A 144,179-nucleotide genomic window follows, 5' to 3' on the forward strand; every position below is an offset into this window, starting at 1 on the left:
TGGTGTCCCTGCCCATGCAGGGGCTGGAATGAGATGATCTTTAAGGTCCCTTCCAACCCAAGCCATTTAGGATTCTATGAAACTTATTCTGGACATCACAGATCCTGCTCAGGAGGAAGGTGTGCAGATCCAAAATCTGGGCTATTTTACCCTACATTCTCCATTTTCTGTCTTGCAGCAGAGTGACTGCTGCACTTTATTTGACCCTGGTGATGATACAGAAGCAAGGAGGGATTTATCTCTGCAGAGAGCTTCAAGCAGCTCACCTGCTCTCCTAACACCCAACCCAATCCCCTGCCTCAAAGCAAGACTCAAAGTTCAAGCTTTTCATACAACTTCAAAGCAGGGCTCAGGTGGCACGAAAGCCACGTAGGCAGCTCAGTCAGAGCTGACCTTCTCCATCCAGCCCAGGTCACACAATCCCTTCCCATCCCCATCCCCAGCCCATGCCAGCCTTGCCCTGGGTGGCTGCTGCCTGTCCCATGTGCAGCCCAACAGCACAAACACATGCATTTGGAAGGACCTGGCATTTGAAGTGCTTTCACTGCAGTCACGCCCACAGTAAAAATTATAGTTCCCATAAATGACATCTGCAACTACAATTTGGTCAAAGTCTTTTCAAGGCTTCCGACTGAGCAAGTTATAGGTTGTAAAGGTCATTGTAAAGCAGCAGAGAAGTTTAAATCTCTGTGACCTCCAGAGCTCTCTAATGACTTTTTATCAGCTGTAACTTGGAACTCACATATTCAAGCAGCAACCAGCAGTTGCAAAAGTTCCTGCATAGAAAACAGAAAATTACAAACAACACAGACATGGCCAGATGCAGCTGCAAATGAAATACTGTGAAGAGAAATGAAGGGGCAGCCATGCTTTGCATAGCTCATAACTTTTAGTATGAGCACTGGGCAGGGGTAACAGAGCAAAGAAGAGGTTCCTTATTTCCCAGGAAAACTCCTCTCTCCTCACCTCCAGTGTCCTCACAGGACTGGAGGCGGTAGAGGAGATGAATCATACAATATTTGCAAGACTTGTAAAATCTTATCAATTCTGAAAGCCAATTTGTGCTAATCAGCACATATTGCAAGTGCAAATGATAACTCAAAGGAGCAGTGAAATGACTGGTGCAACCAGCTGAAATTGAATCATCTGGAAGTTCACTTGTGGCCACGAGACCAAACTGTCACATATCCCATTCTTCCTCCACTTCTTCCTTAAAAGGGACTTACTTCCCTCTCTTAGAGCAACCACAACAGGATGATGTGCCCTGAACTCCAGCTCACTGCCTTTCTCATGAGTGCTGGGACTGGGCCAGTGTCCTCATGGAACCAAACACCACCTCCCCTCAGGACAGCTGCTTGCTGTTCCCACCCAGGCTCTCACAGGCCCCTCTTGCTGCCATGCCTGTCCCTCAGCACAGGGTACAGAGCCACCAGCCTGCTTTCTTCTACTGAGGTTTGCCAGATCAAGGCCCAGCCTGAACAGCAGCCTGAGATACCATACAAAGAACTGGTGGGACAGGCAGTACATTACACAGCTAAACTTCTGCAGATGCAGGAATTAAGTTTGAGTTTTCCTCATTTATTTTTCCTTTGCATCTAATTTACCACCAGCATCAATTATGAAGAGTATCTCCCTGTATGTCCCAGTGTGTCTCCCTGGAGCATCAGCAAACAGGCATCATTCCAGGGCTCTGCACAGTGTATACAGACTGAAAGGAGCCAAGTTCACTTTTAATTGTGCAGCTGATACTATGAACTTTCTTCTACAAGTTGTTAAAACAGATTTTTCATCTTTTGAGACAGCTTAGCCTGAGTCAAATTTTACCTTCAGTTATATGGGTTTAAGTCTGGAGTAACTGATAATCTCAAAGCAGCAACAAAGTCACGTTTTCTCCTCCACTGAAACTCTGAGATTGTGCAACAGAGGAAATGGCAAAGCTGGAGTGACTCTGGACTTTGACCACAGCTACTGAAACATGTGCTTTGACTGTGGGAACCCCCTTTACTCCTGTAAACTAGCAATCCAGTTAATCAAGTAAAGCAGTTAATCAATTAAGTACTTCAGTTAATCAATTACTACACAGAAGAATCCCAGCTTTTCAAAAGTATCCCAAAGCCAGTGTTTTTTACAGTCCAGGCAGAACTCTTGATTTTAAACCAATAAAGCTTCATAATAGTCCTGAGTTTCAGAATTGAGCAAATCTGAAGCAAAATAAAAGCTGAGATTTCCAATGCATTTTTTTCACCAGTCTTTAATTGCAGCAGCCCCTTGTGCCACACCAAGACCTGTGTGCCACCCATTGTTCAACTTCATCCATAAAGCTCTGGCACACTCTGAGTTTTTAGAGTCTCTGTTATTCAGAGACTTTCTTTTATTCATAACCTGTCAAAAAATGATGTCTATTAGGAGAAAGAGAGACTCAAAGGAGATCCAGTCACTTAGCAGCCTAATTTCTAGCACTAACCACATGAAGATAAATTAGGCTTTCAGAAATTCTTCTCTTCCAACAGGGATCTCTGGGGTTTATCAACACACAAGATTATAAAATGCTGTATGCAAACAGTAGAGCAATCTGAAAACTTGCTCTTATCTGTTATTGCAAAATAGGCACCAAAGGGTAGGATTCACCTCACCTAATTTTAGCCATCTAAAAAGTTGGCATCTCATCTCAATAAGTCAGTGCAGCTTCCACCATGGCCAATGGCATGAGATTTCTTCCTATTTTAGGATGGAAAAAGGAACAGCAAAGAAGGCACTGATGCTGCTGGTGGGGGAGAACAGATCAGGAGTTTATGACAGATGCCAAGGTCTGGGAGAATCCCACCATGACATGCCCAAGAGGATGCATGGGGTGTAACAGACCCTGTGGGGAAAGTGCAGGGCCTCACTCCACAGAGATTAGGTTCAACTAATTGTACACAGCTCTAGGGGGAGCAGGAGGGGCTGGTCCCTGGCTCCATCAAATGGGGGATAAGGGAAGGAAGGAACCTGAAAAACAGCAGAATGATCTAACAGCTCATCATGCAATCTGCAACTACTAATGTCCATTTCATTTCACTAAAACATTTAAATATGAGACACCTTGAACATTTCAAATACTCTGGAATGTTTAAGGATCCAGTTTATCCCTGGCTTTTATCCACTCACCTTGTTTCAGCATCATTTGACTCCAGTCACACTTCTTCTTCCAACCAAAAAAGTATTATGAATTTGCTTCCCTGTGATAAGTTTCCCTTAAATGCTGTCTTTTTCTTTTCCATAAACTCAATTAATTGTGAACACCTAGAAAAAGTAGGCTTAGGAAGAACACAGAGACTTTCCTAGAAAACTGCTTGATACAGGTTCTTCTCTGATGTTTCTGATACTTTTCCCCTCTAGTATTTTTAAATGCACACTGTATTTCACAGATGAGGTGACTTTTTTCTTATTTTTCAATCTTGCATAATGAAACACTTTATACAGAAAAAAAATTTCTTGAGGTTGGTGGGTCATTGATGATTTGGCTCTGAATAAACAGTCCTGGCAAGCTACACCTGAAAATAAAGTCATCTGGGAGACACTGAAAGAAAATCATCATCAGATCTGAGCAGCTTTCTGGGGAAAACTGTATCTCAAATCACCACTTTGAGCATGACTGACCATGCCAGTGGACACACAACTGAGATGAACAGTCCTGACTGCTTGGTTCCCTGATTTCACATGGAAATGAGGTGCAGGTGCACTCACTGCAGTCCCTCTCATAAGGCTGAATTTGGCCCATCACCACAGTTTGCTGACCTGGTCATGAGCACCTGTGTCACCCCCAGCTTGTGCACACCACACTGACCCTTGGAAAGTCTTGGTTCCAGGTTGGGAAGGGCAGGGAAATTTTCAAGAAATATCTCAAATCCACAGGACTGAGGCTCCATCAGCTTTTCTGTGGGCAGAACTACTTTTTTCTTTTTCTGTTATTTACTGGCTTCCAAAGTTTGATGAAAGAACTTTGTGAGCAGATAATTCAATGCAAAGTGGATGATGTCCTTCAGTGTTTCTTAAAATCAAACACTTTCATGAGCTGATATTCCAGGAAACTACCAGTTATCATTTTGATCCCTTTAGGATTAAACTCTAGGAGGATTAACTAGGATAGCAAGATAAGAAAACAAATCCAAAGAAAGCACACTTTACAGAAGATTTAAAGCCTTCCACAAATCTGCACTTGGTAAGTTCAATGTAGTTCTGAATCAGACATGGCAGAACTCTGTGCAACCCACCCGTGTATGTGAGATCTTAATCTTCATTTTACAGCCCCAAACCAGAGTGTTGCCATCTGCAGCATCTGAGCCAAGTAATTTCAAGCTGATTTATTACATTTCTATCTCGGAACATCCATCATTCTGCAAACAGCCTAAAGGGAGATGCCCTATACCTTAACTTACACTTTTTACAGTGGTCTCCCTCTAAAGCTGTCTGCCAATCATAATATTGAAATCCTATGAAGTTTACTTCATGTTTTCTGTAATTGGAAGTCCACACTGCATTTTGTTAACACACTGGGTTCCCAGATGAGCTGCAATGACTTTGGTATGCAAAAAGGTGCTACCACAGCACTGCATGTCTCATTTGCTGTTCCCTTAAATAGCCTCACTTAACTGGCTCTGTTTCTGACATCATAGAAATGAATGCTATTGTTTTCCAAATACATTATAAATTCCCCAATATCCAGCACCAAGTGTTTGTATTTACCCCTGAGAAAAGCAAGCTGTACTCAGAAGCTCCAACAAACCCCAGGGTTGTGAGGGGATGTGATGCTGCTCACGACACAGCAGCAGCTCATTTTAGCCTCTTCAGCACACAACTGGGTACCACAGACAACAGCAATTTATTTCCCTTCTCAGGGCTTTTCTAAAAACAATAGCCCAGTTTCTAGCATGCCTGGCAGCAACAGATCAGCTTGACTTGCAGTTAGGAGTGAAGCTGAATACAAATTTTGAAAGCAGAATCCGTTACATGCTACAGAATTTCAGTTTTCTTTTATTACAATAGGAAGAGAGAGGTGAGAAATAACAATAAAACTGGAACTTGGGGTGCATTCTGACACAGAAGAGTTATGAAAGGCAACAGAGTTTTTCTCACAGTACAGTAATTCTTAAGGATGGACCAAAAGGATTATTTACCTCTGCAGTGAACTGTTATCAAGGAATGAGAATATTTTACCCCATCTAGACAGCAAATACGCAACATAACCACAGATTTTCATTATCAATAAAATTCTGCTCCAAGAAATTAAGCCAGTCCCATCTCTACCAGACAACCCAAGGTTTTATTTGGGTATCTAAAACCCAACAGGCTTTCCCAAGTTGGATTTTAGTTGAGTTAATTCAAATTCCCGAAAAGGATTTTGTCAGACGAACTTGGGGTGCATTCTGACACAGAAGAGTTATGAAAGGCAACAGAGCTTTTCTCACAGTATAGTAGTTCTTAAGGATGGACCAAAAGGATTATTTACCTCTGCAGTGAACTGTGATCAAGGAATGAGAATATTTTACCCCATCTAGACAGTAAATACAAAACACAACCACAGACCATTTTGGAAAACCATTATCAATAAAATTCTGCTCCAAGAAATTCAGCCAGTCCCATCACTACCAGACCACCCAAGGTTTTATTTGGGTATCTAAAAGGTTTTCCCAAGTTGGATTTTAGTTGGGTTAATTCAAATTCCCAAAAAGGATTTTGTCAGAGGAACTCGGGCAGAGGTTTGTTTTTTTTTTTCAGTCCAGCCCATCTCCAACAACTCCCGCAGCATAAAAATCCCGGGAAGGCGATTTGGTGTCGCAGAGCTCTTCTACGCTTCGTACTCAATGACCTTCAGGTCCTCGAGGAGCTCCTTGGCGAGCGCCTGCAGCTCGGCGTGGCGGCTCTGGGCCAGGGCCACGATGCGCTGGAAGGGCAGCGTCTCGCGCACCTCGGCGCCCGCCCGCGCCAGCACCTCCGGCTCCAGCAGCACCGACTGCAGCAGCCGCAGCGCGTGCAGGCACACCTCGCTGTCCGGGTCTGAGAGAGAGCAGGGCAGAAACACATCCAGGCCTTGTTAGTGAGCCAGGGCATTCCTCTCTCAGAATCTCTGCTGGGCAGAGTCACTCTGAGATGCGTACAAGCTTCTTTTGTTCAGCCCGGCCTTCCAAGAAGGAGTCGGGATTCTTTCGTTCTCATTCTCAAGGCTGTTTATTATTTTTTATCTAGAACATTTTTTATCCATAACACCTACAGATTATTTTTTTATCTATAACATTTTTAATCTATTATATAAAATATAATATCTATATTTTATCTGTATTCTTTTTTTGACCTGCCGCTGGTTGGGCTGAGGCACACTGCCTGCCTCAGAGGCGGTGTTGTCTTTTTACACTAAAAACTACGTGTTCATTATTTACCATAACTTCCCAATACCTATCACCTGTGTTAGACAGTCAGCTTCTACTCTAAACCAATCTAAAACTGCCAACATCACAGCAGAAGATGGAGGCCAAGAAGAAAGAAGAAAGAAGAAAGAAGAAGAAGAAGAAGAAGAAGAAAGAAGAAGAAGAAAGAAGAAGAAGAAGAAAGAAGAAGAAGAAGAAGAAGAAAGAAGAAGAAGAAGAAGAAGAAGAAGAAGAAGAAGAGAAGAAAAGAAGAAGAAGAAGAAGAAGAAGAAGAAGAAGAAGAAGAAGAAGAAGAGAAGAAGAGAAGAAGAAGAAGAAGAAGAAGAAGAAGAAGAAGAGAAGAAGAGAAGAAGAAGAAGAAGAAGAAGAAGAAGAAGAAGAAGAAGAAGAAGAAGAAGAAGAAGAAGAAGAAGAAGAAGAAGAAGAAGAAATAATACTGGGCATATCTGGATTCTTCCATCTTGCCTCCTGAACTTCTATTCTAAAAACTATTATTTACCATAAATTATTGGCCATAACTTATATAAGTTATTTACCATAACTTCCCAATACCTATCACCTATATTAGACAGTCAGCTTCTACTCTAAACTAATCTAAAAGTGCTAACATCACAGCAGAAGATGGAGGCCAAGAAGAAGAAGAGGAAGAAGAAGAAGAAGGAGAAAAACTGGACACATCTAAATTCTTCCATCTTGCCTCCGGAACTTCTATTCTAAAAACCATTATTTACCATAAGTTATTGACCATAACTTATATAATTTATTTACCATAACTTCCCAATACCTATCACCTATTATTAAACTATTATTTAAATAATAAATATAATTAATTAAAATATTTAATAATTTAATAGTATTTATTATTTAAATTAATTTAAATAATAAATATAAACTATTATTTAAACTAATATAAACTATTATTTACCATGAGTTATTTACTATAACTTATGTAAGTTATTTACCATAACTTCCCAATACCTATCACTTATGTTAGACAGTGAGCTTCTACTCTAAACTAATCTGCAAGTAACAGCATCACAGCAGAAGATGGAGGCCAAGAAGAAGAAGGAGAAAGACTGAACACGTCTAGATTCTTCCATCTCGCCTCCTGAACTTCTATTCTAAAAACTCCAAAAATCTATTTTTCACCCTGTGACTAACTAACTATTCTTCTACCTAAACTCTCTTGGCTTGTAATTCTTCATATATGGTTGATAACTGTTTCTTCTAGGGGCTAAATCAAAGGCACGGGGGTCTTGGGCTCTGTGCCAAGGTCTCTGAGCCCCTGAGGGCTGGAGCCCTCCAGGGCAGCCACAGGAATTTCCTGGGTTCCGACATTCCTCTGGCTGCCCTGGAGGACTCAAGACCCTGGCAGGGGCTCAGAGACCTTGGCACATAGCCAAAAACACCTGTGCCTTTGATTTTAGCCCATGAAAAAATTACCAGCTTTGTGTGAAGATTTACAAGCCACAAGAGTTTGAGGAGAATGATGGTGAATTTATCACAGAGTGAAAAAGTAGAATTTTGGGGTATTAGAATTGGGGTTCAAGAGACAAGATGGAGGAATCTGGGCATGTCCTGTCCTTCTCCTTCTTCTTGTCCTCCATCTTCTGCTGGGATGGTGACACTTTTTGACTGGTTTAAAGACAAACTATCTAACATAAGTGATAAGCATTAGAAAATTATTGTAAATAAAGTACATTTTATTTGTAGTATAAAAAGTTAACACCACCCCAAGAACAGTCACTGTACCACAACCTGACCTGCTGGACAAACCTCAGCAGGTCAAAAGAAAAATGTAATAAATAAAAAAAAAAAAAACAAAAACAAAAACAAAAAAAAAAAAAACAAAAACCCTAAAAAGCAAAACTGGCAAATCTCAACTTCTTCTTCAGTCGTGGGGCTAAGAAAAAAAAGACTTTCTAATACCTCAAAAGTTATCTCAGCCACAAAAACCCAAGAGTTAGAAGTGGGTCTGAAAGGATCCACCAGGCACACAGGGAATTATGGAAGTATTGTAATTTCCAGGTGCTGTTTGCTGCTGGCTGGCTGGCTCTAGGAGGTACCTGCAAACCACATTTTTGTCCTCCCTCAGCAGCTTCTGCCCAGCAATGTTTGTGAGGGAGAGATAATCAGGAAGCTTTCTCTTGTTTTTCAGATGTTGAAACTGCTGTAAAGCAGGGAATTTATCAACCTGAATTTACCCAGTCAGTACCCAGGATGTACTGTTGGATGCAATCCAATTTAAGAGCAGAACAAACTGTATTTCATGATTATTCAGACTTAAAAAAACAAACAGACTAACAATCTGCAGTAAATCATCAGGCTTTTCTTTAATTTCTTTTTATATGAGCCTTTGGATTTCCTCAAAGCTCAATAAAATATTAATCTTAATAAAACTTTCTAGCAACCACATATCAACCTTTCAAGTGTTTAATTCAGTCTGCACAAAATTGAAGTGGGTATTGAAGCAGTGCTGCTCAGGAATGTGCCAGGGAAATGCAGCAAAGACCTTTGACTGACTTAAGCCAGGAAGACATGTAATAACTCCTCTGCTAAGAACACAGGATGCATTTTTAATTACTGAAACATTAGGAGCATTACATTTTAATCATTTGCAACGGCCCATTTGCATTTAATGGTTTACAGCTTTATCAAAAGCGTGTGGTAGAAAGACTTCCCTATTCTGCATATTCCAAATGAAAACATCTAATATATTTTTACAGCTGAAGCAGTTATTTGTCCCACGTGCCATGCATTTTTTATGTGTTTTTCATTAGCATACCTAGTCCTCAGCAAGCTTTTGATAAAAGATTGTGCAGAAAGGTTGACAAAATTAATTCAGATCACTTTGAGCACAAAATCACCAGAGAGACCAAAATCTCACTGAAGGAGCATAAAACCAGTGCAGAGATGAACCAGAGTGCACTGAGTTTGAAGGAGGTATTTGGTGGGGCTGAGACAAGTTCTTTCCTTCCCTGGCTTATTTCACATGTAACACTGGTGACCTGAAAAAGGACTGAGAATTATTCATTAAAGCATAAGGGTTGAAAGCACCCAGGGGGGCAGAGAACAGGATGTGATGGACACTGAAGAAGACTCTGGATTTCAGCATGAAACTCACTGCTGAGATGGGGATTTTTAAGTCATTCCCAACAGCACAAGGCTGAAGAATAATAATAAAGATTGTGACACCTGATCTACACCCAAAAGCCAGGCACTCTCTCTCTCTTCCCCCATTTTCCATCATAAATAGAAATCATCAAGTGTTTACCTCTTAAGAAAGAAGTTCTGCTTTCTCCTGAAAACCAGCAGAGTGGGGTATAATCTGAGGACACAGGTATTGTCCAACCTCAAAATATAACATGCATTTTCTCCTTTTCTGTGCAATGAAAATCCTAGCTGTTGGGCTTGCTGGACAATTTTAAACATGTCAGATCAATAAAGGGCCTGTGATTAGTGCTGCAGACCCATGGCACAGCCACTCTTATTGCTGACACCCAGGCTGAGGGCTCTAAGGAGTCTCTTTCCATCATCACCTCCAGCAGTACCTGCAGGTTCAACTTTGTGAGTGATGAGCACTCAGAACTCTTGGGGAAATGCTGCAGCTCAGCCTCACAGGCAGCAAGATTTTATGTCCAATTTCCTGGCCAGAAACACTTCAGTGAATCCTTTTGAAAAAACCTAGGTACAAGTTTTGGTTTTCAGACTTATTCTGACCTAATCAAACATGACTAAACCTTGAATCTGTCTTCCCTTGCCTTCCATTTTTGCCTCCATGACTTCCACACTGTGTATTTTTTAATGCCTGTTTTTTTTGCCTGATACAATCTTCAAACTCTGCACAGATTACCTCCCCCTTTTTCTGTTCTTAGTATTATTCTACATGTATTCATTGGAAATAGCAGCCACAAACTACAGCTCAAATAGGTAAGAAAGAAGCTTTGGGGGGTGAAATCTATGTAGTTCATTTACAATCTCCCTCTGTGTGACATTATTCCCCCTTGAAATAAAGCCACTAATACTTTTAATGGCTTGCAGTACTGCTGGGAAGCTTCATATATGTAAGATGAAAAGAGCTTTGTTATTAATACTGTTACAGGAATCAATATTAATATTATCTGCAAGTGTTTAAAGGCTGTAGAAATTAAAGAATCGATCAGGGGAGATGCCTTAGCAGGGGAGCCAAGAAAATGAGGATCTGTAGGAGATCAGGAAATGATTTCCAGCTTGACAAACAAGAATGTTTTCCAGTAAGAGCAGAGAGGTTCTAGGAAGAATCCCCAGCAGCAGCCAGGGAAGCTCAACAGCTTGAGTCACTCAAATGAAGAGCAGATTAGGCACGCGGGCATCCAGCAAAGGAAGGAAATGATCCTGCACCAAAAGATGACTTAATACACATTTAACCTCAGATTGCCATTGTTTTGAATGTATTCTGAGATGTTCTGAGTTAAATAAATACATATGCCTTAAAATACACTCCCTGAGGATTACATGTGGTTTTGAGAATACTACTTATTGAGGATAATCATGCTTCCTAAGAGGATTTTAAAAAAATACCAGAGAAATCATTCTCTTGTCTCCAATATCATTAGGGACATTTTCTAAAAGCCCTGTCTACAAAGCACTCAGAGAAATGCAAGGAATCTTCATTATTCAGCATTATATTTATGTCAACAGCTTCCAGATTTAGTCATTTCTACACTAGCTGCGTAACATTTTGTTTGTACAAGATCAAAAAAAATCCTTTAGCTGTAATCAAATCAGTGCATCACATCCTCCTAACCACCAGCACACACATCTCCAACGACAATTTCAAAACTATCACCATTATTTCTGGAGAAGAGGGGGGAGAAATCAGGCTGCTTGCCTCAGCCAGGATCACAAACCGTAAGGTGCTGATGTAATTTTACCAAGGTGTTGAAACTGCTGGAGCTGGCTGACGTCCTGCAAGCTGCCAGCTCAGTTTGATGTCAGTCAGTGACAAAAGGCAGCTGATAACGTGCATGGATTTAGTCACATCTGTCATTAGCACCAGGCCTCTCAGATGAACTGTCCCCTACAGCAGCGTTTAAGTAATTGCATTACATCAATGCTGAACAGCTTATCCACAATTGGCTCAGAGTTGTGAACTCAGTTTACACGTGGCCACACCATCCCCTGGCCACCTGAATGCAAGATTTATTGCCAGCACCCTGTTTACAGCTGGGTACAAGAGCACAGAAGTTCTCAAGGCCGAGTGCAAGGTCCTGCACACGGGTTGGGGCAATTCCAAGCACAAGCACAGGCTGGGGGATTGAGAGCAGCCCTGAGGAGAAGGGCTCAGGGGTGCTGCTGGATGAGAGGCTGGATTTGAGCTGGCCATGTGCACTGACAGCCCAGAAAGCCAAAACTGTCCTGGGCTGCATCCAAAGCACCGTGGGCAGCAGGGGAGGGGGGATTCTGCCCCTCTGCCCCACTCAGGTGAGACACACCTGCAGAGCTGCCTCCAGCCCCAGAGCTCACAATATAAGACATGCATCTGTTGGAGTGAGTCCAAAGGAGAGACACAAGGATGGTCAGAGGGCTGGGCCACCTCTGCTACGGAGACAGGCAGAGAAAGTTGGGGCTGTTCAGCCTAGAGGAGGCTTTGGAGACACCTTAGAGCCTCTTCCAGTGCCTAAAGGAGCTACAAGAGAGCTGGAGAGGGACTTTGTACAAGGGAATGTAGTGACAGGACAAGGGGCAATGGCTTTAAACTGCAAGAGGGGAGGGTTAGATTAAATATTATGAAGAAATTCCTCACTATGTGTGTGATAAGGCACAGGCTGGCCAGAGAAGCTGTGGATACCTCATCCCTGCTGGAAGTGTTCAAATTCAGGTTTGAAGGACTTCTGAGCAACTTGGTCTAGTGGAAAGATGTCCCTGCCCATAGCAAGGAGGTTGAAAGGAGATGCTCTTTAAGATCCCTTCCAATTTAAATAATTCCATGACTTTACAATTTCAAAAGCTTCCCACCACTGCAGTAGATAGGATTCAATTCAATTCCTGTCTGATTGCAGCAGGAAGGAGCAATCTGCTCTCAGCCCTTCCTTGTAATGAGCCTGTCAGACTCTCTGTGTTCACAGCACATCCAACAGAGGCAGCCACAGCCATGGCTTCCCCTGAGTAAGACCTCTTTGCATTTCAGGCTTCCCCTGAGTAAAATCTCTTTGCATTTCAGTGCTGGCAGGGCTGAGGCAGCATCTGCAGCAGCAGTTTTCCAGACATTTCTATACTATTGATAGGTCTGAGGAGACAAGAAATGTTGTGATGCTCTGAGGGGAAGGAGCAGGGAGAACATCAAAGTAGTAAAAAAGGCCAACCTTCGCTGCTGCAATTCTTACAGACACAAATGCACTTTCTCTCTGCAAAATGTTTGCCCCAGCTCCTGTGTTGCAGCTGGGTTTCTGTCAGTCTCCTCCCTGGCTGGGTGGCTGCTCCCACATGCAGTTCAGCTAAGGAGAATTCCCCACTCTCCTACAGAGACACGTTTGTCATGCTTTCATCAGGCAAATCCTTGAGACTCCCAGGATCCAAACTGAAGCAGCAATTCAGTCCCAATTTGCCTGGCCTCTGCTCAGGGGATGAGAGGGAACAGGAGTTTGGTGGGTAACTGCTCCTCACAGAACATCAATTTGCACGAGCTGTTAGGCAAGGCAAGGACCTTGTCAAGAAGGTCCTGTCAGATGGCAAGGACAGCCCAGAGCTCCATCTGGGCAAGCAGCTGAGTATGGAAAAGGGCAAGCATTCCATGACACTTGCCCTGGCCACTCTTCCAGCCCCCCAGATAACTGAGGCTCAGGGAATGAGCTGACATCCCTGCATTTACCCAAATGGATGTGCTCTTAAAGGGCAAGCCTCTCCTCAATATTAATTTCATCATCTGAAGAATGACATGAAGATGAATCAGGGGCATTTAGGCTGGATATCAGAAGGTTTTTCAGCCAGAGGGTGAATGGGCACTAGAATAAACTCCACAGGGAAACTGTCACAGCCCCAAGCCTGCCAGAGTTCAAGGAGCATTTGGATAACATTCTCAGGCACATGGTGGGATTCTTGAGATGTTTTGTGGGGTCAGGAGTTGCACTCAATGATCCTGATGTGTCCTTTCCAACTCAGCATATTCTATGCTTCTATGACAAGAGGATGAAATTGTTGAGCACTTGAAAGACTTGAAAGGTTTTGATTTATGAACCAAAATTTGTTTTAATACAGACATCAATTTATAAATATGATGGTTCTGTTTGTCCAGATGTTTTTTAAATAACAGGCTGCCATGCAAATAACCTGAAATTTCAAAAGCCCTCATAGCCATAACAAATTCTGACAGAAAACCTTCGAGTTAGTAATGAAAAGCAAATATTGAGGGTGCAGGCAGCAGAGTGAGAATGTGCTGCATACAAGCATTTCTAATAGAGACCATCATTTGCAAAGAATTTGGATAAACAAGGTTGGATTTCCACATGGAACTGTGGTGGAGGAAACTGAAGGGCAAGATCTAAAATTAGTCCTATTTCTCTCTTTGTGTTTTGTTTAATGAAGTACCTGGAGCAATTTCCCAGCTATGGACAAGAAATGTCACTGACAAAGTGTCTCTGAATTCCATGCTTTCTCAAGTATCCAAAGAGACAAATTTTTTAAACTGCCTGAATTCAAAGAAAATGAAAGTGGGAAAAAAAACAAAATAAAGACAACCAACCAAAAAACCTCAACCAAACAGAAAGCAGAGAAGAACCTAGACTCCTTTCCTCCAGCACTCATTTGTTGGTAGATGTTCTGCATGATCAAAACTGAAAAACATTAAATTTAGTCTTTATTATTAATACCTCGGCTGATTGTTATTTCTTATTCTTCAAGAGATCCTTGGCAGAGTAATGTTCCAGTCCACTTCTTTGGGAGTTACAGAATGGAGGTCTTATTGCATCTTTAGATGGAAAACACCAGGAAAAAAAAACCTGACAAATCTCAGGTGGATTTCTACTCAATATGATACAAGCTTCTTTTCCTGTGGCTGAGGACAGGACTTCTTTAAATCTGAGAGTTATGTGAAACCCTCAGCCAGGACACCAACACAAGGACAGCAGCTGATGGAGGAAACTAAAACTGCCTGTTTTGTCCAAGATGGGAACAGCTGCTCTGCAAACAAATGGTGCTCCACAAGAAGAGAACTCTGCTCATCCCACAAGCTGCTCCATGGACAGAAATCTGAGTCATCATTCATGTGCTTTATGCTGGTGCCAGGCTGGGAAGGTGTAGGCAGGCACAGCTGATACCTACACAGAGGATTTAGTGATCACTGTTGGTTATTAAAGGCTGTCCATCTTTTAGAAAGTTTTAAAAAGGCAGGAAAAAAAGGGAAGAAAAAGCCCACCTTACAAAGTGATGAAACTACAGAGACCTGCATTATCTTCAAAAATAGTGTCAAACATTTGGTTTTCTCCTATGATCAGAACAGCCTCCAGCAGAAAGAGCTATCAAGAATTCTTGTTAGTGAACATGAAGTCACAGCAGCTCATCCAAGTTTCCCAAAGACAGCAGGACAGTTTGCTGTTAACATTCTTAGGAACCTTTATTAGATTTTTTCCCTTCTTTCTCTTCCAAGTGGTGCATTCAACATCGAGGCACATTTCTGTCTCTTCAAAAATGCTGTGAGACAACTTGAATCAAATCCCTCTTTGCCTCAGATACAACAAAGGGAAATAAAGAAAACTGAGTCAATTCTTTTCCTCTCTTCATTTAATGGGAAGGACATTCTTCTTCAGGGGACAAGGAAAGGCAGAGACTAAGAGCTCAGAGAAGGACTTTGAGGGAGTTATCAGCTGCATACAAGGCAGTGGGAGAAGGATGGGCCTGATGTACAGGCTGAGGTCATGGACATTTGGAGATTGACAATGGAAAAGCAAACAGGATGATTCTCTGAAAATAAAGCAAAAAAATCAGAAGATGATTTCTGGGGCCTCTCTCGGTGGGAATGGTGATAAAAGCACACAAATCTGGAAAGCTGTCATGTTATAAGCCTTAATCAAAACAGGCTTTGAAGGAGCTTCCTGCAAGCAGGCAGCACATCCAGGATACTCTGCCAGCACAGGGCAGTGCTCTACTCCCCTGCATGGAAAAACAGGACCTTATCCTGTGGCAGCTCCAGGTGTTTGTGAGCTGGATCTTGGCCAGCAGAACCTGAAGGTGCTGGTCAGAGAAACAGGAGAGGAGCAAGACTGGGAGGAAGCTGCTGAATTTTCCAAGTAGAGACATTTGGAAATAGATTAAATGTTGGAAAACTGCAGAGATCTCACAGAAAATGATGGGAACAAGATCAGGTCTTGGATCTGACCCCTCATCTGACACCCAAACCTGGCAGCTCTCTCTTGACAGAAAGCAGATTTCCTCCAAAGTCAGGAATCTGAACCTGCAGAACTGCTTCATCTGAGATCCTCCTCCCTTGCTGTAACTGGAGAAGTTTATTATCAAAAAGTCAAGGAATTAGCCATGATCATCCTTCTTTCTACAATCCAGCCATAAGCAATTAGCACTTCCAAATTGCAGAGTAATCTATTTATTATTTCCATTAGTAGCTGCAAATTAATGATAAATGTTTCCCATTTCATCCTCTTACTTGACCTAGGAGCCTTTTTCAGACAACAAACTGCATCAAATTATTACCTTTTTTGTTTTATCACAACAATTGGAAGGGCACATTTGGGAACTCATAGTCAGACAGGATTCTTTGAGGGTGTTTTGGGTTGGTATTTTTTGCTAGAACAGCTTATGTATATATTAGCCAACATAAATTAAAAGGAAAACCTGGACTAAGACGTAAAATTTCAAAGCACAGCTGAACAAAGGACCATGTATTTGATGTTCTCTGAGGATCCCATTTTTACCAAAATATATTAAAAACACAGAAATGGTGCTTTCCCTTACAAGGATTACTTAATTTCCTGAGACCTTGGAAGAGAGAGCCTGTGGCATTTCACAGCAGGAAATTATTTGATGAAAAGCTTGAGCAGCTACATTTTCTGTAAAACACTTAAGGGAACCATAAGCTATACAAACAGCTTTCAGTTTACCAACCCTAACCAAAGCTTTTTCAAAAACTCAGCATCAAAATAATGTCTGGAAAAAGCAGATGCAATTTCCCTCATTTCAGCTGCTCTAAGTATTTACCAGTCGTACTCCAGCAAGGTTTTAGCAGCACAGAGGGATAATTAACCTCCCCAGTCCTGTCTGCATACCAAAATCTCCTCATAAATCTCGAGAAAGCACAGGCAGGGCAGTGTCACAGCTCTGTCCCCCTGCTGTCCCTCACGAGCTGTGCACAGCTGCCAGCCCAGGCCCACGTCAATCCCTGCTGGCTCCTGCTCAGGGATTTGAAACCTCCCAAAGAGCAGAGCCTTGATGTCACTCATGCACCTGACAGTGACAACACGAGTCCTTGACGTCCTTGGAGTCCTGCACTGGCCAAAGGCACAGCTGGGAATGGCTCTCCAGCCCTGGAGCCCCAAATCCTATTAGAGCACAAAGCCTCTCCTCAGAAAGGGACACTTTTGCAATGGGTCAGTGGAGTTGCAGACTTGGCTTCTTCCCCCCACATGTGTACATTTTCCTGTGCTAATGGTAGTGGACTGATATGTAGTTTCCCCTTAAGGTTTATTTCAAAGTTGGTATCAAGAAACAAGTGGCTTTTTTAAAACTACTTCACCAAGTTTCTCCAATCCCTATTCTTAAGTCTACCACCCTTAAACTTCACATTAATGGAATATTACATACAGTGTCAAACTTTTTGTGGTAAATGCACATCTTATCCTTCCAGCTATTTGCCCTTTATGTTTACTTTTATTCTGTCAAAAGCTAATCAGGGTACAGACATAAATTTCTGGTTTGTTATTTGCAACATCTACAGCAATTCTACAAAGCTCTGAAAGTCAGAGTTCACAAGGTTCTTAGAGCAACTTACCATTCAACAGCCACCAAAGCAGGGGAATAAAACCTGGACTTTCACTGATGTACTTCAAGCCTTTCAAGTTGATACTCACATTGTAAAGTGACATTAGCATTAGCCTAGAATTGAAAAAAAGGACATCTGAGGGCCTGTGATTTCTTTGCATGCTTCAGCACCTTTTGCCATTTGTGTCAAGCCTGTACCAATGCAGAAACCTGTGCTAATAGTTTATATTTTGGTAACAGAGATAAATCTCAAATTATTTATAAGCAATGTTGTGTAAACCTTGGTTTCTACTGTTAAATCACATATTCCAAACACATGGAAAAGAGTAAGAAGGTCTCAGGGAGGGGCTGGAATGTTCTCTGTTCTGGAGCCAGCTTGGCTACTGCTCTCTCTCATGCCTGAGATAAACCTGTGTGTCACTGCCACCATGTCCAAACAAATGGGAAATGATAATTCCAAATGGACTTCACACCTCACATCCAATTCTCAAACAAGATCTCATGGCTTAAGCTCCTATGCTACCAGCAGACTTTTGGACATTCTGTGGGCACCTTCAGAAAAGGCAGTGACGCATTGCAGGCTAAACTGAGTTTTAAGAGGTGTCATTTATGGGCTCTGAGTTTGATTATTAAGGAGGAGAAGGAAGGAAGAGCAGATTTATTAAATCTACTGCACCAGTGGCCACTGCCAAGCAGGGAGGGGTGCTCTGGATCTGAAATTGCAGCTGGTAAAGGCCACACATTGCCTTTCATCCAGCCCCTGCAGCTCTGGCCTTCCAGAACAAGCCCTGACAAAAGAGCACAGCACTACCTATAATCACCCAGAATGGAAATGATCAATAAACCATCATCTTATAATGGCAATGTTAACATTTCTTGAGAATGTCTTTTCCCCTTAATCTGTTTGACATTTGCAGTTAGAAATAAAGTGACGTAAAAAGGCGCTGCTGTGTTTGTATTTTTATTTCACTTGTTTGCTTTGTGCAGACAAAAGGGACTGGTGGTGCTGGTGATGCAGGGAAGTGCTGAGGTTTTTTGGAGTGCTGGAACACCCCACCAGCCAATGCAGTGGCATATTAATATATAACAGCATATTTAATTAAACACACTCACCTAGGCACAACACAGAAGCATTTCCAGGCCCTTTATAACCACCTTCACCTCCATTATCAGCACATTTTAGTGAATATTTTTTGCAATAATAATTGCAGAAGTGATTATTGAAGCAAACCTGACACAAATGATTACTGGATAAACAATATTTTCTGGTGTTTTTTTCTAAAATGTGAAGTGAGTCTTGATTATGCAGTTCATACTCTTCCTACTGAGACAAGCCAAATTTAATTAACATCTTGTACTACTGTATCTGTCAATGCTTTCTTTAAAATCTAGAACTAAATGCACAGCTAAAGCCCCTTCTTGTCTTGTTAATACATGGGATTAGTATATAAAATGTACTATGATGTTTAAATATGTCTTTTTACTGGCTACTTTCAACTGCCACAAAAGCAAAGTTTCTTAACCATTTAATTACAGCTACAAACAATTATGTAAATGTTTATCGACTGTGTAACAATTACAAACATTGAACAAACCCAACACCAAAGAGAAGAAAACCTGAAGTGTTTCACATCTGCTATTTCAGAAAGGCAAGGACACCCCTGAGATTTCAGTCTCAGCACTCAGGTTGATGCCTGGAATATATTTATTCCATACTCACAGTCTACAGTGGATATCACAGCAGTTTTGGAGTGACAGGTTCTCCCTGTAATATTTTTGTTTATATATTCATCCAAACAGAAGACAGGATTGGTATAAGAAGAAAAGAGAACCCCTCTCTTTATCAGCTTACTTTGATACAGCTGTGTGTAGAACTGGACTCATGGTTTCCCCTGATTTGTCACACAGCAATGAAAAATATTTTTGAAAATAAAAGCTAGAAAATAATTGCAAAACCTCAGAACTAAGCAAAAGACAACCACAGCATTTAAAATTAAAAGCCACATTTCTTCTGCAACTGATTGGATTATAAGTTGATGTCCTCCCATGCAATACCATGGTGATAACTTTAGGAAAAATACATTGCATTTCCATCTGTGAGGTGTAGTTTTTTTAAAAATGTATCTCTCTGTATGAATATATATAAAAATGTATGTGCAGACATTATTTATGATGACTGCAGAGTCCATCTTCACCTAACTTTGAAATTGCACTAGAATTTATATCCTTGTCTCACAGTTGTCTTTCATTCTGTCCTGGCTTATGCTCCCTATGGGAGGAGAAAAGGGAGTTCATCTGACACATCTGCTTATGAAAATGCTGATTGAGGTTAACCAGCAGCTAAAAAACCTTACATGCAAAGAACAATTTAAAAACAAATCAACCAACCCTCCAAAACCCTTCTTTTCTGGGCTGGGAAACTGTAAAACTCCCCAAAGGATAAGAAAAAAATATAGTCTTAGTTAGTAACAGGTTTTCCAAACTGAACAGGGACAAGACACACACAGAGCTCATAAAAAAAAAAAAAAAAAAAAAAAAAAAAAAAAAAAAAAAAAAAGGCTTTTTTTTTTATTATGGACATGAAAGAAAAAAGAAAGACACAGGGAAACATTTTGCACTAAAACATTTGAGCAAATCAGGCTCCCTTATTCTCTGACAAGGCCGTGAAGAAATGTCCTTTCTGGCATTTGCTCTAATGTCAGAATACAGCAATTTTTTTAATCCAATAGCAAGTTCAGAGTAAGGAAAAAAAAATGTTGGTTCTGTGGGAATCAGAAAATATCATCACTGCACTGCATTCAAGCTATTGTAACACAAGCTTAGTATTTCTCACTTCTCAACCACCTTGAGCAAGCTCTTTTCCAAGCTTCCCTCCATTTGTTAGCCTACCAAACTGCCCCTGTTGAATTCCTGCCACCTCATGGGATTGTTCTATGCATATTTTACCAGCAGTGCTGTGTTGGCAGCCAAGTTTACAGCACCATGGGTAATTCTTCTGCAAAGCAGGCAGATTTTGAAGTATAATAACAAGAAACCCAAGATATAAACTCAAAAGAAAGGCCCTCAAATCCAATTACATTAATACAATGTGAAATGATTAAAGAGTTTATCCACATATCCACCTGAAATTCAGAGTGTGTGCATAGGAACATCTTCTCTCCTCCTCTTAAAGTCCTCTTTTATTTTTACCCCACTTACAGATCTGAAACAGCATGGATCCTCTTTTCAGGTTTGTTTTTTGGTTTTGGTCGGTTGGTTTGATTTTTTTATACACATGAAGTCACAAATTACCTTTTTTTCATAAACAGAGATTCTCATACAATTCTTTCAGTTGGGATGTTCTCAAAAAAAACCCCTACCACTGACTTTTAGGCCCAGTGCTTGGGAAACAGAGTAAATAAAAAATCTTCAAGCCACTATCTACAGCACAGGCTGCTCAGCTTTCCCCTCACCAGCCTACAGGGAAAGGCAAACCCCTTCAGAGGGCAACCTGCTCCCCCTCACATGAGCCATCACCTGACAGCCCCATCTCCTCCCAGTGAGTGTGGGAAGGAGCCCAGGCAGGCAGCAAATGCTTGACATCCCCTCTCTGACACTGAGGTTAGGCAAGATAAAGCCTCTCCAAAGTGAGACCAGGCCTGATTTCATGGCTATCACATCCAGCCTGCCTAAATGTGTGCCTGGATGTGGTCAAGTTACTGTAGCTGACAGGGCTGCTGTTTGTCAGCTGAGCTGTGACAGCTGCCTGGGGCACGAATTGGTTGTGTAGTTATGAAAAAACCACCACAGAGGCTCAAAGCACCCTCATGAACAAATGAACCAGGTGTACAGGACCAGTGCCTACAGTTCAGCAGATGAGGAACTTGTTAAGGCACAGTAATTTGCTCAGCCAAAGCCATATATCCTCAGCTTGTAAGGTCTTGGAGAAAAAGGCAAAGACAATTGTTTATTTAATCTCTCCATCAGCTGAAAAGCACTTTTGCAGTAGCTGAACTGTGCAACAGGGCCTTGCCTTTAGAGCTGTATTGCAAGGTCACTTTACAGGCATTGCCTCTTACAAACTGAAGTGTGTGGTGAATCTGGCTGCTAAAGAGCCTAAAATGATTTAATTTTTGCTCTTAGCAGCTCCATAACTCACTTTCTTCATCAAGGACATGTGACATTTTACACTTCATATTGGGAGGGAATAAAAATGAGTTCACATTTCCCACACCTTCTCTGTTGTAAAACCTGACCTCACATCTTCCTTATTTCACACCATACTCATGACCCCCTCCCAAGCTAGAAGAGGGCACCCCTGCTCACCTTTACAATATTATGGTGCTAAAGAGACTTCTCAAGAGACACAAAACCTGGATAGAGCTTTGTGATCAACCCCAGTATATCTGCAAGGAATGCTACTGGGAAAAGAGCTTCCAAAAATTATGTTTCCTCTGCAGGAAAGGAATAATGGGAGAGTGTCATCACTTGAGCTGCACTGCAAGGTAATGAATTTCATTTGAAAGGGGCAAGAAAAGTCAACATACACTTTAAATTTGTTACAGAGGCCTGGCTTCATGTCTCCCAGGAGATGCATCATCGTGTCCAGCAGCTCCTGACTGGAACTGACCAGGAACTCGCGGCCACACGCCAGCGCAGCCACATCTGGGGGAAAGCCAAAACATCACCAACAATTATGTTCAAACTGCAGTTTCTGCTAATTATCAGGACCTCTAAAAAGATTGGTCAGCTGAGAAGAATGATCTATGGCAGTGATATAAATTTCAAACTACATTCACCTATATAGCAAATACTGAACAACAAATACTGGTCAAGCTCCTTCAAAATTCTGCATTGGTAAACAAAGCATTTATTCAGAATGCCCAGTGTCCCAATAGCAACACAGTAAATTGTGAAACAAAAGGCTCTATTCATCCACAGGTAATGGGTGACTGCAGCAAAGCTGATCATTACAGGTTCCACTTTAAAGGAACAGGATTGCAGAGTTTTACAATCACTCAATTCAATACACCTGGCACATCACACAACCAAAACTCTTATGAACATCTACTCAACAAAAGTATTCTTCCTACCTCTCTGCAAGTGTGGCATTATTCAAGTACAAACCAAAAGATAAAATTATCTGCAAAGGCTACTGCTCCAAAGCAGACTTTCCCTTATTATTTTCCCTTATACTTGCCCCCTACTAAGTACAGTGGCATAATGCATCAAATACTAAGTTTATTATTTACCTTTATTGACAGCCCAACATCTAAAAATCCCACATTCAGAAAAGCTGTTAATTCAAAAATCACTTATTTATACCAATACCCACTGTTTTGTCAATCTTGCATCATGTCTTTAGTGTAATTTTGATAGTTTCACAGAAATTCAGATGATGTATCAGCCTTACAGCCTCCCAAACCAAGTACAGTCATTCTACAACAGATTTGTGGCTTTTCACTTATTTTCTTGACCTAAAAAAATATATTTAGCATGGAAGTCAGGTGTATAACCTTCTCTTACACAGTGAAAATGCAGTGTATCTGACAGTAAAAAAAAATTTAAGCACTTTGGAAATCCTTAGTCTGTGCCTTAAACTGGGGCTGATCTACCTGCACCATCTGCAATTTGCAATCTTGTAGATGTTGGCACCACTGGTGATTCACAAAGCAAATTGCTCAATGTGTACACACGAATGTGAGCATACAGGACTGGTACAATGGTCTTTGTTTCATTCCAGACTGAGGGATGCAAGAGGGAATTTCAGAACTGAAAAGCTCTTACCCTTCTAGTGCTTAACAGGCAGCACAGAAGTGCCTGTAACAAAAGTGTCAGCAACAAAATTCGCCAGAACTTTAGAAAACCAGAGAGTCACCCAAGATATCAACAGTGACAACTTAACTTTGAAAAGCTGCATTAACTGCAGCTCCTGTGAGGCAATACACAGTCCCAGTAGGTGTGGAATGCTATTCTGAGACACAACATTAACTTACTTGTTACAATCCCTGCCAAAGCTAATACAAACTGATTTTCCTCAGAATCCAAATCCTGCTGTTTCATGTCTTCACTTAATGACTTCACAAAGCTCTCCATGGTCTGGGCAGTGATTGTGAAAAACTTTACTGCTTTACTCTGCAAGTAGGGAGGAGAAGAAAGATTACACACACTACAGCAACTATAATTTTTAGATGCTACAGTAAAACTGGTCAATCTTCCAAATTATTAAAACATCCAGTTACTTCAAATAAACAACAGAAAATACCATGTATTCACTGAGTGACATGTTTGATCCCCTAATATTTGGAACCATTACCTCATAAGAAAACAGGAAACTACTCAAGGCCACATTTATTAATAAAACTGAACTACTGCATATCTACCTCCTAAGCACACAATAACATATAATCAACCAGCTTATTAAAGCTTATTATCAGAAGTAAGAATGTTATCTCTTTGTTTTGCAGTAATTGCACCAGGTGTTTCACATTCACCTGGCCTACTGCAGCTCATTTTATCAAAATGAGCTGAAGATTGGAGACTTAACACGAAATTCCTAAGAAAATAATCAAGTCCCCAGAAAAAAAAAGCAGAATTCAAATGGATCCTAATAAGACTCATTAATTATTGCTCAACAGCAGTAACAGGCTATGCAGAAGTTCCCTGGAAAAGGAAATTGAGGCCTGTCCTGGGTCAAAGTATGAACTTAAGTCAACCCTGTCATGTGGGAAAAAGCAATCACCACAGCAGAGCACATGAGCAGGAGCACAGCTGTAATTTGGGACATCTTTTCCCCTCAGCTGCAATCCTGCTCCACTTGGAGGTATCCCAGCTGAGGGAGCTCCACCTGGTACAAAGCTCAGAGCAGGTCAAAGAGCCTGGCCTGGGATGCAGAGTCCACAAAGAAGGATGGAGAGACCTGTTTCTGTTTATTGGTAATTCTGACTAGTAAAACACTGCTGGAACTCTATTTCCCTCAGAAGATGAAGGCTTTCATAAACAAATTTTGTGGCAGAGAGCCCATAATGCTGGGTTTCCCAGTGTCTTTAATAATTTTTCCAATTGTTTCATGAAGCAGATGAAATGTTTAGTCATTCCCAGCAGTGACCCAATGGGACAGTTCAACAAATGTCTGAACTTTTAGTCATTTTATAAAGTGACTGAAAATCTTCATACTTTTGCAAAATGACTGCTTTGACAGTATGTGCAAAGCTAGTGGTAATATCCATTTATTCCTCCACTGCTGCACATTCACCACAATAAAGATGTACTGCTCCTGGGGGTGACCTCAGTAGGAGGGGATGAAAAGCAGGCTCAGTCAACACAGTATCTTCACAAATGATGCCGTGGCCCCAGAACAACAGGAATGAAGGGATCATGGAGGAAGAGGAGGAAGATAAGTACAATTCTGCATGTGCTGGATGTAGTTTTCATATGGACACCACTCCTCAAAGACAGCAATTTTAACAGAAGCACTGACTATAGCTGAAGAAGCAAGAGGTGTGAGAGAAAATGAAGAGCCCAACAAGTCATTATGAAAATACACATTCACATGGGAACTTGAGGGTACTAAGCACCCTGAGTAGTTGCTATGTTGCACAGAAAACAAGAGAAATCTTCTATCTGCCAGCATCTTGAGGTTTCACTGGTGTCCCCTCTGCTGATCCTCCTTTCCACACAGCCACTACTTAACTAGTGCTGAGCTCCTGACCCTTCAGGTTTATAAATAGCAAACACTGCACACTCTGCACAATCCCTTATTAACTTGATGGCATTTTCATGGGGCTGAAGAATGTCTCACCCACACATGTTGAGATAAGGACAGTTCTGAAAGCAGCCATTAAGGTGCTTGAGCTCACATGGTGCAATGAACCCTCTGCTGTCTGTGAAACTCCTGTGTGAAAACTCCAGGTAACATGGAAAATAGCTGCCACTAAATATAAAGTCATTTGTCACCATATGAGACAACTGAAGTAGCAAAACACCTTGTAGGATCCAAAATTTCTCAAGTGGAAGCAAGCCTTGATGCTGTTCTGAAATCAAACCTCCAGGTTATATTTCCATGTGAGAAGCCTGTCATATCTGGCTGAAGCTTTTTGAAAAACATCCAAAACAATCTCATGGAAATTAATTTACTTCTTTTTTGGTACATGCAGGTAGGAAACCTTGAAAACTCTCTCACGGTGCTTCTCTGGATGTCTCTTCAAATTCTCTCTAGGAACATGGGCAAAGCCAGCAGGCATCTCTCCCCCATTGCCTTGAGAACTACCTGTGTCACATTTCAAATCTGCTGCTTAAATTCTGATTTTCCCAACCCTTATGGACACAAAATGTATATTGGTCACTAACATTTCATCCATTTGCATTACAGGACTGGAAGAAAGCTCTACTTCTGTACTGCTTCAAAGGCTGAAAAAAGCTTGGGCATTGTTCTGTAAGGCATGACATGATTCTGAATTGATGCCACCTTCCCCATGTGCTTAAATATCAGCAACAGTTTCAAAGCACCCTTGATGTTCTCATGCATTTGCGTCGTTCACAGCACCTTCTCAGGGGAGGAGGGAAGAAGCTACAAGCTGTACAACTTGTCCCAAAATAACCCAAACCAAATATGTTGTATGACAAATCTCCATCATCTTTTAATGACCTGACTCACTGCAGTTGCAATCTGTGGTTGACACAATGCCACACAACCCATTTATGTTTTTCCTAGGAGTCTTGGTTCAAGCCCAGGCACGTTTCTCACAGTGTTAAATGCACCATCCCAAGAAAATTATGCCCCCAAATGTTGCTCTGATCTTCACCAGAAGTACAGCAATTCAACAGGCTTTAATGACTGCTGGAAATTACTAGTTTGCATTTCAAACCAATCTAACCCTCAGAGTATTGCATCTTCACACTTGGGTTTTTTACCTTCAAACAAATCTTCAGGCAACAGTTTTGTTTTTAAATAATTCAACTGAATATGAATACTTAAGATTGCTTTCAACAACTAGCCTTGTTCTTTAAATTTTACCTGCTTTATACAGTGTTTTATAGATGTTTTTCCTAGTAGCTGCTGCTGCTTGGATTTGGAATCATCAGAAGTTATCATTAATAAGGCATCACTGTATAGCTTTCTAATATCCAATATAAAGTTGTAATTGTATTTTGGAACACCCAGCGAGAACAACTCTCACAAACACATTGGTTTACCACTTACTATAATGAACTAATCCTATTCACTCAGCTGTTCATCATGCTGCTGAAAAATCAAGCCAAAAGAAACTGTGGCATCAGTTCACTCAGATTAAATACAGCAATTCCTTCTCATGTTGGCTGTGTCAAGAATGAAAATTGTATTTTTATCAGGCTTGTTTCCTTAGTCCCTCCTAATTCGATCAGCTACACTTGGCAGTGAAATCATGATAGCTGCAATATTACCATTGTCATTAACTGTTGTTGTTCTGGTTTTGTGGTTTATTACTGGTTTTTTTTTTAAATAATCTACTTGCCCATGTTTAATATTGATGATTTAATAAGATCCATGAGCACTGAGGGTCTCAATTTCCAAGAGTCATTCACGTATTAAGGCAGCAGAAAGGTTCAAAGAAGTTGAGAATCAATGGATCTGTCTTTTCTCCATGGAAATAGCTCCTCCAAGCTCTCCACAGGCATGGAAACTCCTGCACGTGCCCAGGAACTATTCTCTCCTTCTGTTAGGTTGTGAAGATACTGTGCTAACTGTAGCCTTGCTTCGGTTTAGCTGTGTGTGGTGGCAAACAGATAATCCTCATTTGGTAACAAAAGAAATAATTACTGCATTTATTCATAACACTTCTGAGCTCCAACCCTTCTTAAACAAGAATGGATGGTTCCCAAAGAACATGCAAACCAGAAAACACTTTTGCTGTCCAGACAGTTTCTGAAATACATCCTCAAAGTGTGCTCCACAGCAAGGCCTTTATTTTAAAGGTCCTTGCTTTAAAGGCTTGAGGGCATTGCCAGGAGTCTGTATTCACCTGCCATACTTACTCCTCCTAGAATGGACTTCACAGCCTCCTCATTGCTGGAGACCCCCCAGAGCAAGGTGCACACTGCTGCTCCCATCTCTGTGCAGTACTCTGCCTGCTGCAGGAGCTGCTGCTTGGCCTCGTTCAGCTGCTGCCGCAGCTCCAGCTTCTCCTGGAACAGCGGAAGGAAAGTTTGGTTGCACTTCACGTCTCCCACACCAAGTTTCTAGGCTAAGGGACAGAACAAGAAACACAATCATGGCCATCTCTGAAAAGGGAGGGTAACCCAGAGCTGTTGCAGACACATTCCTTCTCTCCTGAGCTGTCTCTAAGTAGTGCAGGCTGACAGGAACCAGAAACTGTCCACAAGGTCAAACCAAGTGACGCCCTGAGACTGAGTGGCACCTAGAGAAGCCTGGCAGGAGACATCTCCCCCTGAGCAAACAGCTCCATGTCTCTTCAGGAGAGAGGGATTTCAGCATCAGGGGCCAGCCTTCCCTGACACCTTCCAAAAGATACAGGAGACATCTTACAGGAGGGGAGGGTTGCTTTGTTTTTCAAAACAGGCTTCTGTTCTAGCCAACATGGAACAGTTGCTGGATATCTAGGATAAATATTGTTGTCTCTTCCAGCTCTTTTCTGTTGGCAAAGTCCTGAGCAGCAGTGGTAAACCAAGAGAAAGTCCCAACAAACACACCTAAGGTTTGAAGTTTGGAGGACCTTCCATTGCAAGAAAGCTGAGGCACCACTCACTCGTGTGCACCCATGAGATTCTGAACAACCTGATCTAGTGAAAGTTGTGGGGCTGGAATGAGGTAACACAACTCCAAAATCCCTTCCAACCCAAACTATTCCATGGCACAATGATTCTATGACCACTTAAGTGAGCTGCTCAGTGGTTCCTGCCACAAAGCATAAACAGAGAACAATCAACCCTATAGAACCAGAGCACAAACTCCATTTGGCAGGATTTTCTCCAATCACATGGGAAGCTGGCTGGAAGGATATCATGGAATTGGGCAGGATTGTAGGTCTCACTGGCTTCCTACCAGCTGCCACAGGAGTGGCAAAGCTGCTGCACTTCTTGGTTTAGAGCCAGCACAGACAGGGAGATCAAGGCAGGAATTCTGCAGTCTGTGTCTCAGCGTGGGTGGGGGCTCCCAGCTAACTCCTGGTGGGATGGTATTAAAGAAAAGGGAGAGACCAAAGCCAGTCCAGAAAAATGAAGCTAACTCAAGTATTAAAAGAAAGAATCACAAATTACACAATGTTCAAAACCAGAAGGATTTTACTCCGCCCATTTTACAGACATAATATTTTCAAATTCTCTGCAGAAAACACCTTCCTAAGCTCAGCCTTCCCAGTGTGTTTGGCTGTCAGGATGAAGTATGGGGAAATAAGAAGAAATATTTTCTATGGCAATTGTGAAAGTAGCTAAACAGTACAAGATGTTCAAGCATGTATTGTCATCAAGACTTTAAGTATCTTGTTGGTTTTGGGGTTCACCTCAATGCTTCATCTTGAGGGTTTGTAAAGAATAGAAATGTAAACTCATCTGAAAATTTACATAATATGTTGTCAAACAGTACAGGGCTGTGTTCTGTCACCAACTACCTCCTGGTCACACAAGCAGCCTGATTTGCACTGCCGCTGATGGAACACACAGATGAGGATTTGTAAAGTTCAAGTTTAATTTCTCAAGCAGACTTTTGTGTGCATTTACTCTCTGGAATCTCTCTCACCTATACAGGCAAAAGACTGACACTTGCTGCTGATTTCCACAGGCAGAAACTCCCAGGAAAAGTCTCTTATTTCCTAATACTTTGATCATTTTTAAGCAAATTAGCCAAATTCCAGCTTTTACATGACTCACTGCCAGGCCTATCAGCTTTTCTGCCACCATGTGCATCCACAAAATGTCCTCAGGCATCTTCCTGCCTAATCCCTATATTCTCCCTGTCTTTTCCACACTGTCCTAGTCTTAGGGAAATGTATTTTTAATACATTTTATTTGCATTTGGATGCTAATACTGAGTAAGACATAAAACCCAGTAATACCAAATCTAGATCCCCCAACAAGCATGCAAAGCCAGCAGAAAAAATGCCAGAATTTTTAATAGATCAAAAGCAACACCAGAACAAAGAAATGAGGCAAGGAAAACAAAATAGTACATGCAAGAGCCAGGAAAATAAACAGAGCCTGCAAAAGCAAATAACCTGGCTGGAAGCAACACTCCTAAGGGCTCACACCACCCAGTAATCCCTGTGCTATGCAACACCACCACCTTCAGGAAAAGGTCAAGGCACAAGAACACAGCAGTGCCCAAGTATGGAACTGCAAAAAGACAGACAAAGGAGACACCAGCCAAGAATAACATCTGCACTTCAAGTTCTGCTCAGGTTCAGAAAGCACAGCAATTCCCTAACCAGTGATCCAGCTCTGCACAGAGAATTTGGAATGCAAAATGTTGATTTATGACGGCCTCAGAAAAGGACACTGCTCAACCAGAAATGCATTTATTCCATGTTTGTTTCAGTGAATAATTTTCTTCTCCTTCAGAAGATAAATATGTAGAAAATAATTCAGAAACTCTACACAAGGATGCCTAGAGCAGAACAGCAACCAAATGAAAAACACCAGAAAAGTGATTAAGAGGAACAAAAGTCACTCATATACACACACCACCTTGTTGTATCCTGACAGCTAAAGGACTTCCCAACATCATAAGCACAATCCACTGAAATAAATCCACTGGCATTTAACAGAACCCAGTCACACAACTGCCACACACTGCACAACAACAAAGACATGAAGAGCTTTGAGCAGAAACACCAAAACAACTGCTCCTAGTAAACTATCCATGCTTTAAATAAAACTCATCCAAAAGAAATCATAAACTCAAACCACCTGCCCTTTATTTTGTAGTATTAAGAATCATGGGTGGGACTGGCTTCATTAATATCTAAAGCAACAACATTCAATTATATAGCAAATTTATCCTGCAACTGATGACCTCAGTGCACAGCAAAATGAACTCTGTACCTACTGCTGAACTGCAACATCTATCCCAGAAGATATTCATTTTGAAATAAGCAATATCCAGATTGACAACAATTCCATCATATCAAACTTCATTCCAGAGTGTTTAGTCTACACAGATATGCACTGAAAGTGCATTTCTGAACTCTTCACTATTCCTTTTCAAAACTGAAGTAAGTTTTGTGGTTCATCTGTCCTTGAGCAATCCCAAGGCTGGCAAATGCCAGCTGTACAACCCCAACTGCTGACTACTGCAGGTGGCTCCAAGGAAATGAACTTTTGCAGCAAATAATCACCTCTGATTCTCCCAGAGAATCGTTTGAACCCAAATGGCTTCACTGACTGAGAAGTCAGTGTCTTTGCTATTCCTTAATTGTTAAGAATCTCTCCTCTCATAATCACTAAATACAATATTGACAGAGCAAGAGAAGCCCTGAAATTGCTCCTTGATTCTCAGCTGTACATGGCAATTGGATCAATAGGTGCTTTGAGAAAGATTATTAACACTACACAAAGGTACACAGCTCACAGCAAACCAAGAGAGGCTGCTTTCATTCTGTACATTGCACTGCTGGAACTATCTCCTATTGTCCTCTCTGAAAATATATAATAGCAATGTTAAATTCACAAGAACTGATTCTGTGAAGGACCTTTTGATTCCAGCTATGTCATGATCTTCCCAAATACTCAGTGTTTTACTTCAACATGTTAACATGGATATGGATTAACATATTTGGATAGAAATCCCAAATTGTTTTTGAGACTGAGGATTCATTTTATGACATGAAAATGAAAATTGTATCATTTCTGCTTTTGTTATTAGAACTCAAACACACAGCTATCAATACCCTGGCAGCACATCTACCTTCTTCTCTCTCATGCAATCTGCCTGGGCCGTTTCCAGACGGGCTCTGAAGTGCTCACAATCCATCCTCAGCTGCTCTATCTCCTCCTCCTTCTTCTCCAGGCCTGTGACAGGATAAATCAGATAAAAGAAAGAAGGAACACATTGTGGTCACTGGGCCTGCATTGAAGCAAAGAAATCCACCAAGGGCGACTTCACTGAGGTGCCTCAGCCGTTTGCTTGTGCGAGATCACCTCCCTGTGGCCAAACGGGAATCTCGCACCCTACAGCTCTGAGAAAGGAAACCAACACGTCTGATTGAAAACAATCACATCTGGCTGTTAAAAACTGAGGGTTGAGAAGATTTTTTAAAATTTACTCCGTTTTCTACTTTGTTTTCATGTTGGTTTCTATGAAAACTCTGTGAGTGAAATTTCACCTAAGTCATTGACTATATTAAAAACATAAGAAAAATACAAACAGTAGTCAAAAGTGAGGGTTTCAATCTACAATTTACAACTCACATGGATAGGAAGAATGCAAAGCAACTATTCCAAATATTTTAAATAGTATTTATAAAGCAGTATAAGGAACCTAAGCTAGTGAAAGTTGTCCCTGCCCATGGTAATGAGGTTAGAACTGGATGATCTTTAAGATCCCTTCCAACCCAACACATTCTGTGATTCTATGATTATAAACTATTTAAACATTATGTCAGTTACAAGCAAATTTTATGATTCTCTTACAAAATTAATTTCTGGTGTTATCAAATTTCTGATGTTATCAGAAATTCATTCTAATTTAAGCACTTAAAGCATTCCATTTCACCAGCATGATGCCTATTTTAAAAATTCTCTTTGAAGCACAGTTTTAACAATAGCTGTGTATTATATTTTACTTTAAAAAATCACAGTCTTCAATGCTTAGTATTTATACTGAAAAAAAGGAAACATGTTTAAGTAGTTCCAAAAAGTAAAATCCAAACAGCATCTACTGTAACCTTGGTTAGTTTAAAAAAAATAAATTACACCCCACTTCAAACACCATACCCTTGAACAGGACAGTTTGGTGTACAGCTTAACATACTTGAAATACTTTCCCCAACATGTGACAGCATTTTAAAATGTAATTACTAAAAATCATATCAAATTCTATCATAAAAAGACACCATTATAAATTATCCCAGTATGTTCTTATTAAATAAAGAACTTGGCTTCTGGCATTCTGTTTAGTAATTCTACATGATTTGAAAATAAATATCTTCCTGTTTTGGTCCTAACTGACAAGTTTATCATCTTCAGTATACACACATTGCTTTGAGTAGCCTGTATAAAAGGAGAAAAGCTGTTTGTGGCTGATTTATCTGAAGAGGCAGAACATAATTTCCACTCAGCCCTTGTGTGATTCCAAGCCAGCAACACTTTTTAGCAGAAAGGAAAGAGGCAAGGCAAGGGTTCAGTGCTGACAAACATCTCTGTGCCAGGACATGCTCTCTGAGCAACTCACTTCTTTTCAATCTGCAGTCCAAAGGGAAAGAATGAAGGGAGGAATGGATTAATTGGGTTTTTGAGGATAACTCTGGTCAGTGGCAAGAAACTTCCCATCTGTCAAGTGAAGAAAATTCAGTCTCATGCACTTCTGACTGTGTGGGTGTGAGTCCTAAGAAGCTGACAGCAAAATGTCCTGAGCAGGAGCAGAACATTCTCTGCTTACCTACAGCAGGCCAAGAACATGTTTAGCCTTGCCAGGTAAGTTCATCCAGTGAAAATCTCTGTTCCTGCAAGGAAACAAGCTCTCCAGAAGGAAAAGAATCACCTCCAGCCTTTGAGAGGATGGATCCAACCTGAATCCAGCTCTCCAGAAGGAAAAGAATCACTGAATCACTGAATCACTTCCAGCCTTTGAGAGGATGGATCCAACCTGAATCCAGCTCTCCAGAAGGAAAAGAATCACCTCCAGCCTTTGAGAGGATGGATCCAACCTGAATCCAGCTCTCCAGAAAGAAAAGAATCACTTCCAGCCTTTGAGAGGATGGATCCAACCTGAATCCAGCAGACACACAAAGATGCCACATTCTTCACCAGCAAACTTCAAAGGTCCTAGAACCAAACCTGAGCCAGAAGGGGAATAATAATGACTACTGAGTGTTATCACAATGCAACCTGGACTTTTTAAAGGGCTTCAGATCAAAGGAGGACGTGTCAACACCCTCTAAGGTGTCACAATGTTTTATGTAGAAGGGGCAAAACAGGACAATAGTGGAAGCTGCTGAAAAGAGACTTACTTCTAGCTGTTCCTCATTTGTGGAAGCTCTCCTGCTATGCCCAGTCAGCTCTCCCAGCTGTGCCTTTGCTCTCAAGAGAAAGAAGCAGCTTTCACTACTACCAACTTGGGTGAGCAACAAAAAAACTGAACTGGCACCTTCACACAAAGTAGAAATACGTAACTGCACCACTGCAGTGCTAAATCAGACTCTGGGAAGTGGCACTTGCTCCCAAGGTAGAGGCTCCCAAGCAGAACAAGCCACTGGGCACAGGAAAGAAGAGAAGGCCCCCATTTCAGATGTGAGGTACACTTGGTCTCATCCACAGAAAGTTACAGGTCATGCCAGGAGACTTTCTGGACCAGAGATCTGATCTCAAAGCTCTGGGAGGTGGAGAACTGAGTACAATAGGAATGAATCCCAACAAGTGATGGAACTCCAACTCTACTGATCCAAATGCCAGATCAATGTTAAATGCTATTTTTAACACTTCCCAAGTGGAGTGAGTTCCATTAAACATATTCATAATAATACAGAAAAATGCTGGAGCTGTATTTCAAAGATTTCTGGGGCCAAGCACTCTTCCTGAGAAGGGCAGTAAGAACAAAACAGAACCCTCTTTTAGAAATGAACAATTACTCTTGTAATCTTAATGAAGATTACAAAAATCTTAATGAAGACCCTGACAGCAGCCTGAAAAGCAGGAGTTGGCTGCACTGAGCATTGCCAGCTCAGATCTCAGAGATCACCCCCAGGAAGCCACAGGAAATGGGTGTCCTATTGACCTGCACACACCAGGGAAATGTGCAAAGACCTCAAGATTTCTCCAAGCTGTTCAAGACTTCATCGGTCTCACAACTGAATGGGTCAGGGGTGTTGGAAGTCTCTGACTGTAATCTGCACTTCCTGAGGGAAAGGAGACTCTGCTGCTCAAGTACCCAGGAAACTGCAACAGCTGATGGAAGTCTGGAGATGTACAAATCACACATTAGGCTTCTGTAAGAACAACATGAAAAAACATCTCTAGGAGCTGCCAGGACTCCTGTGAGCTTCACATGCCACATGTGTGTAGCAAACAGCAGCATTCTGAGAGTGAGGGCTGCTTGAGTGTCCCCATGATGTCCAAACTTTAGTGATTTGTATGCTCCAAAGCCTCCTTATTTCATGCTGCAGAGGTAAGAGAAGACTGGAGGAGCAAAAATCCCCACTTGACCTGTCCAGTTGTAGGGGCAGACAATGGCCAGAGCCTGAATAAATATACAAATGACCTCATCACCTGCAAGAGAAATCTCCACTGTGGAGAGAGACTCCAGAGAATTCAAAAGCTGTCTCAGCTTCAGGTCCTGCCCTAGAAGACCCAGAGAATTCTGAGCAGCCAGCAGAACATTTCAAGGAGTCTTAAAATCCCCATATTGATGCCATGAGCCTGCTCTGGATGGACAGTGTCTCCTTGGTGCCTGGCACAAGGAATGTAGGAAGGATCAGGGAGAGGAATCTCAAGACAAGAAGGTAAAAACTAATTGAGGATCTCGAACACAAGTAGGTAAAAACTAACTGAGGATCTTGAACACTTAACACAACTGGAAAGAGTCCCTGATGCCTTGCAAGAGAGAACACCTCCAGATCCTATCCACTGCTTGAGACATGGAAGGATCTCCCCAAAAAGGGGATCACTGAGGCAGCTGGAAGCTCTGCCCCAATATATGACATGGTCAGACACAGGCCTTGAGGCTCTACCTTGCTTTTCCTTAGCTGCATGTTGCAAATTAATTTTCCATTTATCACCTGGTATTCTATAAGGGACACACTGTCTGTAATGTGTCTCATTGTTCCATGCTCCATCTCATTTTTCTCATTGTTCCTTGTCTTTTCAGGCAATCCAAATCCAGGTAAATTGTGGAGCTGCAGGTAAACTACAGAGCAGGGATGGAGCTGACTCCTATTATGGCATATTGGGAGTGGGGTTATTTTTGGAAAAAATAATGCACAGAGAAACCCAACACTGAAAAAAATTACTTTGGGGACAGCAATAAAAAGAATTTTATTACAGAAATTTTTTTTATTAGTAAAGCATACAAGCTAAAAAACAAGATAGGCCAAATACAAGATTAACTCACTCTTCCTTCAAATTTTTACCCACTGTAATTTACCATTATTTTGTTGGGGTTTTTTTTTCTGTGAAAGTCACCTTTTGAAAAACAAAATGTTTTTGCCTTTTCTCAAAAGGAAAACACTTTTTGTTCCTCATACAGCTTCCCTTACAGCCTGAACTACATATGTTTTTATCCACAGTAAAATATTTCTAAAGATTAATTTGACATGTCTGATTATTCCTAAGGCAGCTTGTAATTTTCTTCACTACAAACACATTAATTTACTGAAGCAGCCACTGAACAACAGAGTTGAATCTGGAATAGCTCCACAAACTCTGCAGCTATTTCTGGAGCACAACAGTTAGTTCTGAGCAGTTCAGTTCTGGCAGAAACTGCAAGAGCTTGTAAGATGGTGCTACTCACTTGATTCAATAGCATCCAGCTTCTGGAATGTCCCCAGGATATCTCCATTTACTATTTTGGGTAAGAAATCCCTCAGTTGCATAACTTCAGTTGTCAGCCTTTCCAAATCTCTCCTCCTAACTTTTACGAATTCCTCTTTGGTCTCAGCCTTCTGAAATAAAACAGCAAAACAAAAACAAACCAACAACCAACCAAAGACACTGTTACAGTCCTGTAGTGCTTTTCTGCTTCAATTTCTTTTCTTGCACAGAAATACTCCTCCCTATGACATCATTTCAGCAATTTGTAACTTTTCAATGAGATCTATCCGGCAATCAAACCCAAAAGTCTCTGAGGTTGACCCTTTGACTGTAATGTTAATTTTTGCCACTGTGGCCTTAAGTAAATAGCATTACATCTCTTCATGTGTTTCTTCACCCAAAATGTGTGCAATGCATCTGGGAATGCTGCAAAAATTAACACATTTTAAAATGGGAGCAGCACACACCAAGCTGTTGTTTCATGACTGTCGTAAAGGATACGATCACTCAGCTTCTTAATTAATTCAAACATTTGCAAGAGCCTCAGTCCTAAATTACCACAACTCTGTCGGAGGAAAGTGTAGTTTTCAAACCAATTTATCTTTTGCAGCCATCTGCAACCCAATCTCAGGGTTTAAACCCAATTTAATCCCAAGGTAAGACAGAAATGTTCATTAGCTTCCTCTCCTGCCAAACTATAGCTACAGAATAATTTTCATTCAACATTCCAACAGAATGTGGGTTAATTTTAAAATTACAGAGCAATTTCTGCACAAAAACCCCCATAAAGTCCAATTTCTGATGTACATACATGTGCACTCAGCTGCATGTTAAAAAGGCTGATGCACACACACCAACAAAAATAAAGTTTTAACATGTTTTAACTAAAACATCAATCACGTAAAATGCTTTCAGAAAGCAACGTTATATCTTAGTACTGCTTTGCACTGCACTGAGAACAGTGCGGACAAAATGAGATGTTTTATGGATCACATCTTATTCCAGAGGGAAAAGGTTAACAAACCAAAATCTCATCTCCTACAGGTTGGAAATGTGCCATCCCCACAGTCCTCTCAAGAGCAGACTCACAAGACAAATGGAAGTCATCGTCTCCAACCATGCCTGCAATTCTTTCTGCTTCCCTACTTCCTCAGATTGAACATTTCCTTTCAGTTTTGCTTCCTACTCTATTTCTTTCCCAGCTGTCTTTCAAATCCTGAGATTTTTGGGACAGGTGAGTCCCACCTCTCCAGGTTCAGAGCTGTAATGATGGTATGGAAGAAAGATTTTGCTTTATTTTGAACTCTAAGCTCTAAGTTGCATCTATGGCAAGGTTCATAAGGCCAAGTAGCACCACATGACATGACTCTAGAAAAGTTCCACTCATCTAGGTCTCAAGAAAGTGTGGAACAAACAAATGGGAAGAGGAATCTTTAGAGGAATGCCATCTGTGTGTCAGCAACCATGAATGACGGAGAGAATTCAGCATGGCTCAGAATCAGAGCAAAATTTGGTACATAGAAATAGCTCTGTTCACTAGCAGAAGCTGAACAGAGCTGGGAATCACTGGTGCTGAGATATGAAATATGCAGCAAGGAGAAGATTCTCCTCTGCAGTTCCCACAGTAAGCACAGGTCTTTGCAGCACTGCTATTACAGCAGACAAGTTTTATTCTCTCTGTTTAAGCAGCTTCTCCACATCTCTCTGCACTGCAGGAGTATGTTAAAGGCAAATACAGACAGGGGAGAACAGGAGTTTTCTGTCCAGTCCTTACAGTAACAGCAGGTGCCTGGCAGTAGGAAACTTGACTTCACGGAGATATTTCACAGGGGTGAAACCACGCACAACGCACCTGAGCTCATGTCGTGCCTGGTGTGAACCCCCCTTCCCTGCGGAACAGGGCACAGCCCCCAGCGAGGAACCACTGCCAGCCCTTTCCCCACGCACCCCCCACCAGCCCAGGGTGCCTCCACAGCCGCCACCACGCTCCGCTCTCCTGCGGCCCCGCCATCGCCCCCTCAGGGCCCCGCAAGGCCCAGGAGCCCCGCACAACCCCCGCTCCTCCTGCTCCTCGGGGCACCCACGCCCTCACGGACCCCCGGGCCGGGTCCAGGTTCAGAGCCAGCCCCGAGCGCCCCCGGGCCGCTCGCGATACCTGCGCGTCGCCAGCGAGGCCGGCGCTGCGCCACATCGCGACAGCGGCGACAGCGGCGTCGTGCGGGGCTGGGGGGCGGACAGGACGGCGTGAGGGCGGGAAGGGACCCGCTATGGCCACGCCTCCGATGTGACAGCGCCCACTCCGATTGGGTGTGTGCGTTGTGGGGCGTGGCCTGGTTGTTAGGCTCCGCCCCCAGCCCCGCCCAGAGCGACCCCGGGATAACACTGGGATAACATCGGGAGAACCCCGCGACAGTACCGGGATAACACTGGGGTAGCAGTGGGACAATACCGGGAAAAAACACCGGGATAACACTGGGGTAGCAGTGAGGCGACCCCGGGATAACACTGGGATAACACTGGAATAGCACCGGGACAAAACCGAGACAGCACTGGGATAACACTGGGCCAACACCAGGAGAACACCGTGCCAATGCCGGGACAATACCGGGTTGCGGGGAGCTGCAGCCCGGCCCTGCCGTGGTGCCGCCGCTGGGGCTGGAGGCTCCAGGGCTGACACCAAGCGGGGAGGGAGGATTAATCTGCTGGAGGGCAAGGAGGCTCTGCAGGGGGATCTGGACAGGCTGGATGGGAGGACCACAAGGCCACAGGTTCCACAAGGCCAGCTGCTGGCTCCTGCACTTGGGGCACAACAAAACCCTGAAGCTCCAGCCTGGGGAAAGAGAGTTTGGAGAGCTGCCCGGAGGAGAAGGACTTGGGGTGTTGGGCAGGGGAGGCTGAACGTGAGCCAGGTGTGCCCAGGTGGCCAATGGCACCTGGTTGATGTCAGCAATACCAGCAGGAGCAGGACAGTGATTGTGCCTCTATACGGGGCACAGGTGAGGCCGCACCTCAGGGGCTGTGTTCCGCTCTGGCCCCTCCATCCAGGACGGACGCGGCACCCAGTGCCAAGGGCCGGTCCGCAGCGTGGAGACCGGACACCGGCTGGCCCCGGTAATCTCAGAGATTCTTTCCCAGCCTTCATGACTCTGTGATCTGTGGGGTGCCCGGGCCGGTGGAGACCCCGGGGGGATGCCTCTATTGTGCGAGCCGGCCCCGGCGGTGCCGATGAGCCCCGAACCCGGCGATGCCCCCGCGCCCATCCCCGCGCTCCGCCTCCCCGCGGTGACGGCAGAGGCCGGCGTCGCTGACGGCATCAGGCGCAGCCCGGCGCGGTGCGGGCAGGCCAGGCCGGGCCGGGAGCGGGGAAGGAGCGGGACAGGGACGGGGCCAGGCCGGGCCATGGCTCCCGCGGCCGTGCAGCCGCCCGAGGTGCAGTTCGCGCAGCGCTTGGCCGCCAACGAGAAGCGCATCCGAGACCGCGCCCTGAAGAAGCTGCGGGGCTACATAGGCGTGCGGACCCAGCGGCCCGGCGGTACGGACCGGGGCCGGCCGGGGGCCGGCGGGGCGGACAGGGACCGGGCTAAGGACAGGGACAGGGACAGGGATGGAGACAAGGACAGGTGCCGGTGTTTGGCGGGGGCAGCGGCGGCCCCGGCCCCGGCCCCGTCCGGACGGCATGGGGACGGAAGGAAGCACCACGTGTGCGCCCTGAGCCCGGCACGCCTCCTCGGGGCTTCCTCTCGGGTTTTTAAATTTTGTTTTTTAATTTTTTTTTTAATTTTACTTTACTTTTTGCTTTTAGTTTTAACTTTTTTTTTTTTTTTTTGACCCGTGTGTTTCCCCATGTACACTCACGTGTTGCCCCGGTGCTGCCTCAGGCGCAGCCCCAGCGCCCGGAGCCGAGGCGCTCGGGGATGCTCGCTCGGGAAGGGTCTGCGGGCACCGGGGCGGCTCGGCAAGGGTCAGCTTGGACCGAGGGAGGGTCTCGCTGGCCTCGAACGAGAGGCCATTAACAAATTATGGCCTGTAATTAGTTATTAACGAATCCGGGATGGGAGCGGGCTGGCTCCTGTGCTCTCTTTCCCAAGAAAATGCACTGAAGTGGCCCAGGCTGGAAACACCCCGGGGTATGCAGTATAAAGTTTCACCTTCTGTTGTTTCTGTGAGGTGAAAGTTTCACCTTCTGTGTTTTCATGACTGATGTTCAGGAGCATCGGAGGGAATCGAGGAAAGCTAAGTTATTTTTCAGCACGTATGTAATTGCAGCTGGTTCTGTGTAACCCATTTGGGTTACCTGTACTTTCAGTTCATAGTATCAAATGTTTTTTTCCTACGTTTTTCCAAAAATTCTACTTGGAGCTGTATATCGGCACCTTAGAAATAAGAATTCAGTGATGTCCCTGAAGTTAGTTTGAAGCTGGCAAGGCCCGTCTGAAGCTCCCTGTGCCTGAAAGTGCCTCATGTGCAGTTTCCACATGGATGTGTGTTATTCCTATACCTCATATTACATATAATGTAATGTATAATCTATATTTTATGTTTCTTTTATGTAAAACATATCTTTTATAAGCTGCTTTCTACATTATTGTATTACCATACATTTAAATTATTGCATATTACATCTATATTTTATATACTATGTATATATATATGTGGCTTTGGAGAACCAGCCTAGAGCTGACCCCAAGAGCTGAACTGCAGGTGGAGTGCTGGAGTACTGGTTGGGCCTGTGTGAATTCCTTGAAAAGACTGTGGAATGAATATTGTTTTTTGCCTTTCCAAGTAGTATTTGACCCATTAGCCACGTGTGACAGAGGGAAGGACACTTGGAACAGCCTTACAGGGTCAGGCCAGGGAGCCAAACAGGCATTATCCCAATCCTGGCAGTTAACACAGATCTAGGGATTGCCTGGGGACTAGGATGGTGTACACCATGTACCTCTCAGGTACTTTCTATTTTTTAGCTCTGGAGACTTTCCAAGGGGGGCTGTGTGTTCAGTGGTGCTCTGTGATCTCACTGGAAGGTGCAGATTCCTTGCAGTTTGTGGAAGCAGCCACAGGAAGGACAGGGTGCCCATAACTGAGGGAAAAGGCTGCAGGTTCAGGCACTGCTTTAAAACATCATGAAACCATCACAGGGAAATTGCTCAGTTGGGCTGTGAACCTTTTGCATGTTAAAAACAGCCCACCACGGAATACAAATGAGGAGGAAACACAGGTGACTAATTTCCAGAGCTCTCAGATGTACTTGCTGTTAGGTACTATTCAAACTGGTAGTATTGAAACAAAGATTAACTTCTTTGGGCTTGGAGAAAAAGCATGTACAGAAGAGAGGGGTTTTTTAAAGTTATTAATTAATTAGCACTTAAAGTTATATATATAAGTTATTTATTATTAGCAGTTATTTATTAATTAGCAATTATAGTATCTATTATTATACCCATCCAATGTTCTGAGAGAGATTCACACATCAGGCAAGCCAGGTAAGGTGCCCTGACCTGAGGAGTTGGGAATGTGCTGAGTTTTGGCAGAAGTGCTGGAGTTCACCTGATGTTCAGGGCTGTCAGGTGTTTATTATATAGACAGGACTGCTCTGTGTGGTCTGTGCTAAGGCTGAGGGAGCTTCTTAATTTTCAGCAAGAAGTTAAACTCTGTAGAAGCCATTGAACTACCAAATGAATGGATGAAAGAATAGTAAACAGAAATAACTCTTAGTAAAAGAGGGCAGATTGCTGAGGGAGTTCCCTGTCTGACAGAGCTGTGCTTACTTGGGCCTGGATCTGTAAAGCATTTCCATAATTTCCACTGAAATGTGCCTGTGTGGATCTGGTCCATTGCAATTATCTAGAATAGGAAAAATTGTAACAAATGCAATGATAGCAGTGTCAAAGCAGCCCAACTCCCAGACAGAAAGGCTGGCAAGTAAAGTAGTTCTTAGTGGTTGTAACATTAATGCCAGCTCCCTCAATACACAGAACAGAGTTACTGTGCACAGGGACAGTTACAATTCAAGCCCTAAAGCCAAAATCTTTCTCAGGATAGGTTCAAAGTATAGAAAGTCTTCAGTTCTGGGCATTGTGGTTGCTAATATAATGCATCCAGGTTTTAAAATAACCTTACTTTAGTGGTTTTTATTTGCCAGCTGTGGCTGGAGGCAGCACATAAAGTTGAAGAACAGAAAACACAGTCTTGAAACTACACTTTTGAGGCACTAGGATAAGAAAATTGCTCTAATTTTTGGTCTGAGTCTTATGTCAAATGGACACAGGACTGCCTAGGACACTTTAAAAAGCCCTGTGTGGATGAAAAGCAAAAAAATCCCATGGAAGTCTGTGTTTTCCTTCCTCAGAATACGGGAACAGGCTTTCCTGGGCAGTGGTGGAGTTAATGTCCCTGGAGGGATTTAAAAGATGTGTAGATGTGGCGCTTGGGGACATGGTTTAGTGCTGGCCTTGCAGTGATTATTTGAGAGGTCTTTTCCAACCTGAATAATTCTGTGATTCAATTCTGTGAACTCCTGAGCACATTTACAGGTAGCAGGTGATGCCTCTGTCTGGTGCCTCTGTGGGGTTAATGCTGCCTGTGAGGTTAGAACTGCTTCTTACCATTCAGTATGTCACATAAAATTCCCTTAAGAAATGTTATTTTAATATTTCAATTAATATTAAATCACTCAATCAATTTGTTTCATGTTTTATCATAACAGTACTGTCAAATCTAAGTGAAATTTATAATTAATGTTTAATATTACTGGACACATTGCTTCTTACATAGGATTTTGCATATTTCCTTCCTTCCTTTTCAAGCAAGCAGGGCTAATGTGTTTGCAGGTTTTTGTCTGAGTGAATTTTGCTTTGATTTGACTTGGTCCAAGGGGAAGGTGCACAATTTAGATCTTGCACTGTGTCTCAAGCTTTTTGACTGGCAGACCCCTGAGACTGATCTTTTTGGATCAAATTTGAGCTTACTGAAGATGACCCAAGTGATTTTTCATGAGATTGCTTGGGAGTATTTAATAGGCCATAGTTTGAAAATAGCTGTAGTAGGTCATTGTAGCTGCCTTGTAACAATGTACTGTTATAATTTTACTTCACATAAATTTACCTGATGTAATGAAAAATCCAGTTCTTGAGCAGGTATTAGTGGCTTTCCATGTAGTACTTTACTTCTGGAATGTGAAAATATTTTTTGCTGTTAAAATTCAGGTGTTAGCACATCCCAAGACTTCCTGTATCAAAAAACTGTCATTATAGTTGCTCAGGCTCTTTGACTATAAAGTTTAACGTAGAAATAAATGTGTTGATTGCTATAAGGTTATTTTATCAAAAGAAACCCCTAGTAAGGAGTAAAAGTATTGGTAGAGAGTGAGACTTTTGTTAAAAACAGCAACCAAAAAAACCATGTTTCTTGTAAAACTATTTCTGTTATTCTCATTAAAAATTTCTTTCAGACTTAGTGTTAAAAATATGCTAGAGGCATTTATCAGAATTATCTTGATATTCATCTTACCTGTGATTGCTTTGAAATCTTTGTTGTTTCAGTACAAGATAGAAGCTTACAGTTTCCATCACTGTTCTATGCCAGATTGCCTTCCAGTTAATGTGCCTACAGTGGCTGCCCAGAGAAAATAACAAAAACAGAGAAGAAAGCAGGGAGCAGAGGGAACTGCATGAAAATATTTTGGTGGAAATGTGTGGGTTTTTTTCCTTTAATTCAGACTTGTTCTGTACTGTAGGTGGCTTCAGTCAGGAAGAACTGCTGAAAATATGGAAAGGCCTTTTCTATTGTATGTGGATGCAGGATAAACCTCTGCTTCAGGTACAGTAACTGGGTTTGTATTTGCTTGAGGGGGCCCTCCAACATACACTCTAGTGACATTTAATAATTTAAAATGGAGAAAAATATCTTTTTTTTCCCCTTCCCCTGCAGCCCATCTGTGGTACGTGCAAAAGAGGTGACTGTAACTCGGTGATCTGAACATGAACAGATCATCTTTGGAGTCACCTTCTGAAGGGCAGGTGTAGCTGTTTACCTTTCAAAATGAGAGCTAAAATAGATGCCTCATGGAATGTTGACTCTGTGTAACTAAAACAGTAACAGCAGGTTGCCCTTCACTGCAGCTACAACATTTGTGCAGATTTTAGTGTGAGTTCCACACTTCCTTTTCCTTTGTTAGTTCAGCAGCACTTCCCCTACTACCAAATTTGTCCCTACTGCATATTTTTGTCAACTTCTACTAGTTTGTCTCCCTGCTTTCCAAAGATACTGGTTTTGGAGTAGCAGCTCTCAGTAACCTCAATTTTCAGATCACTTGTCTGCATGAACAAGGTTTATCTCACACATAGCTCACACCCCTTCACAGAGACCTGTATGAGAGCAGTGCCCTGTAAGTTTTGCATCATTTATTAATTCAAATACATGGAGTTCTTCTCCTCCTAATTTAATTTTGTCTGCTGTCAGAAAGATGGTTTAATCTGGTGAAATGAACAGGTTTTGATACCCTTGAAACTTCTCTTCCAGCTGAGCTAGTCCCAGTGCAAGGATAACTGCAGTACTAAAGCAGCTGTTGAGAGAATGTTTTTCATTTTGGGAGCTGTTTCATGAAATTCACACTTCTTGCTGTTTGCTGGTCATATGTTTAGTGAGGAGACCAAACTCTAAAACATGCTATGCTAACTATATTTATTTACTTTTAGGAGGAACTTGCAGCCAATATCTCCCAGCTTATCCACGTGTTTCAGAATACAGAGACTCGTAAGTACTATTGAATTACCTTGAATGCTTTGTAGGGTGCTTCCCTCTTTGGTGATTCCACTATCACAGTGCCAGAATAAAGACAGGCAGACAGAGGAGCTATTTTGGTGGTTGTTTCTTTCCTTTTTGTCCAACTGGTCAGTGTGATTCCATTAAGGGAGGCAGGAGCTGAAGGATTTTTCTGTCTGATGCAGAAGAACTGCGTCTTCAGTGGGATATAGGTGAGATTTTTGAGGACAGATAGCAAAACAAACTTGTCCCCTTACTTCTCCGTTCTGCATGGACTGTTCTGTGTATTTCCTGCTCAAAACCAGCCTTGTTTCATGAGCTGTTAAGCCACTGGTATTCAGAATGCTTATGAAATGGAGCACTGAGTCAGTGCCAAAAACGCTTGGGTAGAAATGGGTGCAGAACAGATACTTTGGGTAGAAATGGGTGCAGAACAGATATTTTGCTCAAAATTGTGTGTTTATAACACAAAATAGGTACAAATCTGTTCCTGTAATTAAACTTGCTTTTAAAAGTAGCTGTGTGCCTTTTCTTGTGTTGTTCTCAAGTTTAATTGATTATTGTAGCAGTGTCAAGCCTGACTTCCCACAGCTCTGTCCCTGTCACTAGGGGAATCCTAGGGAAGTGCATCCCTTTCTTGAGGCCCTTTCAGATCAGCAGAGCAGCCCACTGTGGCAGACATGCAGGTGTTTCTCCTTGCTCCCTTGCAGGACACCTGTTCATCCAGACATTCTGGCAGACGATGAACCGGGAGTGGAACGGGATTGACAATCTGCGGCTGGACAAGTACTACATGGTAATTACACCTCTCTGGTGGGTAATTAATAAGAGGTAATTAATAAGAGGTAATTATACCTCTCTGGGTGGTGTTTTCTCCTAGAAAACGTGTGGTGCTGGTGTGCTGGAAGGCAGCTCTGTCTGCACATGCATTGGTGTGTATTGTAAGAGAAGACAAGGCATCATCTTCTTGACACTTTGCAAGAGATGTTCATTTTAAGGGTTTGCACTCACCACTGCATGAACCTCAAAGCCAGCACAGTTTATGTTGTGCTCAAGTGCTTTCCCTTCTAACACAGTGATTTTTCTTCTTGATTTCTATACTGGAATATAAATACTGTCTCAAAGGACACTATCAACATCAGTTTAGATCAGACTGTTTAAAGACTCTTTTATGACTCTGCGCTAGAACCCCAGCTTTCCACCAGTAAGGTATCCATGTAGCACATTCAGTAGTCAAAATTCTTTCTATAGGAAACAGAATATTTAAACAGGAACTAGAATCTTAAAAAGCATACTTTTGTAAAGAACAAAATCCCATTATCTTTGAAAGAAATTAATTGCAGGCACATTCACTGGTGGTTTTTCTTTCCCAATATTAGCAGATATAGAAGTTATTTCAGTAAGTGAAGGGTTTTGAGCCAGTTGAATGTGGCTGTTTTACATGTGACTGTCTCTTAGTGCATTTTCAAGTAAATTAAATTGTTGTTGTTATCATCTGTCCCATATTGTGTCCAGTTTAAGCTGTGGCTTTTCTTAGATTAAGGCAGTACTTAATGAAGAAATCAGGGTTGTGAATCAAGAGGAAGCTGTATAGAAATGATAATGAAGTTTGTGCCTAGCATATGAAAATAGCTTGTCCTTTTTCCTTCACAACACCCTTCTGTTGCATTACATGATAGACAATCTGTCAAAACATTCATGTGAAGCAGCTTCCACTTTGTGCTAGAGAGGTTGACCAAGAAATCTGTTCATATCACAGCCACAGTGGCTCCTTTACCTGTTTTCACAAACAACATGCTTAACAGATTTTGTGCTTTGCAGCTGATGCGTCTGATTCTGAGGCAATCCTTTGAAGTGCTGAAAAGAAATGAATGGGATGAGGGGTAAGCAGATTTCTGAATGTTGTTGCATCACAAACAAGTCACCCAATATACCTGTATTCAAATATATTTTCATTTAATAGATTCTTCTTTTCCATAGATGCCATTGTCATGAAGTCTTAACATTAAGGCTTATTTGTTCTTCATGTCACTTTGTTTAGTAACATAGTAATGAGTTATATGTCATTAAATTAAATACAGTATTTAATGTATTTCATTTTCTGATGTAGCCAGAAGAGCTATCAATGAAATACCAGCTACAGAGACACTAGACAGGGAACCTGCATCCCAGAAATTACAGAAAAGGAATTTTTTTGTGTGTTTATGGCTTTCTGATTGGCTCTGATTTTTTTAAGTAATTATTTTATTGTGGTTAATCATGGTGATTTCTCTTCTGATAAGACAGAACCCCTTAATTGTAAACTAGCCTCCTGTTTGTTGTAAATTTCAGTGGTTTTGGTTGTATTTCTTCCATATTCTATTTAAAAGGCAAATAATTGCAGTCATTTGCTCTGTCTAGAGCTCTTGTGCCACTTATAAGCTTGTTGTCTTTAAACTGATGAGGAGATTTAAATATTTTAATTGAAAGTGCTTGATAACTCAGTGTCAAGGTTATCCTTTTTCTCTCTTTCACCATCTGAAATGTGGGATGCACACAGGCATGTTTTTGTGGAAACAGAAAGGAATGCACAGCTAAAGGACACCCCATCCCTGCTGCTCCACCTTAATTTTGCACTGGGTAAATGCCCTCAGGTTGAAGAGATGAAAATGTTCCTTGTCAGGAGCAGAAGGTGGGGGAGGAGGTTTGATAGAGCTGAAGCCCTTCTTCCCACACACATGGTGACCCAGACTGACTTCTGACAAGGTTTCTAATGGCTTTGGCCTCCATCTCTCACTGGGAGGAGGCAGTGTGGGAAGAGAGGATCATGATTCCTTTCTTTGCAGAGTGAGGGAGCTCAAGAACTGCCTCTCCCTCCTGAGTGGAGCCAAGAAACTGCCTAGCATGACTTTCTTCCCTCTTATCTTTTAAAATGCTTTTGAAGAAATGTGTATTAAAGTAAAACTGAAAGAATGTTTATGGGTTTGCAGTGTTTTGAATTCTCTTTGAGACTGGAAATGTTTGTTCTGGGCAAAATAGCAGCAGGTCCTAAAGAATGCTAGGGGACAAAGTTTGGAATACACAAAACTTCATTTTCCTGAAAGATAGCAATGATAGGCCTCAGGGTAAAAAAAGGAAAACATTGGGTTAAATTGGGTAGCTGTCCATAACTGTGAAGAAGTGGAGTTTGTTTTCAAGGCAAATAAGACATGAGCAATTGAATATTAATATTTTTTTTTCCTCTTTATTTTTTTTTTCAGTCTAGTTGAACCATTGCTGCAGCTATTAATGAAAGAAGTTATGGAGCCAGACAGCAATTCTCCCACTGGGATAAAGTTCCATTTCATTGATATCTATCTGGATGAATTGGCTAAAGTTGGTGCAAAGGAGGTTAGAAAATACTTTGTCATTTTATTCCTGATTTATGTGAACTGTGGCATGAAGCATTTTAGAGGAAATGTAATTTTTGAAATGTAGTTTTTAGGTTATTTAATTTTTAATGGTTTTAAATATAACAACACTGAGTAAGCATGAAGGAAGTGACTTACTACAAGTTATGCTTTTGTTCATGTCTTTGACAGTGGGAATATGGTAGTTTCTCCCAAGTTCCTGAGTACTGCTATGCTGCTCCAAATTGAGGTTGGAAAATAGTCATAAAATAGTTAGACTATTCTCATTTATTTGTTTCAGAGGGGACTCAGTGCAATTTCCCTTGTGTGAGCATGTTTTCCAGTCTTTGCTTCTGCAAAGGCTGACATAAAGCCTGCTCTTGGCTCGTTGTGTAGCACCTAAATAGAGGAGGAAAGTGAGCTTTCACAGTTGTCTCATATTTGCTTATTGTTGTCTGTGCATTGTGCAGTTCACTCCCCACATCCAGATGTTTGTTTTGCTGGTGACATCTGTCTTGCTCTGCTGTGTGTTGCTGTGACAGTTAACTGATGGCCCTTAATTTTGGCTGCTGTTCCAGTGGGGCAGAGTTTTGCAGCAGCAAAGCCAAGGAGCATCTCTCCTGTCCCTGCACCCTTCCTGCTGCCCATGTTCATCCCAGGCTCCTCCTCAGTTCCCTCCCCTTTCTCTGATACTTCTCCTTGCAATGGACAAAGCTGTCAGCACTTTTCCATCCCTTTTCCTTGCAGTCAGTATTCAAACCAATCCTGCCTGCAGGTTTTGAGGTTCTGGATTGTGGATCAAGAGAGAGATGAAGTCTGCACCAGAGAATTGGAGCCCAAATCATTTCTGCAGCTCCACAGTCGCACAGCTGTAGCTAAGCCACTCACTGGGAGCCTGGAGAGGGGAGTGAGTCCCCCCAGACTTTATGAAATCACAGATGATGCTCATAAATTGGATTTTGAAGGAAAGAGTCTTTATCTTTAACTCTACTGTAGCTGAGAGGGTTTTGGTGCAAGCAGCCCAGTTAAGAGAAACCCAAATCCTATTCTTGTCTGCTACAGACCTTTGGGAAAGTATGCAAAATTATTTAAGCTTTCTCTGCCTCATGGTTCCTTATCTAAAGTAAGAAGCTTTGTTGTATTTCTGTACTCAGCAGAATAAAGTCTGCAAGGCAGTCAGTGTTTTGGTAATACTTCTGGAAATTTGTGGTAACAAAAAGATCCTGGATACCTCTGCCAGTTGGAATTGGATAATATGCTGAAAGACTGTTCAAGAAGATCCCCCAACACCAATTCCTGTACAAACACCAATATTCAAGGAATTTCAGTGTACACATACAGTATTTTCTGTACTCACATTTATTTTCTTTCCAATCAAACAGCTCACAGCAGACCAGAATCTCAAGTTCATCGAACCTTTCTGCAAAATTGCTGCCAAATCAAAGGAGTAAGTTTGATGAAAGGATAAATATTTTTTTAGAATTAAGAAACTCTGAGTATGGTAATAAATAGATCAAAGAATCATAATTTCAGAATGTAGAGAAAGAAGGATATTTTACCATCAATGTGCACAGTCATATGAAGATAACTTGTGTTTATCAAAGCTATAGTCTCCATGGATTTATAAGAACTATATCAACCTTTGTTGGTTAATTTATCCAGTTATTTTAATTTTTTTTAATGCATAGACCAGCTGAGCTGCTTCTTTGCAGTGTAATATAGGTCAGCATATAAAGAGTGAAATTTAAGAGGGGCACATTAGCAGGACACTGCTTGGATTAATGGATTTCTGCTTGGGGAGTAACAGATTGACTTTCATCACCTGAAGAGCATGGTGTTCTTCCACATTCTTTCTCATCCATTTTCCCTCAAATCCCCACTATTTTAACCTGGGAGGGAGGGTGTTTATGGCCTGCCTTTGGGCTCACCCTGCTCTCTGACAGTCGGCGTGTGCTCCACGCTGTGGCCACCGGTGTCTTTGAGATGATCGTGGACCAGTCCCCCTTCGCCATCGAGGACCTGATGAAAGAGCTGGGTACCAACAGTGATGAGGAGAATGTTTCTGAAGAAGGCAAACAGGAAAATGAAGAGATGCTTAGAACCAAAGGTAAGGAGGAAACTCCAAATTGCCCTGGTAAGAGTTGCTAGGAAACAGATTTCAGGAAACCTGTTTCCTGAAAATGCATTTCTGCTCTGAACCAATCAAACACATGTTCAGGGTGTTGTAAGGGTAATTGTGTTTTCCTGTCTTCCCTTCAGATGTGCTTAGTAAAGCTTGTTCTTTTGGAGTTGCTTATCTCAGACAAAATATTAATGTTCAATCTTTTTTCTATAATAGCAGACAGATCTCTGTCAAGAAAATCAGCACAGGATGCTAAAAACACAGAGGATATTAATGAAAATGCTGATGATGGGATCGGGGCTGTTCTTCAGGTTTGTGGCTCTTTTGCTCTGTTACTGATATTTCTGCTCTCTTTTTTCCCCCACCCTTTCAAGAGGTGAAGAAGTAAAGGGTGTTAATGGATAAACATGTTAGAAAATTTTAATCTCTTGATTTATTATAAGGTGGTATTTATGTAATGTGTATTCTGTCAGTGGTAGTAAAATAAATCCATGTCTAAATTCCTTTTCCTCTCTCCCATACCTTCTGTTTTCTGCTCCTTCCTTCCCATTTCAAGAGTTAAAAAATGTGTATGCTAAAAGCCAAGTCAGTGAGGGTGGGGAAGCAATGAGCCTAATTTTCATTGAACATGGATGATGGGATACCTACCTAGGAGAGAGAGTAATATGTTACAATTTGGGTTTTCTAAACCCAGGGCCAGTGCAGTGTAGTGATTCCGACACATCCTCCCATCAAACACACATGCAGGTGGATACACTTGATGTATCTGTGGCTTTTAAACAAGAATTAGGACACGGCACACTTTAAATCTGATATTTAGCTAAATATTTATGGGAGTTTTGAAGTGGGTTGGCTTCTCTCTTGAGTAAGAAATCAGGTTAGGAATGTTTGAGAACGTGATAGCAAGTTCAGCTGTTCTGTTAATGAAGCAGCCATCTGTACAAGTCAGTGTGTGAAGGGGGCGTAAATTTCAACAGAGGAAAACATTTGGGTTTAAAGCAGGTGTTTGTTTCAAGATGTGTATCTTTACAAGTTACCTATTGAACTTAATGCTTGATATATTTGTAACACGAGTTGCACTGGGTGATCTTGCATGGATAAACTAAGAACAGCTGTGTTGTACTTCCCTCCAACAGTTTGATTACAAGGCTGTTGCTGACAAAATCTTCGAATTTGCCAGCAAGAAAAATACACCTTCCCTGAACAGAAAGAGGCTGTACAAGCTGGTCAAAAAGTGAGTTCTGCTGAAATACACCTTGCCCTGAGCTACTCTGGTTTTCTTTCTGCCCAGCCTGTCTTGTCCTGACACCATTGTTATGCTGATCCTCATTGGTACCAGCCAGCTGCAGCCAGCTGGGGTTTATCTGCACAGTGTGGGCTTGAACTGCAGGATGTGGCATCAGCTTGGGTGTGATGCAAGGAACAGATGCAGGAAAAGTGTGAAATTGTTGTTTTCTCACTATTTTCAGTAATTTGGTTTGAGTAGGGGGGTTACTGAGGCAGATCTCTTCTGGAGTTTATAACTTCCTATGCAAAAATATGTTGTTCCTGTTTTGACAAAACCATAGTAAGTGCAGTGATGCTGTTCTGCTGGTGTTATAATTGGTACTGAATGAGTAACTATGTTTTGGTTTTTCTTTTCTCCCTCTCACTTGCAGGTTCCAGGACTTAGCAGAAGGTAAGGACTGAGCAGCAGACAGAGACAGTAGTCACTGTCTTTATTTTCCATTAAATTACATATAATATTCCCATACAATGCATATTGGAATTATTTTTCTCCTCTTTTTTTAATGTGCATTTCAAGAATATTATATTGGGGGTTTTGTGGATTTTAAAAATCTCATTTAGACACATCACACATATTTGGAGATGGCCAAATTAATTTCACAATTTGAGCAACCCTGTACTTTGTCCTTAAATGAAAGATGATTATTTTTGCTTAAGCAAATAAGAATGGGTTGTGTGCTTTGCTTTAAGGTTGAGTGGAGAAAGAGGAGTTGTTTTCTTTTTCTTTCTGTGAGAGTTATGCTGTATAGGTACAGCATAACTGTTCATAGAAGTAGGACTCTCAGTTTTCTGATACCTTATCCTTCCTCAACAGGAATCTTCCCCCAGGATATTCCTGAAGAAGTTTCTACAGATGAAGATGATGATGATGAACCCGGTAGGCGAAAGCGAAAGAAAAAAGCTGTCAAGCCTTGGCAACAAAATGAGCTGGAAAAAATAAAAGGTAAGGCAAAATCAATATTTGGGAGAGAGACAATCTGCAGTGACTTGTGCAGTTTGGCAAAGTGTCAGATAAAAGCTGTTCTGAGGAAGGCAACACTGTTGTTCAGGATGTGCTGATTTGTATCCTGTTGTGATGAAGGTTAAATGTGAAATTCAGTTCCCGTTGAAAGTGGGAGGATTTCTCTTCCTAATTCTGAGGCAAGCATCACCTCAAAAATTTCAGTCAAAAGTAGAACTGAAAGGAGCTGTTTGCATTGCTCCTGTGGGAAAGCAGAAACATGTCTTAAAACAGGATGAGTGTTAGAATATAAGAATTTGGGGGTGTTGAAATACTTAACCCCTGAATTGCCCTTCTGATGGGCTTAACAGGTGGGTAATAATAACTCTTTTTAGGGATGCTGCTATGAAAAATAGGCTTGCCACAGGGAATGGTTTAGATCTTACCTGTGATAAGGCAAAATTAGCAAAATATTAATTAGGCCAGACGTCATCAGACTGCAGTGTCCTCAGCAGCTGTAACAATAAAACTGCAGGCTGATAACAGGAAAATGGTGCACCTATTTTAAAATAGAAAAACAAAAATAGAATAGAATTCAGTTGTTGTGAGTACCTTTGTGTTTCACATGTATGTTATGGCATTCTTTTTGGGATGGATTTAGAGGATAAAGAAGACCTGTCAAGTGGGAAGGTGCCATCAGTTCCCCAAAGGAAGAGGAAAAAAAGGAAGAAGAGGGACAGCATAAGTGCTGATTCTGGAACAGCTGATGGAAATTGTGAGGAGGGAAAAGCTGAAACATCTGGATCCAATCCTTCTAGCCAGGAAAAGGCGCCCGAAAATAAAAAGGAGAGGAAGAGAAAGAAATTGCTAGTAAATGAGGCCAGTGAGACCACAGATGTAGCAACTGACACCAGAGAAAATCACAATATCTGTGTGCAGAACAGCCTGACTGACACAGAACAGAATAAAAAGAGCCAGCTGAAGAAATTGAATCCAAAAGTGCAGAATGTTCCTGCGAAACCAGCGTGTCAGAATGGGGCAGCCACTGCCAGTGCAGCAGAGGATGTCAGCCCTTCTGTCACTCTGTTACCTCCCAAGGCTGTGAAAAAGAAGCAGAAAGCAGGGGCTGTCCTCGTGAATGGGGATCCCCCTGTGCAGCAAACTGACCTGAAACCCAGCAAGGATTTGCTGGGGACCCTGCCAAGAAAGGCAGAGGCTGAATCTGCACCCTCCGGAAAGGTCACACTGAAGAGAAAGACAAAGTTAGTTGGTTTGGAAGGGATGAAAGCCTCCAGTCAAAATGCAGCAACTCTGAAAAAGAAGAGAAAAGTGAAAGAGGTGCTAAACTCTGTGGAAGCCAATGGAGTTCTGGAGAGTGTATGCAAGAAAAACAGGAAGGTGGTATGTACATCTCATTTTTTGCTCTGCCTGCTTCAGGAACTGCCAGGCTGATTTTCTGATCTGGCTTTGGCTTTCTGACCATGGGGCTGCATGGGCTGCTGGCTGATGTCATCATTCATTGTCACCAAAAAAGAACTTGAGTCCCCAGAAATCCACACACTGCTACAGTGTCACACCCCCCCGTACAATGACACTCAATCCTGTGCCAGCCAGTCAGCTGGAAGAACCCATCTAGCTGAAAAATGAAATGTTAGGGGCAAGATGGGGTTGTCTTTTTTTGTGTTTTTTGCCTTTGGTCTCTGGGTTAATGATTCTTTTGCATTGGGTCTCTCTTTGAGCTTTACAGCATACTCACCAAGGGCTGAGTATGCTGTAAAGCTCAAAGAGTATGCTGTAAAGCTCAAACTCATCATGTTTTGGCAAAACAGTGAGAAATGGGAAGATGGAACATCCCATCCAGCACACAAGATTAGGATCAGCTCCTTGTGAAACTGCCCACAGCAGTTCCAGGAGTGGCTTCTTCTGCTTGCTCACTGCTCCATCGTAGAAAAAATGATAGGACTGTCTGGGGGAAGGTATTTGGGAAAGAGAATAGACACTGGAACATTGGAATAGAGAATATGACACTGACCTTTAATGGCTGTGTGATCACATGTTTGAATGGTCCAGTTTTTTATAAATACAACACTGTGCTTGTTCACTAGGAAGATCTGATGTCGTCTTCTTCAAAAATGTATGCCTTGCAGTTTGGGAATAACCAATTTTTTGACCTCTCTACCTTCACCCCCATTTTCTTCTTTGTAATAGGTAGAATAGTGTTGATTTTTCCCAATGATTTGAAAGTCAGAAAGCATTTTACACTGTATAGTTTTGATAGTGGCTAAGAAAGAGAGTGCAGGTGTTCTTCCCTTTCCTGCTACTGAAATTCTTTTTAACTGCTCATTTCCCATGTGCATATTCACCCTAACACATTCAGGAGTTTAGTTTCATTCTTGGAACTCTTGCTGACAGTCTCACTTTGGTGGAAAAAAATTCATAAAGCACAGATGAGATTATGAGTACAAAACAGAGTTAAAGCTGCATGTTTTGAGCCCATGAGCTCACTTCTGTTTGACTTATGTTTAAACCTGTAGGATTAGTTAAATAGTGCAGCCTTGTATATGGAGATAGAGCTACTCAGTCCTTCACAGGAGAAAAAATTAATATTGAAACTTTGCTTAAATAGGAATAAAATAATTGACATTTTCTGTTTTTTGATGATGAAGTGCTGAGAGGTAAGAGCCAAAAGGTTTCTCTCTCCCCACTATTCAAACTGCATTTCTCTCACTGTGGGGCTCCCAAAGTAGGAACCATTGGCTTTGTTTCCTACCTCAATATTCCATGTTTCACACCTGGTTTTACTTTGCCTATAAAAGTTTTAATTTCTAAGAAAATATGATTATGACACCCCCATCTCTTTCTGTGAGGGTTTGCTGCAGGTGACCAATAGATTCCAAAACCTGTGGTAGATTCAAGATAAGAAGTTCCTGCAGACTTCATGGGAGTGACTTTTTGGCACAAATTAGCACTGAGGAAAAGGCAGCAGCACAACCTAGCACTGGCCTGTTGGCTGGCAGGGCTTGGGCTACTGGGTCACTCTTCACGTGGAATTCCAAAGAAATTATGGAATTTGCTTTTTCTTGCTCAGTCCACATAGTTGTGTGAGTGTGTGTGTTAAAAGGGATGGAGACAAGGAAAGGTACTTGGAAGTTGAGTCAGGAGGAGAGGGAGAGTACTGATGGAAGAAAGAAGAGGTCAGGGGAAAGTTTAAAATGTACAAATGCAGAGGAAATTGAGCTTTGCTAATTTTGTTTTCATTGCTTGAGAAATAACATGTTGTTTTCTTTCCTTGTTTTAGTTATGCAATCCTGGCCTTGTGCCCAGAAATGAGGGGCATGTTTTGATTCTTGATTTCAAGGACAACACACACCTCCAGAGAGTTAGCTTCAAATATTCAGAGGAAAGAGGAGGAGGAGAAGGGGAAAAAAACCAGACGAGATCAGCATTGTTTCAGAGTTGTCTCCACAATTAAGAAAACAAGAAGTCTTGTGGGTTTTCCTTTTATTTGAAGCAGAAGTGATTTTCAGATCAAAAGAGGCCATATCTGCTGTACATTTTCCACAGTTTGTCAGTGAATACCTTTGGAATTCCATGTCTGTAGGTTGATGAGAAGCATAACTGAGCTTCCCCTCACCACAGTCCACAGGCAGCAGGTTAGAAAGCTCTGCCAGTGCAAGCCCTAAGAATTGCCTTCTACTGGAGACAAGAATTGCTTTAAATACCATAAGAGTATGAATTTTAGTCAGCAAACCAGTAGCACTACACAATAGCTGAATTTCTGAAAGTATAGTCAGATTTCATACTCCATTTTTTTCTTCAAAGTTTTCATCTTAGCCCAAAGCTGTGTTTGTTCATTAGTTATTTATCTTATTCATTCAGGGGTACCACAGAAGAGTTTTTACTTATGGTGAAGGCAAAAAAAATGATCACTTGTGTGCAGGAGAGAAGGATCAATTGCAAAGTATCCTCATGCACATGGAGAAAACATGTTTGTTTGCACTCTGCTGAGCTTGGCAGATATATTACAAATTCTTCCTTTTGTGCTTTGCAATGACTTTCTTATTTCTGCACAGAGCTTGCCTTCAATTTCTGCTTTCAGTCATGCCAATTGCAAAATTACCTTCTGGGAGCTAAACATGGTGATTTAACTAATGTGAGTGTGTGGTCAGCACTGGTCACAGCACTAGGAATTGGTTAATACAGAACTTTGTACAACGTTCATTTTCCCTTTCCCTCCTTGACAGGAAAGCACTGCTGCTCTGTCACCATTAAAGAAAAAGAAATCAAAACTGGGAAGTGATTTTGTAAAATTTGAAAAATCAACTGTACCAAAGGCAGTGTTCTTCAGGAAAGCCAGAAGCACCATCTCTTCCCCCAGGACACCCATGCAGGTGAGGTGATCTCACAAAGGGTACCTGACTCTGGGAACAAATGTCTTCCCATATAAGCTCCTCATCACTTGTGATGTTTTTTCCACTCCCTGTTAGTCTCCTAACATGAGCTGATATAACTGGAAATGCTGCTGCTCTAAACAGTCACACATGGCTCCAGAGTTTCAGAAAATGAGTGAAGGATGTCTCTTCTTCCCTCCCCTCTGCTTTCAGCCTTCTTGTTGAACACACGCCATTTTGAATCTGCCCGTTTCACAAGAAAGCAAAAACAAACTGATTTCAGTCTTGCAAAGGGGCTTTGAGCCTCCATTTCTTCTCATTTGTGGAGACTGGCAACAGTGCAGGGCTTCAATAGTCTGCCCTCTTCTCTAGACCTTTTTAACATATAAAGCTTTTCAAGTCCTCCTAGCAGTTTGAGGCCTGAGTGCAGTGGGGCCAATCTGTTTAGCACACAAATATCTTCTTGTTTGTTGTTGACTTACGTAATGACATTAAGGAGAGTATGTGATTTCTGCACAAATGGAATATGTTTGCTTTTGGCTAGGAAAACAGTGCTGCCTTAGCAGCAGTCAGAGGATTGGGGCAATTCTAAGCAAAATGAAGGAAGAAGTAGGCTGTTTTACATCTGTGGGTGCAAATGAAAGAACTCTAAGCATTGCCTCAAAAATCTTATTTTATTTAATCTCTTTATTTTGCTTTACAGCTGAACAAACTGCAGACACCCAGCTCCAAAAGAGTCACGTTTGGCTTGAATAAAAACATGACTGCAGGTGAGTCTGATGTGTGTGTCCACAGTCTCTCTGGTAACTGAGGAATGGGGAAGAAGCTGTACACACTCACACACCTGTGGGATACCTCTAAAACAGGATGGTTCTGTTCCTGTCTCAATATTTGTGTTTAGTTTACAAATCCTCCTCAAGTTCCTTTCCAGACAAGATGGTAAAGTTTAGTGTCACAGACATCTTTTCATGAAAATTCTTTCCTTAGGATTTTTTTCTCCTGAGAAGCTGAGAGGCCTCAGGAACAAAATGTAAACAATGATTATCTGCTGCTGTGGAATGCAACAGGTGCATCTGGGATTGGACCATGTTGTATGTTTGTAATTAATGACCAGTCACAGCCCAGCTGGCTCAGACAGAGAGTCCAGGACAGCTGCCTTTGTTATCATTCTTTCCTTTCTATTCTTAGCTAAGCTAGCCTTCTGAGATGAAACCTTTTCTTCTATTCTTTTAGTATGGTTTTAATGTAATATATATAATAAAATAATAAATCAGCCTTCTGAAACATGGAGTCAGATCTCCGTCTCTTCCTGCAACATAAGACCCCTGTGAACACTGTCACAGTTTAGGACACTGAGCCTTGCAGCCAGACCTGAGCAATTCCAGGGTGCTGCATTAGTGACCTGCAGAAGGAGCCTCATGGGTGGCAAACTGCAGCAGGGTCCTGAACTTCCCTTCCTGAGCTGCCTGTGTGCAGAGCTCCTCTGGAAACACCTGCACTTCACAGTCTTCATTGCTCACTTGTGTTTCCCAAGGCAAAGATGCTGACATGCTGATAAAATCAGACTTTGTAGTAGCAAAGTTTGCTTTTTATTTTGGCTGCTTGTGGCTTATGAATGATCATGAGTAGGTAAAGGTCACTTCCCTTCTGTAAGCAGGTGGTATTTTCCCTGTTAAATAAATGTCTTGCTCCATAGCTAACAATTATATTCCATGAATTCATTTAGCTACTTTTTAACTCCCTGAAGTGTGCAAAAGGTCAAGTTCAAATTGAGAACAGTGTATTTAGGTAAATGTCTTCATGTTAATATAACACAGCTGAACAAAATGAAAAATAAGTGCTGGCTGAAGGGATGGCCAAGAGTCTCTGGAGCTGTTCAGCAGTCAGAGGAGAGACACTGCTTACCCACTGGCATCTTTTAAAGTCCAGTGGGGTGTTTTCCAGGATAGCTGGAACTCTTGTGTGTGAGGAGAAGGCCCAGGGTCTCTGGTGCTCTGTGGAACTACATGGAGGGTTCACAGTGGATTGCAGCAGACCCTGTTCCCCAAGGGGTGTTACTGTCATATTTTCTGAAAAATCCCTTTGCTCAGGATTTTTCTCCTTGGAAGCTGAGAAGCGTCAGAGAAAAATGAAAATAATAATTATCTGATTGCTTCTCCTGTGTTTTGCTGCCTTGGAATGTGGTTGGAGATTGTTTATCTAACAGGTGGTTGTTTTGATTGGTTTCATGTGAATTGTTTTGTTTTAATGACCAATCACCTCCAGCTGTGTCAGGACTCTGGAAGCAGTCAGGAGTTTTCATTATCATTCTTTGTAGACTTCTGTATCTTTTCTCAATTCTTTAGTATAGTTTGAGTATAGCATTCTTTAATATAATATAATACCATAAAATAATAAATCAGCCTTCTAAGAACATAGAGTCAAATTTTCAATTCCTCCTTTGTCCTGGGGACCCCAAAAATACCACAGAGGGGCTCTGCTGAGAGATGTGCTTCACCACTATCTCTTTTCTCTGCCAAGGCTTCTGAGCCCTGCTGGGCTTGAGGATCTAACTCAGTTTCCTAGGGCTGGGAAATCCCACAGTTGATTGAGAGGCCCAGTTATTCCAGGAGTTGCATTTCATTTTAATTTGTTGGCTTGTTTTTCAACAGAATTCAAAAAGACTGACAAAAGTATATTGGTGAGCCCAGAAGGACCCTCCCGTGTGGCTTTCAATCCTGAACAGAAACCTCGTCATGGGGTGCTGAAGTCACCCACAGTGACCCCAGCAAAAGAGCCCCAAATGAAGAGACCATTTACTATGTCAGCTAAGAAGAGACCAGCTGCTGTGGACTTCTTTTAAACCAACAAATGTGGCCTACTTTTGTACAGGACATTTTGCTAACCTAGAATGTTCTCTGGAGGTATTTTGAACTTCTTTATTTTTTTAAGTTAATACAAATTGTATATACAAAATTCTGATTATGACCTGGATCATTGCTATTTTGAAACCACTTCAGCTCTACCTTGAAATACTTGTTTTGTCTTTTTACAGAAAAGAAACAAAACCCAGTCTCTGCTCAGGTTTGGTCTACAAAAAGTATGGTCTCTGCCCATGTCGTTCCCAAGAGACTTGTCCATTTAATTAAGGAATGTACAGGGTTTGATTGTTTCAGTGATTTTTTTTTTTTGAGCCAGTGTAAGACAACTTGCACTTCATGCTGTTAAACTGTCTTTCATTAGACAGAGTTTAAATTAGAAAAAGGCAATGCAAATTTTAAGCCTACTTGGTCATGTATTTCTATATTTTAAAATTCTACTCTGTCATTTATCATGTGTCACCCCTGGCATCCTGTTAATTCTTCTGGAAATAATGATTACCTTGTGTGTCTGTTTAATAACAGCTGGACTTGGGTAGCTTTGCAGCTAGCAAGAGAGCTTTCCCTGGGATAAGAAACCCTTAGCTGTTGCTCAAGTGGTCACTGGTGCAAATAAACCTTCACAGCTGGCTGCCTGCTGAGCTGGGGACAAGTCACCCCATTGTTTTCAGTCATGCAAGTGCCAAAGCTGGCTTGAGCCTGTCACACTGTGAGCTGGCTCCTTCTCTTCACTGAACTGAAATTTGTGCAGGAGAAATCTTTGATATTTCCAGGTCTTCCCCCAGCCCCCTCTGCTGCCTTTCCTGAAGGTCTGACAGGACTCCTGGGTTTCTGCTTTAGCAGCTGGTGCCACCACACTGAGCCAGAACTCAGCCCTCATTCAGTGCATGAACTCTGCCTGGACTGAAGTGAGCTAGGTGGGTGCAGTGCATCTTTTGGCAGGACACATCTCTCTGAAAGCTTTGTGCCTCTCAGTGCAAGGTGAAACTTTACAGCCCATGCAGCTTGGTTTTGGTTTTGATGTAGAATCAGATGTCCACTTGGCATTTCTCAGAGTGTTTTTATTTGGATGTTTTATTACTACTCTGCGTGTTTTGTTTTTAATTTGCTTCTTTGGTAAAGATTGAGATGCATTGCTGCAAGAGATCATTTATGTAATCTGAATGGGAACAGTGAGGAGGCGAAGAGTAAATTAAAATAAAACCTTTTTTGATACAATTGGAAGATTTGAAACCTTTCTTTGGAAATTTTCCTTATGTGAATGACACAAAGGCTTTGCAGCAGATCGCTACATTAGAGCTCAGCTTGGAAGCACAGCCTGGTGCCAGAGCAAAGCTCTGAAGTTCACGAAGCCTCACACCAGTTATTGCTGTGATCCTGTAAGAGAGAGGGTGAACCTGCTTCATTACCTTGTCTTAGGATAACTGGATTATCAGTTAAATAAACTGATAAATGTTTATTTAGCTGCTTCAGCCAGCAGAAGTACATTTTGTGACATATTTGCATCCTTCAGTGCTGGCTTTTACCAGTCCTCTGCCAGATTACTCCTCATAAGCAACGGTATTGAAACTGTTCTTTTGTACCTCAGCTACAATTGCTTCCAAATACTGGGGTACTCCCAGATGGCTGCTTGGTCTCAGCTGCTCAATTCTGATCCGTCCCAGTTCTCTCACTAAGTTTGTGGCAGTCCATGGTTTGTGGTACTGCCAGAAATTAATTTTGCTCTTTTCTTTTCCCATTTACAGTGAAGGACTGAATTTCATTTGGTTTTGATATTGTTCTAGGCTGTAGCTCTTTCTGTGATCAGTAAAGAACTCTGGAGAATACGTTGATAAATGAATGATATTCATTTATGCAAGTATTGTTCATTTATGTTTTAAAAAACTCATTGTAAATTAGCATAATGGATTTTATTGACAAGATGATGGTAAGTAGGGTGTAACAGCCTGTTCAATATGTTGTACTGTTACTTTGTCCTGTGAGTGAAAAGTCTCTTGTGGAATATGCATAAAACCATTTGTATGTGCATGGTTGTGAATGCCTCAGGTTAGAGATGCCACATTTCTCCAAGGATAGAGATGCAATCACTTGGTGGATCTGGTGTGCACAGAAGAATCCAGGATCCAGACACATTGGGGGTTTGGTTTGGTTTTAATACATATAACTTATTATGGAAATGTATTGATTGTCTGGCTATATCTCTGTTGATTGTAGATCCACTGAACCTGTTGTTTGTCCAATGATTTTATTGCCCACAGTGTTAAATGGAGAGGGCAGAAATGGCAGTCAGGATTGTATCTAAAATTTTAGTGATGTGGTTGCTTGTTGCAATGCATCCATAATCCATCTGTACCATGAAACTGGTGCAGTGTTCTGTAAATATGCCTGTGAGATGGGTATTGTCTTCAGAGGTATCTGGAATTTCATTCAGGACAACTTTACAAACAAAACCCTACCACTGTCAATGCAGTTTATTCAGCATTGTTGAGGTACATTTGAATACATTACCCAAATTATTTGGATAGTGACAATGCCAATAAGCATTGAAGACAAAAAAAAAAAAAAAAGAAATATAATTTGCAATATCCACTGCATAGACACAATGGTACTCTGAGGAGAGATGTAGTGGTAAGAAAAGAAAAAGGAAAACTTATCTGACCTGTTTGATGTCACTTCATGGATTTTTTTCCAGTGTTCTTCCAGCTGCCAGCCATGCTCTGAGTCAAAAATAATGTGGCCTAACTTTCAAAGGACAGTGGTTTTGTATTTTTGTTACAAATCTGATCAACTTTGTCAAGCTCTAATAGTTTATAATTCTTCATTGCTTCAAGAGAACTTAAAAGCACAGAATTAATTCAGGAAGGCAAAAAGTGGAAATTCTGTTTCAATTATTGGATATGCAAGATCTCTTATAGTCAGTCTGTCAAAGCTGTGTGGAGAGTATCCAGTGCCCTTTGTCATGAATTACCTGCTCTGAGATTTCATTAGAGACAGGAAAAAAGTATCATTTTATGTTCCTCTGCAAGAGCATTGTTAATACAAATACAATGTCTAAGCATTACATCATTTAATCTAGTCCAATAAACCATATTTTTTGTGGATGTTGTATTTTGGGTAAATCTGTGAATTTGGGAGGTTGAAGAGGGTAATATCTGGGGGGCCACTAGAAAGCACAAAGTTGTTCTTGCTGGTGTGCACCTGCTATCTGCCTTTTCCTTTTATTTGATAGTATAAAGAGCCCAAACTGAAAAATACTCAGATACTTTTGGAGTAGGCTGGAGACAGGACACAGCTGTTCATACACCTTGAAATTCATAACTTTGAATTCCAAAGGTATGAAGTTCAAGGTGTATGAACTTTGAGTAAGAGATAGCAGCAACTAAAAGATTGCTCAAGGGAAATTAGTAGATCACACCCTGTCACTGCTTGATGAAAATTGAAAACTGGAGTGGTAATGTGGCAAGATGTGCACTGCAGAGTGCCAGGATAGGTGGGAGATGGACACTTGGAAAGCTCTTGGCCTGCCTGTCACCAGCAACACATCTAAAGGAATTCATGTATAGTCAAATCCTGCACAGGGTGCTGCAGCCCCACCTCAGGTGCTGGCAGGCCCTGCACCTGCTTGGGATCAATTAAAATCAATCACAGTTTTTTGACAGGCACATAATTTTCAGGAATGCAGAAGTAATTGTTCAGACAAAGAAAACTGATCTATCCCTACCAGTGTCACTAGTAAAGTTAAACCATGAGTCCTCAGGTAAAACAGGAACAGAGTTCCTTCTTGTGTAAAAGAGGCTGGCCCAGAGCCTGTGCATCATCCCAGGGGAGTGACATAGGGTGGCTTCAATATGGACACATGATCCAAAGATACTGCTTTTCCAGCCATGCTTGCCTGTGCCTGGTCCATTGTGGGAGCCAGAGGGGCCAGGGAAAGCAGCAGAGCTCTGAAATTCTGAAACTGAAACAGCTGCAGTCTGTGGCCAACTCTGTCATTGGGGAAGCCATGCAAGGGCCCTGGGGCCAAGGCAGAGCTCTGAGGGACACCCCTCATCCCAGCCTGCAGCTGGACATGGAGCCACTGCCCACAGCTCCCTGGCTGGGTCCATCTGGAGCTCCTCCATCCCTGAGGAGCCTCCAGAGCCAGGGTTCTGCAGGGTGGGGCTGGGGCTGTCGTGTGGGACCTGTCCAAAGCCTCACAGGTGCCTGGACACGTCAGGGGCTGCTCCATGCCAGTTCCAGTGGGGTCAGCAGTTGAAGGGATGTGGGGTGTGGCCCTTTGTGACACGGGTGTGTGGTGCCAGGGCCTGTGGTGATGCAGGACATGGTGGCACCCAGAGGCCCTTGTGACATGGCAGAGCCCTGCCCTGCCAGAGGGGTGTCTGAGGGTGTCTGAGGAGTGTCTGAGGGGTGCAGAACCCTGGGGTGCCCAGTCCCAGCAGAGCCACTCTGCCAGGAGGCAGCAGCTCCCCTGAGAGCCTCTGTGGCAGAGCACGACAGAGCCGCTCACAGAGGAGGTGAACCCCAACTCCTCCCCTGCCACGGAGCAGCGGGGCCGGCGCATGAAACCCCAGGTGATGGCCAGCCATGGAGGCAGAGGGGATGGAGGGAGCTGGCATGAGGCTGGAGAGCAGCTGCCTGGAGGACAGGGCCCTGTAGCCCCTGATGTGCCAAGGCAGTCGCCTCCTTCCCCCACAGCCACAGCACAGAGCCAAAGCCCTGCTCCACACAGCCCCAGGTTCTCCCCCAGCCCTGGCTGCCCCCCCAGCCCCAGGTGCCCCCTCAGCCCCCGCCCTGGGTGGCTGGAAGCCCTCAGTGAGCAGGGGCATGGGGCAGTAGGGGGTTCAGAGCTGCCAGGGCCACAGACTGTAGAGTGGGACTTGGACAGGAAGGAGAGAGAGAGGGAACCCTATGTGGGCTGGGAACTGGCCCAGTGGGGAAAGGAGAGTGTCCCAGAGCTGTCCCAAAGGGAAGATAAATATCAAGATCTGTCTCAAGTGGAATTTGAGAGAGACCAAGAGTTGTTCAATGGGGAATTTGTGACATGCCAGGAGCCCTCCCAAAAGCAAGATGTGAATGTCCAAGAGCTGTACAAGCAGGTTGACAAAAGAGACCAGGAGCTGTCAGAGGGTGAGATACACCCAGACCTGTGCCACCAGGAATTTGAGAGACACCAAGAGCTATCCAAATGGCTGGACATGAGAATCCAAGAGCTGCTGCAAGAAGAAAACAACAGCAACAAAATGTTTCCCCAATGGGAACACTCCATTGGCCAAGAGCTGTCCGAAGGAGAAGTCAGACGATACCCAAAGTTGTCCCAAGAGAGAGATGACAGTGACAAAAAGGAGTCACAGAAGGACTTGGAATGCATCACCATCCACACTATTTGGATCAACCCCAAGTACCCACAGCTCCTACAGGACCTTGACACTGTTCCCCAGGACTGGGCAGAGGCAGCAGCTTCTCCTGCCTTGGCAGAGCAGGTGAAAGCGGCAGAGGCACAGAGCCAGGGCCCTGCCCCGCACAGCTCCACCAGCCCCCCAGACCCCTCAGCTCCCTTGGCAGAGCAGGTGAAGGCAGCAGGGGCACAGAGCCGGGGCCCTGCCCTGCACAGCCCCAGCAGCCCCCCAGCTCCCCAGGGGGGAGCCCAGGCCCTCAGGGAGCAGCCGGCTCCCCGCAAGAAACGCCCGTCCCGCCTCAGGCGGGCGCTGCGGGCGCTGCTCTGCTGGCCCTGCCTGAGGGCACAGCCGGACAATCAGTGCCCGCTGCCAGCGCCAGGCCCGGCCCCACAGGCCCAGAGCCTGCCCGGTGCCACACGGGCTGCCTGTGATGTTCCAGGGCTCAGGGACATCGCTCCTCGTCGGGAGAATGGCCTGGCTGAGGCTTAGGGCTTGAGAGGCACCAGCCATGTCAGATCAAGGGCAGGGGCACAAAGCCTGGGGAGAAGGAGCTCCTGCTCAGAGGGAACACCAAGGATGCAGAGTGACAACCACAAGGACATTTGGCACAACTTCCCAGATAAGGACAAAACTCATAAAGCCAACCCAGCAACTGTGCTGAAATCAGCTCCAGCTGGGAAAAAGGTACTTCTGGCACAGGGAGACAGCAACCATCAACTCCTGGCCCAGTGACACCAGAAACCCAGTGAGAAAAAAGTATTGTAGAAACAGGCGATCCCCCAGCCAGGGAATTATGTGCTCTGACTCCATGATTCAGAAGGCTGAACAATTGCTTTATTAAGCTATACTATATTACACTAATACTATACTAAATTACATACTAAAAAGATACTATACTATACTACAGAATATTACTCTAAAGAGATACTAAAGAAAAACCCGTGACTATCTCAGACAGTCGACACGGCTTTGACCCAATAGGCCAAGGAATCAAAACAACCTTCACTGGTATCCAGTTAACAAATCACTTTGGGTAAACAATCTCCATAACACATTCCATATGTGCAAAACAACAGGAGCAATGAATAGAGATAAGAATTGTTTTCTTCTCTGAGGTTCTCACTGCCTTCCCCAGGAAAAATCCTGGGGGAGAGAATTATGTCTCTGTTCACAGAATGTGAATACCACATAAACGAACCTCTTCAGAAGAAAAGAAAGACTGAGCATAGAGAAAGATTGGTTAGAACTAAAAAGCAAAGAAATCTTATATCCAGTAGAAGAAAATATCAAGATATTCATATTAGTTAATGATACAGTTAATAATAATAGCTAACAGAATAACAGAAACTATTATATTAATACGTAAGAAATAGCAAAAACATTATTATAACATACAAATTAAATATTCCATATTATTTAATATTTATAATACCTCTACATCTACTTTTCATAATGATTATATTTTGAATATCATAATATTTATCATGTATATATGATATAGAACATTATATAGTGCATATATATGAATGTAATGTATAAGTATTTTGTAATTATACTATAACAATGTTAAAATAATTTTAAAAGGAAATAATATGTGAAATCAGTGAGAGAACCATATAACTGGTAGCCAATGAACATGAATGCCTTTGTTCACTAAAATATATAAATAGTGAAAAGTTTTGATAGTTGCTGTGCTGCCTTTGTGGATTTGCCACCCAGCAGCTCCTCCTGTGCAGAACTGTAAATAAAGGAAATAGCTGAACTCTGTGTGGGGATTGGCTTCTTGCACACAGGTGAAAGGATCCCTTTGGCACAGCAGCTTTGCCATGGCCACATGGATAAAAGCTGCTGCTTTTCCAGGCAGGCTCAGCTGTGCCCGGCCCATCTCGGAGCCAGCCGGGCGCGGGCAGAGCAGCAGAGATCTGAAACTCGGCGGCTGCGCGGTCGCTGTGGCCCAGACAATCCCCAGCAGCCACGAGAGCCCCTCTGGGAATGAGCACCAGATCCCAGAGGGCGCCTCTGCCAGCTGCCCCCGAGCCCCTGCACTGAGGAGTTGTGGTCCAAGTGTTCGGGGAACCTCCTGGGGCTGCTGGGCCCAGCTGTGTGGTGTTCCAGGGAGCACCTGGCAAGCTGAGTTCCCCCACAGGGACAAGGGCAGCTGGTTTGGAGGTGTCCCTTGGTTCTTTAAAGAATCATTTGCTGGAGTTGACCTCCTGGCTGGGTGGCCAAGAGCAGCCTCCCACAGTAACACCCTCTCCCTTGGTTTGTCCCTCAGTCCTTCTCCAGAGGCTTTCAGGTGGCCTTGCCAACTGCAGCTCTGGATATTCCAGTACCTCCAAAGCTCAGGGCAGTGCCCTGCACACTCCCAGTGGTGCCCTGTACACTCCCACTGCAGTGCTGCTTCAGCTGTTTGTACCCACCACGGTGCCCTGCTTGCACACCCCACTTGTGCTCACACTCCTGCTCTGCACACACCCTCTGCACTCTCACACTTGTGCCCACCACACCTATTCCACGCTCACATCGTCGTGGCACCGACCCCTGTGCCCAGCCATCTGGATGGATGCGGTATTTTGGGATGTGCTTTAGGGGTGGTGATGGTGCTGTTGGGATGATGATGGAATTGGATGGTCTTGCTGGTCTTTTCCAATCTTGATGATTCTGTGACTCAGGGACTGCCCCAGGTGCAGCACCTTGCCATTGGCCTTGTTGAACCTCGTGAGATTCTTGTGCTTTCACTTCCCAAGCTTGCTCAGGTCCCTCTGCATGGTCCCATGCTTCCATAGTGCAACCTCCCCCTCTCAGCTTAACATCCCCTGCGAATGTGCTGAGGGTGAGCTGGATCCACTGTCTGTGCCACTGGGGAAGCCATGCAAGAGCCCTGAGGCACACCCCTCATCCCAGCCTGCAGCTGGACATGGAGCCACTGCCCACGACTCCTGCGTCCATCCAGCCAATTCCTCATCCGCAGAACAGCTCACCCTCCAAACTCACAGCTCTCCTGTGGGCAGAGCAGCACAAAAACATGCATACTAGGTCAGTGAAATAAAGAATTAAACTGAACAGGAAAAGGTTGAAATAATCGTTCAAGATCTTCTTAATGACAAAAAAGCCAGACTTCTCTTAGTCCAGTAAGATTTGTGAGTGTGTCATTCATTAGAGTTCCCTTCTGCTGTTGAATGCTTTCAGTCAGTGAAGGTTTGGTGAGGTTCCAGCCTGGACCCTCTCAGTGATGATACTCAAAGGAGGATACAATACTAAAATAGCTCTCTACAAGGAGATTTTGCTCTTTAGCAAGGAATGGGGATGGGGAGAGAGTTCCTGACTAAATCTTACCTCGCTGAGACAAGTCTGTGAAAAAACTTGGAAGTGCCAAGAGCTAGGCCCTTCAGGAAAATGAATTCCAGTCTCAGTTTAGGGAACAGATCTCCATCAAGTGCTGCCCCATGTTTTTATAGGCTTTGCCACTATGATAAACATCTGGGAGACATCTACTATAAAATTAAGGCTTGAACTGTAAACACTTGTCTAATCCAATAATGTGTACTTGCCTTTGCAGAATATTGTCACGGAATAATTTTGTTTCTGAAAATAAAGCCTTCAACTCTTTAATTAGCCCCTTTGATAGGAATCACTCACAAGGTCTGTACTGCCTTCCAGCCAACTCTTTCTCCCCTAGAAATCTGCTTGGGAACCTGTTCTGGCAAGAGGGTAAGAATTGCTTTGCTGTTCCCAAGCTGCAAAATTGGCCACTGAGGGCCTGAGCTGTACAGAGTTGCTTGCCAAGAGTAGGAAGTATTGTATTGCATTGTAATGCCAGGCACAGGAATTTGCAGTTGGCCACTGGCATGTTCAGGGCTTGCTCACACATTTTTGCTGATTATCTCTAACTGTCTGTGGACAATGATGTTATCTACCCAAGGAACCTGCCACTGCTGCTGATAATGTTAGACAGCTCAAATATCTGCGAGAACCAGATGACAACTCTTCATTTTTGCCCATTTATCTCCTGCAATTTTTGTATCTTTTTTATCAGTTTAGCTTATTTAATTGTAGAGGTTGATAGTTGTCCTGGAGAAAAATCATTGAGAATGCAAGTTTCAAAGTTTGGTATTAAATCCTAATAATGTCTGCTGATTTAATTCTACCATTTTATTTTTGTACTAAGGAGAAAAATCCAGGAAACTTTCAGAACTACATAGGTTAGACTTTGCTACTAATTACAATGGTCAAAGTGACAAGAGTAGGGAGGGTTGTCCCCTAATAACACAGACAAAAACAAGAGCAAATTAGAAGGAATTTCCAGCCTGGGACAGAACCAGCCTCTCTCAGACTCCTGAAATCTGTCCTCTATTACTACTATTTTGCTAATTAGTGAAAAATTACAACAGCTGTAAAAATTATGTAGCTCGTGTCTCAACTTACTGTATTTCATTCAGATTTTTAAAGGTTAATTTAAAGTAGAAAATCTCTTTGTAACCACTGAAGGAAAAGAACAAAATGAAATCACCATTACCCAGGTAACAGGACTAGAAATAGATGTGGTATTAGTCAACTTAGCATGTACACCCTGCAGCTTGAAAACTCAAATGCAAATCTGTTCTGTTTCCAGCACTGCAGTGGCCTGGCTCCCCACTGCTTTGTGTGCACATTTCCCCAGGGAATAATCTGTGCAGCTTTGCCAAGCTGATATCCTGAGCAGTGGGAGCTGAAGCAAGTGACTCATGACTGCAAGACGACAGCATGTGATGCAAGACACACACAGGACAAACTGCTGAGAGATGCAGTTCATGACTGAGAGGTTTATTCCCATTGCCAGGGAAGGCCCTGGTCTTTTCCAGCTGTTATCAGGTTTCATAAAACAAATATGCAGTGTGTGCAGAATTTCTGATCCTAAGTCAAACAATTTTCAAGGTTAAATAGGAAAAAAACAGGTATAGAAGTGTCTGTGAAATCAAAGAATTAAAGGCAATGAAATATCATCAATTTCTTCATGTTTTCCCCAAAACTGCCTTAAAAATGAAGCAGAACAAAAACATTTGTATGCATTTCTCTAAAGCTGGTATCCTGACACATGTTGTACTGTGTCACCCCATAACTGCTTGCATCTCCTACATCTTTGCTTCCCAGAGCAGGGTTCTGCTCTGCTGCTGGAAATACACTTGTTGACAAAGGGGTATTTCCACTTACCTGGCTACCCCTTAAATGATATGAATTATAGTTATTATAATTCAAGGACAAAAAGAGACAACCGGAATAAAACTCCTGACAATGAGTTCCTTTCCCCAGTCTTAGGTAGTGGATACTGAGTGCAATAGAACTGGCTCCTGAGGGTGCAAGCATGAGCACTCAGGACAAAACTGCAAGTTAATACAAAGAACCTTAGCTCCCTTAGCCAAGCAAAGGAGGCTTCCTGGTTTTCATTAACTTTGACTATTTTATTTCATGGACACTGGAACCAATATGTGCAGACATCAGCACCAGCCAAAATATTTTGTGTATAGCTATGGGGAGTTGTACCAGAGTAAGGAGTGCTTTAGCTTAGAATTGCCCAGCATAGTGGTGTTGCATGTTTCAATAAAAAAGCTGTATTTTCAGTTTCTGAAGGAGATAAGGATCAAGAATGCCATGCTAGATAGTGCTGTTCAGCTGTGGCAACTTGTCACAGCAATGAAGTATTTTAAACAGAACTTTTTTATCACTGACCTGTCTCTCACCTGGATGTTGTGTTTGCTGGGGTTTCCACGACGAGGTGAGAGATGAGAATCTGACTCCATGTTCTCAGAAGGCTGATTTATTATTTTATGTACTTATATTATATTAAAGAATGCTGTACTAAAACTATACTAAAGAAAGAGAAGGACACAGGCAGAAGGCTTAACAAGAATGAATAATAAAAACTCGTGACTGACTCTTCAGTGTCCAACACAGCTGAAGATTGATGGTCATTAAGTAAAAACAATTCACATGAAACCACTCAAACATGCACCTGTTGGTAGACAATGTCCAGACCACATTCCAAAGCAGCAAACACAGGAGAAGCAAATCAGATAATTATTATTTACATTCTTTTCTGAGGCTTCTCAGCTTCCCAGGAGAAGAAATCCTAGGGAAGGGATTTTTCAGAAAATATGACAGTGACACCTGGACACCCAGCCCCTTGGGTGCTATCCCACCAGCAGTTCCATTTACCTCAGTAAAACAATGGATGTGAGGATTGCAAGACTGGGCCCGACATTTGGAAGCAAGAATGCTCAGAACACATGGAGCTTTGGCAAGTCAGTGACAGAGAACAGGTTTGAGTCAAAATGTAAGTGAATACACAGCCCACTTGATCTTCTGATCGTGTTTTCCTTTAATACTGACAATTCCTGACAAAGTTAACCACTTTAATGAGGCCAAGGGAAAATCTGGCATGAAACAAGCATAACAGTGCCCTCCTACATCAAATGTTGCTAATACTTTATGGCAATTATCACAATCATAAATTGGTACTTTACAATCTGTCTTAGCAAATATTCAACTGAAAAACAAACATTAGTATCTTAAATCCAGCTGACTCCGGAATGCACAATTAGATGTTGTCTAGACGTGAGCAAAGCCCTTGACACCACTTCCCACAGAATTCTTCTGGAAAAAACCTGGCTTGGACTGGTACACTGTTCACTGGAGCTGGGAAAGGGTCTGGAACATGAGCCCTGTGAGGAGCAGCTGGGGAAACTGAGGGTGGTCAGCCTGAAGAAAAGGAAGCTCAGGGGTGACCTTATCATTCTCTACAACTGCCTAAAAGGAAATTGTAGGGGAGGTTGGTCTCTTCTCCCAAATAACAAGAAACAGGACAACAGGAAAAGGCATCAAACTGAAACAGGGGAGGTTTAGACAGGTATTAGGGAAAATTTCTTCACTGGAAGGGTTGTTAAGCACTGAAACTGGCTGCTTGTGGCTGAGTTACCATTCCTGGAGGTATTTAAGAGCTATGATATGGTGCTTAGGGACATGATTTAGTGGTGGCCTATATGATCTTAATGGTTTTTTCCAATCTAAAAGATTATATGATTCTAATTATTAATCTCTGATGGTTCAATTTTGCCACCTTCAAGAGTTATTGAGGAAAGAAGTGGGTATTGATACTGTTTTCACATAACCATGGTTATTTTATTTTCTGTCACGTTTATGATGATTTATAGAATCCATACACAATGCACAAAATCTGATTTAAGGCCCTCTCTCTATGCATCTTCTATCAAGCTCAGTGGATCATAATCTTGGCACGCCCATATCTTTCCCATTGTGCTTATATCAAAAATCTGGGCTTCAGGAGACCTTGCCAGATAAAGTCAACTGTTCCAAAACAAACTTACACATAGTTATCAATATTTATAAAATATTTCTTCCAGTAGTTATGAAAAACAAACAAACTGAAAATGAAACCTCTTCAATCTTTTAAAACAATCTCTTCCTGTGTTTTTCATAATCCCTTTCATAATGGCAGCAAGGCCTCCATTATGGAAATTTGTTTATTCCCTTCTGCTCCCTCCCAGCTCTGTGTTGTATGTATTTGTAGGCTGTGATTAGAGCTGAGCTTTCATTAAACTAAAGAAACCATTTCCTCCTTGGCTGTGTGTCCTGAGCCTTGGACCCTTCTCACAGCCCCTTGCACTGTGCCATTGTTCCATTTTGAATAAAACACCACCCAAAAACTTGGCAGCACTTCCCCAGAGACCCAACCAGTGCTGAGCATGACTGGCGGAGTCCAGGATGGTTTCTCATATCTGGCAGACTCTGCTGTTGTTTATGCAATCCAAAAGGTGATGACCTTTATTGCAATATTGTGACATTGTAGACCCATGTTAAGCTTGTTAATCACTGCAATCTCACAATTTCTTCATGCATAGTGAGCTGGAATTCCAAAGGGTAACAACACAGATGTAGGAAGGCAGCAACCCGTGCAAACTGGCCCAGAAGGATGTTTGTCCTGTCTGCCCAGGAGCAAGGAGGGCAGGGAAAGATGTCCATCTTCCAGAACTGCTCTGGGCAACTCTCATGTGTATTCTTGCCTCAGGTCTGCCACAGGGTGTGTTTGTGGTGCACTGCCAGGCTGAGCAGAGAGTGAGGGAGATGTGAGAAACATTTAGGTGAGCTGCAGAAGGAGAGCATAGGAGGAATATTTGTGGAAGATTGCCAGTTGTCGATAAACAGTGGTCTTTTGGACTATACTCTTCCTTGATCAAATTCTGATAAACTTCTCCTCAAATTTCATTATTTCCAACAAACGTTCTGCTCTGACCAAGGGGATCTGGTTTGAGAGGTCAGGTTACCTTAGGGAAAATAAACTGTATAACTCTATGCCCAGTCCATGGAGAGGCCAGGAGCTTGAGGAAGTATCATCCAGGCAGTTTTACAGCAGCAGCTGTTGTGGGAAGCTACGAACAGCTGCTCATTGCTGACATTTTAATCTAACCTGCCCTGCCTTTTTCTTTTTCTCTTAATGAATCTTTCTGTCATCCATTGAACAGTTATTTACTCCTTGAACAGTCTGAGTAATCCCCAAATTTGGAGGAGTACCTGGGAGCTATTTTTTTGAGAAGGATAGCGCAGTAGGAAGCACAATCACTATGAAATTGGAGCTTATCTTCACTTTTTTCTGAGACACACAGTCCTTTTTATGAGGGAGAGGCCTGACTTCTTAAAGAATAAATATAGCAAAGTCTGTAAAAAAAAAACCACTGCTCAGAAATTGTGTATTCACCTTTAGATTAGCAGCTTTCTGGAAGGGAAGGAGAATTGTTTTCTGGCCTTTGTTTTGCTTGTGGCAACTTTTTTAGGGTATGGAGATATAGAATCCCCCATACTTTGAAAAATGTTAGGGCTGGATACTGAGTCACACACATCCTGTGCATGCAAGTTCTACTCCTTAATCCTTAATTAAAAACCATCAAGAGAGGCTTCAGATATTCCTCTGGGGAAAGCATAAAATTTGCTAGGAACTGGATTTTGTTGGACATTTCAGAATATTAGGAAGAAAGTAGCAATCTTGCATAGAGCTGGTATCTTTGCTTACAAGGTCAAAGTGGTGCAATGAGCACTAATGCTGAGCAAAGGATGAAAACCAGAGAAAAGGGGGAAAAAATCTGTATTCCAACAATTGTCCTCTAAGCTAGAGGAGCGGGAACGTACCTGATGCAGATAATTCATTCCTCTGGCCCTCCATGGAGATGCAGTGATCTCTGCAATTCAAAAAAATTATGTATTGAAGTGCTGAAGCAGCAGTTGTAAGGCCAGCCTAGAATAAGCCCTAAGTTTTTTAATGCAAGTGACAACTGAAGAGAGAACAGTATGTTCTGTCATTTTCCAACAGATTACTTATGATGAGGAAAATACTCTTTCACATTTTTAAGAAATAATCACACTATTTCAAGAGTCAATTCAAAGCTATCCATGAAGAAGAACAAGAGGCATCAGGTGCCATTTCTTGTTGTGAGCTGTGATTGGAGCTGTGATGGTCAATAATGACAAATGGCCAGAGGAAGATGAAATTCCCAAACACATTACCAAGACTCTCAGCAGAGTCTTGATGTATTGTAGCACTTTCCAGCCAACGCATACATCTTCTTTTACTCTTTGGCAGCTCTCTGAAGGGTTTTTTTGCTTTTGGGTCAATAACACACAATTGCAGTCACTTCAGAACCCAGCTGCAAGGGTGGTGCTCTGTCAGGGCACCCACAGCTTGGGCCAGTGTGCCACCTCCAGGCATTGCTGCCTGTGGGGCTGTCACAGGTGGCATCTGTGGCTCCACAAGGCTTTCTGAACACTCAGGGAAGGGAAGCTGTCACACAGGTGGGAGTTTGTGCCAGTCCTGGCTTCCCAATGGGATGTGGGCAACTGTGGGTGGGTCATGGCATGGCACAGGGGAGCATGGTTTGTCCACCCCACTCTACACCGTAACTCCTAAACCACATCACCCAGTGTCAGATCCAGATGTCTCTAAAACACCTGCAGGAATGGTAACTCCACCACTTCCCTGAGCAACCTATTCCAATGTTTGAGCACCCTAAAACTGTGAAAAAATCTGTCTCATCTCTGCCTCAGCTTAAGGCCACTTCTTCTAGTCCTCTCACTGTAGGCCTGGGGAGGAGACTGGCCCCCACCTGACTACAGTCTCTTTTCAGGTAGAAAATGGTCCTTTAATGTGTCCAGTTCTGGGCTCCTCAGGACAGGAGCTCCTGGAGCAGTTCCAGTAGAGGGCAATGAGGACGAGTGGGGGACTGGAGCTTCTCTCTTATGAGGAAAGGCCGAGGCCTGCTCAGGTTTGAGAAGAAACCACTGAGAGGGACTTCATTAATGGATATAAATATCTAAATGGGGGCTGTCGAAGCATGGACCAGGCTCTGCTTGGTGGTGCCCAGCAAGGGGACAGGAGGCGACGGGCAGAAACTAATGGTCAGAAGTTCCACCTGAGCATGAGGAAGAACTTCACTGTGAGTGACTGGGCAGACAAAGTATGGAAGGCTATCATGTTCACTGGACATACTCCAGAGCCATACGGTAACAACCCTGTGCCAGTGCTCCGGGCTGGCCCTGCCTGAGCAGGAGGCCGGACCTGGTGACCCAGCGCGGTCCCTTCCAGCCTGCCCCATCCCGCGCCGCCCGCAGTGCCGGGGCGCGGCGCTCGCCGCTCCCGCCGTGTCCGAGCCCGGGGCGGATCGGGCCGGGCCCGGCGCTCGGTGCCGTTGGCTCAGCCGGGCGGGGCGGCCGCGGGGAGCGTGACCGCGTGACGCCGGTGGGTGTGCAGGGAGCCGTGTCCCCTCCACAGCCCCGGGCAGCGGGCGCGCCAGCAGGCGGCCATTGGGAGCCGGCCGGCGCCCGCCTCCGTGCGGCGGGGGGTGTGTGACAGGCGGGCAGGGCGAGCGCGTCACGCCGTCCGCGCTCCGCCCCCCGCTCCTGCTCCCGGCGCCGCCAGCTCGGCCCGGCGCGGGCAGGCGCGCGCGGCGCAGCCATGGAGCCGGAGTGCCGGGTGCTTTCCATCCAGAGCCACGTCGTCCGCGGCTACGTGGGCAACAAGGCAGCCACCTTCCCCCTGCAGGTGAGCGGGCGCGGACCTGCTCCTCCTCCTCTCCCTCCTCCTCTCCCTCCGCCGCTGTTCCCTGCGGGCGGGCGGTGTGACGGCAGCGCTGCCCGGCGAGCTCCGGTGCCCAAGCGGCTCCTGCCAAGCCGGGGTAAGGGAAGGGCACGGCGGGGAGATGCCCGCACGGGCGCCCTCCCCGCCCGCTCCGCTGCCGGCGGCAGTGCCCGTCCCGGGGCTCCGCGCACCCCGCGGCCGCTGCGGCTGCGCCTCCCGCCGGCTCCGCGCCGCTCCCGTTAACGCAGCTCCTCCGGGGGCTGTGGCACGGCGGGCTGTGCCCGGGGAGGCGAGCCGGGGGTGCTGCCCATGGGTTTGCTCGCTGCCTGCGGGCTGAGGGCGGCTGCGCTGCCGCCAGCAGGGGCAGCCAGCCGGGGCTGCTGCTCTTAGGGCAGGGTGATCGCCGTGTCCCGTGCCGGGGACCCGGGGCAGCGGTGTCCTTGTGCTGGCACCCAGCTAAACCCCGCCGGCCCTCAGGGACAGAGACTGGAAGATCCCCCAGCCCGGATGGTCTGGGGAGGGTGTAGTGGGGTGTAGGGGCCACTTAATGCGTGTGGCAGGCAGGGCCAGAGGAGCTGCCTGACACGGCCCGGGGCTGGAGGTGTAATTGGATCTTGGCCTTCGTCCCTGTCATGTGCTGCCTTCGGAGTTGTTTGCTTGGATCTCGCCGGTGCTGGGAAAACATCGGGCGGACCTTTGCACATCGCACTGTTGGCTCCTGTGGAGGGTCTGTGTCCTACAGGGCGGATTTGGGCCTGCCCATCGGGAGATCTTTGTGTCTTTAAACAGGAATGTCGGTGTGGAGCTCTCTAAGAGCCTCATTACCAGTGCACGCTGTGTGTGACATTGGTTATCTTGGTGTGTGCTTACAAATGGTGTAGCTCATTTGACTAGACAGGAGAGATGATGTACTCTGATAAATGATGCAAGTGAGATCAGGTCTGCAACAAGCCACTGGCACATCCCTAAAGCACCATCCAGTTATAATGTAACCAAGTCTCTTAAAAATTAATGTATGGTGAAGGGTGATGTACGTGTGTAATCCGAGTATTGTGGAAAAATACGAGTATGTAGAGCTCCAGGCCAAAAATGTGATCATGAACTGCAGGTCACCTGTCCTTCCTTTCCTAGCAAAATGATCTCGAAATTGTGCTTCTCCCTTCAATTTCTGTGTAGCAGAAGAGAACGCAGCAGTACTTATTCCAGAAACCTCCAGTCTCTTAAGCTGTTCTCTCTCTCAATTCTAATTCTCTGTCAAAGGTTTTCTTTACTTTTCTGTAGCTTAACCTTTCTGTGGCAAGTGAGCTGTGTAACTTGGCAAATGGGTTCCTGGAGAGTGTTTTTAGTTCCTTGGCTATGATGGCATAAAATACTGCTGGAGTTAAAAAACCCCTGTTGTTGGTGTAGCTGGGTTTTGTTCAGGAGGCTGTTGCACTCGCACTCTGTAGTATTTCTCAGTGAATAGTGTAACAAGAAGTTTCTGGAGTGGGAGGAAAAGAAATTTACTTGGGGAACAGCCAAACTCCTGCCACTGCTGGCTGCACTTGCAAATCCTATGTAGGCAGCCCTTAGTGAAGTTGTGCTCGTTGGAAAGTTACCTAAAGCCTGGTTTTGCTAGAACATCAGATGGGGCACGGTGCCCCAAAGTATAACTTTGCTTTTCTTTATGAAGAGAATCACAAACCTGAGTCTTTCTCTTATATTGTTTTTATATAGCCATGAAAATAACCTGTATCTGTTCTTGAGGATGGGTGCAAGTCTGGCATGCTTTTATTTCCTATTCTCTTTTTTTTACTTTAGTTTTCTGAACCAGTTAAGTGAGGCTCCCTTTGGAGCTCATCTGTATTGAGTTAGCAAGGCAGGGTGTATGTAGATATGTGTGCCTGTGTGCTTGTGAGGTTGAAATCCTGACACAACAGTTCAGGAATCCACATTTGGACAGCAGCATCCAAATAGAAAACCTGGCATGGTTTCACCTGCTCTTTGCAGACTTATCCAAAAAACATCGCTCATGTTTGCATGACCTGATCTTTGGTGGAAATCTGTGACATTACTATCAATAGCGATCTGCACAGAAGAGAATTTTTAAGGTCTTTTTTCAATCAGTTGGTTGCATTGTTTCAGGCTGCCACTAGAGTAAAAGCTTAAGTATTTAAAATGTAGGTAGGACTTGCTCTGTGGAGTGTGTTGTAAATGCTTTCTATAAGGCAAACACAGCAAAACAGAGTTAGACCATATATTAGAGCAGTTATAATAATGGGAATAATAGAGCTAAGTGAGAAAAATTAGAACTTTTTACATCATTTCAGGTTAAAATAAATTTAAGTAATTAGACAGTCTAGATTAACTAATAGGTCATAGAGGAAATGTGCACCTGGATTTGCCAGAGAGGGAACTGCCCTCAGCTTTGAATTCTGCCTTGTCAAGAGTTTAAATAGTTTCTACTTGCATGATCTTACTATCTCTTTTAAATGTTCTGAAAGCAGTTCTGAATTCTTGTTAGAATAGTCTTAAGTTGTTCCATAGCTGTGTATTCTGAGCTTTCAGTATCAGGAAGTGATACTAAAAGCTCAGAATAGGTTCAAGATGGTTCAGGGCTGTCCAGCATTTAAGACAGTAAGAGCAGTAGAGTGTACATTAACTTGGGGAGTTGCCACTGGGAGTCAGATAAGTTATTTCAAAACACAAAAAAAGTTTCTAAATGTTTCCAATGTTTACCAAGATTTGTCATAGTTTTTCTTATTATCACCACGGCATTCAGCTTCACTTTTATCGTATGTGGTTTTGTTTTCCTTAGAGACAACCTCTTAGCTGTTAATTTTTAATATAATTTTATCTTGCCCTTCCTGCCCCACCTTTTAGGTAGGCAGAATGTGGCAATAAGTAAGGGGAGCAGAACTACAAGTGGAGAGTTACAGTCCTCCTCAAACCACAGGGGATCCAGAAGGACAAGGTGATTTCTCATCCTGACCAACAGGAAAACTTTGGTTGGCAGAGGAATTTAGGATTCATATACTGCACCCATCATAAAACCAGCTTTTGGGAATCAGTGTGTCAGTCTGTGTGCTCAGTTCTTGGGGCCTCCATGAGCTTCCAAGAAAGAATTTTGAAAGTATAAGGAAGGGGCATGAGAAAATCCCAGCCAGTTTTACCTGGGCACTGGACATTTGGTTGCCACTGGAATAGTTCATACCCCAGAAAATGTTGATGTCTGCTTATGTCTCAGTAGGAGTGATGGTTTGAGGTGGTTTTGTTTGTTTGTTTTGTCTGCCTAACACTCATAGAATTTGAGAAAATCGTGCCTCTGTTTTGAGTATTTAATTCCTGGCTTCCTTTTCTATCTGCTTACCTTGAAGAGAGAGCTAAAAGTTGAAACAAGCCCCATTAATTGTTTGTATCTGGAGAATGAAATTGTCTGTCCTAAACTGTAGAAACATAAACAGTTTCTACAATACAAGATTAAATAGCCTTTTGAAATCTATTCAATTATTTTATTTCCCTTTTAACTTTTTTCCTCCTGCTAAATGGAGATAGTTGTCCAGGTATTAAAAAGGACTGATGGTTCTCAGACCAGTTCTCAGTAATTCTCCTCTGTAAGTAAGTCTACATTTTTAGCTCCTTCTTAATTGTAGAAAAGATGGGAAAACAACTTTGGTCAGCACAGGTGGTAATTTCTTTGATATTTATGGATAGTCTTGAACTATCTTGTCCAGCATGTGCTGAGACCAAAACCAGTATCAGTAATCTTTGCTAACTATCTACATGGCAAAAAAGTTAAAGACTTTTTTTCTTTATTTTGTTAAAAAGTATAGTCAAATGACTTAAGGATTGTGTAGAAAGATAAGTGCCTCTCTTATTTAAAATGACTCTCTTTCTTTTTCAAGCCCTGCTATTGTGTTAATAGTATGAGTCAGAAGAAGGATGAATCAATCAAGTGTCTTTACAGAGTAACAATAAGAAATGTTCTTCCTGGGTAGCCCTTATCTTTGTTACAGATCAAAGGCTGAAAAACCCAAACCTTAAACAAAAAATAAATACAAAGATGAAAGAATGAATCTGGTCTTTGTAATACCCAAAGATTGTCCTAAATTGCATATCTAAAACAACAATTATTGCTCTAGAACCATACTTCAAATGAAGCTTGTGGAAGCATGCTTCTTTTCTGCCTGACTTTGTTCTTTTAATAAAGGTAGATAAGGGGTGAATGAATTAAAAATAAATCAACCCAAGACATAAAAAAATTGACAACCTCTCTGGGAAGGCTTGTTCAAAACTATGTAAAGAGCATTTGCTTCTTACGTGGATGCCAGCACAAGTAGCTGCAAAATTCAGGTGAATACCTTGCACAAGGTGAGGCCCTGACAAAGACTTGTAATCCAAAAAGTCCAGAGAAGGTGGCTTCCCCAACCTGGCAGTGTGGATTTCTGGGGAAAGACTTTGCCAGACCTTTCCAGAAGTGCTTTTCCAGATGAAAGATGAACCCAGCTCAGATGCACTTGAGAGAACTTTGAACCTGTCAGAAGATTGTAGGAGATGGACTTTCCACCTGCATGGTAAACTGGGAGGGAAGGTGAGTGGGACAGGACTGGCAAGGGATAAAGTGTCACATTCATATTTTCTGAAAAATCCCTTCACCCGGGATTTTTCTCCTGGGAAGCTGAGAAGCCTCAGAGAAAAAGGAAAACAATAATTATCTGATTTGCTTCTCCTGTGTTTTGCTGCTTTGGAATGTGGTTGGGCATTTTTTACCCACAGGTGATTGTTTCATTGGGTTTCTGTGAATTATTTTGACTTATTGGCCAATCAGGGTAAAGCTGTGTCAGGACTCTGAGGAGAGTCATGAGTTTTCATTATTATCTTTTTAGCCTTCTGTAAGTATCCTTTTTGTATTGTTTAGTATAGTTTAGTATAGTATTCTTCAATATAGTATAATAAATTAATAAATTAGCCTTCTGAGAACATGGAGTCAGATTCATCATTCCTTCCTGCTATGGGGCCCCCTGCAAATACAATAGATAAGAAAGTAGATTATTACTCAAAAGATAACAACAAAAGCCAACAAGAAGGGGTGTCTGTGTCACTTTCAGCTCCTAACATTGCTTTGACATAGACAAAATTGAGGCTGCTGGGGTCTCACTTTTACCTAACAATAGGAGTTTATGTTTGTGCACAGCTCTAAACAAAGAGACCTCAATTTTCTCTTTGAACTCCAAATGGAATCTTTTCAGCTACTAATGCAAAATAATCAGCTTGAAAAATTAGAGTAATTTCAACCTGCCCAAAAGAAGTGCAGCTGTGGCTGCAGATGTGCTGTGGACTCTGAAGGGCTGGGCAGAGCCTCTGATGAGCAGAGAGTGGGACTGGCTGAACCATCCTCATCCAGGGTCAGCTCTGTGTGGCTGTGGGGCTTCTGACTGTTCCTGCAAGCCACTGAGTGGTGGCAGCTTGTTAAATAAGCCTTTGTCATGAAAATACAGCCATGAAAATACAGACACGCTGAGGGATGTCCACACAGGCTGATTGTATAACCCAGCTGTAAAGCTGCAAACAGCATTTTAAGATATGCTTCAAGTTAATATGCAGTGTGTGTATGGGGCCAGTTGGCCAGTTACATTTTAAATTTTTCAAAAAGATGGTGGTAAATATCTACAGTGATTGATGATTCTGATAATTTGCTGGCTTTTTTCATAGTAAATTGTGGAAGTTTGAGCCATGCAGATGCATATGCTGGTGTTTGACACAATAGTTACACTGGAGTGTGTGTTGTGATGTGTAGCTAACAAACAGTTTCTGACAGAAATGTAATCTTTTCATCTGTCTCAACACAGCAAAGGGAGAAGATGAAGGAGGATCCCATTTGGTGCCTACAAGTACATACAAATATTTGACTTGAGAGGAAGCAAAAATTCTTTACCCTGATTCACCCACTGTCTTTGGGAAAAAAAATTGAGCTGTCAAGAAATTGCAAATCTTATTAAAAGACTGGAAAACCTTGCCTAGAGGTGGATTTGCACTGTTTGTGCGGGGAGTATAATGTACTCAGAGACTCAGTAGCTACTTGCTGAAGGCATTTTTATATTAGGAACGGCCTTATTTTCTGTCTTTAGGTCTTAGAGGTTTGGGTTTTTTAAATTTTTTGAGTATTTGATGTCTTATTTCTGCTCCAAATTAAATCGCCAGATGAGAGAATATTTTTTTGTGCATAAACAAACAGGGACAGATAACAGAGGGAGAGTGATCAGGTTTCTGGGGAAAGAAAAAAAGTTTCAAGTTAAAGTTAATTTCATGTTAAAATGTATGGAAATGTGTTAAAAACAAAAGTATAGTTTGAAATAATAAGATGAATAATAATATAAATTTGCAAAAGGTAACACTTGTTAAAACAGGAAATATATGCAAAAGGTACACTTGATAAAAACAGGATATATATACAAAAGGTACACTTGATAAAAACAGGAGACATACAAAGTTACTGACAGCTCTCTAAAATACTCTTTTAAGTAAATAGTTGTCTTTTACTGTTCACTTTTTCTATTTATATCCAAAAAATGATGGTCACTTTTCCTTGAAAAGCAAATTTAGTCATTTTAGATAAGGGATACAGCATTATCCATGGCTGACTGAGCACATACCAGGCAGGTATTTTTAGCTTTTTTAGGCTGAATGGATGCAATGGAAGTTCCACTTCAGTTGCTCGTGTTGGATGGAAAACAGGCTGGAGCTGGTGAGGCAAGGTTAATGTGAGGAGCTGGACATTAGTCTTGGGACATAAAATGTCCATTCTTCTGAAATTACTGTATGCACTAGAGTGTTCAGCTGCACAGTAATATGTACAGAGAAGAAAAAACATATATATATGATGAGCCTAATGTTTGAAAGATGCCAGGAAGGTCTGTGCTGATGGATAATATGAGCCCCAGGAGAAGCCAGACTGGTTCATCATCTTGTGGCTTGGCAACAGTGGGGTGACTTATCACAGCTAAAAATTATTGCTGTGCTGAACTACCTGAAATTTTTCAAGCCTTTGTTCAGGACTCGTATTTGTTCATGTTAATTCATCCGTGACACCTCCCAGCTCCATTCCCTTAGCATCTGGAGCAATTATCCACAGAGCAGGAGAGAGAACTGAGGTACCAAAACCTCTTCTGTGCTTCATTTAAAAACAAAACAAACTTCTCTTCACCCTCTGTCATCCTTTGTAAATTCTAAGCATATGGAGTAGTTTGGGCTGAGTAGAAGTCCTTGCATGGTGATTTAATTTTGCTGTCTTGGGAATGCAAATCACCTCTTCCCAGCTGCATGTGTGGGATTGAGGAGGTGCTGGAGCACACGCTGGAAAATGGAAAGTCTCTCCCCTGTGGCAAAACAAACTGGAGGGTTGTTTTCTGATCTGTGGGTGCAGTCACTCCCAAAACCAGCAGTAAATGCTTTTTCTGACCTGCAGAACTCTCCCAGTCTGGCCACAGCTCTTCCCCTTCTCTCTACTGTGGGGTCCACTCACGTTTTAGCTCTTAGAAGAGGATCTGTGTGGAAATCTCCAGCAGGGATGGCACAGCTATCAATGACATTTATAAATAGAAGGGAGGAATCCATGGCAGTCTGCAAGAACAGTGTTCATTGGAAACATCCAAAGTTGGTCTGTCCCACAATATCAGAATACAGCAACATTTATTCTCTTACTTCATTTAGCAGATTGCTAGCCAATAAAGCCAAGAGTGTTATCTTTCATACTTCCCTTATTTTTAACACTAAGTAGCTTAGGTGTTTTTTTTCCTAAATTTTACCACCTTTCTTCATACATGGCAATTTTGTCTCCATCTTCTCTGAGGGGAAAGAAAAAGAAAATGAGTTACAGCAGAAAAAAAATGTCAAAATTTAGTACTATTTTGCAGAATTGTACACTGGAGGTTATGGTCATGTATTTAGTAAAGTCTCGCCTAAATTTAGAAAAAAAATATTTTACCAATCTGTGTACCTTACAAACCTGTGTATTTTATTACTTTTTTTGGATGGTGAGTACTACTGCTCAAGGTTACAATGAAGGAAAAGTCTTTTTCCATCCATCTTCACTGTGGTTACTCTCATTTTTCTGGCAGGATACAGCCCCTGGGTGTATCTCACATGGGTGAGTATCGCACTACCTGTGAGAAACCATCAACACAACTCTGAGCATTTAACAAAAATGAAAACATAAGTTTTTTTTAAAAAAACCCAGCTCACTGTAGTTAATGGAAGTAGCATTGTGCCTCTGCCTATTCATACAACAACCAAACAAACCCATGGCAAGCAGTGTTTAAATTTGAGAAGTTTTATATTGTCACCTGCCCTCTAGGGTACTGAAATCTGCTGGTTTCAGTAGAGGAGCCAGACTGAGAAGTGCTGCCAGCTGCTCCTTCCACCTGCACTATTTTGTGTCCACTTCAGCGCTCCAAGGAAAGTCATTTTGTCAGGCCATGTGGTAAACTGCTCTGAGAAGCCACCCAGATTATAAATGACTTGGCAAAAGTGGAAAAGGAGAAAGTGAGGGTTTATTTTGTGAGCCAGTTCCTAAACACAGCCCCACAGAAAAGCTCTTTTGGCACAGCTGAGGTGCCAGGGCAGGAGCAAGCCCCGGGCCCTGCACCTGCTGTCTGCTGAAGGAAACATTTTCTAGAATGCTCTTCTCTAAGACTTCTGCTTGTTTTGAAGGAAGTGGTGAGACACCCACTCTCTACCAGCTTCATTCTTCCTGTTTGTGGCCTTGACCTGATCTTCAGATAATGTGGCACCTCCTTCAGCAAGCTGTTTCCTGTTCTGTTTCTTCAAGTATCTCTTACCATGCAATTTAATGTCTAAACCTTTGGTAGGAGAGTGGGATCCATTCAGAGTCTACCTGAGGAGTCCACATAAAGAATGTGCTGGATAAAACAAATCTCCCTTGTAGGATGACTCCGCCTCAGATGTACAAAGTGTGCTTGCCCACACCTTGCTAATGGACTGGTGGTTAGAGACCTGGCTAGCCAAAATACGAAAAACAGGACTAAAAATAAAGTGAAAAATCAGAGGAAAAGAATGTGCTGTGGGATCCTCCTCCACCATTTCATTCACAGAACTAAAAGAGATAATTCCCACGCCTGTTGAACCTATTGCTGCTGTCTGTGTCTGCCTCTCCTTATCAGTGTTTGCAAACCTCCTCGTGTAGCACTGCAGGATTCCAGCTGGCAGGAGTTTGCAGTGACAGTATGGTGTTTTTGTCAAATTACATCCAAGTGTAGTAGGAAGCAGCATGAAGATGATGAATCTGAAATCTGCAGTGAATCTACTTCTCCATCTGAAATCAGCATCTGAAGTCATTGCTTGACAGTAAAGAATGGGTTTCTTGGGTGGAAGGCAGGCAGAGACCCCCCCCAGCACCACCTTGTTCTGCTATTTTTATGTTTGTCCTTTAGTGGGAAGAATGAAGGGGAAAACAGCAGCATAAACAAGTTGTTTTCTTGTCTTTCATTGGCCTTAACCTTTCTAAATGGGTGTCTTGCAGATCTATCACTTAATACCACTCCACATGGCAGCAATGGCCTCCTGCCCATGGAAAGGTCAACAGAGCAGCTCTACCACAAATCTTTTGACCCTGCAGTCATCTCAATCCCAAACTAGAGCTGCTGTGATGCAGGGATAGTGCTGAGGAGAGTGTCTTGCAGGCACAAGAGGCTGTTTGTCTGAGTAGCCTATGGAAATGGTCATGATGTAGAACAAGGAATTTCTTAGTGCTGAATAAAATGGCTGAGGGGAATTTTGATAAAGGGATTTATTTTATCTGAGTATCTTGCATTGAACAGTTAGTAATGCATGCTAATCAATCTGTCCAGGTGCAAAGAAAAATTAATGACATTGTGGTATTTGCTCTGAAGTGTTCCTGTGGCTCCAAGACTTCTTTGGAAACGCATCTTCAAGGCATTACTGGATAATCTTGAATTTGGCCTAATTGTCATTCAGATTGCAGTTGCATTACAAGCCTTTTCAGAAAAATCTAGAAATTATTTGAGAACAGATTCACTGCAGTCTCAGGCTGTTCTAGTCTTTTCTGTTCAGTTGGTCATGATATTACAGCTAGATCAGCCCATCAGCAAATTCTCAGTGAGCACCAATTTTGCCAGAGTACTGTGACAAAAATTGTAGTCTGCTCTGGCAGAAGAGAGGATTTGTTTTCTGCTCCAGTCTTTACAATGTCCTCAGTGCTGAAGTCAGCTTATAAATCCTGAAAATGGGTATGCAGTTGATCAAAGGTAAAAAAGGGGTGTCACTGCAGAAACAAGCCCTGTTCCAGTGCCCAACCACTCTCTGGGAGAAGAACCTTTTCCTATATCCAACCTAAACCACAATTTCAGGCCATTCCCTTGGGTTCTGTCACTGTCCCCACAGAGCAGAGATCAGTGCCTGCCCCTCACTGAGGTTTCCCTTCAGTCACCCCCAGGCTGAACAACCTCATTCCCTTCAGGTGCCCCTCACAAGGCTTCCCCTCCAGACCCTTCACCATCCTCATAGCCCTCCTTTGGATGCTCTCTAATAGCTTAATATCCTTCTTCCATTATGGTGCATTTTTCTCAAGGTCATCTGGTGTATATTTTTACTGTCTGTTTTGTAATTGTCTATTTCTAACCTCAGAATTTGGTCTGTTCATAAATCACCAATAATATGTCCAGCATCCCTGTCCCCAGTTTATTTGCTCGAGTATTTTATATACAATATCCCAAATATTCTAATGATTTTTCTTTGCAGTGCCTTGTCAAATACTGCACAAAAATACCACTATATTATAAGTACAGAATTCTCTTCAGATACTTGGTGTGCCTTATTAAAAGCTCAGAGAAAAAAGAGATTGGGTTAGTCAATAGCAGTTTCAGTTCAGTTTATCAGCCCACGCCAGCAATTATTCCTGTTCACTAATTGTCAGGACATGCCTTTTCTTTTTCCCAAGTTCCTATTTCTCAAACTGAATTAGTGTTTTTACTTTTCTGCAGCCAGTACAATGTATTTTTTTTTGGTTCAGCAGCAAATGGAAGGAGATGCAATTAAGGGAAAGAGCTGGCACATAGTGAGAGGCACAAGCTGCAACTGGGAAATTTTTCTTTTTCTCCCACTCCAAATCAGTTTGATTACAGAAATTCAGCCTTTAAAAACACGTTTCTATGCCATCTCCAGAGGAATACAGTGCAGCAATGATGTTCACTGGAGCTGCAGTGATGGCTGTGTGGGATGAGGTTCCAAACTGTAGGATATTAATGCAAACAGCTTGTGATACAATGGATACATAGAGCAATTCATGGCCTGACACAGAGGCTTTCCTATTGCAAAGTATTGCCATTTTTTGGCAAAAAACACCCCAAACCTCAATTACAGGGCAATTTTAACAGTGGTAATAAAGTTCATTCTGTTAATGTCTTCCAATTAATATTGGGTTTAATATATATAAAGAAGTTGGAAGGAATAGAATGGATTTGGTTTATGTGATACAGTATTTTTTTTTTTTTACACAAATTACTGGCTAATTCAGTTTGTGAACTGTACACATTCTCTGCTAAAAATCAGCAATTTGGAGCCTTACCACAAGATTTCTTGAAAATTCCTAATAAATTGTGTCTAGTTAAGTCTTGGTAACCCCCATGGTTTATGTACATCTTTGTGCTATAAAAATTTGTCCTTTGACTGATGCCACAGTTGGGATAAACCTCACAGGCTGTTAATAAAACAATTGGGGTGGGGGCAAATATTTGTGTTTTGTGTATTTGTATATATTTGAGATGTGGGATTTGCCCTTAAATATTCCCTTGTTTTTTTAAATGCTGCTGTGTGCTTTTAATGATAAAAAATCAAACTACTTCCCAATGCTTGGAAGGTTTGGCTTTGAAGCTGAGGACATTTTTTTTTCTTTCTGTAGAGCTCCATGGCTTGTCATATGCAGCCATTAATTTTTGAAAATTAGAGGCAACTTCACAGTGTGGTGATTAGAAGGCTGGATCATCTCTCTTACAAGGACAGGCTGAGGGAGCTGGGTGGTTTTGCTTCATTTGATAATGTGTGTTATACTTCCTCTTTTTTATACTTTTTTTAGTATTTATCCTACTGTGGTCTAACTCATCAGTCTGTTACCATTTGTTGGCACAAAGGGTGGGACATGCCTGGCTTGCATGTTTCATCATTTGAATATTAATTAGAAGAAGAATCCATAAAAGTTTTACTTGCAAAGTAAAAATTTTGCAAAGTTTTTTTTTTCCCCATAAAAGTTTTACTTGCAAAGTAAAAAGTTTGCAAAGTTTTGCAAAGTTAACTTTGCAAAAATTTTGCTAAGTTATTTTTTTTTCCCATAAAAGTTTTACTTGCAAAAAAGTATCCTGCTGCAAAGTAGAGGAGTTGAGATGCAAAGAATTTAAGTGTTATAATTTAAAGAATTTTAGTGTTATAATTTAAGGAATTTAGGTGTTATAATACAAGGCTGCATATATTTTGGGGGCAACTGGGTGCATGAAAGTCAAATCCTCCTTTCAGCAGTGGAGTCTCAAAAGTTCTCTTCTCCTGATTAGCAGAACCTTGTTCCTTCTTACCTTTTAACCATTTTTCTGTGCCCTTTTCCTGTCAAACTGTGTTTCCCTTAGAGATAAACTCATCTTTTAGAGTTGTGAGATTTTAACCTGTGGCACATTTGTAGCTCAGGTAATAAAAAACCCAAGATGCCTTGTGTTCACAATAGAAGAATTTGCATGAATGACTGGCTGAGCTTGATTTACAACTTCAGCTACTGACACTTTCCTAGATTTGTGGTTTTCAGACTGTTTTGTTTGGGGACTCGTATGAGAAAATTGGTTTGGGTGTGTTCTGGTATGGTAGAGCTAATGTTTTCTAAAATTAAGAACTTTGAAGGACCTGAAGATTTTGGGTGAAGGTCTTGCCTTCATTCCATGAAAGGTAGATAGCAAACTGTGACCATGTATCAGGAACATAAATGCTGTGGAAGAAACATGTGTGCAGGTCTACACAGGGTGGTTTTAAACAAACTTTGGCTTTTCTTATGCTGTTTTGTTTTTTTTTCCCTCTGCCTTTTCCTCATTCCAGATTTTTCCTCTAACTTGAGCTGCATTACTGCTTCATGGTTTTAATTTCAAACCTGAAAATGAAACACCACTGGAGGCACAAAGCAAGTGCCCTAAGAGGGCAATATATACCAGTCATGTTGCAGAGCAGAGAGGTGGTTTTAATTGAATTTCATTCTTGCAGAACTAGGTCATTGTTCTCTAAGGTTGTTTAAATTAAGTACAAACTAAAGCATTCTAGTTAAATTGGTCCACTGGTCATTTAACAGCAAAGGATGTATTATTTTTACTGTCAAAGCTGGCATAGTTAATAGTGTAAACTTAGAGTACCCCTGGGCTTTATCCTTAGAGCCAGAGCTTTATGTTGGGGAGCTGGTGGTGGAATTTTGTGTGATTTTACACATGGAGCTCTACAGTGGATAAAACTGAGGTTTTTGTAGGTAATTGTGTCACTGATGAGGAGTGGTCCCTGGAAGGGACCTCAGGGGTCTCTGGCTCAAAGCTTGGGCAGGCCTAAGTTCAGCCCAGGCTGCTCAGGGGTTTATCCCCCTTGGGTCTTGGAAACCTCCAATGACAGCAACTCCCAGAGCATCTCAGCCCCCTCTAAGCTCCCTTTCTCTGAATATGTACATATAATCCGTTGGAAATTGGGAAATTTTTTTGTTGTTGTTGTTTTTTCTAATGTTTAGTACCCTGGAAACCACTAAAACTTATTTCAGTTCAGATGTTCCTGTAATTCAAGTGACAGTTTTTCTCACACACTTAGGAGATACAAGATATTTCTCTCTTAAAAAAAAAAAAAAATACTTTTTTCCTCCCCAAACTGCATATAAACAATGAAAAAAAGGAGAATTTCCTGATTATTACAAAGTGTGACATTGGAAATATGCCTTTTTCCCCTGCAGGAGCATAGTAAAGCTGCAAAACAAATTTAAACAGAAGCAGTTCAGTAACAGCTTTTCACATTTCTCAGAGTAAATAAAATTATTAAATGAGAAGTTATATTAATATTTACTCTGAGGCAGAGCTAATCTTTGAAGTTAACAGTTTTCTGACTCAAGTGGTGTTAATAATCAGATCCCAAATAGGATTAGGAGGTAGAAGTGAGTACCTTTATTTGTCTCCAGGCCATTGGTACATAATGTAGATTACACAGATATAAACATAAAGGTTGGCAATCATTAAAACTGAATTTCAGTTGTTGCATTTGCTTCAAAATCTTCCTGCTCATTTCTCTGTTGCTACACTCACAATTTTCCATACTGTGAAATGGTTTTCTTCCTCTTTTTCAGCCTCCCTTTTGCATAACATCTGAGGCTCTCCTCTGGACTGTATGTTTGTAATACTTGATTTCTAACAGTCTTAGGCAATGGTTTGTCATGGTGATGAAGTAACACATTTTAGTGTTTATGTGGTTGGAATGTTTTCTGGAAGGAATGGGAAGAGAAACTGTAAATTTTAAACAAAGCTGAGATTAGGGCAGTGGCAAAGTCCAAAGGGTTGCGTGATTAGAGTGAACCAAAGCTGAGATCCAGCTGTTTATGGAATTTACCCAATTCAAGACATTTTCTGTCTGTCTGGGCCTTTAGGTTGCTCCACTACTGAAACAACTGGTATCTCTTGGAAAATTTTAAACCTGAAGGAAACCCATTTCTTGGCTTTTTATTTTTAGCATAATGGCTGGATATAAGTTCAGACTACTTCTGTGCTTTTAGGAAAACTAGGCTGTCTATCCTCTTTTCCAAAAGAGCCAACACCTTTAGAGGTTGTCCGTGTATTTTGAAGTCTCTTCCTTTCTTGTGTGTTGATTTTCCCCTTGAATATTTGCTATTTTTATTTGGGTAGTTCTCTAGACCACAGCCCTGCCCTGGTCCCAGTTTTCTCTTTGCAAGGCAGAGAAAGCACCTGGGGGAAGAACTGGATGAGGTTTTTTTCCTTCCCTTCAGTTACCTGTGATGAAGAACTCAGCTGAATTTGATGTCATGCATAATGTGCTTTGTGCTGATTGTTTCTTCTCATGGGTTCTGCTCTGCTGTGTGTACTTAGATTTAGTCTTGCAAATATTTTTCTGAAATGGGTCACTCAGATCTGCCAGCCAGACCTTCCAAGCACAGAACTCCTCCAGTTTTAATGTTTTGTGATTTAATTTTAGAAGTATAACAGTTCTGCCTCTTTTATTTGAAGATACTTGGAAAATACATTGAATTTGCCCATTTTCCTTTAAGATTTCAATTGCAAATATCACTGTATGATGTGATCCAAGCAAATATGGTTTGGGTCTTAGGAAGCACAACATTTGACACATGCTTAAACTGCAGGCTGAGAGATTTAGGATGGACTCATCCATCTTTTTTCCTTGGAAAAACACTTATCATCCTTACCCACACTGGTTCTGGAAACTGCCCAAGGTTTCCTGTTCTGTGAACAGATGATACTTACACAGGGCGACAGCAGAGCGTGGAAATTCAGAATTGTCCTCTCCTGGAGAGCTTTGGGAGAGCAGATCGTGCAGGTCAGGGGATGTGTGTGATCAAATAGGATCACACTTGTTCTGCCACAGGCAAACTCCAAGTGGGGTGAGTCCTTCAGTTTATTTACACACAGGTACCAGGAACACGTGTGTGTACACAAGCAAGAAATTTTATACATTGAGTTTAGTTCTGTTTTGAATTTTTACTTTCTGGTGGTTATCTGAAGAAAAGGTTGCTTCTTACTGGTTTATTACAGTATGAAAATCATTATATCCTACTAAGTATATATTTTCAGGTCATAGTTGCTACTTCTGTGTGCAAATATGATAGATTGACTCTTTTAAGTATGATTTGTCTCATTCAATTAATTTGCTCTGATCTCAGTTTTCAAGGGTCTGTACATACAAAAATAATGTATTTCTAATTAGTTAACTTTCACTTAATATTTATTTAACCTCTGGTTTGAGCAGAAATTTTTAATTAATTAAAAAAAATCTCAAAACCGGTGCTTTTAGTTAGGTTTGCACAAGGAATTAAAAGTGTGAGTATGTATTAAAAAGGATTAACAAGATATTTTTGGAACAAAATTCCCTTTATAAGCAAGGAAAGTGTTCATCATTCAGAGCATCAGAAACTGTCTCTGATGTCCTTCAGGTGTGAAGGATGACAGTCACCAACACTGGTTTTTAATTATTCGTTGGAAACAACAAATAAAAGAAATTAAATAACAATTAAAAGGGAGAAAACAGCACTTCCTTATCCACTAGAAACTATCAAGTTGTTAAAAAGGAATTATGCAAACCAAAATAAAGACACAGTTTTTTCTCTATTCCTAGAAGAGGTGATTGCTGTGAAAAGCTGCTTTTATCACCTCAGTCCTGTTTTCAGGTTGTCGTGACTAAATTCTGCAGGACTTTTAAATGCAGTTTGCCTTGAAAACAAACAACTTGGCTTAAAATGGCTTCAGCATTCTTTTTGATTATTCTACTACTAATGCTAAGCCTAGGCCTTAGCAAGCACCTTTATAAAAGGAAATGATTTGGAGTAACTGTGAGTTATTTTAAGAGTTGAATCAGGATTCAGAATTAGATGTGTTAGATTTCAATCATACATGTCTATTAAAAACAAAACTTTGGAGGAAACTGGAAACTGTGACAGAGTGGACTAATACCAGTAAGTGACTTTCATTGGAGACTTTGAAAGGTTTTTTTTAGCCTGTTTTGGACTGATGAGAAAAGGGAGAATATCAAGGTCCCTTGCAGAATTTGAGCTGTCTGTGGCTTTTTATCCTCTCTCCAAAGCATTTTATTTAATGTTTTACCAAGTGTACAGCCAAGCTAACCTGGCACCTGACTATCTCCAAGAGATGTGGCCTCCTTGTACTTTTCCATCTTTTGGTTGAAGCAGATTAACTGGCCAAAACAAACCAAAAATCCCTAATCCTGTGGAAAACCTGGCTGGGAAATCAGATGATAACTGGTGCTGGGGAGGACACAAAAGAAGGGCTGCTCATTTTGGTGGCCATCATCTGGGACATCTGAGTGTTGTAGAACTGCCCTGCCTGCAGCAGCTGTGCCTGCTCTCCATCCCTAAAGCACTGAGTGAAAACCTGATTAGTCAGTAAATCACTGCAAGGGTGCTCTGTAGTCTTAGGGTTTAAGTAGTTGGAGAGATGTGATCTGAATACTGCAGAGAAAATGAATTAATTCACAGTTATTGCCAAGATACTTTAGGAAGTAACATCCTAGGTCTGTTCATTACAGGGAGGGGAGTTGATTATGGGGTGATAATCTGGCTAGAGGCCATGTTTCCTTTTATTTGTTTGAAGAGCATGTCCAGACATCAAGGTTAAGGTCATAACAGTGTTGTCATGTTCCTGGGACTTTAAAATAAAATCCACCAAGGTTAAATAAGAACCTGGGGGAGCATAGATGCTGAGCTTAATTTGAACCTGGTCACGTTGAGGTAATCCACCATTCTGTGTACCACTAATCCAAAATTACTTTGCTTTCTGGTGAGGAAGGAACAGAAACCTTTATTAACTATTGAAATAAGAGATTTTTTTCTAAGAAGACCTGTGTGGATGTGAGCTGTGAGACACCAGAAGAGTAGAAAGGAACAACTTGTCACAGCACAGAGCTTCATCTTGTAGCCAGGTATTGGAATGAAGGTTTATCCCAGGGAAGGTACAGGCACAGGGAAAGCCTGATGTCTGGCACCAGGCACCCAAAAGGGTTTTAATCTGTGAGAAGGAGTTGCCTTCACGACAGAAAAGGGAGAGGAATGAGTCTGCCTGGAAAACGTGACTGGAAAAGCTTTGTTTGCTCACTCCCCCCTCGCAGCAAATTGCCTGAAAGAGGATCATGCACAGTGGTGCATCATTGCTGTTATCTCCAGTGTGACTCACTGAGCCATACATAGCAGCACTTCTTTTGAGGAGATTTCTTACTCAGAGCAAGCTGGATGAGGAAACAAAGACTGGCTGTCAGACTGTTAATGTCACTTTTGCATTAGAATTCCTTGCGTGACACATAAAAATGTCTAAAAATGGCTTGACTAGCAGTGCCTGTGTTAAACAGGTATTGTCAGGTTAAAAATCCTCATTAGTTTTCTACTGATTGGATGCTCTTATTTACATGTTATTTATATATTTTTGGGTGACAAGAATATCTGTTGATTGCACTAGGAAATTATTGGTTATTTCAGTATTTGGATTGCTGGTAATGCAATGTAGCAGGTGGCTTTCAGAGCATGCTTTAGGCTTTTTTTTATTCTGTGTTTGTTTCTCCCTTGTGTTGCCTAATCATACCACAAATTAATTCTCTGTGACTTCTTTCTATTCTCTTTTAGCTTTAAAGGAACTGGTTGTGACATCCAAGTATGGCTTGTAGTATTGATCCCTTTTAAGATCCCTCTCTCCTCCTTTTAGAAAAATTGGTTTTCTGGAATGCCAACAACATCATCCCTCCATATTGTGCATTAATTTAGTACCTTGTACTTCTTTTCTTGCCAAGAAATATCAGCCAAGGCTTTCTTCAAGGTTTCAGTGCTTGCAGCTGGAGCAGCCTCTCTGGCCTTATCCCCAGATGAACTCCAGCCTGAGCATCCTGAGCTGTGTTTTTCTGGTGCTGCTGCCAGTGGCATTTTTGATCCCTGTTTGTTGCTGTAGTAGAGCAGTGTGCTCTTTGTTTATGTTGCATGTTTGTTGACTCAGCTCCCAAGATTTTTGAGTATGCATGGGACAGCAAGGAGTTTTCTTTCTTTGTGATGTGGGTAATGTATTAACAAAGTTGTGTTGGTAAAAGAAATATTCCTGTGTTCTGTTACAGGTTTTGGGATTTGAAGTTGACACGGTGAACTCTGTCCAGTTTTCAAACCACACAGGTAAAATTTTACAGATTTACTCCAGTGTCCCTAAACTCACTCAGCATGGGGCTCACCTCATCCCACGGCAGTGGAGAGAACATTGGTCTTATGTAAAGATATAAACTCTTTGGGAGCCACAAACCAGTTAAAGAGGATATTGGTTTTGTGTTTTCACTCATATTTTCATGATAGAGGATGGAAATGTAATTTTCATGTTTTCATTCAAGTCTCTCAGAAGCCTGAATATGGGAGTAGGATGGATGTGGTAATGTCCATTTCTGCCCTTCAGAGTGTGAATTTCTTTTGTTAGGCAGTGATCTAATTAAGTCAGATAGTGAAATAATACAAATACAGGCATCTACACAGCCAGGCATGTGAACAAAGGAGTCTTCAAAATGGTTTTCTATGAATTATGGCTCTATGAAAGTCACAGTCACATTATCAAATCAAACATCAGAAAAACACAGAGGTAGATGCAATGTTTCCTCACTATGTGCCCATTCAGGTACTATCAAGTATCCCAAAATCTCATTTTGGTGGGAAGAAAGGCCTTAATACCTTTTGGTGTATTTTTAATTAAGCTCTAAGCCTGAATGCAATGCATTCACCTAATATGTTCAGACTTCCTAATACTCACAGTTGTAGAGGACTTGATTTTTTAAAAGAAACCTGAAATGTATGTTTATTTTAGCAATACCTTTCACCCATAAAGGAGCTCCAAGTGACTTGCTATTTTTGGATTACTGGAGACTCATGTCTTGGTGGTGGCAAGTTTGAGAGGAGAGCTACTCTATATAGAGAAAATCTATAGGTGTCTTCAGAAAATAATCTGGGAGCAAATTGGCTTTAACATCTTGGAAAAGAGCAGAAGTTTTTTCTGACAAAGAAAAAAGAAGGCAAAACTTGAGGTACTTTTTTAGTATGTCTACAGGTGCAGCTCTGTTAATAAACTACTGATTTTGAAACAGAGATCAGACTGTCCATGCAGCTTTCAAAAGGTTCTAAGATGACTGTCATGGAGGGAATTTAGTGTCACCTTGGGTAGAAAAAATTAATGTTTCAAAGCTGGCTTTAAAGCTACCTCTGCTTGTTGAGGAAGGGTAATAACAAAAAAAAAAACCAAAAAAGGTAATAATTAAACAAGGGAATGGGGCCTTTCCTGGCTTAGACAAAAATCTGCTTATTTTGCTTGTACCCTTTGGCACAGTACAAAGGTTCTCTTGTGTTTTTCAAATATACTTAGGTGTGACTTCTGTTTATTTAAAAAAATTATTTAGTTTTGAAGTTTGGGATTTTCTGTTAATTTCAATAGCTGGATAAAACTGTTGTAATCTTAAACAAAATTAAGCAATTTTTTCATGTCAGATTATTCAGTGCTTGAAATGCATGAGCACATGTTGTTTGTTGGCTTTCTGTTTCAAGATTAAATCAGCTTTATAGGGCACTGCAAGAGCTTAATAGAAGTTTTATAGACCATAAAGTGAATGTGTTTCAAGATGGGAAAATTACATTATCAGTAGGGTGACCAGGTTCTTAAAACAAAAAAGAAGATTTTAAATTTGTTTTTAATGATATCACAGCCAAGGAGAGGTTTCCAGTGTTTCATTCAAGGTTTGGCAGACAGTGGAAGGAACATTACATTTGTGGTTCCTCCTCCCACATGAAGACTGAAATGAGCATCCCAAACCCAAAACCCAAAAAATATCTCAAATATTACAAGTCTTTAAAATACTGGAACTACTCCTGATGTTTAGGAGTCTTTGTTTTGGTTTGGTTTGGTTTAGTTTTTTTTCATTGTTTAGTTTTGGTTTTGTTTTGTGGGGGTTTTTTTGTTTTCTTTTTGTTTGGTTGTTGGGGTTTTTTTTGGAGGGGTGGTTCTGGTTTTTTGTTTGTTTGTTTTTTACTGAATCTGTTAAAAAGTCCCAAAGTTTGCCACACAACCTCATGGTTTTGGGAAGCAGAGCTTGTGTCTGGCACTGTCCTGCAATACACAGGCATTGTGTGCTGGATGAATGGGTGAAGGTAACTTGGTTTTCCTATAAAAACGAAATTGTACAAGAACCATTTCTGTCATCATCATCAAAGCTGGAGGACAAATTCCTCCTTCAAAATCTAGCTGTAAGCTTTAGTTTCTGGAAGAATGCCAGAGGAGCACAGGTGGAAGAATGTGTGGGGTTTGGACATAGTATCCTTTCTTTCCTTCTTCCCCTGCTTTAAAATTTGGAATTAGCAGCAAATAAAATGCAGAGGGAATTTATGACTAACAGCCTTTGGTGAATCATTATTGCTCTTTTTTTGCCCTGTCTACAAATTAGTAAGATACCACAGGCCTCTTTCTGCTGACTCCTGCTCAGAAATTGCAGCTTTCTTTAGTCTCTGATAATCCTGAAATTTGGAAAATGGGCTTTGAATCAGTGGCCCTGAGAGAAGAGTTTGTCATGTTGCTTCGTGAGGAACTTCAGTGATTAGGGTGACTCACACTTGAGTGGCATCATGCTGCACATACAAATAAAAGAAGCTGTCATGCAGCCTATTAAGATTGTTCTCTTTATGCTATATTAATAAACCCTTTGCAGAAGCATCACCTCATATGATGTGCAAAAATAAAAACCTGGATTTATTTTTAATTGTATAATTGATATTTTTGGGGGTGTCTTTTTAATTCTTCAGTGATTTCCAGTTCTGTTTCTCATTGGTAGGTAAATTTTAAGCAATAATGTGCTTACTCTGCCATCCAAATCCTACCTTTGAAACATCTCCGGAACTAACAGCCTGGGGGTTTTTTTGGTTTCTTTTCCTTTTATTCTTGAGCACGTTTGACTTCCATTTAGTGGGTGTGCAGTAGGTGGCTGGGTTGGCTGGTAGGTCTAAGACATGAGAAATTACAATTATATCTTGATGTGATTGTGCACAGTCTGCCCACCCAGGTGATTCATTCACCCCTGTGTGTGTGCAGGGCAGAGAGAAAAGATCTCCACTTGTGCCTGACACTGATAACATTTTACTCCCACTCTGTGACCAGCTGTAAAAAATCCACTGGGGAATTTGGTACCTCATTTCTGCTTTTGTTGGAGGCCTCCTGGTGGCTGCAGATGAGTCATGTGCTCAGAGCAGGTTGTCTGCTGGAGTGTGCAATGTGAATTTTGTGACACAGCTGGGCCCAGATTCCCTGTCCATCTTAAACACTACAACTTTCTTCCTTTTTCCCATGTGAAATTCTTTGTTACTGGAGTCACTTGGAATAGTTTTGCAGGGAGCACCACAGGAAGAACTCAAACCTCAGAACAGAATGTTCTGGGTTGAAAAACAAAGGAATCTTACATGCTTTGCTATACTAAAATGGTAGCTTGTTTTTCTCTTGCTGTGTTGGTCAGTTGGGGTTTTTTTTCCCTTTCTGATATGCCTGGTAATTTAATTTTCTTTCTTCCTTGTTTTTGAAAGTAATTAAGATGATTATAAACACACTCCAAAGGGGAAAAAAAACAGAGGAAGGCAAGTATGTAAATTCATCTTGGGGGAAGTTTTAGCTGCCTCTCTTGGTTGTGGTTTTTGCTACTTTATTTATTTTTCATACCAATGTCCAATGAACCAGGACATTTCCTTGGAAACTGAATATGTTCATCATTTTAGTGACATGAGGTGTTGTATCTTACTTGTTTGTCATTGCCTTATCTGCTAAAAGCAAATAGATAGGATGTAATTGCAATAAAAGATAATAACCCAGGCAGAAGGGGTGTAAGGTTATTGAGGTGTTTATGTTCATTTGTGTGTTTAAAATTATTACAGACGTGGGAGACGAATGCAGTCTGAGCCAAGTGGGGTTTTCAAGAGCTGTGTCATGATCTGCAGTGTTCTCTCTGCTCTCTCAGACCAGCAATGAGGGGAATTGTTGGGTGGTTTTGTACCCAAAACAAGGAAGGCTCAGCTTTCTTCCTTTCTGCCTTTCCCCTTTCAAGACAGTCCCTCTTCCTGGGACCCCATCCTCCAGTTCATGAAAACCTTTTTGAACATGAGTAACTGGCTTTTTCTTCAGTCTTTCTGCTTTTTGGTGTTACATTCTGCCAGGAAAGTAGGATAAATGCAGGGTCATGAGATTTGCCCCTTCTGTTTGTCACATTACATGAAATTACCCTGGGGAAAGGACGTAGGGGTGTTCTCATCTTGCTGCCAGTTTTGATTTAGTTTGGTGAACATAATTCAGTTCCTAGTGACATCACAGTTCTCTGCAGCTCCAGTGAAGTCATTCCCTTTTATTTTTAATGTCTCAATAGCTGGGGCTTCCCTGAGAGCTTCCCTAGGGCTTTGTTTTTAACTCTGGCTGTTGTGTAGTTAGACTTCAGGTTGTATTACACATTGCCAGATAATTAAAAAGATCCTCAAGTTACCTGTGGAAGTCATTGCTGCAGAGCTCAGACAATGTGGGTAACACCAACTCCAGAGATGAGCTGGGCTGCTGCCTGAATTTGAGTTTTTGTGTTTATTTCTCTCCCTCAGTGGAGGATCAGTGTAACATGAGCCTTGTGCACTGACCATTTAAGACAGCTTGACATGGGAAGGTGAACTTTTGGTTAAGTAGGGAATTTACAGGGTCTTTGTAGAAATGGCTCCTGAAAGTATCCAGGTTGTCTGGGCCATCTGTCATAGTTATTCTTATGGCCATGTGTAAGATAAATATCAGCATTTTTTGCCTTGATTCTGGGTGAAAAGTGCCCCCAGTTTCCTTGGTGGCCCAAATGGAAGAATTCTGTTGTTGTAAATGTGGGCAACCTGATGAGGGGAGAGAATGATGCATCTGACTCCATGTTCTCAGAAAGCTAATTTATTACTTTATTATACTATATTATATTAATACTGTACTATACTAAAGAATACAGAAAAAATACTGAATGCTAAAAAGATAATAATGAAAACTCGTGACTCTTTTGAGAGTCCTGACACAGCTTGGCCCCAACTGGCCAAAGAGTCAAAACAACTCACGCCAAAATCCAATCAGGCAATCACCTGTGGGTAAATAATCTCCAAACACATTCCACCTGAGCACAACACAGGAGAAGCAAATGAGATAAGAATTGTTTTCCTTTTTTTCTGAAGCCTCTTGCTGCCTTTCAGCTTCCCAGGAGAAAAAACCCTGGGCATGTTCAGAGAATGTGAATGCCACACTCTGTTGTGTCCCTTTACTGGATTTTCAGTGCTACAGAGGCTGGGGGAGAGGAGAGGACAGATTATTTCTGTGTGATGCTGCAGGTGTGACACAACAAATACCTGCATTTGTGTTAAATAAACCAAACACTGGATTTACATGCGCTCAGGTGTTCTTCAGAACAGAAATCCCTTACTTTGTCCCTTTCTTCACAGGGACTTTGTGAGCAGCATTTTCCTGGGTGGCTGATGTGAGTCAGGCCCCCAGCCAGCTGGCAGCGAGTTGTGTTTTAGAGGCTTGGCCTTTGTGAGCTGAGGAGAGCAAAATGATCCATCTGCTCACCATACCGTGGGTCTGTTTGCACTCACAAGAAGGAAATCTGAAAAATGTGCTTATCCCAGCCTCTAGACACCTTTTGGCAGTCACTCTAATAAGTCACTTTGGAGTGATAATCAAAGCCAACAGTTTTCATCACAGAATTTTTTAACTGCAAGAGCAGAAGTGAAAACAAACAAAATACCATTGTCGTTACACAGGGGAGGTATGGGAGAGAATACCTCACTTAACCTTTCACTTTTCCTAATTCCAGTTAATAAAAAGGTAAGCCTTTTGACAAAATATGAATTTATGGAGATTTAAAGAGTTAAATTGTGGATGCCTCATCCAATATCCTGGAGGCAGCCCCATTCTTACATACGGAGGAGTGATTGGTGCACATAGATGGGCAGGCTTTGCTGACAAGGTGCAAGGTGCATTTACATTTTTCAACAAATGTTTAGATTCTGTTAAGGGAGATACTTTTTATTTTCCTTTGAATTGGCTGCCATGCACCTTGGTCCACTGTTTGCTGAAATCAGCTGAGTTTATCCCAAGTAACTTCCACCTTCCATCTGCTTCTCTCAGCTGAGCATATTTGCTTGCAATTCTTGGAGATCATTCAAGGATATATGGAGTATATGGACATTATTTATCTGTTTGTAGTGCCTTTCTGCTACTCATTTCCTCCTCCAGGATCCTCAGCACTGAAGCTGTGCTATTTTTGGAAGAAAGTCTGTCAGGTGGCCCTGTACATTTAAAGACCATCCATGGCAGTGTTCTGCTGTGGTCACTCTGTGGCACACAGGTCCCAGTGGATGCTTTATCTGATGGGTGCAGGCCTCTGTCCAGACAGATCTATAAGCCTATTAAGATTGTCATCTAACTGTCAATATTTCCTTTTTTTTATATATAGTGTAAGATAACAAAAATAGATTATACTGACACCCTCCTCCAGTGAAATCTAAAACATGTGTTTCTCCTCCTCCACACAGGAAAGGGATAACTTGCAAAAGCTCTATGGGAAACCTTGCAGGAGCTTGTGTGTTCTCAGCTTGATTTGCTGTTAAACAGACACTCTCAGACTGCAGTGTAGTCACTCCAGCTCCTTTGGGAGGCAGAGGTGCTGAGGAGAAGTTGAGCACACATCCTGTTCTGCTGACAGCAGCTTTGACTCGGCACCAGCATTTCACAGGAGGGGAGGTGAAAATCCTTCCTGTGCTGATACTGGATGTGTGGTCCCTCCATGTGTGTCATCTGTGTGATGTGAAGCAGAAGATCCATCTCTTGAGAGCTGCCCTGGTGTTTTCTTTGCAGGCTATGCCCACTGGAAGGGTCAGGTGCTGAATTCAGATGAGCTGCATGAACTCTACGAAGGGCTGAAGCTGAACAAGGTCAACCGCTACGATTATGTGCTCACAGGTAAGGAGAGCTGGTTCCCTGCAGCTCCCAGCAGGTGTAAACAGGGCTAAAGAAATTGAAAACACATATCCCTCCTTGTTGCAAGCCAAGCAATTAAAATTTCAGCTGTATATTATAATCTGAACTGGCTCAGTGCTGTTCACCTGGGAGGTTGTAACTGGGCAGGTAAATTGATCCCCTGGTATCATTTACAGACTTGTACAGGCCAGGCATGTACAGGCTCACTTCATATTTTGGGAGTGCCTCTTTTGGAACAATGCATCAGGAATGTCAGAGTATTATTTTTAAATTTATTAGGAAGACATGAGTTTAACCCTTTCTCCTAAGTCTGCAGTGCTAGCACTCTGTGGTACTGCAGTGTGATTTTATAAACATTTCTCTTGATTTTTTTTCTATCCTTGATTTTTTTTTAATTTGATCTTTAAGGCTTTGTGCTTTGGACAGTGAGCAAAGTATGAGTAGAATTGGGTCTTTGCTTTGACTGTCATATATCTTGATTTTTTGCTCTTGTTACTGTGTGACCGTGTTCACAGGGATCTTATGTTGAGGGAAGAGACAAGGATCTGACTCCATGTTTCAGAAGGCTTGATTTATTATTTTATTATATATATTACATTAAAACTATATTAAAATAATAGAAGAAAAGGTTTCATCAGAAGGCTAGCTAAGCTAAGAATAGAATCTGAAAGAATGATAACGAAGGTTTGTGGCTTGGGCCCTGTGTCCGAGCCAGCTGACTGTGATTGGCCATTAATTAGAAACATCCAACATGAGACCAATCACAGATGCACCTGTTGCATTCCACAGCAGCAGATAATCAATGTTTACATTTTGTTCCTGAGGCCTCCCAGCTTCTCAGGAGGAAAAATCCAAAGGAAAGGATTTGTCATGAAAAGATGTCTGTGACAGTTACTGTGTACGTCATCTGAGTGAATACGGTTCTGCAGTGTTTTCCTGTGCTTGCACAAAGTGTTTATAAATACAGGCAAAGAGAACTTCTTGTAGAATACTTCATAGAAAGGAGAGATTCCACATGAAGTTTTTAATAAAAATTTCTTCTCACCCAGTTCCTGCTTCTTAAAAGTAGGTTACTGATCAGATTTCACCTCAGTAAGGGCTGTGCATCTGGTTTGCATAGCAGTATCAATTTCTTACAGCAGTGAACAGGGACTTTTTAAAGGTAAGCAGAAATACATCACCAGATTTGATTGATTTCATGGCTTCTACCTGTAGGAAAGTTCTTTATACACAGGGAAAACTGGAAATTTTAAGTGCATGGGTTATAACTCCAAAGCAGTCATTCTGGGTGTGGCATGTCCAAAGAGTTACTGTCAGGGGTTTTTTGAGGAATATCTCCAAAATAAGGGAGACTGAATAGCAAATAGATTGAACTAAGGTTAAGAAATTAATTTTTGTATTAATGGGCTGTTTGCTATTGAGAAATAGATAAGCACCCTTTCTTTCCTGGAAGGAACTCACACAGAAAATATTTCCAGGAAAAGCACACTGTATTGTAGGAATTTTCAGGAGATGTAAGTGTGCAAAATATATAAATAATATTTGAATATTCTTTTAGCAGAAATGTTCCTTTTTTATTTCACTTCCAACTCTTGGAAAAGACCTCTACTCCTTTCTTATCACTGGTAAAATGGATTTAAGAGATTAAAAATGGTAGAAGGAAAATAGCAATCTTCAGCAAAAAGGAATTTGGGAGAAAAAGGGATTCTTTATTAATAAAAGTCTTGTAAAATAGGATTTTTTGTGTGTTGTTCAAGTTTGTTTTAAAATCTCTTTTGCTGCAGCCATTTTCAGTATGAACAAAAAGAAGGCATGAGTAGAAAGAGCAGTAATTTCTGAACATCTAATAACATGTTTTGTGTTTTAGTCTTCAGCTGCACTGTGGCTGAAATTAAAACCCATTTTTTTTCCATTCATGACCAAAAGTCAGATTTTTCTCTTCAAACAGACATTCACTATAGTGTACAACTACTTTGTATCTCAAACAAGCTGGATATGATTATTTAAGCACTGAAATATGATTATTTAAACACTAAAAAGCAATTTATCAGCAGGTGGGGTTTGACTGTTAATTGTCTGATGATTATAGATATCTCAGCTGAGATTAAAATTATTATCTTTAGGCCAATTATACAAAGTAACACTCCATGGACTTTTTGTGACTGTTAGCTATTTGTAGATCTTCTTGTATTTGTTTCATTTACAGTAAGACACTCAAGGGAAGAGATAAATTTCAGTTCAGTGTAACTGTTTTAAACACCTCTGTCAGTGATATACAGTATTATTTTCAGTATTATTATTTACTCAGTATTATTATTATTATTCAACTCAGTATTATTTTCCAGCCAGTCTGCCATGACAGGTTATTTTTAAAAAAATCTTTGCTTGACTCTTTTGACTGATTGTCAGCATTTCATGGATAAAATCCAGAATTTTGGCAAAGAATCTTTTCCAATTCTCTGCAGCACCCAAGAATTGATCAATTTTTCAAGTTAAAACAAAAATTCTCCAAAATCTACTTTTTTAATGTAGTTTAAAATATTTTATTAGAATGGACATTTCCAAGGACATTGAAAGATGCTGCCCTGCTAAAAATAATAGTATTAAATCAGAGAATCACAAAATATGCTGAGCTGGAAGAGACCCACAAATATTGAGTCCAGCTTATGGCCCTGCACAGCACTGTTCCCAAGAAATGAACTACAATAAATTAAAATCAAATAGATAACTCATAAATGTTGTTAGTAAAGTTAATACATAAATATATCAATTAAGGAACATCTATAACATTTAAAAACTAGTGATTAAATAAGAATATTTTGGTGCTAGCATTGTGATTGGAGCCTTGAAATACAGTAAAACTTATTTCCAGCTTATTTCACTGCTAAGCCTGAAAAATAGGAACTTTATTGGTGTTTTGGAGATTGCTCTAAAATTATCAAGGTTAAATCTCTATTGCATTAATGTGTTGGACTCTATCAGCAGGAGCACTATTAATAATAAAAAATTGCCTCAAGACAGAATATGAGAAAAGTATATGGAATTTTAAAAAATTTCGGGTTACTGCATGAAAAATAATACTGATCAAAATATAGGTTTTATTAAAAGGAATGTTGTTTCCTTCTAGCTTGACCTTTGTTCATATATGTTCAAGCATTGTGAAGTTATCTGAGCCTTCACTGTACAACATTCTCAGTAAATGGATTTTTAAGGTTATACTTGTAGTTGTGCAAGCACTTCCTGAATTTGTATTCCAACCTATTATTCCTGAGTCAACTACTGAAATAAATGCCTTTGTTCTAAAAATGCATTTATCCAAAGAATAGAAGTATGCAGCATTCCTATCCAAAACTAAAAACAGCAAAAGCGTTCAAGAAATTGGACTTCAAAAGTGTCTTTTCTTTTCTTTTCCTGAAAGGGTATACAAGAGACACATCATTTCTGGCAATGGTGGTGGATATTGTCCAGGAGTTGAAGCAACAGAATTCCAACCTCGTGTATGGTAAGGATGTGCATTATAATCCTTCCTACTCCCTCACTGAGTATGCTTATCATTTTCACATTTTAGGATGGATGGAAACACTGTTCTGATGTTACACAACACTTCTGATCTGTCTGGAGCCAGCTGGGCCTCCAGTGATGTTTCATTTCAGCTTTAGGTGGTCAGGGTGTTGGGTTTTATCTCTCTATTTGCTGCCTTTCAGTGTGGTTCTTGCATCATGCCATCCAAAGGAGAGTGTGCCTTGAGGACTGGTTGTCTGTATCCAGGAAAAAATAAAATTCCCATCCAGCTGGTGCTGATACAGAGGCTGTTCAGAGTTCAGAACAGCCACAGTTCAGCACAGAACACAGGTCAGAGGCTGTGCGGGCTGGCAGATGAAGCCTCTCCTTGGTTCCCAAGTCAGCCAGAGCAGGACAGGCTCTCCCATGTCACCCTGCCATGGTTCCTTGTCACATCCCAGAAATGTCCTGATTTGCCTCATGAGTTTCATGATTTACCTTGAACTCCAGGGTTTTTTTAGCTCTGCTCCTTTTAATATTCCCTAGGACTGTCCAGGGAGCGGGAGGCTCCAGCAGCTGTTGTCACTAAAATGTCACATCAGGCTTCAACCTGGGAGAAAAGATTTCTTCTCTTCCCTTCCTTCCTTTCCTGAGTGTTTCAGGAATAACCAGCATAGGCTTGAATTTCAGCTGATAGGACAAAGTCAGTGAGGATTTAGTGGGATAAAAAGCTGGGAATGATGGTTTGAGCTGTCATCTTCAGGCTCTGTAAACAGCATGGCCAGGAAACATCTAGAATGATTGGCAGGGTTTGCAGGGTGTTGTACTGAGCTGTGATACCCGATTTAAAATTAACAAAGCATAGGTTTTAATTAGCAAAATATAGCAGAGAAATCTCGTCTGGGTTTTGTTGCTTTTTAGCCTTTATTTACACTATTGGATTGTCAAATTCTTCATAGCCTTGTGTGAAAGCTAAAGAGTCTTTTGGAATATGAACAGAAAGAGACATCTCACTGTGCAGAGCAGGAAGGAAGTGGTCAGGTGGTGAGAGCACAACAAGGCTTCTAAGATCCTGTATGCTTAATAAATAGATTCTAACATAAAGAAAATATTATTAAAATGTGAAACAAATTGCCCTCTTTTTACTCATAGAAACTTCCTGAAATACTGACATTGATTTGATATCTTTGGATTTGTGATTCTTTTTGATCTTGCTTAAAGATCTGTTAACACAATGAACAATGTTCCTTTTTGAAGTGCAGTGCCAGGCTGTTTCCATCCTCACTGAGGACTCTTGGAGTGTGTTGTTAGTACTGCTGGTGATCCAGAACCTGTGCCAAACATGTGTTAAATATCATTACACCAAGTACTTTGGCATGAATTGTCTTCTTGTTTCATTATAATAGTTTCTTTATTTAATACACAGAGAGCATTTTGGTGTGTACATTTGGAATATATTTTTTCACACTAAAGTAAAAACAGGACTCTTTCCAGAGGTGTTATCTTCTCCCATGTTTCTCCCCTTCATACTACCATTCCAGACAACTTTTTAAGACACATGACCTACTCTTTCAAAATAGGCAGCCACCAGATACAAAATTCAGTGTGCTACAAGAGCTGTGAGAGTGTGTAAGCTTTGAGGTGCTCAATGCTGTTTTGTAGCCATCACTGTTACCTAAAATTTCTCCCTCCCACCAAGGTCTTCATAACTGTACCCTATTTCTAAACCTAAATTTTTTTTTCCAGTGTGTGATCCAGTGATGGGTGACAAGTGGAATGGAGAAGGCTCTATGGTGAGTAGTACTCTTCTGCTTGGATTCTCTGTGTAGTGAATGTTTGTGATATAAAGATGTATAAAGATTTATTATTTTTAAACAACAACAAAAAAAAGGTGCTTTGGATCCCAGCATCAAGTAAGTTAGTACTTAAATTCCTTGGTTTTGAATGAGATTGGTATCTGGAAAGAATGACAGCTGCCCAGCCCTGGGATTGTTTCTGGCTCTCTCCTGAGACAACAGACCTTGTCCACAGGAAAATATCCCCCATCCCTGGAGTTCTCTCTGGAGTTCTCTCATCACCTCTCCAGAGCTGTGTTCTGGCTGGTAGCCTGGCTGCCATTGTCAGTCATCCTGGGAACGGACACAGCCCTGGAACCTAAATTAAGATTATTTATTTCATGTGGGATCTGACAGCTGTTGGGCTCTGAGCTGGGATCAGTGACAAAAAGATCCCCTGTGCCAGTACCAGGCTGCACACTGACAAAAAAAACCATTCATTTTTAATCAAAAATTTTTGAACAAAACAGTTTGGTTTGGAGGTAAGGATATGAGTGAGCTGGGACACTGTTTCCTAATGCTGCTGAGTTACCTTGGTGAGAGAGAACTTCAAAGTTCCTCACCCAGGCATCATTTCCTTTTAATGCTGCCAGTTTAGGTCCATCTGCTTAAAAATGGTGCTTCCCATCCCCTCCAGGGAAGAAAGGGCTGATGGTGACAGTGTCCCCAGCTGGAGGATGCTGTGCCACTGTAATTGCAGAGCTTGGAGCTGTCAGGTCCCTCGGTGGCAGCTGGAGTGGTGGATGAGGGAAGGAGAGCTGCAGTCCCACATCTCAGACACTCTGAGAACTTCTGACTGTTTTTTTCTCCCCAGTATGTGCCCAAGGATCTCCTGCCAGTCTACAGGGACAAAGTTGTACCTGTTGCAGACATAATCACTCCTAACCAGTTTGAAGCTGAGTAAGTGCTTATTTATTTTTCTAGCCAAATAACTTGTGGAAAAAAGCAGGGAACATTGATACCCCTTAATTTTATTTGTCTCAATATAGTGCCTTATGTATGTATGTGTTGGGTTTTGAGTTTTAGCTGTTAGCTTTAAGTGGTGTTTTTCAGATAACCTCAATTGCTGAATGTTGAAAACAATAAAAAACCCAGGAGTTATGTGAGGAAAAGATTTTTCTTGTTTTCTTCAGTGTCTCATTTTCATGATTATTTCTTATTATCACCAGAGGCGTGTTTCTTGGACAGGTTAAAAAATACCTTCCCCATCCTTGCTCATTAGTATGAACATTTTAATTATGTGCCAGAATATCAGAACTGAAATAGTTTGGTTCCAATTCCCTCCCCCCCACAAAAAAAAATATATTCAGAATTACCACCATGGCAGCATCTCAGGGCAGCTAAGAATTTAAATGTCTCCTCATGTCCTGTCTACACAGCTGTGACTCTTTGGTCAGGAGATAAACTCTGGTGGTGCAGCACAGGCTGTGCCCTAAAGGGGAGGCAGCAGCTACATGGCAGAGGGAGAGAAAACACGTGTGAGGGGATTTTTGTGATGCAGGGATCTCTGGAGGAGACAGGGTGGGACTGGTGTGAGTGCACTGTGTGTCTGTGCACGTACAACACTGAGGTCTGCTCCAGCAGACCGTGGAGCTACAGATGGGTTTGGCCTGTTTGGTGCAGTCCCAGCTCTCCTCCTCTGAAAGGGCAAACAAGAATTCCTGCCGTTTTAACATTTCTGCTTCATTTTCAGGTTACTCACAGGCAGGAAGATTTACACAGAAAAAGATGCACTGGAGGTGAGTGGGCAAATGGTGGGGTGTGTGGCATCTCTCTGCATTCCTGCCTGCAGTGCTGCACTTTGCCTTCAACCTTGGAGTCACTTTGGCCTCTGTCCTTGCCATGTGTTTATCATTAAGGCTTGTACACTTCAGGCACAAAATATTTCCTGCTTCAGTGTCAGAATTCCAAAGAAATTTCCCAAAGGAGCTCCAGAGAAAGGGATTACAGTGGTAGTGAGTACATCTCTCTGAACTTGCTTTCTGCAGTGAAGGAGGAGTGGCAGCAGCACACATGGCAAAAAAAAAAAAAAAGTATAATATAATAATATATAGTGTATATAATATATAATAATATAATATATATAATTATCTACAAGGATAGATAATATATATTATAATAATATATATTATAATAATTATATATTATTGTATCTAATTATATATATAATATATTATTATATAAAAATATTGTATATAATGATCCACTCTGATTATATTATATTATATTATATTATATTATATTATATTATATTATATTATATTATATTATATTATATTATATTATATCATATCATATCATATCATATCATATCATATCATATCATATATCATATCATATATCATATCATATCATATATCATATATCATATCATATATCATATCATATCATATATCATATATCATATCATATCATATCATTACCCACAGAGTGCATTATTATATATAATAATCCACTCTGTGGATATTACTTGGTTGAGGTGAAAACCCCAGGGGACCCCAGGCATTAGGAACCTGTCTGGGGCTCTGCTGCCCACATTCAGCAATGCTGGGTGTGATAACAGCTTTTCCTCACCCTCCCAGATAAATCCACAGCATTGACAGCTGCTGTCATTGCCATACAGAGCTGATAGATGGCCTGCAAATATATTGCATGGAGGTGTAATGATTTGCCCTTTCACACAAAGTGAAGAAAATAAAAACCTGTAGGGCTTGGTGGTGAAGGACAAAATAGAAATCCAGTTTTATTGATGTCTTGAGAAAGGCTGAGCTCTTTGTTTTGTTGGCTACTCAAGTGCTTTCATAATGGGCTGATGTAATTCCCTCCAGTTTGGTTTTGAACTTCAAAAGAACACAAAATCTTTAAACAGGCAGCAGCTGCAGTGGCACCCTGGAGAGTATCTGGGGATCTCTCAGCCCAAATGTTTGTTGTTTTTTTGCTGTAGCAACGTCAAACACCACAGGTTGGTCACCATCCCTTCACAGCAGGAAGCAGCTACAGAGATCTCATATCTGAATTTCCTCTGCCCCCATTTCTGCATTACCCCACTATGCTGGGTGAGGATGATGAGCTGTGCTTCATGCCAGTAACAGCAACCTCAACTCACTTCTTTTCTCATCTCACCAGTGGAACCAGTCTTGAGAAGAACATAATTAGCTGGGCAGCCATTAGTTTTAAATTTGCATATTTCAGCTGCAAACCTGAGTTGCTTGTGCTAAACAGTTTTGCCAATTCGTCTTCTGACTGATTAATGCCATAGCTCTGATTTGTGATGGGCTTTAAAAAAAATCTCTCCCAAAGAGGTGGAATTATACTTAGAAATGGAAACATTTTTAAAGAAGTTGTTTGCAGGATGTTATACTTTAATCTGTCTGTATTTCCAGCTGCATGTCATATATGGGTCTGAGTAATCATTCATGCTGGAATTTGTCCCTTTTAAAGGTGGCAGGAATTCTGGCATTGATTTCCATGATTTCATGCTTGCTTTCCTTTCCCTAACAAGACCTGTGATGGCAGTAGTGTCTTCTGACATAAAATTAAGCAAGATGTAATATTAATGTGGAAAGGACTAAGTCCTGCAGCTAGAGACAGTGGAGATTAGGGTCCTGGTGAATTGTGACTGAGGAATGAAATTTAGTTTAATATTCCTGCACAGACTGATTGTGTCAGTGTGTGCTGGTGGATTTACTGCTTCTACAAAACCCCACTGATGTCTGTGCAAAGAGGTCTGACAGCTGAAGAAACTTGGAGGCTTAGACAAGAAAAAAAAGCAATAAAGTATTAAAAAATAGCAGAAATAAATCCTTATCATCCAGCTGCTCATGAGTCATAGCTAGCCTGAGAGGGTTTTTAGTTAAACTCTTCTGGGAGAATTAATATTTTATCCATGTTTTATACTGAACTCATTATTGAAGTCATTCTTTTTTCTGTGAAATCAAAATCACTTCTGTCTGTAACAACCAATTGTGATGTCAGGAGTAGAGTATTAATGAGTTTAATGAGGAACAGACAGAGTGGAAATACATCTGCAAAGGTATATAATTTACAGCTGTAGTTTGGGGTTGAAACAGAATGAGAAAAGAAGATTGAGATAGACACACTTCTGCCTCTGATTTAGGATTTTTAATTTTTGGTAACTCTAAAACTAGTAGCTAATTAAGATTTCATTACCTGGTGTTGCTGGCTTTCTAGAAAATGCTTCAAGATGCCAGATAAGTTGCAAGTGTCTGTATATTTATTCTCTTATTCTTTTGATAGTATGTTCTGAAAACATGATGCAGGCAGAAATTCTGATCACAGCTGAAACAGAGTATTTTTCCAGAGGAGCATCCAAAGATAACACAAACAGAAATGCTTGTATATTTTAACAAGTGTGTACATTTAAATGTGGCTGTTTTGATTCCCCTAGTTCAAAGTAATGCCCCTAATTCAAGTGGATTATTTGAATAGAGACTGGTGGTTTTTCTCTTTACAAAAGATGCCAAAATAAGGTGTTTGTTAAAAATCCTCAGTACTATGAATGAAAGTTTAATCCACACATATTGCAGTCACTGATTGCTGCCTTTTTGCACACGGACAGGTAATGGATATGCTCCATGCCATGGGACCAGAGACTGTGGTGATCACAAGCTCAGATCTACAGGCACCTCTGGGAAATGACTACCTGATTGCTCTGGGAAGCCACCAAAAAAGTAAGTGAAGAGCTCCTTCCTTACCTCTGCTCTCTTCTAACCTGTCTGTGCTTGAAGAAGAAATTCCATCAGGCCCATCTGCATGGAAGGAGCACAGATTCCTAAGTGAGCCCCTTGTCCTGCAGTAATAAATATCAGGAGTGGTGAGACTAGGGCTGCTCCATGAGAAAGGACAGGAGCTGAGTGTGATCATAGTCCCTGGCAGGACTCTGTCCCCACCCATGGGACCTGAATAAGGTCAGCAGGACAGGGGGGTGGTGGCAGACAGGTCCCAGTGACAGTCCAGAGTCAGGGAGGCAAGGCAGGTCTGAGATGAATCTGGAAAATTCAGTAAGTATCTCAGGGCAGCAGGGCTGTACACAGGAATATCTGCACCAGGCCTGAGCTCCATGCAGCTCCTGGGCAGAGGAGGAGGAGGAGAATGTCCTAGGCAAGGTTTTTTGGGACTCTTACAGCCCCTGGTAGTAAGGATGTAAAACAGGAACTTGGCATATTTGAATGCTTCCCTGAAAAGTCACTCTCTCCTTCCTGTTAGCAGATTGTTCCTCCCTTGATAGGTTATAAAATACCCTCCTTGATAGGTTATAAAATACCTTCCTGCTTCTTCTCTGTGTCCCCTTTTGTGCTGTCACCAGGATTCAGAGTGTTCACACAATGTTTCCACCTGGTGCTTACAGTTATGAAGGATGAAAAATGAAGGTGGTAACTCCCTCCTCCCTCTCAAATAAAGTATATACAGTATAGAAGTTGTAAATGCTGTCCCAAGCTGGCCAAATTTTGGAAGGCTTTTCCTTTTAAAAGATCTGGTACAAAGTTTACAATACTCCTTTATGTTCCAAACATTCAAATCTGATGACGATTTTTTAAAAAAAATCTTTTTAAATTCTAGTGATTGCTGTTGTATTAGTGGCTGGGTCTGTCACTTAACTGTGGATCTGTGTTGTAGCTAAAGCAGATGGTACCAGGATAACACAGAGAATTCGAGTGGAGTCTCCCAAAGTGGATGCTGTCTTTGTGGGAACAGGAGACCTGTTTGCTGCTATGCTTCTGGCATGGACACACAAGCACCCAAACAATTTGAAGGTGGGGAAGAAGTTACTCATCTCTCTGCAACTTTGGACCTTGTTTCTCTTGAGTTTTTTTAAAAAATTCTGATCTGTGACATTATTTAAATATTGTCTTCTGTTTTGTCTTTTTTTTTTTTTTTTTTCTCACCTCACAGGAAAAGCCACAGAATTTCCCTTTGGCCAAAAGGGACACTAAACTGTCATATTTCAGTTAGATTGATTTTTTAATTTTTCCAAATAAAATGTTGTTCATTTTAGAGAGACAGACTGCATCCATGTTTACAATTACATTTTTTATCCTCACTTCATAATAAGCAGTGAAAATAATTTCTCAAATCCATCTTTCTTTCCCTTAAGGACACAGAGTCCTTGATACAAGTATGATTTCTAATACCTGTTTAGGGAGAATTAAGTAAAAAAAAAAAATTATCCCAAACTCTGCATTGCATAGTTGTCACTATGTTTGCTTTGTCAGTCATGTTTTCCTCCTAATAGCAGTGTTTTTGAACTAGTATTAGTTATTATTTAGTAATATTAATGTAGGTAGCTGAAGTTTTACTAAACACTGAATATGTTGTTGCAGGTGGCATGTGAAAAGACTGTGTCAGCCATGCAGCACGTTCTGCAAAGGACCATTAAGAGTGCAAAAGGTAAATTAAATTCATCCAGACCTCGTTCCTGTGTTGTCTGGATTGGAATCAGAAGAAATATTCAAGGAGCTTTCTGGGTTTCCTGACTAAAGGCATCCCCTCACTGCAGAAGCAGGCAGAGATTTACAGAATGAGAGCTTGGTAGTTTTGTGTGCATGTTCCTGCTGTGTCCTCCAGGGCTATTTTTGACCAGAGCTGACTGCAGATGTCACTGTTTAGCTTGTGCTGGGTGGCAGTCGTGCTGACTGTGCCTGACTCAGCTCTGCAAACCTGGCACAACTCGAGATGTTTGCTGAGTTTGGTGTGCCAAAGAGCTCCTGCTTCAGTGTAGCTCACCCACTGTCCCTCTGAGTGTGTGTTTAGCACTGAGAGGGGTTTGTCAACTAATAATAGTTTCTTTGCTGTGTTGGCCCATGTGAGGAGTGATTTTTTTTTCAGCTTCTCTCCCCTTGGAGTTCCCATCTTTCAATTCTTAAGGAAATCTGTGGGTTCTCTGAGCGTGTCTGTGTGACTTCCTAATTAACAGCAGAGCTGTGTTTCTTTCCTGGAGAGAGGTGTGGAACAGTGGTGATAAGAAATCACAGTGCTGACTTGGATTATCCACATTGGAAGCTTTTAGCATGGAGCAGTAAGGGAAAATGGGGAAGGGAGGCAGGTAGAGAAAATCGTGGGGTAACAGAACAATGTAACTTTGTAATGTAATACTGCTGTTTTTAATGACATTCTGATGTCATCTTTTTAGTGCAAGCTGGAGAAGGAAACAAACCAAACTCAGCCCAGCTGGAACTGAGAATGGTCCAAAGCAAAAAGGACATAGAAAACCCAGAGATCATAGTGAAAGCCACCGTGTTATAAAGGCTCCACGTCTCCAATAACGCACAATGTATCGATGTCCTCATTTCTTTCCTGTAAATTGTAATATTTGCCTTAGATCTGTGACAGAAACCTGACTTTCATGAAATAGTGCCCAGCATAGGCAGATATCCACTCTCAAACATATGTGCTGGCCTTGCTCAGTTTTAAATCCAGAACAGTTAGTGTGCATTGAAGCATATTCCCAGGTATCCCAATATCTGTCAGATTCACTTAGTCTGTCTGATTACCCAGGGCAAAAGAGCAATGTTCCTGCCTTGCCAAAGACTGTAGATGTGAATTTGCTAATGGAATGCTTGACTGACTGGAAAATGTATTTCAAGATGGCATCTAGTGCCAATGGAGCTGGCTCCATGCTCCCTTTTCCTGGAGGTACCTGGTTACCTACCCTGGTATTCAGTATCTCAGCTGCTATGAAACTAAGCAGGGTTAAAGCTACACACACAGTTCTGCTCGTGTGTAGGAGGACTTTGAAGATGTTTGGCATGTTCAGTACTCTGAAGTGACCTTGAGGTGTCATTCATGTTGCTGATCTCTGCTCCTGTTTCTTGTCCATGAACAGCTGCACAGTTTCAGTTGTCACAGGTCCTGGCTGCTTATTTCTCATGTCCATGGGTGCCCACGCGATTTTCCTCCAAAAGCTGCTCCAGAAGCATCTTCATCAACAAGATCATGCCTTGATTCAGTACCACTGGTTAGAAGGGTGGCCTCTGAGGCCAGGTTTGATTTTAACTAAGGGCAAAAGAGAAAGCAGCTCTTACCCTGGAGTTGGCTGCCTTGGTTTATTCATTGTGGGTGGATGTACTTAAAAACTACATGAGCACTTCCCTTAACATTAGTGAGCACTGCTGGCAGCCTCAACAATGAAGCAATGTGGCAAAAGTAGCATTTTTGGTTTAGTAAATCTGGTCAGTTAAAAGTGTTTACCAAATGCTGTGAAACAGAAAAATTAACTTGTTCATAAAGTCTCTGCAAGCAACACCAATTAGAGATTACAGAAATACATTAATATTTTTATTAATAATGCACAATTCTGCTTGATAAGGCATCAGAATGGGATTTTAAATCATTTCAGTGTCCTGTGGATCATAGCCACATCCCAAAGCAGCAGGGCAGCTCTGCTGACAGGTGTTGGACACTCGCACTTGTGTAGGATTTCTGTATGGGATCCATGTTCTTGCTTGTCCCAAGATAAAGTCTAGTGTGGTGATCCAGATCAAGCTGAGGAGCTTTTCTTGTCTCAGACTACATAAGGGGATGGAAATTGAATTTCTGATTGATTTCCTCTCCTGCATTTGGCATCAAAAGTGAAAAAAAAAAATTATGTTACTTGAGAATTTAAGGAAAAAAAAATAGCAGGAATTTATCTACAAAATGAGACTCTACTGCCAGTTTCTAGTAACCACTGTAATGAAATAACTTTCTAGCAATAACTTTGGTGTTGTGCACAGTTGCTAAAATCAGCAGTCAATAGCAGAGATACGAGCTCATGGCTGCTACCCAACCTGTAAAAAGCTGTGACCTCCCTTGACAGTGTGTGCAAGTGTCTGGATGGGAAGCAGTGGAGAGGGAATCAGGCTCTTCCCAGTGGTGCCCAAGGAAGTGATAAATAGACAGGAGCACAAACTGAAATACAGGAAAATCCATTTAAACATTAGGAAAATGTGAAGGTGGTCAAACACTGGCACAGGTTGCCCAGAGAGGTTGTTGAGTCTCTGTTCTTGGAGATGCTCAGATGCTGACTGAACTTGGCCCTGCTTGCTCAGAGGTTGGAGCAGATCTCCACAGGTCCCTTCCCACCTCAGCCATTCCATGATTCTCTGAGCACATTGAACAACCTTTCTTTGCAGCTCTGCAGTTCTAAATTTTGTCCTCCCTGCAACACAAACTTCCAGATGGGCTGGAAAATACTAATAATAATTCCCCCCTTTTAAGGTAAGCTGCTGTTTGCTTGGGCAGCTGTGCCAGGAGTACAATTACCTTTTTTGAGATGCTTGCTTTCAGCAAAGATTTTAAATACTGGAGCTTGTGATATGTTTCAGCAGTTGAACATGAAAAGGATTTTAACTGTTTCTAACATTGATTAACCAAGTGCTGCATGCCATATTCCAAACATTACTGTGAGTTTATTAATCTTTTAAAATTTAATTTAAAATTTCATGTGGAAGTGTATAATCCCTGCTATCCTCTTAGGAAGGAGAGATCAACATCCTGAACTTCCTTGCCTGTACAGACAATGGTCAATGCCCTTTTAGTGAGGCAGCACAATTTTATTTTGCCATTAGAATAAACAGACTTCACAAAGGACTGAGAGCAAGGCAAGGGCTGTTTTCTCTGAAATAAAGAAGCTTGGAATTTGGGAAGCTTGGAGCTACCTTGCAAAGATTTTAATTATAAACCATGATGAGCTGTGATCTTGACATGAGATACAAAGTGATATGTTTGTTGGAGCAGTTTACACCTGTCAGGTGTAATCTTTTCTCATTTCATAGAGAATGGATCTGTTCAGTAATTCACACCTTCCTCAGAATCTGTGACATACCCATGTTAAAAAAAAAAAAAAAAAGAATATTCATACTAATGTGCTCAATTTGCAGAAGTTCTGTTTCACAGTAGCTGGATCCTGTAGCAATGGGCTGCTGCTTCCTCTGCTTGAGTCCCTGAGGGTTGCTCATGTGATACCTGTTCTAAACTCCCACTGACCTGGTCTAAATTAGGTCAGGTTTATATCTTCAGTGAAGAATTGGCTTAACATCTCTTGCCAGGAACAAACATCAGAAATGATCTGTAAATATATTCTGTAGCTAATGTTTTGTAGCCACAGCAGGCTAACAGGTATTTTTGAATGTCAAGGTACACATTTTTATTTGTTTAGAGTTACACAAAGCTCATGTGCAGAACAAAATTCAAAGACTCAGCACAGTCCTGTGTAATATTCCATTCCCTCCTCTCCTGCATATTATACCTGTATCTTTCCCTGAGTTCCTGCTGTCTGTCTCATGGAGCTGTCTCAGTGCTAGACAGTGCCCACTGTTCATTTAGGGGCTTGAAGGAGACTGACCAGCATTGTCTGATTCACTTGCAAACCTCTAGTTAAAGATAAAAGGTTAATCTCAACTAGCCTAGGTCCTGATTGATGGCAGGAGAACAAGCACTTTAGCCCAGAGAGGGAGTCTGTAATGATGGATAATCTTCCCTGGCCATCCTGGGAGCATGGAAGGTGTGACCCTGCTGGGCACTGGTGGCTTCAGTGCCACCTGTGTGAGCTCAGAGGCACAGGAGGCTTTTCCTGGCAGCACATGGAGCTGTGGGAGAGGAGAATGCTTTGTGTTTGTGTCCACTCAACTGCCCTCACATTCTTTCTCCCTTCTGGAGTGAATTTGTGTCAGGTCCCCTCTTCCTGGAGTGATTTGCAGTGCCTGTGGCCACTGCTCAAGTCCACCCACTCGTTTTTGGAGCCACCTGTGCAGGAGAGACCAAAAGTTGTTTACAAACCATGAACTCTGGGCCTGGATTAGTCTCTACATGCTGAGAATTGAGATGTGCATAATGACATTGTGCTAAAATCAGTGCTACTCACACTCAATAGAAACACTTCAGAAACCTGCAGTATGAATTGTTGATGTCTGTGGGCTGATTTTTATCTCAGATGGGGAGAAATCCATAATCCATGTGTTACACAAAAGAATTGGAGGACCAAGGTTTCCAGCTACTCATACTGCCTTTTGAGTATCTTAACTGTGTCTTGATTGGATGGTGTTAATCTGTTGTCTGAGACTGTTATGGTGATTGTATTGATTAATTTTATTTTAAAATATGTGGCAAGGAAGATTGTAATAAAAGCATCTACCTTTATTATACTGTGCACACACAAATTGTTTAGATCCTATTTTTAAATATGTTAATCATTTCAGAATTAAACAGCACAAGAATGGTTTGATAGTCTTGCTGAATAAAGTGGATGCAATTAAATGTTTCCTTAGTTATGTCCTAGGGTAGAGAAAGGGTAGTTAATGGAAGAGAGCACATTTGTGCCCTTTAATCATCTTACTGTAAGATGTGGATGTGGAAGTAACATCCTCATTGTTTTAATTTATTTTCCTAAGAGGTTTCATGGGAAGAAAATCTCTGGCATTCTGCAGCACTCCCTTGCATTCCTCTTACTTGTGTGTGTAGGACCTCGTTGTGTTGTGCTCTTTTTTCCTGCAGACAAGGTGAGAAGAGGGGCTTGGAGTAAGAACCATAACTCATTTTGAGATCTCGTCCTTGTGCAGCATTTAACTGCACTCCACTCACTGAATTTTCACCTTCACTGTGTAGGGTAGAGCACACAGGGCTGTAGAGTGGGAAACAAATGTTCCTCCTGTGGGAACAGGAGCTTCTGCCAGCACTCAGCAGTGTCCCTGCCAGCCTGGTGGTTTGCAGGAGGAGCAGAGCAGGGATCCAGGTTAAGGAGAGCAGGAGGTGCTGTGTCATTCCATTTGTGTCCTGCAGAGGTTTGGTTTCTATTTATACTGGAGAAAAAAAAAACACCTCTTCCAAGTAAAGGTTCTTGTCCAGGTGAAGAATGCTTTTAAAAGCTGAGACATGTTACAAATTTTAGTCACTCTGGTACAAATTCTGGTCATTCTGGTACTAAAATATTTCTTCATAAAGAGAGACACATCCCTTTTACATCCCCTTGCTGCTGTACTGGCTTATTGGCTGTAGTCATTGTAAATGCCAGGATTAGATACCCAGAGAGCTGTTCTTCCTGCAAGCACATGTTCTCCATGTTCCTGGTAAGTGAGAGCCTGCTGAGCAGCTCTGCAGCTTTCTGCACCACCTCCATTGGAGACTTGTCAGCCATGGAAACTGAGCTTCGACATGTTCCATCACCGCCCAAAAATAGCTCTTTGAAAGAAATGGAAACTCTTGAAGGTCCATTATTGTCAATAAACGAGTTTATTACAAACCAGTGAGTTTGTCCATGCATGCAGGAGCAGATTTCAGGTACATCCCCAAGGTTCAGTCACCCAGTGCAGGAGTGTGCCCTGAGCAAGGGCTGCTGCTGTCAGGGCTCTGCTCAGGAGAGACCCAGCCAGCCCTCAGCATTCCCCAGAAGGGAGGAATGTGGTGTGGCATCCAACAGCCAGGGAAAGCTCCCATCTGCTTCACCAGGAACCCAGTGCCAGGTGACAGCCCCAGTGCCACCAGTTTGGTGCTTTTGCTGCTTTTGAGGCAGGTGGGATGCTCCTAAATGTGCACCCATTCCTGATCAGTGCCTCCACAAATAATGGTAATAAATCCCAGTGAATAAGGCAGCACATTATTCAGAGAGAGAGAAAACCAGCAATATGAGAAGGCTGTGCCATATGTTACCACTGAAATCACACTTACCTATTGCCCTCGTGGTTGCATTGCTGTTTAGAAAAAAAATCTGTGTGTAGAAGAGTGTAATTTATGTACTCTGTGTGTGTGTGTGTGTATGTTGAAGCTTTATTTGCAATGTGGTAGGGGTGGGAAGCAGAATTTGGGGGGCTGGCTGAGTAGGCCTTCAGGATGTGAGCAGAAGGTCTTAAAGAATTATATTTTTATAGATTGTGCTGAAGCTTTGGGTCCCAGCCACACATAGCCTTTTCTTCCAGAGAAGTAAAATGGTTTGGAAAGAGAGTCAGGTGGCTGTAATATAGTAGGGATAGTACAACCCCACCAGCCCTGGACAAACTGAATAACTTAATAAAAGATGCCTTTTTAAGTCATATTTTTTTAGTGCTGAATTGTTAAACAAAGAAATATTTATGAGCAAACTTTATATGTAATTAAAATTTGTGTGGTGCTTTGTACTGACTAGGTGGACCTGTTATCTGTTTACACAAATTATTGTCCTTGAGGTGTGTGTAGTAATTCAACAACTTCTGTGCCAGAAAAACAATGAATTTCTGTGTATTAGCAAATGATTTAATTTCTGATGAAACTGTAGGCTTTCTAGTGTTTGTGTATTTTTCTGGTTGGCCATTACAAGTTGTATCCTTCCTGCAGTAAGGCTTCTACCTTGTAGAGAGAGGCAATAGGATGGTAGATAACCATTGTTCAAAAAGAAAACCCTAAATATTGCTACCTTATCCAGTTTAAAATCAGGTAAGCTTTGTGACATAAGCCTGGAATTTTGCACTGGAAAGAAGTTTCAAGTACAACTAAGTTAGATTAAAAATTGGGGATGGGTTTGTTTATTTAATTAAATAAAACAGGGAGGTCTTAAAAGTGCTTAATAGCAACATGGACAAGCCAAGAGATGGGAAAAAGATGGGGAAAAATTGTTTTTTCCATTGTATGGAGCTGACCAAGCTAATTCACAGCTTGTGCTAAACCTGTGCACAGACTGCTGAACAGACAAAGATTTTTTTCCCTTGTAGTTTGTCACCTGTAATAGCATGAAGAATTTCAGTTGTTTGTGCCGAATTCAAATTCATAAATACCTTTCAGGAGAGCTGAGTTGCTGATAAAATCCCATTCAGTCAAAAGGCAAAGCTGCTCACAGGGTTCAAACCAGAGCAGGGTGTTTTCATCTTGCTGAGCATAGTGAGTCTTTGTTTGTTATGGCTGGGAGACCAGGGCTAAAGCACAACAGTCCAGGTTCATTGTTTTGGTTGAACTTCAGGGTGTTTGTAAAAACCACAAGGGTCTGCATCATAAAGGAGTTTTTGGAGCATTGTCCTGTGATAAATGTCATTACCTACCAGAGCAGTTGGAGATTTGGAAAAACTGAGCATCACTTATGTCCCTTTTAATTTAACATGGCAGCAGCCTCATCACTCTTGTGAATGAATCACCACTGCAAAAATAGAGGAGAATTTATCCTGAGTTGTTCTCCCGAGAGTTCCCAATTTCTGAATGTGTTAAAAAAGAAGCACTTCTGCTTTGCAAAGTTAGCAGTGGAAATGTCACTGGAATGAATAATTGATGCTGAGGAGGGAGGCAGTGGCAGGGAACAGCAGTGCTGGGGGTTTGTTGTGCCTGCCTTTCCTCCCCTGGGGATCTGTGGGTGCAGCATCCCCGTGGTGGTGGCACAGGGGCTGTTTTGCCTGCATCCTCCTCTGGGGGAATGTGGAGGAGTTGCTCTGAGCTGAGGGTGGTGTGGAGCTGCTGGGTTTGTGGGGCAGGGCTGTCCCAAGGCTGTGGTTCAGCACAGCTCTTGTGCACCCCAAAGCTCCTGGTGTGCAGCCCCCAGCTCTCTGGCCGTGGCGTAATTCCCTTAAATTTCTCCTGCAGGCCATGGAGAACCAAGAGACTCTGGCAGTGCATTATCCAGATGATTCAGGCTTGGCTTTTGTGCTTTTGGAAAGAAAGGTAGAGAATTATCAGCTGCTGTGGTAGATCTAACTTGTCCATCTCAGCTTACACCACAAAACTGTGCCCAAACCTTCCTCTCCCATCATCTCTGCTGGCCCTGATTTACCTGTCCCCATAACAAGGGACATGAAGGAGCTAAAATCAATGGGAATTCATGCAGTCAAAACTCCTGAAGTTTGAATCTTTAGTTCCCTTAACCTCCTCATGCTGGGAACAGATGAGTGCCCATGCTAGAGAGGGTCTGGGACAATGCAGCTGCTCTAAAGGAGGGAGACTGGAGTTGCCTCTCCCTGGCAGTGAGGTGCTGGCTGAGCACTAATTACAGAGCTGCATGGTTAATGGTAAAGAAAAGAAATCTTTGTGAGCAAAGCACTTAAAGGAAGAGCTAGAGATGCAGTAATCAGAGTTTGGTGTTCTCAATCCATCCCATCCTCTGTGTAGCAAAAATATTATAGTACTGAAAAAATTGGTGTGGCTGTTCTTAATGATCTGTGTGGTGCTTGTGCCTATCAGAGCAGGAAATAGCACTGAATAAATCAGTGCTCTAAATAGGGAATGTAATGGGGAGATCCAGGTGGAGAAAATGTCCAGTTTGTTTTTATAGCACTTGCATGGTGTCAGAGTTGTCCAGGTCGGGCTCTTTTCCTTCCCACCCCCTTTAAGCAAGGAAAAAATTACATCAATAAATCTATAAATAAATAAGGACAGTTACCTGAGAATTTATGTGGCATTAGCATTAACTTTCATTGACAGATTGATAAGAATTTCCACCCCAGAGGTCTGTAGTTCACGGGGGCCTTCAGAGGTGTGATGGAGCCTGTCACAGCTGGCTTGGAGCACAGTCCTTGGGACACAGCTGTGACAGATGGCATTGGGATGCCACCTGCAGGCTCTCCTGCCCTGCATTTGGTACAGCACCTGTGTTCACATGCCTGACAGGTGCTGGGTGTGAATTCATGCCTTGGCAGGGAGGAAACTTGGCTTGCTGCTGGAGCTGCAGTGATGGGAGGAATCCCTGGAGAATTCAGCACCATCCAGAGATCCTGGATTTGCTGTCAGTGGTTGTTGGTGCAATGAATCCCCTTTCAGTGATGTTTTCTTGCTGGGAGGTGGGGATTGGCAGCCCATATTCTGCTTTAACATGCTTTTATCTGGCTGAATGTGGAAAACTAAACAAGATTGTTAAAAATGGAGGGGAGGGGTAGCTATGAATTTGCCTAGGACTATGTGAGTAGAGAATATGAGATTTGTCTCTAATTCAGAAATAATTCAGTATTGACCAAATGAGTGCCGTGTCTCCAATGGGCAGTAGCACTGGAAGAGGCCAATATTTAGGGTTTTTGCCCAAAGCACATTTAGCCCTGCTCTACTGTTTAGTGAAAACACCCAGTGCAGATGCCACCAGAGCCTCATCTCATGGAGTAACGCTGTAATAAAGAATGTGGTTTTCTTGTGCAAGTCTTGACCTCTTCTTATGAAAATAACACAGAACTCAGTATTTTCATGGTGTATAAGTGAAATGTAACCTTTTTTTTCAATAAAATACATTTCCTTTCCTAAACATGGGTCTCTGGTTTTTTCCCTTGGTGATGTTTCTCTTTCAACTCTAATGGAGCTTTGGCTTTTTGTGCCTTCTGAAGCCTGACCTTGCATGATTTCTTTTTCCTCCTGAGCTCCATGAGGAGTTCCCTGTTCCTTCTGCTTGACTCAAACCACAGTGGAATAATCTGCTCCAGTGGTTCTAAAAGAGGTTCCTAAAGTCTGACCTACACTTGTGGGCTCCCTGAACCCTCAGAAGCAGATTCTGAGTGTACTCCATTAAAACAGCTCTCTGCACAGCCTAAAATTTGCTCTCCTGCAGTCCAGGGTAGCAACTCTGCTGTCTTTTTTTCTCATTACACTGAATATTTTTCTCATTACACTGAACATTTTATACTCTGTCATTTCATGATTGCTGTGGCCATGGCAGCCACAAACTACTATATCCCCCAAAAGTCCTGTGGTAGCCACAAAGAGCAAGCCTAGAAGGGCATCTTTGCCATTTGTCTCACTGAGTGTCTGTGATAAGAAGTTATCTCATACAAAAGTCAGGAATTCCAAGATCCGCTTATCTTGGGAGAATTATATTCCCAGGTGGTGTCTGGGAAATTGAAATCTTCCACAGGAATGAAGGTCCAGAAGCCTCTCCTAAGTGCCTATAGAACAGCTGATTGATGCTGGGCCATCAGTAATGAACACCCACTGCAAATTTCCTGTCTCTTTCATCCCCTCCAATCCCCCTGCAAGGCTCTGAACCACATCATCACAAACTGCAACCTCATCACATCATCACAAACTGCAACCTCATCACGTCATCACAAACTGCAACCTCATCACGTCATCACAAACTGCAACCTCATCAGAACCTGTCCCTGACACCTCTCCTGAGCCTATACCCTCCATCCCTGCACTTCCAATGTGTGACACATTCCAACTCTCACCAAAACCAGATATCAGAACTCTGGGAGCTGCCCAGTGCTTCCACTTCACCTGTTTGTTTCTCCTATTTCTCATACAAACATCAGCCGGGGAGGGGTTTGAAAATATTTGAATATTTTAGGGGAAAGTGCTGAAGCTGCTCCCTCCCTCAGCCCTGTGAGAATGAGCACTTCAGGCACTCAAAGAGCCACTTTCGTCAGAGGTGTTGGCAAGAAGCAAGTATTTATATATTAAATATTATTAAATATTTGATATGTTGGCAGGAAGCAAGTTTTAACGTGAATTTATGTGAGTGCAACTTTAATTATTAGAGTTCAGTGGCAAAGGTCACTCCATTACTTAGGCCATGGATGAAGCACACATAAGAAAATCAGATTAGAGGCAATTTAGGATGATTTACACAGAGACCAGAGATGCAGAAGGGTAACGGGGTGGAGGATATGGGTACAAAAAGATAAGGGTGCAGAGGGGGTTAGCAACTCTTAATCATCAACTAATTTAACACTTAAAAAGTGACTCAATAGGATTAGCTACAATTATAACAGTGACTAAATTATAGATCCGTGATAACAATGAAATCACAATCAATTCACATGGGTGCACACAGGCAAAGAGATGCAAACATCAGGTTTTATACAGAGATGTGTACAGAGCTCCATCCATCCGTGTGGATGCTCTGGGCTCCATCCAGTCTGGAAGTGTCCAAGGCCAGGCTGGATGAGGCTCTGAGCAGCCTGGTCTGGTGAAAGATGTCCCTGTCCATGGCAGGGGGGTGGAACTGGGTGATATTTGAGATCCCTTCCAACCCAGACCATTCTGAGGTTATATGGTGTCTGTCTGTCTATCTATCTATCTATCTATCTATCTATCTATCTATCTATCTATCTATCTATCTATCTATCTATCTCTGTATTTATCTACATACCCCAGGGGCTTTGTGAAAAAAAAAATTAGTGTCTCCTGAAAAAAAGGGGGTCACTGAGGCAGCCAGGTCTTTCCCTGGGTCAGCTGGGAGAGCTGAGGATCAGGAACTGGGTGAGAGACACTGCTCTTGCTGTCCCCTTGGGACAGGTTTGGATGCTGCTGTGGTGGTGCAGAGAACACCACAGAGAGCAGGGAGTACAAAATGTAAGGAGGAACAGACCCAGGAGGTGGGTGTGACTCTGGGGAGAATTTCTGGATGTAACTCAGCCCCTGAGCAGGGAGTTCACCTGCTACAGAAAGGCCCATTGTGCCTCTGAGCTCTGCATGCCCTGTTGGTGCCCCAGGAGTGCTGAAGGATGGAAGGGGCTGGGTGCCCCCATCCTTTCCCAGCCATGGACTGGCACTGCCCAAATCCCAGCCCTCCCCATGGAGCAGGCTGCTTACCCCCTGCTGGACTTCTTTTCACCCCTGATTTCCTTTGATAAATAAGTTTAATTGCAAACACAACAGAAGATCATTACAGGCCACATAACCAGGAGGAATTTATTGAAATAACAAAAGCTACTACCACCTCCCTATCCCATTGCCCCCCCCCCCCCCCAAAGACTAGCCTGAATAATAAGCATAAAGTATGAACAGAAGGGTAATACAGGAGGTTGGCAGCCTTTTGATTCGAGCTGAATTATGAGTCAGGTCCCACAAATGGCTTCAGGAGGGCTGAAAAGCCACAGCATTATACATAATGCTCATTAGCTGCCTGCTAGGACAAAGGCAATTAAATCTGCTGTCAGCAATGCCTCAGCTGCAGGGAAACCAGGCAGGGATTTAACATCTCCCTTCAGTGGTACCAGCATCCAGCATTTCACACCTGGGTCCTGGCTGGTGATGCAGCATCAACACATTCAGGTTTCTTCATTCTGGGCTCCTCCAGTTGGGGTTTTTGGGCTGTGCTGGTGACCAGCAAGGCTGTTAGAGTGCAAAACCCAACTCCATTAATGCTAGCAAAGCTTGAGCTTTGTGTTTAATATTTAAATGACAGTTTGCTAAATCACTACTACAAAAAACCCCAGGTGCCCTTATCAGTGAGAGCAAACACACCCAAATAATCCAAGGCACACTTTTAGAGGCCGTCTGTGTTATTCCCTGGATCTGAATAGTTCTTCAGTACTCTTGAGGCTTTTTTACCCCCTTGACACGATTCAGGTTCTTGCAGCAGACAGTGAAGCAGCACTGGCTGCAACAGAGGTGCCTTGGATGGGTCAGGGGGGCAGGGACAGATGAAATTTTCAGGTGTGTGGTGAAATTTCCACCTGCTGCTGGTTAAATGCACATGGTTCAAAGCAGCTCCTTCAGCTGCTAAGGAGGCCCACAGTGAGCTGTTTCAGGGAGCTGATCCTGCTGGAAACCACAGCCAGCCAAAAACGGGATTGCTTTTCACCTGGATCAGTTTCCTGAGCCACCAGGCTGCCAGGAATAGAGCAGGGGCAATAGAGCAGGGGCAAAGGGCTGGAAGGAGGGCACAGATATTTAAGAAATTGCTTGGGACCTTGTAAAGAGAGTGAGATCCTCACTCCATACAGACAGATCAATGAGATACAGGAGTGGGTTGTTCCTGCCGTTCTCTCAGGACCAGGGACTTGGGGATTTTGGACGATTCTGGAGGAGGGAGGTGCCTTGTCCCCCAGCCCTGCCTGTGGGGAATATTCTGAGGGAGTCTGGTGGAGCTGATTTACCCCACCATGCTCCACAGGGATTGTTTTATTCCTGCAGAGAGGGGAAGGCATGAAGGAACAATGGTGAACAGCTGGGAAATGGGGCAGCTGCTGATTTATGAGATCTGCAGGAAATGTTTGACTTCCCCTTTGCCATGCTGAGGGGCTCTGATGGTCAAACCTGGGCAAGGCTCCTGGCAGGGGAATGGATTCCCTGTTCTGTCCCAGTGCTCCAGGGAGAGGGAGCTGCTCCCTCTCTGTTCCCCCTCCCCAGGGACCCCAGGAACCCCCAAAAACCTGGGCTGCTCTTCCTCCTCTGAGGTGGGAGATGCTCCTCACTGCCTGAGATGGAGGGTTGTGGATAAACCCAAGAGGTGCCTACTTGGAAACCCAGAATTGTGGAAGGCGAGTGGGAAAAACCTTTTGAAACAAGGGCACGGTTCACTGGAAATGAGCAGGAAAACATCCACAATGTTAATTGGACAAAAATATAAAAAGAAGAATATAAGGTAGTTTTAAATGGAAAGAAAAATCTGAATTTTGTTTCTGAATGTTAAAAATAAAATTCTCTTTATTGTGGTGTATTTAATGTAGACAATTTATTTTAAATTTTTATTATAAATTTAAAAATATTTATTTATATTATTTATTTACATTAATTATATATCATTAATAAAATAATGATTTATTAATAATTACTTATAATTATTTATATCATCATTTATAGTATTATCAATTATTATAATGCTTATAATTTCTTATTTGATATTAAAATTTATTATTTATAATATAATAATGGAATTTATTATTTAATATTAAAATATATTATTGATTTTATAATAAAATTTATTTTATTTATTTTAAATGAATAAAATAAATTTTATTTATTATTTATTTTTAGAAAAAAGCAGGGGAGTTATTGGATTTTTCTGGTCTATCATGGTAGTGCTGCACTCCCTCCAGGCACCCCAGCTGGGCAACTCTTCCAAAGCAAAGCAGGACAGTGGAGTTTTTTCCCTCCTTGCTAAAAATGGTCATCCCCAGGTCAACCCCACCTAGCCCTTCTCCCTCACAAAGTCTCTCACAAACATTTGGACTGAAACTGGTGAATTTTCCCCTCAGAAGTGAATGACTCATCCCACTGTAACACAAAATTGCCTCAACTGAGTGATGAAATTGCCCCAGACTAAACAAAATTAATCTAAAAATGGCCAATTGTCACTATAATAAAGATCACAGAATAATGAGGTTGGAAGAGACCTCTAAAATCATCGAGTCCAACCTATGCCCTAACACCTCAACCAGATTACAGCACCAAGTGCCATGCCCAGTATTTTTTTGAACACATCCAGAGATAGTGATTCTACCACCTCCCTGGGAAGGGCATTCCAGCACTTTATTATTTTTTCAGTTAATTTTTTTTTTCCGAATATCCAAGCTATACCTTCCCTGACATAGCTGGAGACTGTCCTCTAATGCAGAAACACAGGACAAATCAGAATAAAGCAAAAGGCTCCCTTGAGTCTCTGTCAGACCTGACCTTGCTGGGCAAAGCCTGCACAAAGCTTCAGCCCCCACGGGAGACCCCAGCTCCTGCAGTGCCAGGCTGGGGATGCTCATCTCTCCCCAGGGTGTGGGCAGTCAAGAATTTCAGGCTGTGCTCCAGCAGTTCTTGGGGCTCATTCTAAAGTGCTGATTTTGAGGACACAGGACAGTCCTGGGTGCTGTCCTGGGCACAGGAGCTGCAGTACAGAATGAGAGCTCAGGGGAGGAAGAGAGGAGTTGGCTCTTGGAAAGCTCTTTTATCCTTTTTGCATCCCCAAGTGATGTAGTGAGAGTCCTATGTATTGGATAGGAGCTGCATGCTAGAAAACCAGCTAGAAGGTATGGACTTTAAGAATATCATAACAATGTATGGGACTCGAGAAATATGCAATACAATAAGATAACAATAATAATTGGTGACCCCGACGTGATAGAGACACGCAGCCTGAAGAGCTGTGATAGAAGATAGGACAGCTGAGAGCTGTGGCAGCCTGGGAGCTGGGACAGATATGTAGAAGAAAGAAGCAAGAGCTTTGAATCAAGAAGCTGTGTGTATTGTACATTGTAGTAAAACATGTATTGTAAAGGAAATGAATATATTGTATATCTATATTGTATTTGAATAGAAAAAAGGGGGGAAATGTAGTGAGAGTCCTATGTATTGGATAGGTGGGTCCTGTTGCTCTGGATGAGCTACAGCTGCGGGGTCCTTGGTTGGGCAGCAGCTGTAGCTCATGAAGGCAACTGGGATAAAAGGGGGTGGGTCGAGAGCCCAGGAGGAGCTGCATGCTAGGAAACCAGCTAGAAGGTATGGACTTTAAGAATATCATAACAATGTATGGGACTCAAGAAATATGCAATACAATACGATAACAACAATAAAGCGACATTTTAAATTAGCTGCTACACAGCCTGGGGTGGGGGCTTGCAAAAGGCCAAGGAAAGGCTGAGAGAAGATCTGCAAAGTGGCTCCCATTCTAAAATTAGGAGCATTGCATCCCTCAACCCAAGGCATTACCTCATGATCTCAGTGATTATAAATTTATTTTGGTCTTGATCTATTATTAAATGACTAGGGGTTTCTTCATCATTTTTTCTGGAAGGCTCTTACCCCACCTCAGAAGGGAAATCTTTCATAAGCCCTGGGGAGGGAAGGTGGAGCAGCCAAAAATCCTCCCAATTTACATCATCTTGCCAGTGCCTGTGTGAGCACTTGGGAGTTTCTCACAGATCCTTGTTGTTATTCTCATCATGAAATCACCCAAACCTCAGGTTTGTTGAAACTAACCCTGATAAGCTTCAACAAACAAAGCCAGAGGGAGTTGAAGATTGGATATCTGGGTTCTTAAATTTATGGCCTTTCAAGAATGTTGGAGTAACCAGAAGATAGAGAGGAGATAAAGGCCTGGAAATGTGGAAACTCCCTGTTTCAGAGGAAGATGATGAAAGGATTAAAGAATGTGGGCCAGATTATCTTGAAGAGCAAGAGATCAGGACGCTTCTTGGAGCTCTCCAACCCTCAGGGTTTCCATACTCGGAGGATGGCCATCAAAAGCTGACAAAGCCTGGGATGAAATTCCTCATTCCTCAAAGCTCCACCCTCACCCATTGAGAAATACCAAGACATTTGAAATATTTAACTGAATTCAAGGAGATTTTTAACAGGAATACCTTTATATAATCTATAATAATATAATTATATATATATATAATTATATATCCATAAATATATATAAGTATATATATACTTATATATATAAGTAAATATATACTTATATATATAATTATATATCCATAAATATATATAAGTATAAAATATATATATAAATATACTATATATAAATATATATAATTATATTATATTATTATACTTTATATAAAGGTATTCCTGTTAAAAATCCCCTTGAGTATAATATATATATATTATATATATATAATATATTATTATATATATATTATACTCAACGGGATTTTTAACAGGAATTATTATATATTAGAATATATAATAGAATTTATTATATATATAATATAATATAATATAATATAATATAATATAATATAATATAAATTATATATTATACACATAATATTATATTATCTATTATGTATATAATATATAACATGATCCTTCATACATATATTACTCTTTATTTTTTTCTTTGTGTGTGTGGATGTCTTAATTGATTGAAATCCCTATAGCAAGTATAGTACAAGCATTGGGATCTCAGATCTATAATTAAATCACTGTTGTGACTGTATTAAATCCTATTGATTCACTCCATAAATGTTTAGTCAATGATTAAGTGCTGCTAAATAAAGTTTTTTAGATAAACTATTGATGAAGTCTGAGACTAAGGTTGGACCTAGCTCACGTAAGCTTAATCAGGAGTTTAGAGGGTAAAGGAGGTTCCTCTCTGATCAATAGGAGGGTTGCCTTTGACATTTTGCATCTCCAGACTCTGTGTAAATCATTCTAAGTCAATTTTAACTCAATTTTCCTTTGTGTGTTTCATCAGTGCAGTCATAGAGTGACCCTTGCCATCAGATTTTGCTCAAGTCCCACTTTTACAAATTTATATTGAACCTACTTCTGCTAAATACCTTTGATGGTGAAACTTTGAGCAACCTGAAACCGCAAATGCATAACAAGTCAGCAGAGTGGGCAGGATGAGAAGTGATATCCCTGATTCCTTACAAAAGCATGGAAGGAATCCAAGTCCTGAGCCCTCAGGAGAGTGCACTTGTGATGGCTGGAAAGCTGTGCAAGAACACCTAAAGGTGGCCAGGGATCACATACAGGAGGAAAATGTAAAATGTTGGTAAAATGTTAGGCTGCCACCCAACAGCTGCTTGGCAGTTCTTGAAGAATGATAATAGAAGGGACCAGGACCTAAAGGAAGAAATAGAAGGCAGGAAAGCAGCTGAGTTATCACTGTCTTTGAAAACCGGGCAGGAGAAAACCGGGAGAAAAGGACAAAAAAATGAAAAGTTGGAAGGAAAGTTTGAGATGATGAATATGCAGGGTCCTGATCCCCAGAGACTGCAGAGATTAGAGAAATAACACCCCCTGAAGAACGGATGGAAACATAGAGGGGCACCCTGACAGTAATATGAATATGAAGCCAAACTCAGTATAAAACCAGGAGAAACTACAGGACTTTGGGGTGGAGAGGGAGAATCAGAGCCCAAACCCCACCCCATCCAATCTGATAACAAGCAGGGTGACATCCTGGGCTGGTGGAACAGATAAACTGGAGAGGGGAACACATTAAATCCTTGAGTGAGCTCCCGCAGCTGGTGCAAAGGCTGCCTGAACGCAGGCTGTGCATGATATTCCCTCCTGATATTCCCATTTCAGCAAATGTGGATCATGACATGCTGAAGGCAATAATTAACAGCCCCTGCTGTACTCAAACCTTAACTCAGGGGCCTGTGCTTGCTTCTTTCTCATCCTTTGTGGGATTATTTGGCAGCAAAAAAATTCCAATCCATTGTTCAGCACAGCCTTTCCCTTATTCCTGAAATTCTCTGGGTTTGTTACCTTCTCCAGTAACAGCCCCCAATGATATTATAACATCCCAGAGGCTCCCAAGAAAAGGGAAAAGGGAAAAGAATTGCAAGTCATGTTCCCTGAGCTTTGCTTTTATCTGTCAATAGAGAGCAGCATTAATGCAGTTCTTTGTCCTTGTAATGTTGATATAGCCTGAATTTAAATCTGAATTTTTATATCCCTGCTCTCCCATGGCCACCCTCCAGCTTTACCAGGGCAAGTGTGTGTATTTGGGGGCAGGGATTTAAAACCCTGATGCCAAGCAGGTGCCCTGATGTGTTCTGCAGCTTCTCCAGCCTCAGAGGGGTCCCTGACTTCTCTCTCTGTGCAATCACCTTTGCCTGCTGAGGATGCATTTGTTGTCAGGCACTGGTAATTCCTATGAGGAGCAATGAGATCTTGCTCTCCTTGAGTCACCACCACCCAATTTACTGTAATTCTTTAATACATTCCTGAAATTTCTTATTTGACATTCTCCACATACTCCTCTCTGTGTCCCAGCACTCATCACTTCTAATTCAGTGACATTTATTTGCCTTCCCTCCTTTCCCTGCTTTGGGGAAAACACAGTGAAAACAGTGAGAAGTAAAGGCTTTGTGAGATGCTATATTTTTTCCCCCATTGTCATTTTGAGTTAAAAAATAGCCCCAGGGCAAAGAAATGGCTATTTCTAATTTAGTGGTAATTTGCTAAGGAAAAAAAAATAGTAATTGGTGTTGTTAAATGTTAAATTTGTTATCTGTTTAATTACTGTTAGCTGGGTTTCTTGAGGACCTCATTATCTAAACATCTGGTTTTAGAGATGCAATTCTTAAGGTCTCAGATGCTTCCTGCAATTATCTAGCTATGACTGAAACTCATTAGCATATCCCAATAATCAGAGCAAGGCAAGTCAATTCCTTCTGTTCTGCAGAGCCTGAATGATTAATGTGTTATCTGGGTAAGGGACCACAGGGTGGGAGCACTCCCTGCCTGCCATGGGACACACATTGCTCTTGGCTCCTTCCCTAACACAATGCTGGGCTGCAGCTCAGGCAGGCTCCCAGCACCTATCCTGCGGTGTAAGATTAGCACTTTTATCAAATCTGCAAAAATCCAGGCATTTTAATCACCTTTCCCTCAGATCTCCAACGTGCCTGATGGGTGAGCTTCATTTCTGGAGTCTGCACCAACTCACCCCATCGCTGCATGCCTGGAGAGGATGAGGCAGCGTTGGCTACACTGGGGAATGAAAGGTCACTTTTAGCTCCTGCTTCTCCATCATTTCACCCGGCTCTCTTGCAAGAAAAAGGCCCTTTGTCAGCCACTGAGACAGAGTAGAAATTCTCCAGAGTAGAAATCCATTTTGATTTAAGTGAAACGTACATCTTTGGAGTCTGAGGTTAGAAAATATAGCTATTTAGCCTGACTGCAAAAGCCTAAATCAGAGAAACTGCTTCAGTGAAAGACAGAGATAAAGAAGAGAAAAACAGAAAGTGATAAAGAAAGACAAAGAGACTGCTGTGAGAGCAAGTCAACCTAACCTAAAAATTCTTTCTGATAAAGAAGAACTAGTGGCAAATGTTAGGCGAAATTCGTCAAAATGAACATGTATGAACCTATTGTGAAATTATATACATATGTATTTGAGAAGAAGATAAAAAAGAACCCAAAGTGTGATGGTAGTCACAGGGGTCTTTGGATAAGGGAACAGGCAAGGATCTGACTCCATATTTCAGAAGGCTTGATTTATTATTTTATGGCATACATTACATTAAAACTATACTAAAAAGAATAGAAGAAAAGGTTTCATCTCAGAAGGCTAGCTAAGCTAAGAATAGAAAGGAATGAAAACAAAGGTCTGTGGCTCAGATAGAGAGAGAGAGCCAGCTCTGCCGCGACTGGCCACTAATTCCAAACATCCACATGAGACCAATCCCAGATGCACCTGTTGCATTCCACAGCAGCAGATAATCATTGTTTGCATTTTGTTTCTGAGGCCTCTCAGCTTCTCAGAAGGAAAAAATCCTAAAGAAAGGATTTTTCTTAAAAGATGTCAGCAACACTTAAAGTTCCCAGAAGTATGCATGTCTTCTAAAAAGAGCAATCTCCACACGCATCCAATGCTGTAATAACCATACCAGCTTTACAACTTCCACAAAGTTGTGGAGTTCTCAGTTATGTCTGCATACACCACATCCCTTGACACACTGGCCTTTCTCAGCCACATCCCCTGCAGGGTCGGGTTACCATTTCAAGGCTTTTCTTTTGCATTGCTGTGAGCCCAAACCAGCTCTGGGAGGCTCCTGGCACCCTGAGTGTTGCTGACAGGCTTTGAAGCAAGAAATCCTTGGTAGCCTGAGCAGCCACAGCCCAGCTGTCAGTGCTGGCTCACCTTCTGCTGGGGAGACTGTTTGTGTGCTGCTCTCCCTGCTTCATCTTCACAAGTGGAGCTGCTAATTACCTCCTGCCACTTGTTATCCTGAAATCCTGACACCTTCCTCACCTGTCTCTTGGAAGTATAGTTTGGGGGGTATACTGAGAGACCATTTTGACATCCCAGGGACAATTTGACCCTAAATTAATTAAAAGTACTTTCAACTCTACCCCCATTTTAGCAGATTTCTGATGTACTTTAACGACCTACACCCTCTGATGGTAATTTCCCCTAAGATTTAATTTACTGGAGGAACTTCCTTCAGAATGTTAATATGGACAGAAGAGGAGAGAACAGCTTTTCATCTGTTCATTAGCAGCAGCAGTCAGTGTGGCAGGTAGCACAGGCCACTGCTCTGCCTCTTGATGCTTGTGCTCATTAACAGGGAGAGCTTGGACTTTTAGTATTCAGTGTTGTTATGAGCTGGATGGCTTCCTGACTTGGAATTCAAGCCCTGTTATCCAGGGTTAACTGGCCCAACTGGGTCTGGTCCTCTTGATGGGCTTAGTTAAGGGAAACATTGAGGATTCTAACCTCAACATTGTGCAGAACTGTTTTTAACTGTTTTTTGGAGGTAAGGATGTGTAAGTGTATGTATATTAAGATGTGAAAAGGGGTTGTGTCACAGACACATTTTATGAAAAATCCTTTCCTCAGGATTTTTCCTCCTGAGAAGCTGGGAGGCCTCAGCAACAAAATGCAAACATTGATTATCTGCTGCTGTGGAATGCAACAGGTGCATCTGTGATTGGCCCATGTTGGATGTTTTTAATCAATGGCCAATCACAGTCAGCTGGCTTGGACAGAGAGCCAAGCCACAAACCTTTGTTATCATTCTTTCTTTTTCTATTCTTAGCTAGCCCTCTGATTAAATCCTTTCTTCTATTCTTTTAGTATAGTTTTAATATAATATATATAATAAAATAATAAATCAGCCTTCTGAAACATGAAGTCAGATCCTCATTTCTTCCCTCATCCTAAGACCCCTGTGAACACGGTCACAGGGTTGAACAAGCTTCTGTGACCCAAGGAACAGAATTCCTGAAAGGGCAGGAATGCCAGCTAGAGGATACTTAACAGGAAAACTTGATGATTTCTCCATCAAAGCAGAACTTTGTGTGGATTTGTTAACAAATAAACTGGTATGAAAGTCATCTGATGCTGGTCTGCCTCTCTTCTCACACCTAGAATAGTATGAGCATCTCATTTGATCAAAAAGGACAGCAGATGGAAAAAAAAATGGAGTGTTGGATATCCAGGAGGCTAACAGCAGTCTGCTTTCCTCAGTGATGAAAGCCCAAGCCCTTCCCAAGATATCAGGCAGAGGAATAATGCAGAGGCAATGATACACCCACACCCAGGAGGGTTTCTTCAACCAGGATGGTGACTACCACTGATTCAGGGTTCAGCTGGGGGAAAGGCTGCTTTTTACCAAAAAATTATCTTTTCCAACCAAGGATTGCCTCCTCCCCCGCAAGTCTGCAGGAGTTTTTTTTTTTTTTCAAGGTGCTCTAAACTCTTGCTGTGAGAGCACAGACCGGGCACTGAGTGCCTGAGGGGGAACAAAGGGAATCCAGTGTCACTGGGGATTTTCTTACCTTGTAAGAAATTAGCTGGACTTAAATACTCAATGAAGCTGCCATGAAATCTGAAGCATTTATCACAAGAGCTCATTTTTTTTTTTGTACCCCAGGCACTTTGAAATGAAAAGATTAAAGTAAAAGGTTTTGTTACATAAAATGAAGAGCGCTTTCATAACTGGGTCTGAGGTACAGCAGCTTTGGAAGATACATGGTGGATTTCTCTTTTCTTTTTTGCCTAGTAAGAACCCTTGATGACCCAGACTGGCTCCATGGAGAGGGGATGTCCCACCCTGCTCCTGCTGGCATCCCTGGGAGCAGCTGTCCCCACCACAGGGTGACCTGCAGCTCGTCTGCAAGCACAGACCTGTGACTCCAGCTGATCCAAAACCATCCTTCTTTTAATATCCCCTGCTTCCATGCTCTTGATAGAGGAACCTGCCAGCCACCAGAGCTGTGTTTACCTGCCAGAAACCCCCTGTCCCTGCCAAGCTGCCCACAATGAGCTTTGGAGGCTGAGCCTGCCAGCGGTGCCTTGGGCACAGCCGCAGAGGCGGCGCTGCAAAAACCTGGCAGCGTTTACACAGGACAGCCTGGGCAGCTTCCAAATGCCTCTTTCTGTGACCTCTAGTATGTTTAATAACAGGTCTTCTCATTAATTTTTTTCCTGATTTTAGTTTTTTTTCTTTATAAGCCCAGCCTGTGTGGTTTCTCTCAGAGCAAACCACAAAGATGCAGGAACCCACGGATGGCTGCTCACCAGGAAATGCAAAGGCTTGACCAAAACTGCTCCTGCCTGTCGCAGACATCTTTTATGAAAAATCCTTTCCTTGGGATTTTTCCTCCTGAGAAGCTGGGAGGCCTCAGGAACAAAATGTAAACATTGATTATCTGCTGCTGTGGAATGCAACAGGTGCATCTGTGATTGGTCTCATGTGGTTGTTTCTAATTAATGGCCAATCACAGTGAGCTAGCTTGGACAGAGAGTCCAAGACAGAGCCCTTTGTTATCATTCTTTCCTATTCTATTCTTAGCTAGCCTTCTGATGAAATCCTTTCTTCTATTCTTTTAGTATAGTTTTAATGTAATATATATCATAAAATAATAAATCAGCCTTCTGAAACATGGAGTCAGATCCTCATCTCTTCCCTCAACCTGAGACCCCTGTGAACACTATCACATCTGCCTCTGCCCCCATCCCCTCCCCATCCCACCCTTCTCCCCTTCTGTGCCCCCGTGGCTGCCAAAGCTGCAATGCTCAAGGCTGTGCCCAGACCTGCTCTGAATAACTCCCAAGGACTGGCATTTCCAGAAACTTCCCCAGGAGCCTCCACTCCATTTCACCTGGGTGTGATTAGCCAACATCTTTGTGTGTTCTGGAGTAAAAGAGGCAATTCCCTTCCCTCCCAGGCCAGACTTTGAACACCTGAGGGGTTTTACATCTCTGCTTGCCTAGGCTAGACACCTAGGAGAGGTTTTGTCTCTCCTCATCAATCCCTGCCTACTCCTCTGACCTTTCTTTGCTTATTTCTGCATTTTCACACATTCTGCCTTCCCGATGAAGTGATGCCTCTGGAGAAGGAGCTGTCACCATCAGGCCATTCACAGGGGACAGCTCCCTCCTCTTTTCCCAGGGAATGCCCCTGCAGAGCATCTCCAGGGGATGTCAACGAGCAGAGTTCATGGCAGTTCAAGCCCCAGCCTCAGACACAACGGGCTTTGTTCATCGCTTTGCCAGATGGCATAAACCTGATGCACTGGTATTCCTTTTTTCTTTCCTTTTGTTTTTAATTCCCCCCCCCCACCTTCTGGGTCCCTAAAAGCATCTGTCTTAAGAGGTGCTTTTAGCTTGCTAAAGGCTGGCTGGATTTTTTTTTTCCTACCTGGAAATGAAATATTGGTGCTATTATAATCTGGTGTGGAAATCTGCCATTGGATTCAGTGGGGCCAGAATGTTGAGCTGTGTTTTAATATGGTTGAGGTATTTTAATGTACAAAATGATTTTTCTTTTGGAGGAGAGCTAGCTAAGTAAAACAAAACAAATCATGTTCTTTACAATGTGAACTGGTCTTGTGTGCATGTGTGGTGCATATTGTAAGATACTCTACATCTTTCAAATGTAGAGTAACTACAAGCTGGTTTTATATATTTTATATACTATTCTTATAAATTCACCTTCAACTCTCCTGAGGGATAACCAGAACAAAAGGTAACTGTTATCTTAAGATTAAAAATGTGTATCTCAGGAGAGGTTTTTGCAATACATTTAAAAGAAGAAAAAAAAGAACGGCAAAACAAAATGTAAAATCAAATTACCATTTCAAAACTATTTCTTAATTTCTCATTCAATAGCAGCACTTTCTTGTTTTCTGAAGGAGAGGATTTGATCAGGAAAATCTGCATGAGTGTCTGTGGCCACAACTGCACAAAACTGACTTGTGTTAATGGATGCTTGTCTGAACAATGAAAGATCAAAACTGACTGATCAGGTACAGGAATCTTTGTATAATGAACTGAGAAAATTCTACAAATTACCAGAATGAGCTATTTTCTGATAATCCTTTCCATTACTAAAATATTTAGCAAGGTGAATGGAAGCCTTTTGCATTTCAAGTGACTTCCAGAAAATTCCTGTGCTGCTGTTTGGAAAAAACCCATGAAAGTTCCCTAATTGCCAAAAGCAAACCCAGGGCTGAGTTCCTGGAGCAAACAGCCAGCTCCAGCAGCTATCAGCAAACAAAGCCTGAGAAAATAACCTGTTTGCCAGACTTTCTCTGAGATTCTTGTCTTTTATCTCAGGTAGGAAGTCAAGGAACACATGAGCAGAGGCAGTGAGTCACCCTTATTGACACTGGTGGTTCTCATCCATCCTTTGGGGTACTCATTGGTCTTGCACTGAGGGAAGGGCTACACAAGCACTGCTCTACAATTTTCCAGAGCTATTCCTCTGACACCTTTCCCCAGCACTGAAATCAATGGAGTAGCTGCAGATAAATCTGCCTGAAGAAATTTAAAAGGCCGGGAGGAGGGCTGAACAACAGATTTGAATCAGCTATTTTTTGCCATTAAACCCCGAGGTGAAGGAAGCAATCATTTGGTATCCTGTGTTTGCTTGCTGTGCTCCTTGGTGGGCAGCATGCAGGAGGAACAAGGATGTTTTCTCATCAGCACAGAGCTCAGCAAGTGTTGAACCAAGATTTTATTAAAATAGCTGCAGGTTATTTCCCACACAGATCCTTTCTCCAGGCTTGGACCTGTGACCGTGTTCACAGGGGTCCGAGGATGAGGGAAGAGATGAGGATCTGACTCCATGTTTCAGAAGGCTTGAGTTATTATTTTATGATATATATTATATTAAAACTAAGAGAATAGAAGAAAGGATTTCATCACAAGGTTAGCTAAGAATAGAAAAAGAAAAAATGATAACAAAGGCTTGTGGCTTGGACTTTCTGTCCGAGCCAGCTGGGCTGTGGTTGGCCATTAATTATAAACAACCAACATGGGCCAATCACAGATGCACCTGTTGCATTCCACAGCAGCAGATAATCATTGTTTACATTTTGTTCCTGAGGCCTCTCAGCTTCTCAGGAGGAAAAATCCTAAGGGAAGGTTTTTTTGTAAAATGTGTCTGTGACATGGACCCACACTGGGTTTCTACAAACGGATGAATTATTCCCTCTGTGCCATGGGTGTGCACAGGGAGTCAGGTCATGCATGCCTTTTACTCAGGGAAGCAGGATTTGTCCCGTTTCCTGGGAAATGATGTCTTATGGTAAGAACAATGTTTTTTCTTATGGCTGTGCTGGTTTGGGCCGGGGGAGGAGTTGATTTTCTCTGCAGTGGGGCTGTGGTTTGGGGTTGGGTTGGGTAGAGTTGATTTTCTCTGCAGTGGGGTTGTGTTCTGGGGTTGGGTTGGGTAGAGTTGATTTTCTCTGGTGTGGGGCTGTGTTCTGGGTTTGGGCTGGGTAGAGTTGATTTTCTCTGCAGTGGGGCTGTGTTCTGGGTTTGGGTAGAGTTGATTTTCTCTACAGTGGGGCTGTGTTCTGGGTTTGGGTAGAGTTGATTTTCTCTGCAGTGGGGCTGTGTTCTGGGTTTGGGTTGGGTAGAGTTGATTTTCTCTACAGTGGGGCTGTGTTTTGGGTTTGGGTTGGGTAGAGTTGATTTTCTCTACAGTGGGGCTGTGTTCTGGGTTTGGGTAGAGTTGATTTTCTCTGCAGTGGGGCTGTGTTCTGGGTTTGGGTTGGGTAGAGTTGATTTTCTCTGCAGTGGGGCTGTGTTTTGGGTTTGGGTTGGGTAGAGTTGATTTTGTCTGAAGTGGGGCTGTGTTCTGGGTTTGGGCTGGGGGCAGCAGTGACAGCACAGGGCTGTTTCAGCTCTTGCTGAGCAGCTCTCACACAGAGCCAAGGCCTTTTCTGCCCCTCAGCCCAGCAAGGAGAGGGGAGGGGACACAGCCACGTCCCCAGGGATGTCCCACACCATGTGGGGCCATGCTCAGCATGGAGAACTGGGGAGAAGGAGATGCTTGGAGTGGTTAATTTGCCTTCCCAAGTCACTGTTAGGTATCACTCCACTGTGATAGAGCCTTGAACGCCAGCCTGCCATGGCAAGTGGGGAATTAATTTTGCGCTTTGCTTTGCCTTCCTGAGCAGCTTTTCTTGTTGGATGTCTTTATCTCAACCCAGGAGTTTTCCCTCTGCTACCCTACCGGTGGATTTTTTTTTTTTTTTTTTTTTTTTTATGTTTATTAGTTCTCTTCTATATCACAGTCTCACAAACTACAAACTGTGAGTTCTACAGCACTTCACTAACAAACTACAAAATGGAGATGTATTTCTCTCTCTACAAGGCCTTTTAAAGATAAGTGGTTTAACTAATAAATGACACTTAAATAATTTTTACTTTTAACTTAATAACAAACTACTCATGGCTCACAATGCTCACAATGCAGACTTTTTAATCTAATTACACAATATTACTTAAACCTATGGGGAAGAGGGTGAAGAAGAAGAACTCGTTTCTGTCTTAAAACTTCTATTTTGCTTTATATATATTACTATATTCTAAAACCTTAAGCTTTAAGTTTTCTACCACATTATTACACACTTCTATTCAAACTACACACTCATAATCCCAGTTCTATCATTCAATTTTGGAGGTTTTCTCCATGGCCTCAGGTCAAATGCAGTTTTCTCTTGAGGGTCAGTTCCTGTCAGCACAGAAAGTCTAAAATTCCCAGTAACCAGGGTTCCAACATATCTCATCCCAGGGGAATGAGCAGGTGGCTGTTTCGGGGCTGCAACAAACTCCACAATTCCTCCTCAATGTCACTTTTGTCCCTGGTAAGACACAAAGAAAACACCCTTGACACTAAATCCCAGCAGCAGGAGTGCCTGGCACTCACTGCTGCCCTTACAGTGTAGCTCACACTCTATTTTAAATTACTAAATACTGACTGCAACACTTGTAAATAGGGAGAAAAACATGAAAGTACCATCTTTTTTGTCCTTACAGCGCCTAGTGGTTTTTTGTCCTAATGGTACCCACCTTCAGGTCCTCTGTTTCCTATCCAAATTTTGAGGCATTTAAGCAGGGTTCCCACCATGACCAACCTGACAGGTGTGTTCCTAAGGAGCAACCTCCTTGTCTGCATTTCCCTCTTCTCCCTCAGGGAGTGGAGACTGGTAAATTCAAAATCATTGTGTTTTCTTTCTTTTCCTTCTGCCCTCTTTTCTACCACCTGATGTAGCACAGGGGGCCTGGGGCAGGGACCAGCCAGAATTCAATCTCCATCCCCTGCTGTTAATACCTTTTGTCGTGGTTTGAACAGATAGGTGTTTTCTTAAGGAAGGCAGGAGTCACTCCTGAAATGGAAAATGTAAACCCCCTCCCTCCAAACTATTATGCTTTTGAAATTAAAAGGCTCTAAGGCAAAGATGTGGGAGCAGGAATAACAGTTCTTTACTAGGGAAGAAAATAAAAATAAAATAAAATGCAGTGATACAAAACAGCACTGCCAGAGCCAGACCATGCCCTGTTCCCTGTGTGTCAGGGCGGTGTCCCAGCCCCATCCCGGGGGGCTCAGCCCTCCTGCAGTGCCAGCTGTGGCTCTGCTGCAGCAGGGATCCTGCACAAGGGGGGAGTTTTCCTCTGCAGCTCCAGGGCTGCTGCAGATGGGCCTGGGCTCCCTCTGGCCATGCAGGGCAGCAGAAAGCTGCTCCTCTGGCAATGCAGGGGGCAAAGGCTGCTGTGCTGTCCCAGCACCTCAGATTGGATCCAGGCAGGAATGCTTGGCTCCTCCCCTGGGCGGAGCATCTCCCCATGGGATGCTGGGATTGGATCAGCCCTGCAGGGACACTCAGTGGCCATGGACAGCAGAGATCTCCTGGAGGGAGGGTTGGCTGTGGGAGAGAGAAAGGAAAAATCTGCCCCAGGAGCAGCAGAGAACTGCCCCAGCTCTGACTGATGGAAATAGAACACACACCCCCATTTCCAACCTGAGACACCTTGCCTTTGTGACAGGGCATTTGTAACAAGAGGGAAAGGAAAGGAATTTATCCTGTTGGTGAAAATAAGGGAACAAGAGAAATAAGGACAGCACAGGACTGGAGCTTTGACTGTCCTGGCTTCTGGGCATGTGGGAATGTTCTTTCAGAGGAAACCTGTTTCTGAAAGGGGGAAACTGTACAGGTGTGTGGGAGTAACTATCTCCAGAAGCCATATTCATTTCATCTAATAAACCTTTTCTTTTTCAGAAATTTTGGGAGGGAGGGGCAGGAGGAGGAGGTGTGTTCTGTGTGCTGATAGGATGGTTTTCAATATCTGCACTGTATGATTTTTCACAGGTGAGGACAGCATTATGGTCATGGCATGCGAGCCAGGCATCGAGAAAGATTCCTGCTGCAGATGTTGGATGGGTGTGTTTGCATTCCTTGCAGGATCACAATTCCTCCAATCAGAGCTAGAGAATGTCAGTGACATATTGTTAAAAATCACTTGTGCTCTAGTAAAAAGTATTTTCTTGGCTCTTCATCCTTCTGGGACATTCTCCACCCTACATTTTGTTTCTTATTTTTTCCCTAGCTTGATTAGTTTACCAATTTTCTGTTAAAAAAAAAAAAAAAAAGAGCGAAAGAAATTGAAAGCAAAAGCTGTTAGCTTCAGTTAACTGGGCAATAAAATTGTTTGTCCCTACTCTTTAGCAAGGTTCAATACAATATTCAAAGAATTGAGTGAGGAGGGCATTGAGTAAGGTATGTGGAGGTGATGGGTAAATGTTTTCTCACTTCTTTTTCTTTTTAAGTACTAAAATGCTCCTGGAATACAAACATTCCAAAGGGATGTCTCAGGAAATGACCTTGGAAAATTTGAGATGGGCACAGGTACATTCAATAGTGAATGAAAATTCATAATCTTATTTGTGCTCTTTCTTGGGAATGGAGATGGGAAGGCATCTGTAGGAATGGCTGGGATACAGATAACACTGGTAACCAAATTTTGTTTAACCAAATTAATGCAGGCAGGGAATAAGAAGGCATTGGATTTCAAAATTTTATAGTTAAAATCATCACATCCTTGCATATGTTTTGTATCCCCTGAGTCACTCCAATTTTTCAAACACACTATTAAATTAAAAATCCTCCAAATCTGTGCAAAGTCTGCTTCAGTCTGGGGATAACATCCAGGACTATTTGGCTACAGGATTCTCCATCTGCAAAAAGAAGAAAAATGTTTTTCCAAAGTGAATAGCACACAAAATGCTGAATGAAGTGAGCATAAGAGGCTCTCTCAAATTAACAATTATTTGGTGAAAGGAGTCAGATTTTTCTGGGCTGTAGTGAGCTGGAATGCTAAAAAAGCCTGTTGCCAAATATTACATCTGGAGAACTGCTGCTGAGTATTTTGTGGTGATCTTTACTGAGGCTCCATGGCCAGCTGCCTCCTGCTGTGAAGACTGGGATGCT

At 42.0% G+C, this 144,179-nt stretch overlaps 3 protein-coding genes across 5 annotated transcripts; 2 read left to right on the plus strand and 1 right to left on the minus strand.

Moving 5' to 3' along the window:
- Positions 1–4,842: 4,842 nt before the first annotated feature.
- HSF2BP (heat shock transcription factor 2 binding protein) lies at positions 4,843–38,262 on the minus strand. 2 transcript variants are annotated; one of them, XM_063181534.1, is made up of 8 exons: positions 38,179–38,262; positions 36,004–36,154; positions 31,246–31,349; positions 27,363–27,512; positions 23,345–23,483; positions 21,896–22,013; positions 17,380–17,483; positions 4,843–6,036 (listed from the first exon to the last, which is right to left on the minus strand). In XM_063181534.1, the coding sequence occupies exons 1-8, from the start codon at positions 38,212–38,214 to the stop codon at positions 5,828–5,830; spliced, it is 1,011 nt and encodes a 336-aa protein (XP_063037604.1). In that variant the 5' UTR covers positions 38,215–38,262; the 3' UTR covers positions 4,843–5,827. The 2 variants fall into 2 exon arrangements, with proteins under 2 accessions (XP_063037604.1, XP_063037613.1); XM_063181543.1 differs by having other exon boundaries at positions 36,004–36,151; positions 38,179–38,246.
- A 1,132-nt stretch (positions 38,263–39,394) lies between these two features.
- RRP1B (ribosomal RNA processing 1B) lies at positions 39,395–62,853 on the plus strand. 2 transcript variants are annotated; one of them, XM_063181552.1, is made up of 16 exons: positions 39,395–39,555; positions 43,759–43,841; positions 44,720–44,777; positions 45,497–45,582; positions 46,608–46,669; positions 48,026–48,155; positions 49,537–49,601; positions 50,098–50,261; positions 50,496–50,587; positions 51,413–51,510; positions 51,935–51,954; positions 52,378–52,506; positions 53,165–53,904; positions 56,748–56,894; positions 57,598–57,664; positions 59,546–62,853. In XM_063181552.1, the coding sequence occupies exons 1-16, from the start codon at positions 39,423–39,425 to the stop codon at positions 59,734–59,736; spliced, it is 2,265 nt and encodes a 754-aa protein (XP_063037622.1). In that variant the 5' UTR covers positions 39,395–39,422; the 3' UTR covers positions 59,737–62,853. The 2 variants fall into 2 exon arrangements, with proteins under 2 accessions (XP_063037622.1, XP_063037616.1); XM_063181546.1 differs by having other exon boundaries at positions 39,397–39,555; positions 50,493–50,587.
- Positions 62,854–76,090: 13,237 nt separating this feature from the next.
- On the plus strand, positions 76,091–123,573 carry PDXK (pyridoxal kinase). The gene is made up of 11 exons (XM_063181556.1): positions 76,091–76,231; positions 95,132–95,186; positions 101,941–102,045; positions 105,482–105,565; positions 107,311–107,357; positions 108,214–108,299; positions 109,093–109,138; positions 111,979–112,090; positions 113,037–113,173; positions 113,741–113,807; positions 114,550–123,573. Exons 1-11 carry the CDS (start codon positions 76,145–76,147, stop codon positions 114,660–114,662), a joined length of 939 nt encoding a protein of 312 aa, XP_063037626.1. The 5' UTR covers positions 76,091–76,144; the 3' UTR covers positions 114,663–123,573.
- The last annotated feature ends 20,606 nt before the right edge of the window (positions 123,574–144,179 follow it).

The sequence above is a fragment of the Melospiza melodia genome, chromosome 2, assembly GCF_035770615.1.
Source record: "Melospiza melodia melodia isolate bMelMel2 chromosome 2, bMelMel2.pri, whole genome shotgun sequence".
In the NCBI taxonomy this organism is placed as follows: domain Eukaryota; kingdom Metazoa; phylum Chordata; class Aves; order Passeriformes; family Passerellidae; genus Melospiza; species Melospiza melodia.

Coding starts and splice junctions, on each gene's coding strand:
- HSF2BP (XM_063181534.1), bottom strand. CDS start 38,214: ATGTGGCGCAGCGCCGGCCTCGCTGGCGACGCGCAG. Junction 23,484..27,362: donor TGAAGTCCATTCTAGGAGGA/GTAAGTATGGCA, acceptor CCCTACTTGCAG/AGTAAAGCAGTAAAGTTTTT. Junction 17,484..21,895: donor CTCTGTAACAAATTTAAAGT/GTATGTTGACTT, acceptor TTTCAATTCTAG/GCTAATGCTAATGTCACTTT.
- RRP1B (XM_063181546.1), top strand. CDS start 39,423: ATGGCTCCCGCGGCCGTGCAGCCGCCCGAGGTGCAGTTCGCGCAGCGC. Junction 50,588..51,412: donor GGATCGGGGCTGTTCTTCAG/GTTTGTGGCTCT, acceptor TCCCTCCAACAG/TTTGATTACAAGGCTGTTGC. Junction 51,511..51,934: donor CTGTACAAGCTGGTCAAAAA/GTGAGTTCTGCT, acceptor TCTCACTTGCAG/GTTCCAGGACTTAGCAGAAG.
- PDXK (XM_063181556.1), top strand. CDS start 76,145: ATGGAGCCGGAGTGCCGGGTGCTTTCCATCCAGAGCCACGTCGTCCGC. Junction 76,232..95,131: donor CAGCCACCTTCCCCCTGCAG/GTGAGCGGGCGC, acceptor GTTCTGTTACAG/GTTTTGGGATTTGAAGTTGA. Junction 108,300..109,092: donor CCTAACCAGTTTGAAGCTGA/GTAAGTGCTTAT, acceptor CTTCATTTTCAG/GTTACTCACAGGCAGGAAGA.